General features: G+C 43.5%; 2 protein-coding genes across 6 annotated transcripts in view; one reads left to right on the forward strand and one right to left on the reverse strand.

Annotated features, from left to right (window-relative positions):
• Nucleotides 1–1,766: 1,766 nt before the first annotated feature.
• ACO1 (aconitase 1) lies at nucleotides 1,767–92,365 on the reverse strand. Of its 2 annotated transcripts, none has more exons than XM_068234368.1 (21): nucleotides 92,211–92,365; nucleotides 61,894–62,010; nucleotides 57,848–58,016; nucleotides 56,010–56,147; nucleotides 55,568–55,637; nucleotides 54,556–54,739; nucleotides 51,133–51,272; nucleotides 50,146–50,317; nucleotides 43,951–44,051; nucleotides 40,103–40,219; nucleotides 39,275–39,434; nucleotides 37,277–37,412; nucleotides 36,253–36,337; nucleotides 34,906–35,062; nucleotides 28,102–28,226; nucleotides 24,575–24,679; nucleotides 22,797–22,939; nucleotides 18,852–18,999; nucleotides 17,535–17,657; nucleotides 12,221–12,412; nucleotides 1,767–7,201 (listed from the first exon to the last, which is right to left on the reverse strand). In XM_068234368.1, the coding sequence occupies exons 2-21, from the start codon at nucleotides 61,988–61,990 to the stop codon at nucleotides 7,082–7,084; spliced, it is 2,682 nt and encodes an 893-aa protein (XP_068090469.1). In that variant the 5' UTR covers nucleotides 61,991–62,010; nucleotides 92,211–92,365; the 3' UTR covers nucleotides 1,767–7,081. The 2 variants fall into 2 exon arrangements, with proteins under 2 accessions (XP_068090469.1, XP_068090470.1); XM_068234369.1 differs by lacking the exon at nucleotides 92,211–92,365 and adding an exon at nucleotides 68,400–68,451.
• A 33,911-nt stretch (nucleotides 92,366–126,276) lies between these two features.
• CCDC171 (coiled-coil domain containing 171) overlaps nucleotides 126,277–144,179 on the forward strand; it is a 103,223-nt gene continuing 85,320 nt past the window's right edge. For 3 of the 4 annotated variants that reach the window (XM_068234370.1, XM_068234373.1, XM_068234372.1), the window contains exons 1-7: nucleotides 126,277–126,348; nucleotides 128,824–128,947; nucleotides 130,113–130,287; nucleotides 131,538–131,728; nucleotides 131,995–132,141; nucleotides 135,776–135,868; nucleotides 142,163–142,323. In XM_068234370.1, the coding sequence (XP_068090471.1) occupies nucleotides 126,284–126,348; nucleotides 128,824–128,947; nucleotides 130,113–130,287; nucleotides 131,538–131,728; nucleotides 131,995–132,141; nucleotides 135,776–135,868; nucleotides 142,163–142,323 (956 nt within the window). In that variant the 5' untranslated portion in view covers nucleotides 126,277–126,283. The other variant, XM_068234371.1, reaches the window with a different exon arrangement.

The following is a 144,179-nucleotide window of genomic DNA, read 5'->3' on the forward strand; positions in this document are numbered from 1 at the left end:
TAGGCTTCCTAATGCATTCAAAACATAAAAAGGCTCCAAGGAACAGGGCACCTGATCACATGAGAGGGACTACTGTTACTCACCATTCAAAAGTCAAAGGAAATCAGGCTGGAGCTCAGAAAGATGGTGGTAAAGGCTCATTATAAGGGGGAAGGCTACCATGCAATTTGGACCAGCTAGAACAGTTTACAATGGAAGAATGGGCCAAAATCCCTCAGAATTGCCTACCTAGTAAAAATAACTATTCTAATGCCGGGAATACATGGGTCGATCCGGTGGCCGATTAGCCGCCGGATCGACCCCAGCTGCGTCCCCGCTCGTCTGCGCGGATCGATTGCCGCTCGTCCCCGCCGGTGCTTCCTAATCAGCGCTCGATTCCCTGCCATTGTCCGCCAGCGGGGATCGGGCGGGAGTTGAGCGGCTTGATCGGGCCAGCTGAATATTATCAGCTGGTCGATACACGGTACAGAAACGTACCATGTATTCCCCAGCATAAGAGATTGCCATGTGTGGTTCAGAAGGGCACACTATTGACTTAATAGCCAGGGACTAATAATTTTTCATGTCTCATTTTTGCCCTTTCTTCTTTCAACTTTGTGTATCAAAATATCCTCATTGAATTTAGTGGACATTGTTTTTTTTAGGGCTTGTTCACACTACAAGAGCTTTTCTAAGCGCTTTGTGATTTTAAAAGCTCTTGCTGTTATCTTGTGTGTGTGTTTACAGTGGAGCGATGTGATTTTGTACAACTCCCCCATAGCATTGCATTAGCAAGAGCTTTTCAAAATCACTAGCACTTAAAAAGCTCTTAGGCCCAGTGCACACCAAAACGGCTAGCAGATCCACAAAACGCTAGCGGTTTTGGGTGCGGATGACAGAGTTTAGTCCCAGTGCACAACGGGCGGATCTTGATGCGATCCACCGGCCACATCCGCCTCAGCATCCGCGTGGCTAATGTATCTCTATGGGCTGGTGCACACCGGCGGTTTGAGGTTTTAAGCAAACCGCAAACGTGCAGCAAGAGGCACGTTAGAGGCTTGCTAAAAACCTCAAACCGCCGGTGTGCACCATCCCATAGAGATACATTAGCCATGCGGATTTTCAGGCGGATCCGCCCAGTGTGCACTGGGCCTCAGTGTGAACAATAGTGTGTTTTCTAAAATAACAAACACTTGTTGTTAATGGTAATTTTCATGGAGAAATCAAGTGGTCTCAACTACATATAGTGACAATCTGATTATTTTTTCCTTAAAGAGGAACTCCAGCCTAACAATACTGTTAAGTTATACTAGTTATGTTAATTAAAATAGATAGGTAGCAATCTCTTACCCACCCCGTTTTAAAACAGGCAAATGTTTGATTTCATGAGGGCAGCCATCTTTTTGGTTGAAAGGAGGTGACAGGAGCATGAGACACTGTTCCAACTGTCCTGTGTGCTGATCAACCCTCCCAGTTGCTAGGCAATGTAAACAACATAGGAAATCCCATCATGCTTTGCACAGCATCAGGGAAAAAACGCCCGGGCAGGTCTCTGATGGGTGGAGCTTAGCTAAAAATGCAGCTAAAATGATGCTTTGGTAAGAAATACAAAGTTCTTATACTGTGAAACTGATAAAGAAATACCAAGCCTTTTCAGTTCTGCTGAGTAGATTTTTAGTCCGGAGGTTCACTTTATAGTTTAAAGGATATCTCCACTTTCCTTAAAGAGTGTATAATATGCTGTAAATGTAGAAAAACACATCCAATAACAAAAGACAATACACATCTCCAGAAAATAGATTTATTTTGACTAATTTTTACAAAGTAATTTTGTAAGATTAACAGATATGGAACTAAAATTTAAACAGGAAATACTGTGAATCAGTGGAACAGAACAACATGTACTGATATGGACAGATGTAATGGAAGCATTAGTTATAAAGGAAGTCTGTAGGTTTCAGTTCATTTCTACTCAGCTATAAGGAACTGCAGCAGGCAGTAAGCCATAGCAGTTATTCAGATATCCTCTATTAAAAGGGCACTATGGCGAAAAATTGTAAAATTTAATATATGTGCAAACATATAAAAATAAGTAGTAGTTTTTTTTCCCCCAAAGTAAAATTAACCAGAAGTTACTTTTATCCTATGTTGCTGTCACTTACAGTAGGTAGTAGAATTTGACGGAAGTGGCAGGTTTTGGACTACTCCATCTCTTCATGGGGTATTCTCAAGGATTTATTTATTTTCAAAAGCACTTCGTGAAAGGCAGGTGCTCCTTCCAACTGCCAAAAAACTGTGTAGTGAGCAGGGTGGCTGGCCAGCATCATTGTTTAAATCCTTTTCAGGGTATATTTTTATGAAGAATAAAAAGCCTTGCTGAGAATCCCCTATGAAGAGATGGACTATTCCAAAACCTGTCGCTCCTGTCAGATTTCTATTTCCTACTGTACATGACCGCAAAATAGGAGAAAAAGTAATTTATGGCTCATTTTACTCTGGAAAAAAAAATATATTTGTATATGTTTGCACATATTTTACAATTTTTCACCATAGTGACGCTCTAACTGATGACAGTAAAAATATGGCTGCCATAGGATATAGCATTGCACACAACTGTTTGCATTTAGATGGGATTTAATGGAGAAAGTGTAAAGCAAACCTGAAGCAAGAGGTATATGGAGACATTTATTTCCAGGTGCCTGGCTTCCTGCTGATCTATCTGAAAGTCTATACAGAGGGGCTATGGCTAAAACTATTAAAAAGTAGAGGATCAGCAGGACAGCCAGGTAACTGGTATTGTTTAATATTAAAGAGACTCTGTAACAAAAATTTCATCCTGTTTTCTACCATCCTACAAGTTCCTAAACCTATTCTAATGTGCTCTGGCTTACTGCAACACTTTGTACTATCACCGTCTCTGTAATAAATCAGCTTATCTTTCCCCTGTCAGACTTGTCACCCTGTGTCTGGAAGGCTGCCAACTTTCAGTGTTGTGGATCTGTTATGCTAGCCCCCCCTCCAGTCCCCCTCTATGCACACTCCCTTGTGTGTTATTTAGATTAGGGCAGCTTCTCTCTGCTTTCATCTTTTACAAGCTGGATAAATCCTCCTCTGTTGTGAAAGGAGCAGAGCTGTCTGCAGGAAGAAACAATCAGCCTGCAACTCTTCAGTGGGTGAGAGCTACAGGGGGAAAGGTAAACACAGAAATGATTTCTTGAGATTCAAAAGGAAGGCTGTATACAGCCTACTTGTGTATGGATATATTTTCTATGTGTGGACATACTGTACATCAACCTACTTCCTGCTTTGGTGGCCATTTTGTTTGTTTACAAACGAACTTTTTAAAACTGTTTTTGACTACTTTTAATGCGGCGGGGAGTGGCAAAATTGTGACAGGGGAATAGGAGATGTCCCCTAACGCACTGGTATGTTTACTTTTGTGCGATTTTAACAATACAGATTCTCTTTAAATAATTATGGCATCCACCATAAGGCCCTGTTCACACTGCACGTGTTTCCAGCCACGTTTTGGAAACGCGTGCAGGAGGCCGACACACACGACATCAGACAGTGTATAAAGTGCACTGATGTTGATGTCTGATGTTCACACTGCATGCGTTCCGGACCTGTGTGGTCCGGGAACGCATGCTGCACGCATTTTTTTGCAAAAACGCGTGGCTGACCCATTCACTTTTCAGTGATGGGATCAGCCACGCAACGCATACAAACGCGGATGGCATGCGTTGCGTTCCGCACGCGTGGCTGGCTGCGTTTGTAATGTGAACGGGGCCTAAGCCTCTCACTTCAGGTTCCCTTTAAAAGAAGAAATCAAGTAACTCTGGAGTTGGCCACAGCTTTAGCATAACCCAATCATGTCTATCCTCCCTCAGCAGCACGTTTACTTAAGAAGAAAAAACTGTGAGGCCTTTTTCATAGTTTAGTAGCAGTCACCACCCCCAGCCAGGATTACACCCAGATTCTCTTGCTGTGGGACTAGGTGGAGTGCACACCTGCAGCCTAAAGCTTGTCTGTATAGTGAAGAAATGCCTCATTCTGTACTTACTGGAACATGATGCAGCATGGGATAAGAGTTGTAGGGCAGTGTAGAACTAGTCAGTACTAGCCCAGCGCCAGGTTTTTCTTTTTAACTTTAAGCTTTAATAAACCAGCAAATTTATACTGAATCTTCACAGTATGCTGGTTGTGCAATGTGTTAATGTGTATACTTCAGTCCAGTGGGTGATAAATAACACTGCAGTGCTTCAGTTTTTTTCTAAATGGCAGGTTGACTGAACACAATACACGGTATTGACCTACATAGGTCCTGACCTGATAGAAAGGTCACATTATTATACCAGTTCCAAAGTAAATGGCTGGAGACCATGTTTTTCATATAGAAATTTTGTACATGATTAGGCTTCTATTCATCACTCGCTCAAGTGGAGTTCACCAACACAGATGCAGGTAAATACTCCAGGCATCCACACCTGGCTGTCATTTGCTACAGATAGGACCATGTATTTTCCTGGCAAACATGAGTGGTAAGATGAGTGATTGGAAAATCCACATTCCTGTTACTTCAGTAAAAAAGTAGAAGTAAAAATGTAAAAGCTTACAAGCCACAAAATCAGGATGATTCAGTTTTGTAACCTTGGACCGCGTTTTTAAAATTAAACTCAATCTTAAGTCAATAAAACACAGTATCCCATTTGGTTTTATTCAACATGTTATGGAGTTCTCTTGAACTTATGTCAGGTATAAATCTTAAAATGGTTAGATTTGTAGAAATGTGAGGCCCAGGCCTACACTGCACCATATCATGACTGTGTCTAGGGTGACCCTTTCAAATCTCATCACTGACTTTAGCTTGCAGAAGTTATCTTTGCACTGTTTCCTATAATTTTTGTAACTCAGTAGCATCTAAGGCATTCTGTATGTGAGGTTAAATAGCACAATTGACTGTAATCCTAGCAGCAGTTTCTCAGGACCACTTCTCCTCAATAGATATCTCTGGTCTAAATAACAGAAAGTCAAGGATTAGATGACATATAAAGTTTATATGAAAGTATTAGTTAATTAACTAAAATGCTATGGAGTGAATCCAAAGCAATGTATCTAGACATACTTAGTGGGAACTTAAAAAAAAAATGCCAGATACTTAAGCAGAGGGAATGCTTTGGGTCATATAGAGCCTTCCCTCTCCTCTCCCAGTCCCCTCATGTAAGCGGTGGCTACCCAGTTTGATCCCCCCACTGCAGGGACTTTGGAAGTTTTCAGGAGCAGAGTGCTCCCAAAGACAGGCGGCTCTGTACAGCTCCTGCATGAGCGCGCACGAGTGTGCTTGCACAGGTGCAGTACGGAGCCGCCTGTCTTTGGGAGCACTCGGAATCCTAAAGACTTCTGAAGCCTCACTTGGCAGTAAATAGAGCAGTATTTGACCAAATTGGTTAGAACAGATTAAGAAGAAAAAAAACTGTCGGTAATGAGTTGATAAATCTCCCCCTGTGAGAGGAGCAGGAAGGCTCTTTAGGACCCAGAGCCTTCCCTCTCCTTAAGTACTTAACTAATATTTTTTTTTTTAAGTTCTCATTCACTTTACTCTATGAATTTTTCATTTATGACTTTAGATGGGTTTTAAATTATGCATGAAGTTGCCTTACACACCAGTTCCCTGCTTTTGCAAGACAAGGGCCTCGATTCATAAAGCATTCCCACATGCGGGAATGCTGAAAACGGCACACTTTACCGACCACACAGCAGAATCTTTATTCATAAAGGCTTTTTCCGCATGAAAAGCCGACTTTCGCGAGCAGAGTGATAAATCACCGCCTTGCGCGGTGATTATCATAGCAAAAGTAACAAGTAGTCAATTCATAAAGATTAGAGGTAGCGGTATGTGGACGGGTATTACCGCTACCTCTGATGTGGCGAGAAGCGTGCGGAATACATTGCAGTGAATGGGACAGACCTCCCAAGCAGCTGCAGAGAGAACACCGCACGGAGAGATTCCGCCTGCTTCCGCATGCGTACCGACAGCCTAACGCCTGCCTACAGCGGAATATCTCCGCACGCCTGTCACAACTAGCAAAATTTTTATGAATTACCACCCTGAAGGCGGAAATACCGACAGCGGTGTTTCTCCGCTTAACGTTACCTTCCCGACAGCACTTTTATGAATCGAGGCCAAACACTGACAACTTCAAGTAGGTGCCTGAAGATCAAAACGTTGTTTAGGTGTTGGTGATCTGCTAACCCACCTGCTTCAACTGTGCGACAGTGGTTTGGCTATGTAATTGGTCACTTAACAAAAATTAAGGCAGAGGAGTGGGCACCAATACTGGAAGATTTCCAGAAAGGTTAGGAGGAAATCAGGGGATACGGTAGGTATAGGGTAAACTTTGGTAGTCAGCATGAGAAAATCTATGGATAGGTGTCAGGAATGAGGGGTTTACATTGCGGGAAGAAATTACAGTTAGGGGTCAAAAAAAGGTGGGAGTGTTAAGGTTAGGCATCAAGAAGGGGTTTCCATTAAGGGTAAAATGGTCAGGTGGCAAGAGACGTTGGATCCATTTTAGGTCCGATTACCTGTCACACTTCCTGGCTCTGAAGGCAGCATGTCTGCACTTCCACTACCCATGTGAAAGGATCTAGTTTGTGGTCAGTCCACAGTGATGAGGTGGCAAATTCTGAAAATTTACACTATACAGACTACCAAACTGTCTCACAGCATATATGCACATCTTTCTTCCTTCAGTCAAGTATTACATTCAACAAGTTAAAGTAAACTGGGAATCAAGCCCTGTGATTTGTCCCTAGATAACAATGAATACAGCTTATTAGTTGTTTAATCTCCACTACCTTTGAAGGTACCCATAGACACTGGACGGCAAATTGGAAACTCATGTCAATGTAGATTGCACAACAACAGTTGGGAAACAGGCACAGTAAACATCCTCTCAAGGTGGTTGCTGGAAGTCATGCCATTCATAATCCATACAATTTCTTAAATAAACATCGTAGCCTGTTGCAGTTTGAGGTGTGTGTTGGCAGGTATCTAATATCTATGGGAACCTTTATAGACATGTCAACCAGGATATCGAGCTTAATCAGAATTAGCCATTTTACGGATCATGTAGTTCAAGATTCCTCCATTGCGATAATACGTGAGCTCCACATCTGTGTCAAACCTCATGATCACTTCAAAGGTCTTTCCAGTATCCAACTGAAATAAAATAAACAGTTTTGTTTTTACTTCTTAAAACCAAAAGAAAATTAAAAGACACCAAATATGCTGCAGCTAAAGAGGCTTTTTATAAAGTAAGTACTAGCATGTAAATATACTCCTCAAAAAAATATAAAGGGAACACAAAAGTAAGACATCCTAGTTCTGAATGAATTAAATATTCTTATTAAATACTTTGTGCTTTACATAGTTGAATGTGCTTACAACAAAATCACACAAAAATGATCAATGGAAATCAAATGTATCAACCCATGGAGGTCTGGATTTGGCGTCACACGCAAAAAGTAGAAAAAAAAAATTACAGGCTGATCCAACTTTGATGTAATGTCCTTAAAACAAGACAAAATGAGGCTCGGTAGTGTGTGTGGCCTCCACATTCCTGTATGACCTCCCTACAATGCCTGGGCATGCTCCTGATTATGTTTCCGATGGTCTCCAGAGGGATCTCCTCCCAGACCTGAACTAAAGCATCCACCAACTCCGAGACATGATGTCCTAGATATGTTTCATTGGATTCGGGTCTGGGGAACGTCCGGGCCAGTCCATAGCATCGTTGCCATCATCTTGCAGGAATTGCTGACACACTCCAGCCACATGAGGTCTAGCATTGTCTTGCATTAGGAAGAACCCAGAGCCAACCGCACCAGCATATAGTCTCACAAGGAGTCTGAGGATTTCATCTTGGTACCTAAAGGCAGTCAGGCTACCTTTGGTGAGTACATTGAGGGCTGTGCGCACCCCCCTCCCCCCCAAGAAATGCCAACCCACACCATTACTGACCCACTGCCAAACCAGTCATGCTAGAGGATGTTGCAGGCAGCAGGACATTCGACACAGCGTCTCTAGACTGTCACATGTGCTCAGTGTGAACCTGCTTTCATAAGTGAAGAGCACAGGGCATCAGTGGTAAGTCTGCCAATCTTGGTGTTCTCTGGCAAATGCCAAACATCCTGCATGGTGTTGGGCTTTAAGCAGAACCCCCACCTGTGGATGTCAGGCCCTCATACCACCCTCATGGAGTGTGTTTCTGACTGTGAGCACACACATGCACATTTATGGCCTGCCGGAGGTCATTTTGCAGGGCTCTGGCAGTGCTCCTCCTGTTCTTTCTTGCACAAAGGCGGAGGTATCGGTCTTGCTGCTGGGTTGTTGCCTTCCTACAGCCTCCTCCACGTCTCCTGATATACTGGCTTGTCTCCTGGTAGCGAATCCATGCTCTGGACACTACGCTGACAGACACAGCAAACCTTGCCAGAGCTCGCATTGATGTGCCATCCTGGATGAACAGCACTATCTGAGCCACTTGTGTGAGTTGTAGACTCCGTCTCACGCCACCATTAGAGTGAAAGCACCGCCAGCATTCTAAAGTGACCAAAACATCAGCCAGAAAGCATAGGAACTGAGAAGTGGTCTGTGGCCACCACCTGCAGAACCACTCCTTTACTGGGGATGTTTTGCTAATTGCCTATAATTTCCACCTGCTGTCTGTTCCATTTGCACAACAGCTTATGAAATGTATAGTCAATCTGTGTTGCTCCCTAAGTGGACAGTTTGATTTCACACAAGTGTGACTGACTTGGAGTTAGATTGTGTTTAAGTGATACATTATTTCCTACTTTTTTTTAAGCAGTGTATATTTTGCCTGTTTAATGACTGCCTACTTATCAAGTTGTGTTGTGCCAGTAGTGCCAATCTTATACTTTCCTAGTTGTTCTAGATCACAATGAGCTATCTGGGTACTCTGTAGTACTGGTCTAAGCCCTATCTCTTAGAGCAGGGGTCCCCAAACCTTTTGAGTCGAGGGCCGGGTCAACATACTTCAGACTGCTGTGGGGCCAGAGTATACATAAAATGATGTAGAAGTCTTTGCGGGCCAGACAGTGAAGCATACCCAGGTGACAACCTGCAGTCCAATTGGACAGCAGTGTCACATGATGTGGAATTTAATTGGAAACCAACTAATTACTGCTTTCCGGCTTCCATGTGGATAGGTGGTGCCAGCACTGCTAATCTATATGCGGACCACCAATATTTAAAGATGTAGCTGGCTGCATCTATAAGTAATACATTTTGTGTGTGGGGGGGCTGGTAAAGTCTTAGGGGGCTACATTCGGCCTGCGGGCCTCAGTTTGAGGACCACTGCCTTAGAGCATATCAATTTATGCCATGCACTGATGAGGACCAGAAGGGCTGAAGCAGGCTGTATGCATGTTGGATTGATGAGGCTCTTTAAAATGTATAAGCTATAAGCTCACTATACAAAAGCAGTTCTGGATGTGTGCCTGTCTTTAGGGGCATAAAGAGATGATCTGCATAATATTTGGGAGTGATGAATCATAGGAATTCTAAAAAAAAAATTAAAAAAAAAATGGTATTTTTGATAAGGAAAAATTATAATCAGCATTGCTTTTAAGTAAAAGGGCTTTTCAGTCTCTTTTAGCCCCTTATATTCTTATAGTGGTTCTAGGTCACCATGTCTGTGTATGCTGTAGTGCCACTAACTCATCACTGGAAAAACCTTGCCATGTTCAAGAAGGAGGAGAGGTCTATCTTCTCTTGGGGCAACTGAGCATCTTACGCTTGGCATCGAGTGCAAATTCCTCCAGTCCACACTTCTTTTACAGTGGAAGGGTGAGATCTTCTACAATATGTATGTATGTATGAGATAACCAAGAAATTTAGTAATGCTAGAAAGCGGCTGTTCTCTCTGGAAAACTAAGTATGTTATGGCTAGATACAATAGTCAAAGCTCTGTTCGAAAGATGATCGTGGTACAGGTCACAGAAACATATCAAAAGCCAGTTGGCAATTCACCTCACCAACATTCACCCATAGCTAAGGACCAGAGTTCGTTACCTGGTAAAGTCTTTCCTAGTAGCCATATAAGGCAGATAAAGTAAAGTCAGTACCTCACCTAGATTACCAAAAGACCATTAATCCCCCATTGATCATATAGAAATGATCTAGACTTACACAAATAATTTCTATAAATAATACATTACCTATGTGGGAATTCCCAACCTTGAAGATTACTGTAAAACACGCTATTTGGTAACTTGGTGGCTTAAGCAAGAAGTTTTAAAACATGAGGCTAGAACCACAGCCTGAAACACCTTTTTCCTGAAGTCTTGCACTTCAGCTGATTTTAGGTCAATCCTGTAATTTTTAATAAGGGTTTTGAAACTCAATGAGTTCCTACTTTAAACATTTAAAAATAAGGCAATGTGTACAACATTAAAATGGATGTCCTCTTCTAGCACCTCAGTCTCACATACCTAGGAAGCTTTTGGGCAACAGGGCAGAGCTACAGTTTTCTGCAACCTTTCCTTCCTCTTATGAGCCAAAGTCAGAAAGGTAAACCTACTAGGGTGAAAAAAATTACCTATTGGAGATCACAAAGCACCTCGTGACATAAAGCCCTGCATATCCCAGGCCAGTATACCAGAAGACTTATCACCAGAGAAAGATAATGTAAGAAATAAATCCATGTTTTTCAGGGATTTTGAAATGTCAGCAAGGGCCATTAAAGGACACATCCAAGCTAGTAAAAAAAAAAAAAAAAAAAAAGTCCACTTATCTGGGGCTTCCTCCAGCCTGTGGAAGCAGTCCTGTGCCCTCGCCGCAGCTCTGGTGGCTCCCGGTCTTCTCTGCTGGTGCAGCAGACTTCGCCAGGTTGGATTCCAGGTCGGCTTCTACTGCACTCCACTGTGTGGGTCACGTGGTCTTTCCGATGTCATCAGGAGCGGCTGCGTCAGCGCAGAAGACCGGGAGCCACCAGAGCTGCGGCGAGGGCACAGGACGGCTGCCACGGGATCACTCCTTTAAAGAACCCAACCGGCAACCACACAGAGACAAATTTAACCTCAGCATTAATCCACAAATAAAGGGAACCAGAACTGGAGTAAAATTATTTAAAATAAACACGTGATGTACCTGCAAATTAATATTACATACTTACCTCACAGCCAGTTCCTCTCAGAAGCTCACCATTTTCTACTTTTGATTCCTTCCAGTTCGGACAAGATTTTGTCAGAACTGAAATATACCAGTTGCTGTCATAACTGTAAGGACAACTGATGAGCAAGGTAATTTTCATGTTTCCTTAGGCTCAAGTGGGCAATATTACAGTTTAACAGTGTGCTGACCAGGAAGCAATTATGGGGGAATAGCCATTTTCAAAATGGAGGATGGAGAATTCCATTGATCACAGTGGACAGACAGGACTCAAGAGAGGAGAAAGAGATTGACGAGTAGACTACACAGGAGGTAAGTATCACGTGTATGTTTATTTTACATTTTCAGTTCTGGTTTGCTTTAAGGAATTTCAGGTGAAATGCTTTCCTATATTGGAGGCAGGAAACCTTAGTAATGGAGGGAAACCAAAAATCTGTTTTTAGAGGTAAGGTGCTGGTGTTTCCTGCTCTCACCGTATCTGTCCTGGAAGATTGCTAGGGAAAGTCAGTTTTGGTTTGACTGAGCCTTTATGTAAAAATGCCTTGCCTAGTCCACAAAATTCAGTAACAGATATTAATGGCCTCAATTCACTAAGATCATGCTAGAGATAATAAGGCAAGAGAAAACTTACCTCCACACAGTAAGAGAGTTATCTTATCTCTTCATTCCTTATGTTACCTCCTCTGTAGTTATTTTCACACGCAGTTAATGAACAGCCTGTCTTTAACTCTGGAGTTATTTTAAGGATTGAAGAGTTAACGTAAAGACAGAAGAGTTAACTTTAGGTTTGCCCGAGGTAAAATGTTTCCTGAATACTACATGCCTTATCACCATGGTAACAACTCTAGAAGAGTTATTAAAGACAGGAGATAAGCTTAGTGAATTGAGGCCAAAGCCTGGAAACCATCTTTGGAAAAAAATGTGGTCATTTGTTAATGCATGCATGAGGCTAAAAGGGAGTAGAGGAAGTAGAGACACCATTACCTGCTGTATCCACATAACTATATATACACACTGAGATATGTGGCAAAGCAGAACATTTACCTTTATAGTCACATTCATGCCAGGACGGAGATCCTTATCTTCAGGAATAAGAACAGTATAACACTCTTTACCAGTAAGCCCAAGTGCCTCTGCGTTCTCTCCCGGCAAGTACTGAAGAGGGATTATACCCATTCCTACAAGGTTACTGCGATGAATGCGTTCATAACTTTCAGCAAGGACAGCTTTAATGCCCTGCAAAATAAAACAATGATATTAAAGTATATGCAGCCGTACTAAGGTTGCTAATACTGTTTGTGAATAGGAAAAGAAGATTTTTTTTTTTTAAAGAGAGCAGCATAAGGTGTTATACATATATACAAAGTGCTACAGATTGCCCCCATATAGTATAGCCCAAGTCAGAGCTCTGACTTGGGCTATACTATAGGGGGGCAATCTGTAATTTTGTATATAATAGTGGAATGTGTATGTTGTATAGCACTTTGTATATATATGTATAGCGCCTTCTAAAGAAGCCGTTTAGGTGAAATGTGGTCATATTAAGGTCTATCTACAGCACAATGCACATTTTATAGCACTTTTTCTTTGCCCACCATACTGTTCTCGAACGTCTGTGGGGTAGTACCTCTGAGCTGTCGGCCATGAGGATGTCACTTTTACCTACTGGACCAGACTAACTCCATTTCCACATTCGCCCAGTGAATTGTTTAACCCTCCTGTGGGATAGCTACACCTCACTTGCTTTACATATACAAGTGGAGGGGGATAAGCCAGGACCACCACAGTTCTTCCTTTAACCACTTGAGGACCCAGCCTTTACCCCCCCCCCCCCTTAAGGACCAGCGCTGATTACTGAAAAAAGGGGGGCGATCTGGTCGCTCCGCCTAATGTTTGATCTGTGCTGGGGGCTGTAGAGCCCTCACCGATCAAACATTAGGCAGAGCGACCAGATCGCCCCCTTTTTTCCCCACTAGGGGGATAATGTGCTGGGGGGGTCTGATCGCTCCTGCCTGCGTGTGGGTGGTGGGGGGGCACCTCAAAGCCCCCTCCACCGCAGGATTCCCCCTCTCCTCCCTCCCTTCCCCGGGGATCGGAGGCTGCACAGGAACGGATCTGTCCTGTGCAGCCTCTAACAGGCTCCTGCCTGTCATGTGACAGTGATCCCCGGCCGCTGATTGGCCGGGGATCGCTGATTTGGTACAACGCTGCTACTGTTAGCAGCGTTGTACAAATGTAAACAAAGGGGATTATTTCCGCTTGTGTTTACATTTAGCCTGCGAGCCGCGATCGTCGGCCCGCAGGCTATTCACGGAGCCCCCCGCCGTGCATTGACAGGAAGCAGCCGCTCGCGCGAGCGGCTGTTTCCGGATTAATTAACCTGCAGCCGGCGACGCAGATGTGCGTCGCTGGTCCTGCAGCTACCACTTTGCTGACGCGCGTTATGAGTGCGCGGTCGGCAAGTGGTTAAGGGTTGCAGTCCCTATATAGGGCATTCACAGGAGACGATACACTATAAGTGGCGTCTGTTTTATAGCCATTTCTGATTTTAATAATAAAGTGTATATGACTTTTTATGTACCTATAGGGTTAGTCTTTTGACACAAGTGTTTGCAGCAGAGGATCAGCACAACAGTCAGACAAATAGCATGTGTAAAGGCCCGTACCCACGGCATGACTTTCTTTTTACAACTAGCGATTTTTTGAGTGACAAGCAATTGATTCTGTGATTTCACGGGTTGGGTATATACACGCGATTACACGAACAAGGTTTTGCGACGCATGGTGAGGATGACAGCTACTATGGATCTGATCTTTAAGATCCGACAACTTCAACGCAAAGTACTGTGATCATTTCACTTCCCGTTCTGCCTGTCGTGTGATGTCGCATGTTCATGTGGGCAGGAAGATGGATTGGAGAACTTTTATCGTCGGGAGACGTGGCTGTGAGGTTCCCCCAACCATCTTCAGGTGATTATTCAAGCTTCAATGGGAATATAGATGACAACCATTGTATCTTTCTTACTACAGGTGTAAAGTAAACCAGTCAGTTTATTCACCAAAACAAACAAGAAAGCCTAAAAACGCATCAAGTTACATTTAGAAATCTAGAAGAGGGATCTTGGATGATGATTTATAAGTGGTCATATTAATCCCCAATCTATCAATACTTAGATTTGTTTTAGTTTTTTTTTTTAATGTAAAGTAGAACTTAAAAAAACGTTAATCTAAAAAAATTCAAGCAGCACTCTGGAGAACTTGTTCTGAGGAAAAAAAAAAGATTTAGCATTACTGTTCATGACAGAGCTTTGCTGCCATCTAGTGGCTAATATAAATTGATCAAAGGGGTGCTCATTTTGCTGTCTGTGACTATTTTTTTACCACATAAATTGACTTATTTGTGCATAATAAACGTTTTTTTCTATTGGCCTACTTCCCCATTTATTCCACCAAAAGGTAAGAAAACACTCAGGGTAGGAACACACTAGGCAGAATCGCATATGCACTTTTCATAGCACATAATGGAAAACGCATATGCAATTCTGCCTAGTGTGTTCCTACCCTTTTGTCCTGGTGGCAAATCTGGTCAAAAGGAAATGACATTTATGTCCTGTTTTTTGTCATTTTAACATTTCTGTGCATGAGTTACATGAAAGAAAATGTAGTACAGGAGGTGCTTTAAAATAAGTCTGAAGCTAAAAGAATAAAAAAAAAAGAAACAGATACTAAACCTAAAAGAGAGGGAAGGCTCTGGGTCCTATAGAGCCTTCCCGTTCTCCTCACGGTCCCTGCGTTCTAGCGATGCTTCCCAGTTAGCAGTTTCCGACCAATGGATTGAGACTGCTCACTTTCGCCACTGTGGGAGTTTTCAGGAAGACTGGTCGCTCAATACTGCACACGCGCGAGCGCCGTATGAAGCAGCCCATCTTCAGGAGTACTCTGCTCCCGAAGATCGCCGAAAACTCGCACAGCGGTGGAAGTGAGCAGTCTCCAACCCATTGGTCGGAGACTGCTAACAGGGGGACCGTAGGAGAAACAGGAAGGCTCTATAGGACCCAAAGCCTTTCCTTTGGTGAGTATCTGTTTTGTTTTTATTTTAGCTTCACACTTACCGGTACTTTCTGGAAAGTATTCACAGCGCATCACTTTTCCCACATTTTGTTATGTTACAGCCTTATTCCGTGAGGCCACTGTGCTAATTGGGACCTTCAAAAGCAGCAGATATTTTTCTGTAACCTTCCCCAGATTTGTGCCTCGGGACAATCCTGTCTCGAAGGTCTGCAGACAATTCCTTTGACTTCATGCTTGGTTTGTGCTCTGACATGAACTGTATACTGTGTCAATCATGTTCAATCAACTGAATTTATTAAAGATGGACTCCGGTTAAGCTGCAGAAACATCTGAAGAATGATCAAGGGAAACAGGATGCACCTGCGCTCAATTTGAGCTTAAAGGGACACTGTAGGGGGTCAGGGCAAAATGAGTTGAAGTTACCCAGGGCTTCTAATGGTCCCCCACAGACATCCTGTGCCCGCGCAGCCACTCGCCGGTGCTCCAGCCCCACCTCCGGTTCACTTCTGGAATTTCAGACTTTAAAGTCTGAAATCCACTGCGCCTGCGTTGCCGTATCATCACTCCCGCTGATGGCACCAGGAGTGTATAGCACAAGCCCAGTATGGTCTGTGCCTGCGCAGTACACTCCTGGTGACATCAGGGGAAGCGAGAAAACGGCAACACAGGCGCAGTGGTTTTCAGACTTTAAAGTCTGAAATTGCAGAAGTGAACCGGAGGCGGGGCCGGAGCATCGTTGAGTGGCTGCATGGGCACAGGATGCCTGCGGGGGACCATTAGAAGCCCCGGGTAAGTTCAACTCATTTTCCCCCGACCCCCCTACAGTGTCCCTTTAAAGGGAACCTAAAATGAGAAGGATATGGATTTTTCTTTTTAAAATAATACCAGTTGCCTGAATCGCCTGCTGATCCTGTGTCTCTAATACTTTTAGCCACAGCCCCTGAACAAGCATGCAGATCAGGTGAACTGATTGAAGTCAGACTGGATTAGCTGCATGCTTGTTTAAAGGTGTGATTCAGCCACTATTGCAGCCACAGAGATCAGCTGGACTGCCAGGCAACTGCGCATTGAACCAGTAATGCGTAAAAATGTATGTGTTAATGTTCCTGCACTAGCGGGAATGCGTAAAAATGTACGCAATGCAGCCCGCCGACCTCCGAGGTCGGCATGCTGCCAGCGGGGGACTGGAGCAGCAGTGAGTGACTACGAGGGCACAGGATGGCTGCATGGGGCTGGTAGAAGCCCCAGGTAAGTGAAACTCATTTTTTTATTTTGCTTGGACCTTCCCTTTAACAGGAAACATCCATATCACTCTCAGTTAAGGTTCCCTTTAATGGCAAAGGCTGTGAATACTTATGTATACATGTGCTTTCTCAATAGTTTTATTTGTAATACATTTGCCAAAACCTCAAGCAACCTTTTTTCACATGTTCATTATGGGGTGTTGTGTGTAGAATTCTGAGGAAAAAGTGAATTGAATAAATTTTTCCATTTTCAAATGAAGCTGTAACATAACAAAATGTGGAAAAAGTGATGAACTGTGAATACTTTTAGGATTCACTGTACATAGTGCAAATAGGCCCTAGGAAAACCTGGGTGTGCTGCATTGTATTATAGGTCCAGAGAGAGTAATACAAACGTAAAAGGAAACCAGAGATGGGGGAAAAAAAAAAGTTTTATACATACCTGGGGCTTCCTCCAGCCTCATGCGCATGGATCGCTCCCACGCTGCCGTCAGCAGCTCCAGTATCGGGTCCCGCAACTTCCTCCAGTCGCGGCCAGTCTGCACAAAAGAAGTGTGCCCTCTGCGTATCTCTCCGGCGGCTGCCAGTCTGCGCAAGAGGAAGTGCGCTCTTTACATATCTCGCCAGCAGACTGGCAGCTGCCGGAGAAATACGCAGAGGGCGCACTTCTCTTGCGCAGACTGGCCACAATTGGAGGAAGTTACAGGACCCGGTACTGGAGCTGCTGACAGTGGAGTATAAAACTCCCCCCCGTCTCACTTTAGTGATTAGTAACCAAGTCTGGGGCCTTTTCTTATGTAATGTTAAGGGGTTTGTTTACTCTAAAAGTAAATCCGCACTCTCTGACTCGCAAAGCATTACTAGGTGGAAACACCTGAACAATTGAAACATGTCATGTTAATTAAACACTTTTTAAGAAGTATAAATTTCAACAAAAACAATACATAAAACAGATCTGATCGAATGCATAGAATTTAATTCCATACTGTTTGAGCAAGATCCTATGTTATGCACAGATACCCCAAATGACCTGTAAGAATTACCTGCAAGAAGGGTCCTTTGGCAGCCCAGTCTCTGGAGCTCCCAGATCCATATTCCTTGCCAGTGAGAATGATTAAGTTTTGGCCAGCCTGCTGATATCTATCAGCTGCATCAAAAATGTCTAGCTAGAAAACAAATGACACCTTCAATATAAACAAGATGCTGTTGTATAGGGAGACATCATCACATTATAGATTGTATCATAATGGAACAATAATCTGGAAAGTAATAGTGCTAATAAATTTAATGGAACTGAAAAAATTTCAGTCATGTATTGTGTACCACCTCTCCTACCGTCCAGTTTCACTGGCAGATGCATGCAAGTCTTTGGGAAATTATTGACACACAAAGATAAGGAGCAGGACATGCATGCTATAGTATTTTGGGTCAGTGATCATAAGGTACTAAGCTGATTAGTATCGGTGCTTTGTCAGTGAAGTGCCAGGGATTCTCCCTCTCAAAAGGTATTTTTGAGGACAAATAATATTAATCATTAAATTGGAACTTCAGTCAAGAACTATTTAGTTTTAGACAGAGTGGCTAGGTGTTAACAGGTTTTACTGTCTGGGCTCCTGTTGGAGAATTCTTCTGACTTCCCATCTCAGGGAAAGAACTCTATTCACAGAGAACAGAAGTGAGGGGGAATATTTCCATTTGGGGCATACAGAGCAATACAAGCACAGTTTAAAAATAAGAAAGTGAAAGGAACAGAAAAAGGAGTCTTGTTTTTTACTTTTTGTCTCTTCTGGGGAAACTTCCCAAACCTCCTGTTTTGATGACAGAACAGCAATGAAAGGAATAATTTTGCCAACAGGGAGAGAGACAGAAATAAGACTGACCTGAACTTTCCCTTCCTCGCTCTATCTGAACCTAAACCACAAGTCATGGCAAGAGTTAGATGTAACCTCCGATATCCTGCATATAGATGGCAGTTCTGGTAGTTGGTGACTTTCAAGCACAAACACTGCGTGTTGACAACATTCCATTTATTGTGTTTTATCTCAGTACAATAGACTGACAGAATAAAAGTTGGAATCTCAGAAGGTTGACCATTGGAGTCACTTTAAAGCTCAAATTTAAAAATACTATGTGACGCAGAGTGCATCATAGTTTCCTCTTTTGAGCAGCTAAAAACCTTGTTTTAAATATTTGGTTACATGACTTAAAGATGCCCAGGTGAAAGAGTTAAAAGCAAGTTCTCTGGACAGAGAACCGTATGGTTGAGGTGAGCTAGCGTGAAAGTCCATAGGCAAATTCCGCTAATGTGATTGGGTGCACAGCACCCTCTCAAACTTCGGTTGTAGGTTGCATTTACTTACTGTTTCATTGGAAGGGAAATGTATGGTCAAGGGAGCTTGCTTGTTGATGAACTTATTAAACAAGCGGATGTTGGCAAATGTTCCTCTAGCCATCACAGCATCATTCCCTCTGCGTGACCCATATGAATTGAATTCTCTCGGGGTTAGACTGAGAAGATAAATGGAAACAGGTAAGAGGATCATCACAGCATGTTAATCTAACCTTAAAATAATTCATAAGCTTCCAGGTAGCCCTTTGTTATTATTGTGACAAATTCCTGAAGGGCTTAAATTGAAGTTCCATCTATATAGGAGTGGTACAAAAACATTTTTGTAATTTACCATTATTAAAATTACTAGTAGACCTAAGCCCGTTTAAAAATAGGCTCTAGGTCTGTGTTTCTGGGCGCGCGTGCCTCCTGCCACCGTGCGCCCGTTCACCCGCCGCCGCGCGTGCCCGCCCACACGCCACACATCCGTTCGCCCGCTAACACGCCGCCCGCTCGGCTCCCTGGCCCCGTCCCCCTGTCTCTGGGTCCGTGCTGCGCACATGCGCAGTAACAAAAAGCACGGACAACGCTACACAGAGACCGGAGGCTCGCGGGGACACGGGTATTATTATAGAGGATATTTCTAACCAAGTTTATTGTCTGCCATGCGTACATTAAAGATCTGAATACTCAAATAACAGTTTTCCTAACATGAAATCTGTATTCAAGGCTGGAGCTTCCATATGGGCAAACACCTCTGGACTCCCCAGGGCTGCCCATCTCCCTCAGCTATACTGTGGTCACCCGCAAAGTTTTCAGCTGTGGAAATTTCAAATGGTGTGTAAAAGGAAAATTACAGTCAGCACATATACAGTGTCTAATATGAATACTTGGCATTTCCTGTAACATAAAATTTATAGCTATGAAAAAGTCATTTTTGTGTGGAGCGAAAAACCTTAATTTAATTTTTTCTAGGCTGTGGTCAACATGATTATGTTTACAAGAAGCTGCCGGTTCATACATGTTGGGTGACTTATGACCGTGATCAGCAGGAGATATGACCTCAACTAAGTCTAAAGAGCCAACTGGTCTTCACCAGATCACCACACAAGACAATGGACCAGGGCCCTTTGGGGGCACCCGATTGTTCAGTGTCAAGGACTCCCAGATCATGTCTCTAGAGTCCCTTCACCAACCACTGAAAAAAAAAAAATGTTTGAGTCCTCTGTGAGAGATAGCAGGGCCAAGTTGGGGTGCAAACATTGGGGCAAGCTGAAGGCAAGTAAAAACATTTGTACAGGCCAAGATTTGGGCAACCTGAGGGCAATCAGAATAGAGTCAAACAGAGCAAAAAGTGGTAATACAGAGCAAGGTGGTATCAGCAAAACATAAAAAATAACAACGTTGTCTTGTTATGGCAGGATATAAATACCGGTCCTAACCACAGGGTACTCCCCGACAAGTAGATGTGCTCCACAGGCTGTTCACTGTGACAAAAAAGGATGATTGGTGATGTGTGTACTTCCCTGAAAGCTAAGAGTAACATCTAGCACAATCTAGTATTAACACCAGGCAACATTCTCTCCTAGCATACGCATTTTCTATATGCATAATCATATGACTACAGTCCAGGGAAATTGAAAGTACCATAAGACTTTTTAGCTCCACAACTAAAACATTTTCTGTACTACAGTATTTTATGGCACAAGGAGTGCAGGGTTTTCACTTTGGACACTATGGCCTATATGCAATTAACTTTTTCTTCTCATCTCCTAGGAGATTAATTTTCATATTTTCTCAATTGAAAAAGTACCCAAAAGTTGGTAAAAAAAAATAAAAATAAAATAAAAGTATCAAAATTATTTTGAATATTTTCATGATGGTGGTTTAAAAAGCATTTTATGACAAGGTGTAAAAATATCACTTAGGCACAAACAAATGGGGCTATGGCCCTTATGTAATTCACCTTTTTCTAAGTTTTCTCCTAGGAGATAATATTTCACTTTCTTTTTAAAATAACTTTTGAGCACTCTGCAATTGAAAAAATACCAAAAAGTAGGTGGAAAAAGTATTGTTGAAATCATTCCCAGTATTTCCTTGTTTGCTGGTGGCTTAAAGTGAATGTTTACCGTTTAAATAAAGAAAAAAAGTCAGATACTCACCTAAGGAGAGGGAAGGCTCCGTCCTAATGAGCCTTCCCTCTCCTCTCCCGGTGCCCGGTCCCGCGCAGGATCCCCCGTGGCAGTATTCGACCAGTTCGATCAAATACTGCACTTCCGCATGCCGAAGGGAGCTTTCGGAAGCCTTCGGGAGCACTCGGGCTCCCGATGACGCGGCCACGGCATACTACGCATGCGCCCTCTATGCCGCGCTTGCGCGTACGTAGTATGGAGCGGCCCGTCTTCAGAAGCCCGAGTGCTCTCGAAGACCTCCGAAGTCCCTGCGGTGGCGGACGCGAACGGGGGAGCCAGCGCAGCACCGAGGGCACCGGGAGAGGAGAGGGAAGGCTCATTAGGACCGAGCCTTCCCTCTCCTTAGGTAAGTATCTGACTTTTTTATTTTTACAGCGGTACCCATTGGCTTTAAAAAGTATTTTATTGATACGTTATGAAAATATCACATAGGAGAAAACGTAGGAGGAAAAGTGAATTGAATAAGGGCCTATATGTGAGGCGTAGTGGATGATTGGTGTCAGGACACCTTCTGGGGAAAAGGCACAGGAAACAAAAAACACGGGAGCCCAATAGTGTAATATGTTTAGTCAAAATTGTCAATATAGAAGATAAGAATCTACTCACAAGAGTGGGTTGCAGAGGGGCAACCGACCACAGGAAGCAGGTGGAGACAATTAACCCGACTCCACTCGGGGAGGTCACTAAGGACCTGGATGCGGTCACTCTCCTTGGAAAAAAGAAGGGAGGCAGATGTCCACCGTGGTGTAAACCACATATGTTCTGCCTCCACCCCTCACACGGGTATCGTATGGGGGTTAGGGATGCACTAAATGGTGTTTTTTTTCCCCCTCCCAACCCCCCTCCCCCCCACCTTTTTTAAACAATGTTTCATAATTTTCCATAGGTTTGAAAAATCATGTTTTGATTATCTGTATACCTCTGGCTGATAAACGCCAGCAGCTCCGTAAGACAAGGGTAAATACTCCTAATATAATATGTACATTATTCATTTATAATATATCATCTGTAATAATATATATAATCTGTAATAATATATATGAAATGAAACACTGGATTCAATGCTATCGCTGATTACAATCTGATGCTGTAAATGTATGTATACCTTTAATACTAGTATGCTTAGTAGTCTCATGTTTACTAATATAGGCACTGCTATTGGCCTGAGGAAGCGGGCTCAGACCCGTGAAACGCGTTGCCTGTGCTACCAATAAAATCTTTTGTCCCTACAAAGATTTGTCGTCCTTGAGGTAAGCAACCTCAAACCTTTTCTCGGTTTTAAACTGCTTTTAAACGCTTTTATATACCACCAGGGCGCCTCTTTAAACCATTTAGTGCCATATGTGAGGCAACCTGGATTTCACTACAAGTTATTGGTTCTTGTAAAAAAGGCTATGATCACCTACACCCTAGGTTCTCAACGTGTGGTACGCGTACCCCAGGGGGTACTTCTGACGGTTCCAGGGGGTACTCGGGCTTTATATACTTAACCAAGAATAACAAATTTAGAGTTTTAGAAAATAACTTATTTAAAACAACACCAAATTCGTGTTTTAGCTAATTAAGAGCAATTGTAAATGCTTGGAAATTGTTTAGAACCAATTATTATGTACTACTATTAAATATATATTTGCCAAGGGGTACTTGTGATATTGTTTACTATGCTAGGGGGTACTTGGTGAGTACAGGGTTTTAAAAGGGGTACATACCAATAAAATGTTGAGAAACACTGACCTACACCATATGTTGTGCTTAAAAGCCTAATAGCATGTTTTCCATCTTACCCTCGGTTTGTTAAGTAACGAGCAGCAGGACTATTTCTTGCAATATTTCCAGCAGGAGAGATATGGTCAGTAGTGACAGAGTCACCCAGGTTTAGAAGAACATAGGCATCAGTGATTGGTTTAGGAGGCACTAGTTCCATTCTCTAAATAAGACAAAAAATATTTTTAAGACAAAAAAATTTTTTAAGACAAAAAAAGTCTACTTACCCGAGACTTCATCCAGCCCCTGGCAGCTGATATGTCCCTCACCGCAGCTCCGGTGTCCCCTCCGTTGGAGATGCCGACCTTGCAAGGTCATTTTCTGCACCTGCGTGAGCGCACGGCCACGCCGCTTGCACTCGTGGCCTGGAGCGTTGTGCATAGGAGCAGTAATTCTGCACCTGCGCGGAATGCTCCAGGCCACGTGAGCGCATTTGCGAGTGGCGCACTTGCACAGAACGGAGGGGATCCCAGGACACCAGAGCTGCGGCAAGGGACATATCGGCTGCCATGGGCTTCATTAAGCCCCAGGTAACTTTTTTTTTATATTCCCTTGGATGTGCCCTAAAAAAACTTAAAGCAATATTTCATACAGTGCGTACTGTAATTACAGTCAGCAGTTAAAAGTACATACATGTCAGAAACACTTGAGTGATACAGAAGACTTAAATGGTAGTCATGAACTCTACATATTCGTTAGCAGTCAAAATATATAGTAATTACTATCGACGAGTGATGGCTAACCCTGGCACACCAGCTGTGACAAAACTACAAATCCCATCATGCCTCTGCATCCCCGAGTTATGCTTAGAGCTGTCAGAGTATTGCAATGCCTCATGGGAGTTTTAGTTCCACCACAGCTGGAGTGCCAAAGGTTAACCAGCACTGCTATAGATGGTCAATGAGATGCTAGGGTAGAGACTAAAAGGTAAAAAAAAAAAAAAAAACAACGGGCCTGGAGAGGAAGTTTACTTCAAGAATGGAAAAAAGTACAGTCTGCAGCTTCCATACACTGTCTCTCTCTCCCCACCCCACCCCCTTTCCTGGTGTTTGAAGGTTCACCTGTTCCTAACAGCAATGTGTGTAACAGGTCCAAATGCAAAGCCAACCAGAACTGCACTTTGCTACTGACTGACAGCCTCTCCATTGACTGTTGGTCACTATGGAGATGTGGTTTTGGCAAAGATCCCAGTTGGTCTTTTCCTACCATGTCACATTTGATACCATTAGGTGGGTTTTCTGGGGGAGGACGGGAGGAGTAAGGTCCCTTTTTACACTGAAAGAAAACAGATTTTCAAAGTAAAGCCCATGTTTTCCTATGGCTTAGTTCCCACTATACGAGTTTTAACTTAAAGTTTTATCACAATGAACTGCTATGGAAAAAACATGTACTGACGCATACCAATGCATTAAGTGTAAAAGGGCCCTTAGTAGCAATGCAGCCTGCATACAGAGTAATATACTAAATTGCTGTGACAGTCTGAAGAGATGGACTAGTCCAAAACCTGTCACTTGTGTCAGATTTCTACTACCTACTGTAAGTGACAGGAACATAGGAGAAAAGTAATTTATGGCTCATTTTACTCTGGAAAAAACAAACATACTTTTTATTATTTATTTCTATGTTTGCACATATTTTACATTTTACAATTTTCACCATAGTGCCCCTTTATAGCTCAACAGAGATTCTGTCTCCTCCTCAATCTATCCAAAACATTTTAGTTGGAGTCTCCATTTACAGTTACAGTAACATTTCTTACATTGAGTGGTATTTATGTTTGGACATTATAATTACATACCAAGCTGTCAAAGAAAGGAGGAGATTTGATGTAGGTTGAATTTGGATCCCAGGGATATAGCTGATCAGTTGGTGCTTTCAAATTATTCCAGCTCTCATTCACTTTCTGTAGGAAGAATATAGTGAATGGATTTGATTTATAACTGTGAAACGGCTTATCTATGAAATGCTAAGAACCACAAATGAATTTCAGGAAGGTGTGAACAAAACCCCTAGTACACTACCAGTGTTGATTACAAGTACACCTTGTAATGACCTGAACTTGTACACCTAGTGAACATTTGCAGTGCCTAGAGCTACAGTTCCATTACAGTCCTATGAACAAGGGGGCAACAAGCACCTTCAATGCCAAATCAACTTTAGACTGCACAGAAGATGTATATAAACCCATGTGCCTGCAACACAGACCTACCTAATTTACATAATAAGTCAAATGCACCTTTGAATTGCTTGACGATGCAATTTCTATGTTGTCTGGAAAGCACCATTGTCCCTATATACCATATTTTTCGGAATATAAGACACTTTCTTCCCCAAAACTGGGGGGAGTGGGTGTATCACATGTTCCAAAGACACGGTAAAATGTTGTGCAGATATCAGGGAAGCACTTACCTGAACCTGCCGACGCGCTGCTCTCCTCCTCGCTCCGTTCCTACTGATAAACAGGCTCTTTTTCTCTTCTCCTCCTGCAGCTGTGCTATTGCTGTACACTGCGCACATCCATATTGGTCCTGTTACTGTATCACCAGTGGCGCACGTGCGGCATGTATGACCTTGATACACATGCGCCACTGGTGTTATAGTACAGAACTAATATGGTAGTACAGAGGCCAGGCGTAAAAAAGGACCTGGAGCTGTATAGCAACAGGCAGCCACAGTGTACAGCGATATTACAGCTGCAGGAGAAGAGAAGCCTGTCTGTCAGAACCGGAGTGAGGGGGAGAGGAGTGCAGTGGCAGGATCAGGTGAGATCAGTGTGTACTGTAGTTAAGTACAGTGTAGTGTAGTACAGTGTGTAGTTTTGCTGGTGGAGTAGCAGGAGTTAGTGGAGTGGAGTGTAACTGTTGTTAGTACAGTGTAGCTTAGAGACAGCTTGCTTGGGGAGGTCCATAAGACACATTTGCACTATTAACACACCAGGTTTTGTATTTTTCCCCCTAATTTGTGCCCTCTAAACCTAGGTGTGTCTTATAGTCTGGAGCGTCTTATATTCAGAACGATATGGCAAGTGTGTAAAATGAATAACTAATATAATGACCAATGTAGGAATTTACTTGGACGGTATAGAATGCTAAGGGATAGCAGTGTGACACAATCTACAGAATCTTAGCCCAGAGGAAGCATTTCCCTCTGTGGATGACAGTACCACTATACGGACAGCCAATTCCACCCAACTTGCAGTGTTCTCATTCACTATCACTTGTGATGTAGTGTAGTGCATACATTCTAACCATTGTGGATGGGAGACTGTGGGCCAGCTGGAATGTCTCCCAGTGCAGCAGTCCTGTCAATCACAGCAAGAGCTGCATCTGTTGAGCTGGACTCAGCATGGAAAGGACTACAGAAAAAAAAGCAGAGGACTGCAGGAAAGACCTTCCACCGCTACTGTATATACTAAAAACTAATGTGGTCATACCACTGCAGCAATTCAGCTACCAAAAGGTACATGATTGCTAAAACTAAATAATAAATGTTTTATGAACTAACTTCTTTTTCAGTAAATGCACTAGAAAGAATGTACACTCATAATCTGCAAGAATGTGGAAACACCGGGAGAGATTTTCAAGCAAGACTGTGAGAATAGAACGCTGATCTTGTGCCAGTTAAGCTCCTTCTTTATCAAAGGATTTGCAGTGATTTTTCTGTACCTTGGTGACTTTCCGTGCCTGAAGTGCTGGACTGTTTTAGGCCACATTCATCCAGGCATTTGTAATTTATTACTTTATACAGACAAAAACAACCTATCCATAGGGGGACAAAAATGTGGTTTAATCTGCTTACAGCTCAATTACTTTATATGTACATCATAAAGGGATACTTCTCTAATATTTACATGGTTTTTAAGAAAATGAATGCTACATTACACTGGTAAAATGTAATTCTGTATGTTTTCTTCAGCATTTCCTAAGCTTAACACATCCAAAAAAGCAACAACATATTAGAGGAGAACCAGTCTATTGATACTAGGAACTGATTTTAGTGCACATCAACAAATAACTAGACCAGATAAAGGTGGTTTTGCTAGTCATATATTCAAAGATTAGTTAGTATAAAACATATAAACTAAGGGTAAAAGAAACCCTGTATGGTATAAATTGTCAATGTATATGCACAATATAGAAGATAGTGGCTGTGCAAATAAATGCTGTACTTGATCATGTACCATTGTGGACCAAGTCCACATATAAGTGAGACATAATACCTAAAAAAGTCATAGATAGGCACCCAGTCTGTGTATTGACCAAGCTGATTCAATATAGTAGTTTTCCCCCATTTTTGTTAATGTTTCCTTGCCAGCTTTGCTTCTACAATTTGTACACTACGGTATTTTTCTTCACAGTCCACTGTGCGCTCTCACATGGACTTGACCCAAAAGTGTAGTTACTATCATGTACAGCATTTATGAATTGCAATGCTATTGTCTTTTATATTGGGCAGATGTTGCAAAATCAGTAAGAGGTTATAAAAACTGTTGCTCTCTACTAATACGTAGCTACTCAATCAAAATTTTTATTTGATTGGGCTGCCCACGTCCGAGGGGAGGTTGACTTACCTATGCTGCCGCCTATAGACGATGCATTCCACTTCCGGGCCACTTAACTTCACTACTTTCCCCCTCAAACCCAGAAGGAGGAAGTAGCGGAGTTATGTGGCTTGCAAGTGAAACACATTGGCCTCAATTCACTAAGATCATGCTAGAGATAATAAGGCAAGAGAAAACTTACCTCCACACGTGAGAGAGTTATCTTACCTCTTCATTCCTTAAGTTACCTCTCCTGTAGTTAATTTACCTCCTCTGTAGTTAATTTACCTCCTCTGTAGTTAATTTACCTCCTCTGTAGTTATTTTCACATGCAGCTAATTAACAGCCTGTCTTTAACTCTGGAGTTATTTTAAGGATTGGAGAGTTAATTTAAAGACAGAAGAGTTAACTTTAGGCTTGCCTGAGGTAAAATGTTTCCTGAATACTACATGCCTTATCACCATGGTAACAACTCTAGAAGAGTTATTAAAGACAGGAGATAAGTTTAGTGAATTGAGGCCATTGTCTATAGGCGGCGTAGTTAGGTTAACCCCCCTCGGCCGCAGGCAAAGCAATCTAATTCTAAATTTCGATTACAAGTAGCTACGTACTCATAGCTATTCGTAGAGATCAACACTAGTAATAAATGCATATATGATTGGAGCAAATAGGGAAAGATTTACTATTCTGACACATTAAATTCTCTTTTGGATATGACAGTTTAATATTTGTAGAAGTACAAAATTAAAAAAAGGAAAAACAAATATTAAACAGAAAAGAAATACCTCTATTTTTTCATAGACTTCTTTGAACATTCCTGGGATAACATACTTGCACTCCACAGCTTGTATTTCATCTCTGGTGGGCCAGATATCTCTGAGAAATACTGGTTTCCCATCAGAGTTCGTACCTTCAATGGACAACAATATAAAAATCAAACAGTTGAAACATTGATAGGAAATTATGTACTTCTGTTATTTGTGCTCGTTTCTAGAGTAAAAAAACAACAACAATGTCTTGTCTTGTCTGAGGCTAGTTACCGTATATACTCGCATATAAGCCGACCCCCCAACTTTTACCTGAAAAAAAAACACTGAAAAATGATTGACCCCCATATAAGCCGGGGGCCCCCCCAGTGTGTCCCAGTATAGTGCCCAGTATGAGTAGGTAGTGCCTCAGTATAGCTAGTATAGTGCCCAGTATAGGTAGGTAGTGTCCCAATATAGCTAGTATAGTGCCCAGTATAGCTAGTAAAGTGCCCAGTATTGGTATGTAGATTCCCAGTATAGCTAGTATAGTGCCCAGTACTGGTAGGTGGTGCTCCAGTATAGCGAGTATAGTTCCCAGTATAGCTAGTATAGTGCCCAGTATAGCTAGTATAGTGCCCAGTATAGCTAGTATAGTGCCCAGTATAGGTAATAAAATGCCCACTATAGGTAGTAAAGTGCCCAGTATAGGTAGTAAAGTACCCAGTATTGGTAGGTAGTGTCCCAGTATAGCTAGTATAGTGTCCAGTATAGCTAGAATAGTGCCCCAGTATAGCTAGTATAGTGCCCCAGTATAGCTAGTATAGTGCCCAGTATTGGTAGGTAGTGCTCCACTATAGCTAGTATAGTTCCCAGTATAGCTAGTATAGTGCCCAGTATAGCTAGTATAGTGCCCAGTATAGCTAGTATAGTGCCCAGTATAGTGCCCAGTATAGGTAGGTAGTGGCCAATATAGAGCTCGCTCCCACCTCCCCCCGCTGCTATAACCTGCTTAGGCAGCCGCTTCCTAATCCGTGGTTTTCCTCTCATGTTGTGTATAAATGATCACAGCAGCGCGCCCGGCGCTGCTGCTGTGACGATGGGGCAGGAAAGAGTGGTTCCCCTGGTAACGGTGATACACATCTCCGCTACAGGGAGCCGTGCCCTTTCCTGCCCCCTGCATCGTCACAGCAGCAGCGCCGGGTGCGCTGCTGTGATCACTTATACACAACATGAGAGGGAAACCAGGGATTAGGAAGCGGCTGCCTAAGCAGGTAATAGCAGCAGCAGGGGCCGCGGGTGGGGGGTAACGGGGGGCGCGGACCACCGGGAAAGACTCACATACAAGCAGACCCCCCAACTTTTGACCCCCTTTTTGGGGGTCAAAAATTCTGCTTGTAAGCGAGTATATACGGTACATCACCAATGGACCTTACAAGAGCCTGCAACATTGGATCATGGAGAAAGAAAAGCTTTTGACCTGGAACATGATACAAATACACTTTACTAAGGAAGAATTTAACAAGAAATTGTCTCAAGTTGCTTTCTATTTTCCTGCATTGGAGGTGGTAATAATGCTGTTATCTATGCAAATCATGCTGTCAAACATATTTGCGAATTCAGCACACTGCCATAAACAAGAGAACTGTAAATAGAAGTAAAAACACTTCTATTTTGCCCAGTAAACACTGCTGATAACATTTGAGAGCGGAAAATACTGTCATGACTACTGTTTAGAATACAGTCTTGAAAAAAATTCTGATCTTGAACTGAAAATAAAAAATATGACACTGTTCTTTGCTACTACTATTCTATTTATCATTAGTACTACCCATACAATTACAGTTAAGTCGATAAATATTTGGACAGACAACTTTTTTCTAATCTTGGTTCTGTACATTACCACAATGAATTTTAAATGAAACAGATGCAGAGAGAGACTGAAGCCTCCGCAAATGACCTTTTTATCCATTCATGTTAAGCATTAATGGGTTAGGTGAAACGCTGCTATCCCGCAGAAAAACAAGGCTTTAATCACCCTGAAATGCCTGGGGCAAATTGCGGGGCTCCTTCCTGTTGGAGGCAGAGCTTTGAGCTGCAGCTCTACTTCCATTCACGTCTATCTCCCGCGGTTCTCCGCCTCTCCCCGCCCCTCTTTGTCTTCTTTCACTGAAAGTGGCGGGGAGGAGGCGGAGATTTGCGGGAGATTGACGTGAATGGAGGCAGAGCTGTAGCTCAAAGCTCTGCCTCCCCGGGAAGCAAAATCCACGACTAGGAAAGTTGTGGATTTTTGCCCTGGTATTTGGGGGTGAATAAAGCCTCATTTTGCCGCGGGATAGCAGCGTTTCAGATAGCCCATTAATGCTTAACAGGACTGGCTAAAAAAAAAAAAAAAAAAAAAAAAAAAAAGGGTCATTTTCGGAGGCTTCAGAGTCTCTTTAAAATGCAGACTTTCAGCTCTGAGGGCTGGAACCCACAGGAGCGCTTTTAGCAGCGTTTTGGCAGCACTGCGATACGCTAGCAGTTTGCCAAAACGCTGTGCTAATGTTAATGGATGGGGCAACTTCCACAGGAGCGTTTGCGTTTCTCAGAAACGCAAACGCAGGACCTGCAGCATTTTGGGAGCGCTAGCGCTTCAATGTAAAGTATTGAAACGCTAGTGGAAACGCTCAACAAAACCTAAACTGAGCGGTTCTGCTAGCGTTTTGCGGTGCAGCGCAATGTAACAAAATGAAAAATTATTCACACGACCAATCAGGATAAAACCGCAAACCGCAAAACGCTACGCACCCGCTGGGCAAAAAAATACAATGTTGCAAAACGCGACCGCAAACGCGCATGAATCCGCTTGCAAACCGCTGTTACAAATTGCTAGCGGTTGCGTTTAGCGTTTGCGGTTTGCAGTGGGTTCCAGGCCTAATTCAGCATGTTGAACAAAACTATTGCATACAAATGTGAGGCAGATAAAACATTTTTCAACACAATCTCTTCATTTCAGAAGTTCACAGGTAATTACATAATTGACGCAAAGGCTATTTCATGGGCAGGTGTGGGCAAGTCCGTCATTATGACATCAATTAGGCAGATGAAAGGCCTGGAGTTGATTTGAGGCGGTGTTAGTATTTATATAGCCAACATCTTTAGCAGTGCTGTACAGCGTTTATAATCTATCTTACAGTAGGCAATAAAAATCTGACAGACCTGACAGGTTTTAGACTTGTCTATCTCCTTATGGGGGATTAATAGTTATTTATTGATTTGCAAATGCACTTACTGAACAGCAGTTGCTCAGTTCAACTGAGAAAAAAAAAAAAAAAGTATGCAAATGATTAGGAAAGCTAACTGATATCTTTGTATAGATCCTTTCCAGGCAGTGCTTTTCTAAATAAAAGTAAACTGAGAATCCCCCATGAGATCGGTCAGCTTTTTACTGCCTACTCGAAGTGAAAGCTACATAGGGAAAAAAATAATGTATACCTGCACTGCACTTTACTCTGCGAGAAATGTACATTTTATCTGTATGTATTTTACATTTTTCGCAATACTGTTTTTTTAAGATTAGGGGTCAGCAGATTGAAACATTTTTCTTCGCAGAGACTGCGTTTCAGAGGTAGTAATATTACAGGATTAAAATGTCAAAGTAAAACTATGGCCAGGCTGCATTCAGGCAATACCAAAACTTACCGTATTTTTCGGACTATAAGATACACTTTTTCTCCTCCAAAAGTGGGGGGGGGGGGGGGGGGGGGGGGGGGGGGAGAAAGTGGGTGCGTCTTATAGTCCGAATGTGCTGTAAGATATCGCCCCACCCCCCCAAGCAAAGTGCAGCCGGAGATTACCTATGAGCCGCATGCTTTAAATCTACATGTCCATCTCCTCCTCGGTCCTTTTTTATTTCCATTTTACGATGTGGCCGTGAGCTGTCAGCCTCCATCTCCTGCTCCAGCGTGATGCCTTTCATGCTGCAAAGACGGCCAGAAGCTGCAGATGGTTGTAGGCACTGTCCCGCTATGCAGCTGATGGGAGCGGATGCGGTATAGGCCCCGGGACCATCTGATGGTTGTAGGCATTGTCCCGCTATGCAGTTGATGCGATCATATGCTGCAAAGACGGCCAGAAGCTGCGAAGAATTGTAGGCACTGTCCCACTAAGCTGATCGGTAACGGATGCGGTATATGCCCCGGGACCATGCCGCCGAGGGGAGGGGCGAGGCAGAGAAGAAACCTTCGCAGAGATTGGATCCGATGGTCTCCCCGGTGGGACAAGGCTCCATTATTGTGGCCAATCGCTGCTCTTCCTGAGCAGCAGTGACCTATCAGGCATCAGTGGGCGTTGTCCTTGATCAACGCCCACTGATGCCTGATAGGTCACTGCTGCTCAGGAAGAGCAGTGATTGGCCGCAATAATGGAGCCTTGTCCCACCGGGGAGACCATCTGATCCAACCTCTGCGAAGGTTTCTCTGCTGCCTCGCCCCTCCCCTCGGTGGCATGGTCCCGGGGCATATACCGCATCCATTCCCGATCAGCTTAGTGGGACAGTGCCTACAATTCTTCGCAGCTTCTGGCCATCTTTGCAGCATATGAGAGGCATCACGAGGAGAAGGAGATGGAGGCTGAGAGCTCACGGGCCACACCGGAAACTAAGAAGGACCGAGGAGGAGACGGACATCTAGAAGTGTGCAGCTCATAGGTAATCTCTGGCTGCATGGGGTTGGCATCTGGCCGTCTTTGTAGTACATGAGAGCCATCGCGCTGGAGCAGGAGATGGAGACAGCTCACATGTGCTGAGTCATGGCTCCAAACACAGATTTTGCTGTGCATTAGTCTGGCTACTGTGTGAGCAGTGGACTATCTTTTAGATTGCTTGTTTTAGTTGGTACATACTGCTTTCCTTTTACCAGGTTTTTGCATGGAGGTTCTGTTTAACAGGTGCCCTTGATTGTGTCTTTATTGTCCAGAAATCCTTGGCTGCAGAGCATAGTGGGACAGCCAGGCAAGGGGATAGGTGTGGCTGGCCAGAGGGGAGAGATGTGGGGACAGCCAGTAGCCATGATTGTGGACAGAGGAGGTCACAAGGGGGTGGGGGTAAAGGAGAACAGAGGAGGCCACAGCTGGGACAAAAGAATTCACAAGGGGGACAGGTCACAAAAGGAGCAAAGGAGGACCGAGGAAGACACAAGGGGGACAGGGGGTCACAAGGGGGGAGGGTTAAGGAGAACAGATGAGGTCACAGATGAGGGGAAAAGGAGGACACAAGATGTACAAGTAAAGCACAGGGGTGACAATATAAGTACAAGGGGGACATACTAATTGAGAGGAGAAGATCCACAAGATGCCACTGCACCATGGACCTCCACCAGGTTTAGTTTTTTTTTTTCCTGGTTTTTGTCCTCTAAACCTTGGTGCGTCTTATGGTCAGGAGCGTCTTATAGTCCGAAAAATATGGAAATAAGAGGAACCTTAATTAAGAGGGATATGGATGTTTCCTTTTAACCACTTCACATCCAGAGCTTGTTTCCCACTTATGGACCAGAGCAGTTTTGACATTTTAGCTATGCCCCTATTTAATTATCAAATAAACGTTATCCCTACTTATAACACCTAAATGAAATATATATATAGTTTTATTTCAAGACTAACTAGGCTTTCATTGTATGGCATTTTTTCCCTTGAATAATTTTGTTTTCTACGCATTTTAATAGGAAAACAAGGGAAAAAAAAAAAAAAAAGAAGAAACATTTCTAAGTTTTACCAGTTCCAGTTTAAAAAAAAAAAAAAAAAAAAAAGCGCTATTGTAGATAAGAAACAAATTTTGCTTGGCTATTTCTACTGTTTATCACAAAAAACTTAAATTACATTCTTGTCACAATTTATAGTGAGGGTATTGGATTCTAAAATAATGCTACAGTGTGTATTTTTCACTATGAACTAAGAAAATAAAAGTATTTTTAATGGTAAAAATCAATCTTATTGGCTCACGGAACATATATTCGCTTTCACCAATTAGTGCTGCAGCAGATAGTGTCGGAGGTTTTGCACAGGAGTAAGCCCAATTGTGCACAGCTGTGCTTCAGTTGCAAGACATATCTACGTCCTTGTGGCTTAGATGAAGTCACAGAGGACGTATATATACTGTAGTGGTGGATAAAGTGGTTAAACAATATCACTTGCTTGTCAGTCCTGCTGATCTCTATGGCTGCAGTAGTTGCCGAATCACACACCTGAAACAAGATTGCAGCTAATCCAGTCTGACTTCAGAGCACCTGATCTGCATGCTTGTTGAGGGGCTGTGACTTAAGGCGTGTACACACTCCATACTTCCGCAAACGACGGGTCCGCCAGACCCTTCCGCTGGGCGGACGTTCTGCCGACAGTAGCACGCGTGTATGCGCTGATCGTACAGAAACAGCCTTATCATTCTGCCAACAGCACGTACACACGTGCTACTGTCGGCAGAACATCCGGCCAGCGGTAGGGTCTGGCGGACCCGGCATTTGCGGAAGTATGGCGTGTGTACGCGCCTTAAAAGTATTAGAGACACAAGATCAGCAGGAGAGTCAGGCAACTGGTATTATTTTAAAAGGAAAAATCCATATCCTTCTCAGTTTAGGCTCCCTTTAAAGCAAATTTATTTACAACTAATACCTAATTTAAAGCAGGTGAATAGTATGTTGTCTTATTTGTGCAGCACTTTACAGTAGTGCCAAAGCAATGTCTGCATCCTTATTTACAGGGAATGTAAAAGAGAAAACAGCTGTCCAAATATCATATGTTTATATAGATTATTAAGTCCAGCAGTAGCAGGTATTTATAGTTTAACAAACATCCACTGCTATATCTTACCCAATGGCTCTTTTTCAAAGTCAATTCTGATGGTCCCTGCTATAGCATAGGCAATGACGAGGGGAGGAGAAGCTAGGTAGTTTGCGCGAGTATTTGGATGTACACGGCCTTCAAAATTTCTATTACCAGATAGCACACCTGCTACCACCAAGTCTCCCTGTGGACACAGTAAGAATATGGAGGTTACACAAGAAAATGACAAGCATGAGATTCTGATAAATCTCTCTAAGAATCCATTTATCAATTATAATGGTAATGACACTATCAATCTAATTTGCTTTACCAGCTTCGAACCCTCACTTCACAATAGGCAAAATAAAGTAAAATATTACAGCATAGTAATTGTAGACATTCAAATGCGATGTCATTTTAGGGATTGTGTAGACAGGTCTGCAAGGTACACAACAGATTCTCATGATCTGTGATCCCTCTTTTACATTCTGAATTAAGAAGAGAACAGGCAGGCTCTCAGCTGAGACACAAACATTCATCTGGATATGTTCTACAATTTAAAAAGAGCCCGAGATGGGCTCATGAAATGAAATGAAATGAAAAAAAAAAAAAAAAAAAAAAACTAGACTAGGCTCAGGGGGCTGAGCAGATCAGGTAGCCTCCAAAACCGACGCCCACTTTCACTTTAGTGACCTCTGGGTCACGACGCTAGGATGAGAGATTTATTCTGTCATTCACAATGTGCAGGGAGGCAGGGGAGCGACAGGGGGCGTGGCCAGGGAGAGTCAGCTCTGGAAACCTTGCAGGAATGCCCCTGGCGGGTGTTTTGAACAGGGAATCCCCCTTCCACATGTTTACCTCCGAGATAGCAACAAATATTGTCGCTAATCTCGGGGGGCTATAGCGCAGCGGTGGGGGGGCAGAGATCAGCGGGCTGGGTGCACAGAGACATGTCATGAGGCAGAGAACATGCCTCTCTGTCCCATCTGCCCCCCCCCCCCCCCCCTTCCACACAAAAAAACACCTCGGGTTCTCTTAAAAGGTAGAACCTTCACTTATATACACTATTAAAACAATGATTAAAAAAACGACAGCATATATCTAATGGGGGTTAATACTGATTTCAAAAGTCTACTGTAAAGTACATAAAAGTCATTTTTACACACAAATATGCAGACGCTGCCTTTGCAAACCAAGGTGGAATATGATTGGTTTATTTTCAAGCTGCAAATGGGGTCACAGGACAGCCATAAAACAAGATAATTAAAGGAGGTTCTAATTTCAGCCCACTATACAAAACTCCATGTGAAAAGTTAACGACAAGGTTAACACATAAGATGATAGCGTGTATGGGAAACTTAGGCGGGTTAAAACATATGAATCAAATCTTTTTACCTGAGTAATGGCTTCTACTACAGGTTCAGGTAAGGGTCCACTGTTTCCAATGCAGGTCATACAGCCATACCCTACAACATCAAACCTGAACACACACATACAAATCACATTAAGAATAAATGAAAATTATAATATTGGAAAAGCGAGTCATCAGCGTTACATAAATAACATGACAGACATGATTAACATCAAAGGAGGATGTAAATAACTATAGCTGTTTAACAGTAAAAGTACATACAGAAATGAAACATCTGGTGGCTGGAACAACCATTGTTAACGTGAACCTGAGACTGAGTAAAGTAATCGATACTTACCTGGGGCTTCTAAGTATTGTTTATTTACTTTACTCTGTCTCAGGTACACTTCAAAAGCATCTCCTACTGTATCTTGGAACACTTCAGCCAACTACTCTGTGCTTGGTTGAGCAGCCAATGAGGCCAAACTACCATCTGTGGAATTAGGACTGAACACCTCTAAGTCAGAATCCCCCCTAAATGCGAACTACTCTGGGCATGTCAATGCTCCCCTTCCCCCTTTCCAAAGGGCAGTTCATGTAGCGTTGCCAAGCCAAGGAACTTGCATAAACTATCACAGGGTTTCCAGCAGATTAGCATAAGTATTCAAGTGTACCTGAACTAACATGAGGAGATAAAACAGAGGAACATAGAAGTACTAGTTGCTAATTGCCTGAGATCCTGTTCTATTTTCCTGATCCGCAAGTGTTAAAAACAAAACAAAACAAAACTAGTGCTGTTATCTATGCAAAGGAGCCTATCAAACATCTTGTCCAATAAAATCTGATGTCCTGAAAAGTAAATAGAACAACAGCTTAGAGCTGAAAAGTACAAAAGGTCATTACTTTTGTTTGAAACTGAATGAAGCATATTTTACACCAGAATGTCATGGCTGTTTAAAAGTCTTAAACAAATATTTTTATTTTCACTTTAAAGGCTGCTTTTTATGCGCTGTGCTAGATTACTAATGTTCTTGTATATGTAGTACTTCTGATAAATAGAACACTTACCCGAGTTTGGAAAGATAAGGCATAACACCACTGTCGCGGAGGTAATATGTTACAACTCCACTGCCAGGCGACAGGCTTGTCTTGATATAAGGCTTTACTGTCAGTCCAGCTTCTATAGCTTTTTTAGCCAGTAACCCTACAGTTGATAGAAATGCAAACAATGAAAAAGGTTCATAAGTTTTCAGAATTACACATGATCAAGCATATTTCTCTGTATTATTAGCCAAAAAAAAAAAAAAAGACTGACCTATTACCTGTGGTGAAACTGAACTATATGGCTGTTCTCAGACAAAGCACAAAACACCTTATGAAAACAAAGATCACTTCCAGATAGCCTACAGTGGATCTACATTGTAGTCAATGTATTAGTCAATTCTTAATCAAGCAAATCATATTAAAAAAAAAATCCATTGGAGTTTTTAGGTCACTCTTGGAAGACTCCAGGGTAAACTACCGTCTGTATTAGAAATATCTGGGGGAGGGTTGAATAGGATTATAGGCTATTAAAATAATTACCATCTATAGAGAGATACCAATACAGAATAACAGCTAGGCAGAGATAGCAGTCATGATTATCTTAGACCAAACTCTACTGCCACTTAAATAACGTTTCAGCATCCTGAAAGCTTATTAGCTTATTTTTTTTGGTATTCCTACATTCACACTCCTTGCGCATTTATCTGTATGTAATTTTAGGGCTGATAATCCTGTATTGGATGCAAAATAATTTACTGTGATCAATTGCTAGTATAAAGTTATATTTGTCTTTGTAACTAAATTACAGTACACTTGCTTCTTAAAGGGCTTCCAAGGGGAACCCCTAAATCTGTCTTTACTTACTTGGGGCTGTTTCCCGCCTGTTTCCTCCTCGGTGACCTGCTGGCCATTTGTAAGGATCGCCAAACTCATCCGTGGGTCAGCGGTTCTGTACATGGGCACGTTACAGACGTGGGCATGTTCACTCGCCCGCACGTGCACAGAAGCGCCAACCCACCGATGGGTCAGCGATCCGTACAAGTGGCCAGCAGGACACAGAGGAGGACCAGAGCTGTGGCGAGGAACCCAAATTACTTCTCGGAGCTGAAAGAAGTCCCAGGGAAGTAAAGATAGATTTACCTGTTCACCTCAGGAGTCCTTTAATGTCAAGAAATAAGGCCTCTTTTAGATGGATGGCTGAAGCCTCCGATCTGCTGGCCAACAAGTGCCTTATGGTTGCAATTTAATGAAGGCAAAGGCCAGTCTATGTAATCGCACAGTTATACTGTTATGTGTTAGGCTTGTTCACACATATCTGTGCATTTCCAGTCCTGTCAGTTTTGAATCAGTTTTCTATCAGTTTTACCTGACTGGTCCAGAAATGTACACTTTATGTGTGAACACACCCACAGAAACACATACATAACTGATACATAACTGACAGGACTGGACCGGAAATGCATATATTTATGTGTGCACATCCATAGAAGCACAAACAAAACTGATGCCAACTGTCAAAAACTGACAGGACTGGTCACTTTTTCACGTGTGAACCAAGCCTTAATGGCTGAAACACAATGCGTTTACATGACAGCAGGAAACCACCTCATAAGACATCTGGGTAAAGCTGCCACCACACACAGGTGTATATACAGGAATTGGACACTACCACACACTGACCAGCAGGTATACAGGAGCACCAACAGACGGTGCGTCTACCACCCGGCAGCTGCCTGTCTGAAGGAGGTTTAAAAGTTTCAGATTTGTTAGTGTAGCATGGGAGCCTGACTGCAGCTTCAACTCCGACTGCAGCAGAGATGTTAAGCCAAAAGCTAATATTTTTTAAGATGATGCAAATTTGATGTCAATTTTATGCAAATTTATTTAGCCTGAACTTGGACCATCAAATGCAGCAGCTGATTATTTTAACTGGTTTCATACCAAGCTAAGTCAAAATTATTGGCATCTCACTGGCCAACCAAAGCCTGTGCTCTATAGTACTGTAAAGGCAATGAAACTAACCTGCCCCCAACATAACAGAAGGGTTGCTGGTGTTGGTGCAACTAGTGATAGCAGCTATGACCACGGAGCCATGAGTAAGCTCATAATCTACTTCATCGTAGCAGAACTTCACTTTTTCATTATGGCGCTCCTGAGGAATCTGGAATCCTTTAAATCCTTGCTGTAAAGGGGAAAAAAAATTGCAAACAACACATGGTAAACTCAAAAATATACTGCACAATAGTTTAGAAATCATTTACTAAAATTAAAAATCTTAGTTGCAGAATTTTACTTCCGAGAATAATAGTTTTTATGATTGTCCATTTGTGTTCACTGATGTTTACACAACAGGAAATACAATTAATATGCTGCCATATTTTATGGCACAATCAAACTTTTGATCAGCAGTCTTTACCCAAGGACTAAACAAGTCATTATTAAGCACTCAAGATAGGCAAAGAGGTCCTGGCACCTTAGACTTTGTCCTCCATGGAAATTGAAACCCCTGCTGAACCAAAAATGTGCTGGCTGGCCCAACTGTCACCACTCCCCTACTTCCCCTACCTGGTGTAGGTGCCCTCAGTATTAGGTAGCCAGAGGTACCCTCAGTTTTCAGTAGTGTGAGGTTCTCCTGACTGAAGGGAGATCTCATCAGTGGAATGCAGAGAGCCAGGTGAGTAAATCTCATTTACACTCTGCTCAGGACTCTGTATAGTGAAAGAGGGAGGCGCTCGGAGAGGGAAGTGGGTCGCCTTTCCATCACCAGGCACCTGCAGTGCCTTATGGTAAATCTGGCCCCACAAACAGGCTCATGTATGTTTAATAATGCTCTTTTATAAAACCAGTCACCTTGGCTCCCAAGCAACTTTCAAAGTCTGCTTTCATGTCAGAAACTGCCACTTTATCCTGAGGTCTCTTTGGTCCACTACAGCATGGCACCACTGTGCTTAGGTCCAACTCCACCACCTACAGGGAAATAAAAAAAAAAAGGCAAAAGCTTTATAGAACAAAGCAGAGTAAAGTACAAAGCATACAATGCAGAGTGCATAGCATCCACTGATAAGCTGTAATGGATTTGTGATCTCTGCTTTAAGAATAAGTTTCAACAAATAGCTTTTATTAAAGGATAGGAAACAAGTAACATTAACAAGTAATGCACAGAGATTGAAACAATCATGAAGCATTGATAATATCAAGTATGATAAACACAATGAAAATGTAGAAGGAGATGATCTGCACCCAAGGGTAGACAAACAGAAGACAATGTTAGGTTCAGATCTCAGAGCAAAGGGAAGGTGTAGGCGGTTAATGCTGTGAAGTCCACCAGTCAGACCAGGGGGTCCATATTCTGTCAAATAGCCATGCGGTTAGATAGAACACCTCCTGAATTTTGCGTTTGTAGGCCTGAAAGCATATAGATGGAGACTTCCATTGTTTAGGTATCTGTGGCTGGGCACAATTGCACCAGTAGGGAGTTTTGGTATTTGGAGAGGGGAGGCGAGTTCAAGTGAAAAAGAGCCACCCATATGTTTAGAAGGATTTCAAGATCGAGGACAGTGGATGCCAAGTGGAAGCAGGAAAACCAAAAGTCAGCCACCACTGGGCAAGACCACCAAAAGTGAAGTTGGTCCGCAACCCGGCCACATCCCCAAAAACATAGGTCAGAGGAAATCAGACCCCTTTTGTGCAGCAGAGAAGGGGTTCTATACCAGTCATAAAGGATTCTGTAGCCTTGTTCCTTCATGGTGCAATTGATGGAAGCCCTTGCCATACCCATAAAGATAGAGGCCCAGTCATCTTGGGAAAGAACCATAATCATCCTGTTCTCCCATTTAGCCATGGCTGGGTGGCTGGTGCCATTCTATTATACCAGACTTTGGCATACATGACTGAGATAAGCCCCAACTTGTAAGTATAAGAACAAAACTCTCTAGCTATGTTGGGTTGCATAAAGTCGAATCCCAGTTTAAATCGGGAGGCTATAAAGTGACTTAACTGCAGAAACTGGAAAAATTGAGAAGGAAAGAGGCTACATTTTTCTCTAGTCTGGTCCCAGGAAAGAGGGCGGGAATCACTAAAGAGAGTTTTCAATGTCAACAGGCTCGAGGTAGTCCAGGACGACCAAGCCTCAGGCTCCAACCCAGGAGGGAAGTCCCGGTTAAGCAGAACTGATTCATCTAATGAACAGTTTTTGGTGTTTGTAAGCAGTCTGGTCAAGCCCCTCCAGGTCATCAGAGACTCTACTATAATCGTGAGAGAGTAGTTTGATAGAAGAGCAGGACACTTTGTCCACAACAGGGAAGCAATCGGGAAGGGGGAGACCAGAGCAGCTTCAAGGTCGACCCATCTGGTGGAGCCCGGGGCAGAGGACAATTGCGCCAGTTGAGCTATTCTAGAAGCAAAATAATATTGGCATAACCTAGGTGCCCCCATACCACCCACAGATCTAGTTCTACCCAGATATGGATAACTTATCCTAGGCCGTCCACCAGCCCAGATAAAGGCAACAAAATGGGACTGAAGTTTTTTGAGATCTGGGAGATAGACACGAACAGGCAACGACTTAAACAAATATAATATTTTGGGTAGGGCTGTTATTTTTAGGGCGTTACTCCTGCCGTGAGCGTTAAGTGGTATTGCTGCCATTCCCTTAACAGCCCGTGAAACTTATTGATCACGGGTGTGTAGTTAGCTGCATAGAGGCGATCTTTTAGAGGGGGTGATAAACACTCCCAAGTTCGTCATCCCATTTTGCTGAAGCTTAAACCGAAAGGCGGCAGCCAGAGATTCCCGCTGGGAGAAGGGCATGCAAAAGGCCATGGCCTCTGACTTGTTTTTATTGACCTTAAAGCCTAGCACCTCGCAGAAACTATCTAGAAGGTTAAAGTAAAGGTCCAAGCTATAAAAAAAACAAAAAAAACAAAACAAAAAAAAAACCCTTCACTTTACTGGGGCTTCCTCCAGCCCCAGGCAGTCGTTCTGTGCCCTCGCCGCAGCTCCAGTGGCTCCCGGTCTTCCCCGCTGCAGAAGCCGACCTCGCCAGGTCTTCTTCTGTGCTCCACCACGCGGGTCACGTGGTCTGGCCGACGTCATCAGGATTATACTGTGCAGGTGCAGAACTACTGTGCTTGCGCAGTACAATCCTGATGACGTCGGCCAGACCACGTGACCCATGCCGTGGAGCGCACAAGAAGCCGACCTGGCGAGGTTTCTGTAGCGAAGGACACCGGGAGCCACCGGAGCTGCGGCGAGGGCACAGAACGTTTTTGGCTTGGATGTTTCCTTTAAATAAAGAAGCAAGGGAGACATGAGGATTAGACAGGGTAAACACAGTGTTGCGAGAGAACATGGCAACCTTAAAGGTTTTACACCCAAACAGTTATACCCGAGACATCCGGAGAGCTCCTCACTAATATAGCAAGGGCTTCACTGCAGAGAGCAAAGAGTAGAGTGGAGAGGGGGCACCCCTGGTGTGTTACATATTGAGGCATGGGGACCAGTGTAGAGGCTCCTAACACCATTACGAAACTCGCCTGCAATGCCAAATTTTTGTAGCTCTAATCTCAGGTATCTCCAATCTGACATGTCGAAGGCCTTCTCTTCGTCCAAAGAGCGGAGCAGAGAAGCCCCCCGAGAGGAACACATAACCTCCACCAGCCCAATCAATCTTCTAATGTTGTCGGTTGTTTGCCCGCCTTTAACCTCCTTGGCGGTAACCCCGTGTGACACGGGGTAAGCCGCCGGAGGGTGCCGCTCAGGCCCTGCTGGGCCGATTTACATCATTTTTTTTTTCAAACACGCAGCTAGCACTTTGCTAGCTGCGGGTTTGGTCTGGTCGCCGCCGATGCGCCGCTACCCGCCGCGGAAACAGCCCCCCCCGCATACCCCTTGCGCAGCCTGGCCAATCTGCGCTATGGGGTGGATCGGGACTCCCTGTGACGTCATGACGTCACTCCGTTCGTCGCCATGGCGACGGGGGAAGCCCTCAAGGAAATTTCCTTATGGGCAAGCGGCGCCGGCGGCGATCGGAGGGGATCGGCGGACGCTGCGGGGAGGGGGAGGGGGGAAGCATGTAGCTAGCGCTAGGCTAGCTACATGCTAAAAAAAAAAAAAAAAAAAAAAGTGAAAAAAAAACCCTCCCGCAGCCGCGGGAATTATACCGCCAGGGGGGTTTAATAAATCCCATCAGATCAGGGTGTACCACACCTGGAAGTAAGGAATTTAACCTATCAGCAAGTATTTTGGAGAATGTTTTAGTGTCTATATTGATGAGTGATAAGGGCCTATAGTTAGGCACATCAGAGATCACGTCCAGGTTTTGGGATCACCTCTATCGAGGCCTGAAGTAATTCAGGTAAGAGTTCCTCTTTGCCGGTCAGCACTTTGTTAGACATGGTGGACAGGGAGGGGGCCAAATGTTGTTTAAAGGTCTTTAAAAAAAATAGCAGTGTAGCCATCGGGGCCAGGTGCTTTGGAGGATTTGAGAGATTTTATTACCCTGGGAACTACCTTGATAGTGATTGCAGGCTTTAAGAATAAGTTTGAGGACATGGAAACAAATGAAATCAATATCTACACAGATGCAGAAATACTAGTCTTTATCAGCAGCAATCTATAGAATACATTAATGAGAAACAAAGCCTTATTGCTCTGGCTACTCTTAATTTAGCATGTATTGCAAAATACTATATATACACCTGGGTAAAATCGGGGTCCTGTTCTGAATTGCTGAAGTCTCTGAACAGCCCAGCAGCTTCTAAGTACTTTTGGATGTACTTTACTTTTTCTTCCTCACGACCTGCAACAAGTTTATCAATGGTTATGGTTAACAATACCCTAGCAATTAGCTTTATAATACAGTAGAATCCCTTTATTGTAAACTCCAAGGGAGCAGGAAAATAATTTTACTATATCAGAATTGTCTTACATTGTATATTTATACAGAATGTAGAAAATAAATCACAGCTCAACCTCCCCACCAGATGAGGGTGCTGAAAACAAAGCTGCAACCGTAGTGTAGATAGAGAGAAGTTCACACACTTCCAGGTTGGAAAGGCTAGGAGTATCAGGTTAGGAGTGTCAGGCTATGAGTAAGGACGTTTAGTCAGAAACATGTCAGCCGTTTTGCTGTACCTGTGTTTTGATAAATAAAACTCCTTTGGACTTTTCCAACCTGGAAGTGTGTAGACTTTGCTCTATCTACAGTATATTTATACAGATGCATTTACTGGGACCTGAGGACGGAGTTAACTTTATCCAGGGGTTTACTATATCAGAGTTTACTATAATGAGATTCCACTGTACATTCCTAATTTAGCTCTTTTAAAAAAAAATGGAAAGAAACTAATGTCTAAAATTTAACCAGAGGGCAATACCAAGAGATACATGAGAGTGTACCCAATAGTCCAAAGTTGCACTAGGAGCTGGGTTGGGATGTTGGATAGATTTGCTATCCTACACCCAGTGTAGAATACCAGTGGTAAAAAAACACTTATAGAAGTGTAATGTTTTTGTAAGAAGGTAAGGTTGCACAATATGATGGTAAATAATAACAGTTAATTTTTTTTTACTTTAACTTAACCCCCTTGGCGGTATGAAAAATACCGCCAGGGGGAAGCGCAACAGTTTTTTTTAATTTTTTTTTTTTTTTTATCATGTAGCGAGCCGAGGGCTCGCTACATGATAGCCGCTGCTCAGCGGCATCCCCCCAGCCCCGCCGATCGCCTCCGGCGATAGGCGATCAGGAAATCCCGTTCAAAGAACGGGATTTCCTGGAGGGCTTCCCCCGTCGCCATGGCGACGGGGCGGGATGACGTCACCGACGTCAGCGACGTCGGGACGTCATTGGGAGACCCGATCCACCCCTCGGCGCTGCCTGGCACTGATTGGCCAGGCAGCGCTCGGGGTCTGGGGGGGGGGGGGGCGCGCGCCGCACCGGATAGCGGCGATCGGGCGCGCGGCGGCGGCGATCGGGGTGCTGGCGCAGCTAGCAAAGTGCTAGCTGCGTCCAGCAAAAAAAAAATTAAGCAAATCGGCCCAGCAGGGCCTGAGCGGCACCCTCCGGCGGCTTACCCCGTGTCACACACGGGGTTACCGCTAAGGAGGTTAATATGTTTATACACACATTCATGAATATCTGGGATTAGAACTAAAGGAATGTGTAAACCAAGGTTGTACATTTTTTCCATTCTTTTCCCCCCAAAAAATGAGAAAACTACTGTCTGATTTCTGTGAAGAGGTAGGCTATAATAGTAATTGCAGGTTGGACTATATAGGCGTCAATTCACTAAGCAGTTTAGACTAGTCTACAGATGGTTTTTAGTCTACTGAGGGTTTGGTGTAATGTCTAGACCTGTCTTTAGACCTGGTCTAAACATTCAGTAATTACACAATTTACAAAGGCAAACAAGGAGTAACCACGCCCACTTTTTGACAGAGATTAGACCAGCTGATTTCTGTTGGTAAAGTAATTCTTTGAGGTATTTTAGATGTGAGGATGGGACCTTTTGAATTAATTATGCAGGAGTTTAATTGTATGCTGGAGAGCTCAAAGGAGAAGGATGTCAGTCATAGCTACTCGTTTGTGAATTGCATCTTTCATTTTTCAGCACGACCTGGCACCTGCTCAGTGCCAAAACCACTGGTAAATGGTTTACTGACCATGGTATTACTGTGCTCAATTGGCCTGCCAACTCTCCTGACCTGAACCCCATAGAGAATCTGTGGGATAGTGTGAAGAGAAAGTTGAGAGATGCAAGACCCAACACTCTGGATGAGCTTAAAGGGAAACTGAAGAGAGAGGTATATGGAGGCTGTCCTGTTTATTTCCTTTTAAGCAATACCAGTTACCTGGCAGCCCTGCTGATCCTCTGCCTCTAATACTATTAACCATAGCCCCTGAACAAGCATTCAGCAGATCAGGTGTTTCAGTGGTTCAGACTTTAAAGTCTGATCTGACAAGACTAGCTGCATGCTTGTTTCTGGTGTTATTCAGATACTACTGCAGAGAAATAGACCAACAGGGCTGCCAGGCAACTGGTATTGATTAAAAGGAAATATACATAACAGCCTCCATATAGCTCTCTCTTCAGTTCCCCTTTAAGGCCGCTATTGAAGCATCCTGGGCCTCCATAACACCTGAGCAGTGCCACAGGCTGATTGCCTCCATGCCACGCCGCATTGAAGCAGTCATTTCTGAAAAAGGTTTCCCGACCAAGCATTGAGTGCATAACTGAACATAATTATTTGAAGGTTTCCTTTTTTTTGTTTTAAAAAACACTTTTCTTTTATTGGTCGGATGAAATATGCAAATTTTTTGAGATAGGAATTTTGGGTTTTCATGAGCTGTATGCCAAAATCATCAATATTAAAACAATAAAAGGCTTGAACTACTTCAGTTGTGTGTATTTGAATCTAAAATATAAGTCTAATGTTTATCAGTACATTACAAAAAATAATGAACTTTAACACAATATGCTAATTTTTTGAGAAGATCCTGTATGTGGCATTATTAACTATTTCTGCCACCCGGACGTGAAGCTCACGACCGGGCGGCCGCTCTGCTGCGGTGCTGCGCTTCGGCGCGCTCCTGTTCACGATCGCAGGCGCGCCCCAGTGGTGTCCCCCGGTAGCCCTGGAATCAGTGAACAGGAACATGGTTCCCGATCACCGATCCGTGTCCCCAGCAGAAAAACCGAAGCGCTCTTACAAGAGGCTTCAGTCTTTCTGCACGTAAAAATTTCCGCATCCCCCTTGTGCTTCCGCTTAGCGAGAAGCACAAGGAGGAAAAAAAAAAATATTCAAGGTGGCCATCTTGTGGCCAAATAGTAAAACTACATCTACATATTTTTACATTACAATTTACACATATAATAAGATTAAAAATTAACTTTATTTCCCACACCAAAATATTATCCAAATAGAATTTTTAATGGAAAATAAAAAATTACAATTAAAAAACAAATAGTTACCTAAGGGTCTGAACTTTTTAAATATGCATTTGAAGGGGTATACTACGAATATTTTTTTAAATTATAAGCTTGTAAATAGTGATGGACGCAAAACGGAAAAAATTCACTTTTATTTCCAAATAAAATATTGGCGCCATACATTGTGATAGGGACAAAATTTAAATGGTGTCATAACCGAGACAAACGAGCAAATAAAATACATAGGTTTTAATTACGGTAGCATGGATTATTTTAAAGCTATAATGGCCGAAAACTGAGAAATAATGATTTTTTTTCTTATTAATCCTGTTAAAATGCATTTATAAAAAAAAGTAGTGATAAAGTTATTAGCGAATGAATGGGAGGTGAAAATTGATCTGATGCATAAGGTGAAAAATCCCTGTGGGCTGAAATGGTTAATATATCTTTATACAGTATATTCTCAAGATTCAGATAAAAGGTTTCAATTTTCAGATGGTACAGACAGTAGAATAAATAGTACCAGAAACTGGAATTTAAAAGATGCCAAAATAGAACTTTTAAGAGTAGCAGAGATGTGACTAAATTCACAGTGAGGAAACAATGCAAGTAGAATATATATAAGTGATGGTAGCGCTCAACAGGTCTTCAATGTAAATCACCAATTTGGGTCTGAAACCACAATTTCCTACTTTACACTTATATGGTATTAAAACAAAAAATAAAGATTATACACATGCTCTATTGTCCTATTCTCCTAAAGAGAAAAGCACTTTTAAACCACTCATGAAGTTTACAATTGCCTGTATGGAAAAAAGGGGGGTTTTACAACACTTTCCTATTGATCTTTTCCTTGAATGTAAAGTCCACACTGGTGTCTTATAGCTGAAACACCTATATCATGTAAATAGGCAAAAGTCCTAGTTATCAAGTCCCAAATGTCAGAGTTGCTTATAGTCGAGCGAGATTTCTACATCAACATGCTTTATCCTCATATAAATAGTAGACGTGCTCACCAGATCCAAGTGCCAATCACAACAGTTGGCAATAATCGCGTTTGGCCCAGCCTGTTTGGACAGATCCAATCTTCCTATATCCTCAGCCGTATTCTCAATGGTATATGCAAGGGAAAGAAATATACGCACTATGGCATAGTATGTCTGAGACTTTTCACCCAAACGTGCACCACACACAGAACGACTGACGTGACCCAGCACCTCAATTTCCTCCTCGTGTGAGGGCTATTTAAATGTCCTAGCCTCTTACCATGTGCTATGGCTGACCCAATCTGATCACCATGCTCGCTTGTATTACACGTTTTGCCTTGACTCCATCCAAGTAGTAGTAGTGCCTTAGACTCAAAGAGAGGCTAACATAGCGTAATATTGTTTTTATTTCCAGATAAAAAAGGCCCCTGATGAGTCATCATTGACGAAACTAGTAGGGCGGAGCTTTAACACGGAAGGAGACGCCAGGCCACGAGGATTTTACTTGATATGCGCATTTTTATCTGCAGAATTGTGAGTGTAAATTTTAACCTTTTCTATCTGGAAATAAAAATAAAAACAATATTACGCTATGTTAGCCTCTCTTTGAGTCTAAGGCACTACTACTACTTGGATGGAGTCAAGGCAAAACGTGTAATACAAGCGAGCATGCTGATCAGATTGGGTCAGCCATAGCACATGGTAAGAGGCTAGGACATTTAAATAGCCCTCACACGAGGAGGAAATTGAGGTGCTGGGTCACGTCAGTCGTTCTGTGTGTGGTGCACGTTTGGGTGAAAAGTCTCAGACATACTATGCCATAGTGCGTATATTTCTTTCCCTTGCATATACCATTGAGAATACGGCTGAGGATATAGGAAGATTGGATCTGTCCAAACAGGCTGGGCCAAACGCGATTATTGCCAACTGTTGTGATTGGCACTTGGATCTGGTGAGCACGTCTACTATTTATATGAGGATAAAGCATGTTGATGTAGAAATCTCGCTCGACTATAAGCAACTCTGACATTTGGGACTTGATAACTAGGACTTTTGCCTATTTACATGATATAGGTGTTTCAGCTATAAGACACCAGTGTGGACTTTACATTCAAGGAAAAGATCAATAGGAAAGTGTTGTAAAAACCCCCTTTTTTCCATACAGGCAATTGTAAACTTCATGAGTGGTTTGAAAGTGCTTTTCTCTTTAGGAGAATAGGACAATAGAGCATGTGTATAATCTTTATTTTTTGTTTTAATACCATATAAGTGTAAAGTAGGAAATTGTGGTTTCAGACCCAAATTGGTGTTTTACATTGAAGACCTGTCGAGCGCTACCATCACTTATATATATTCTATTGCTTTCAGGGTCTACACCCCTGCTGATCATAGCGCACCAGGCAACCAGCACCGAAACGTATTAAATCTAGCTTGTGATCTGAGGAGCGCACTGGTACCCCAACCCCAAATACTTAAACAATGCAAGTACTCATTAGGAGTAAGAAAATCTGCACAAATTGTGAGAGGTTGGAATCAGACTTGCTTTCCTCTTTCTAACTATATGGGGAATACTCATACTACCACAAGATTCCTTATGCTCTAGGGCAGACTAATTACATAACAAAAGACTGAATGGCGTTTGGTATCATGGAACACAAAGTTCCTATAAGTGTTTGCCACTCTGGTCTTGGAAAGTTTGTATCTCGGCCAGTATACTATGTGCATGGAGCATGTGTATCCATGTAATTTTCCTCTGGGCACTTCAACATCCTCCCACATGCAAACAACATACTGACTAATTGGCTTACCCCCATTAACTGTGGTAGAAAGACTGGACTGGCTTATGCAGCCCACACTGTAGTACTATGGGAACAAGACTGGACTGTTAGCCCCCGAGAGACAATGATGTGAATTGTTCTATTAGCATTAAATATGCTAATGGTTTATCCATTAAAACTACAATTAGAGGAAGCCATACCTGTTTGTTGTAAATACTGTATGCTGACCAAGTCAACTGGGAAGAATGCTGCTGTGGCTCCATATTCTGGACACATGTTTGCAATCGTGGCTCTATCAGCAATTGAAAGTTTAGCAACACCTGGCCCAAAGAATTCAACAAATTTTCCCACCACTCCAACTTGACGAAGGTGCTGTTGATATTACATATGAAAAAACATTGTCAGTACAGGTGCACAGTAACAATCATTTCAAAAGTGGTATATGCACAACAACAATCACTAATTGAAGCCCATGTAGTTTCCCAAGGTCCTCCAGGCTGGAGGTTCTCATAAGAAGTGATCCTGCAAACCTGGTATGAATTTAATGAGAATAATTTGCTTCTTGGTGGCAAGTTTATAGTATTCACTTATATCAAATCACAGAGAGTGATTGAGAAGTTTAAAGAGAAACTCCGACCGAATTGAACTTTATCCCAATTAGTAGCGGATACCTCCTTTTACATGAGAAATCTATTCCTTTTCACAAACAGACCATCAGGGGGCGCTGTATGACTGATTGTGGTGAAACCCCTCCCACAAGAAACTCTGAGGACTGTGGTACTCCTGACAGTTTCCTGTCTGTGAACCTTGTTGCATTGTGGGAAATAGCTGTTTACAGCTGTTTCCAACTGCCAAAAAAGCATGCAGCAGCTACATCACCTGCCAACAGTAAAAATGTCACCATAAAATAAATGTCAGAATGTAAATCAGGGATTTAAAAGATTTTACAATGGGCAAACACTGACTAAATCATTTATACACAATGATTGTAAAAATGAAGCACTTTTTTTATTACATTATTTTCACTGGAGTTCCTCTTTAAGATTGTGTGACTGCAGTTTCATGCATACTTTTACAGCAAGGGATTATTATTATTTTTTTAAGTAATCTTGGGCTGTCAACAGTTGTACATTTTTTTTAACAATTCCAAATAGTGAACTAGATGGGATTTGAATGGTCTTACATACCTTAGTGACTGTAAGTACAATGTCTGTAGAGGTCACCAAATGGTGGGGGCTCCCAACCAGTTTATAGCCAATTACCTCAGGAAGAACCATGCTTATTGGTTGACCAAGCATAACTGCCTCAGCTTCAATGCCTCCAACACCTGATTATGCAGTGAACAAAGTGTAGTTACGGATACACATAATACCATTAAATACAAAGCTTTATCTTTAATGTTCTGTATGCAGCAAACAAGTTTAAAGAAATCCTGAGGTGGATCAAAACATGAAAAAAAAAAAAAAAAAAGATACTACTTGATCCTGGTCACACTCCAGACCATGATACATCACTTTAACTTATTTGAAATCCAAAATGGCCACAGCCCTATAAGTACTTCTGGTCACTGTACACTCACAAGAGGACCTGAGCTCCAGGCATGCACAGTTCCTCTTGTGCATTTTTTGAAATTATTTTTTTGCAATGCACGTATCCAGCTGTGCCTATAAGTTTTCAGCAGGCAGGGAAAGGACGTTCCAGATGCTGTAATATGCGTGCTGAGGGAGTGTCATTCCAGCTAAGGATGCCCCAACCTGTTTCACAGATCTGACCAGGGCTGGTTTAAGTCACACAGGGGCCCTGGGGCAAAAGTAACTTGGAGGCCCACCCCATAAAAGTAAGCTCTCGGACCCCCCCCCCCCCCCCCCCCCGAGTTTAGTTTTTGCCCCAGGGCCCAGCCTCTCCATGGGCACCCTAAGTGCCCCCCCTCCTCCCCCCCCCCAATGCTCCTCATGGCCCCCATTCGGTAGTTCAGATGCCTCAATATCTCTCACATGTCCCAGCAGCTGCTCCATCCTGATCTCCATCTTCAGCCCAGTTCCCTGCGTCTTCTCCATCCGGCGCATGTTATGTGTAAATAACATTCGCCGGGCATAAAGAAGAGGCAGGCAGCATGGATGAAGATGTGATTGGGATGGAGCAGCCGTCAGGACAGGTGAGAGATATCAAGTCATCTGAACGACTGAATAGGGGCCATGAGGAGTAGTTGGGGGAGGCTACCTGGGGGCCCCTGGAGCCATCGGGCCCCAGGGCAGTTGCCCCTTTTGCCTCAATAGTAGCACCGGTCCTGGATGTGACAAGTCGCTTATCGGGAGTTTCGGGGGGATAATGTGCCAGCCAGGGGACACAGCGGTAGGTCTTTTTTTTATGGAATATTTCACACTCAAATAATTCATGCTTCTTATTTAAACTGAGATAATGTTTTTATCAGCTTAGTTTTTATTTTCTTTGCGTTATATAGCAATCTGGTGAGTTTTTCTAGTCTAGTCTATTAAAATTAAAAAATGCGCAAAAAGGTGGATCAGCGCATCACCAGGCCGCCTTCGAATGGCCTACAATCAGAGGTGCGCTGAGCCTCCCCAGAAACTACAAACGCACCTTGAACCCAAACAGAAGCTCTGCATATACACAAAAAGCAAGGCTGCTAAGTGGGAGCAGCTGACCAAAATTGAATTAAAAAAATAGTACATAGCAAAGAAATGAACAGCGCTACTTAAAAACAGATAAGTGCCTATCTGCAAGAGAGTGCAAGCCCCACTTGTGGGATAAAATACACACCGAACATACACATAACATGTCTACCACTGGAGGATGTTGGTTTCCTGTAACAGCTTGCATGCAACTTGTTAAGTACTCGTTCCTCCCACTGCGGAGAAGTCATCCCCCTATGGGAGGGGGTCTAACACTAACTAAATCCTAACCTATGCATAGCCTGGGTGCGCTACCAAGTAAAATTGAAAATTAAAAATTGCGCAAAAGGTGGATCAGCGCAGGCGGCCTGGTGATGCACTGATCCACCTTTTGCGCAATTTTTAATTTTCGATTTACTTGGTAGCGCACCCAGGCTATGCATAGGTTAGGATTTAGTTAGTGTTAGGTCCCCTCCCATAGGGGGATGACTTCTCCGCAGTGGGAGGGATGAGTACTTAAAGAGACTCTGAAGCGAGAATAAATCTCGCTTCAGAGCTCATAAATAGCAGGGGCACGTGTGCCCCTGCTAAAACGCCGCTATCCCGCGGCTAAACGGGGGTCCCTTCACCCCCAACCCACCCCCCGCAAAAGTGTGTCGTGAAAAAGTCGCTGGCTGTCTCTTCCTGGAGGCAGGGCTAACGGCTGCAGCCCTGCCTCCAGTCGCGTCTGTCAGCGGCGCATCGCCGCCTCTCCCCCGCCCCTCTCAGTGAAGGAAGGCTGAGAGGGGCGGGGGAGAGGCGGAGATACGCGCTGACAGACGCGCGTGGGGCAGGGCTGCGGCGGTTAGCCCTGCCCCAACCAGGAAGCGCTCCCCCGGTGTATCGAGGGGGATTTGGGGGTGAAGGGACCCCCGTTAAGCCGCGCTATAGCGGCGTTTTAGCAGGGGCACACATGCCCCTGCTATCTATGAGGTCTGAAGCGAGATTTATTCTCGCTTCAGACTCTTTAAAGGGAACCAGAGATGAACGTTTCACACAAAATAAACATATCAGTGGATAGCTTGTAAAGAATAAATGCTCTACCTGATAATTTCGCCGCTCTGGTGTGCCTTTTTTAGTGTTTTTTATCCATTATTGCTCCAGGAAAAATCAAATATGGCCGCCAGCTCATATCCCTTTTGCTTCCGGGTTATGAGTTGTTCTGGATGTGCTGTCTAGGCTATATGAGACTAGGCTGCTATCTAGGCTATATGAGAAAGGCTGCTGCAGCCTTTCATCTGTGTGCTTTCATTTTGGTATGATGTGCAGCTGCCTGTAGGAAGTGTCTCTCATAGGAATGAAACTGCAGTCATCATCAGTATCTATGCAGACAGAGTGCACACAGAGCACACAGATCATATTGCATATTGCTCTGAAAACTCGTCTGTTTCAGAGCTTCTCTCTCAGCAGGAGCAGCCCCTCCCATGTCATCACAGCTCTCAGTATGCAAAGCAGGAAATCTGAGCCAGGAGGTGGCAGGCTTGGGCTTGAAAAGACTCCACAGAAGAGTGACTCAGCTTTAATGATTCCAGGTCAAACCTAGACTGAGCCAGTCGGGGATTCTTATCACAGCTGCTAATAGACTTATTAAGCAGATAAGAATGAAACTAAAACAGGGTAGGTGTTTACTGTCATGTTCCCACTGATAAATGTAAAAAAATACATGAGGGTGCTTCGTCTCTGGTTCTCTTTAACAAGCTGCATGCAAGCTGTTACAGGAAACCAACATCCTCCAGTGGTAGACAGGTTATGTGTATGCTCGGTGTGTATTTTATCCCACAAGTGGGGCTTGCACTCTCTTGCAGGTAGGCACTTATCTGTTTTAAGTAGCGCTGTTCATTTCTTTGCTAAGTCTATTAAAATTGAATTAATACATTAAACAGAAATGCTAAAATTGTCATTTTGTATACGTTTTTGATTAAATGTGGGGTTTCTTCTCACCCCAACCAAGAACTCCAAGCCCATCGATCATTGTTGTGTGAGAATCTGTACCAACGAGGCTGTCCGGGTAATACACGCCATCCTGGTCAAACACTACTCTGGCCAGATACTCCAGATTGACTTGGTGAATGATCCCAGAGCCAGGGGGGATGATCCTCATATTCTGGAAAGCTTGTGAGCCCCACTGCAATTCAAATACACAACTGAATTAACAAGCATTTGATATACCTCACACTCAACCTGACTAAGGCACGGCTCACATGAGACAGACAGACACACACACACACACACACACACACACACACACACACACACACACACACACACACACACACACCACATTTTTTTTTTCAAACCCTAGTTCAGTCTCTCTCTCTCTTTTTTTTTTCAGAGGACCACAATCAGGAAAAATCCATAAGCAGTGATAGTGTATAACCGTAATCCTTTCATATAGAAAATATTGCCAAAAATGTCCCCTTTTACCTGGGAGCGTCCTTAAAGTGGGTCCTAGACGTTAGCAAAAGTAGCCCCTTTTTTTCCCTAGAATAATATTGGGATGTCAGTCTTCTGCATGATGCACAGCTATCATGGCTGCAAAGATGCATGGTTTGAATGTTTTGATCAAATTCTATGTCCAAATTGTAAAAAAAAGAATAAAAATAAATAAAAATAAATATAATAATAATTAGGCACTTTATTTTAACAATGCGTTTTACGGCATAAGCCACTTCCTCAGGTCAAGTTATGTGTCTAGAAAGTGCTGCAAAACCTCTTGGGTGCCTGATAACACTACCATCCCCACTGAGGGGACCCCACCACGTGTGGACCTTTTCTGAAGAGCTGTGACCACGAGTGGGGGCAGTACTTCCCCACATGCTTGTTTGAGTAGTTGCCTCCTATGTAACCCAGCCTTGTGAGTATAATTACTTTTCTCCATGTACTGACCTTTCCAGCAAGAAGAATACACAAGATTGGGCTCCTGGTGTGTTTTATAATTCAGTGTGACACTCACCTTCAGAAATTCAAACCGCTCCTTGTTCCTTTCAAACTCCAAATCCTGATTTTTTTGTAAACTGTCATCCCTGAAAAACAGGGGATAAGAAGAAGGAGGTGTGCAGACAAAGGGGATTTTGGTTTATTTCTTTGTAGCTGTATATTTACTAAAAATAATGGAAGAGAGGATTTATACTAGTGCTGATTTTATGCAGCAGGCAAAAAGTAAGGTAGTCAGAACCGCCACAGGTACAGGATGTGTAGAGACCACATAGCTTACAGCTCCAAAACTGAACCAGATGATAAGCGTAAGCAATGGCCAGAAAAAAGGCTGGATGGAAAAAAGTGGGAGGAGTTTTCATGCATCGTTTCCTTAATCATAAAACTATGGGAAGATTATAGGATGATACATGCAATAGTTTCATGCAAAATGGCAGGAGATCATTTTGGAACAGTCTCACCTCCTGTTGAAGTCGACTTGAATGGAATGATCAATCACCAGATCTGCAGGACATATAGGGTTGATTTTCTTGGGATCTCCTCCCAAACGTTTTACAGCATCCCGCATGGCTGCAAAATCCACCACTGCAGGCACACCCCTGGAGGAAAGAAGTACAGAACTCTAAAATGACTTACTTTGCTGGGTCTAGAAATGCAGCAGTAATACAGTAAGAAATATACATAGGGACCAGCGGATACAAAGGTATTAGAGAAAGAAGTGGAAGTGGGAATACAGCTACACCTCAACAAGTTCCAGGGCAGTCCTCGATCAGGATAGCAGGTCAAAAGGGACAACGAAAAAAAGGAGAGGATCCGCACGTTGCCCAAAAGTCCTTCTTTATTGGTGGACGTATCAAAGACCAACAAGCGTTAAAAAGCGGACATGTTTCAGACGTCTCATAGCTGAGGATTTCATGACAGCCATGTTGAATAAAAACAGGTCCTGGATTAAGGTGCCACCCACAAAAAGGGAGTTATTGTTCATATTTTATTTTATATACATTAACATTTGAAGTTTAGGGGATCCTGGATTAGGAGACTGATTTCCCATGCATAGTAGTGATGTTGAATTTGATTGTGCTGACAACTGAGCCGCCCCTTTTGTGGGTGTGACAGGTGGGTGGCACCTTAATCCAGGGCCCTTTTTATTCACCATTACTGTCAAGCATGTCAGCTTTTTAACGTTTGTTGGTGTTGGGTACGTCCACTAATAAAGAAGGCTTTTTGAGCAACATGTGGATCCTCTCTTTTGCCTTTGTGAGACAGGTATGCATTAATAATCACTGGTTTATAGTGCACCTGTAGCCCCTCATAATGTGGTGTCATTCATACAACTTGCATAGTAGTTTCAGGATATTTGCCTTTCATCATTGCAAGGTATAAATTAATGCTTATACCTTGTGGGATCAGCAATTTGGGGTACCTAGTTTAATTGCAAAGTGCTTGCAAACCAAGTTACTTACAATCTAAGATTTTACAGTGCTTCTCTTTAGGCTGGTTTCACAGTGGGACGTTGCGTTTTAGGGGACGTTATGGTCACATAACGTGCCCCTAACGCAACGCCTGGTGGTGTTGGAGCAGGACGCTGCCAAGAGCCGCGTTACAAGCAGCTCTTGGTGCGCCTGCTCTGTCGGAGGCGCTGCGGAGACCACGTGAGCAGAGCTCTCCACATCACGTGGTCCCGCCAGCCAATCAGCGGCCGCTCCAGGATGTAAACACTGCAAGTACAGTGAATAATAAGTAGCCATGTGCCTGGCTACGTAGCGGCCTCTCCCCGCCTCCTCTCCGCCCCTAAAATAAAAAATAAAAAAAACACCCGTACTGAGCATGTGCAAAGAGTCTAACGTGGCTTAGCCGCGTATAAAGTACTGCATGCAGTACGTTGTCTGGACGTGAAGCGTTACTGTGTAACGCAACGTGGGCACTGTGAACAGCCCATTGATTTATCATTGCTGTGCGGTGGGGGTGCGTTACAGGCTGCTCTAACGTGCGCCTGTAACCTCCCACTGTGAAACCAGCCTTAGAGTATGTACTGACTAGAGGTTCTGCTCCAGCTGCATGGGTAATAAGCTGCACAGAGCAGGAACCTTTGTTACACATTTTGAACAACTAGAGTAAACTAGAGGCTGGCGCACATTTTGGCACTCCCATGTGACAAGGTGGAATAAAGTTTTCCAACAATTTTTGTAAGGATTGTATTTTTCTTAAAATGTAGAATTCTCTTTAGCAGGATAAAGTCCAACAATAGAGATCTACATCATGATATTAAGTGTTATCAGACGATAAATGGAGCGATTACGTGAAGTCCTGCAGAATAACACGGGATGGACGAAATGGCACTTCCACATTCTCATGCTGGGTGACTTTCCAGTTCAGGATGTTATTTACATCTGTGACTTTTACAAGGAACTCGTCACAGTTCCTGATGGCTGACTCCAGCAGCACACGAATGGAGTAGGGCAAACGTTCTGTGAAAACATGAATATATATACTAAGGTAAGATTATTTTGTCTGAAAACAAATATGGCATCATTACGTTTCATATGTTTCTATAGGAGGACACAGATCATCTGTACTCCAAATCCGATTATCTGACAGAATCCTATATAATAAAACGCTAATGTCCCTGTGTCAGTGCTTTTTTGCACTGTGCATGTGCAGGGACAGAAGCAGAGACACTGCTGAGAGCCGGAGGACGGGGCCAGAAGAGGTGTGCGTGGGCACGTGCGGCGGGGATGCGTGCTCGCATGCGCGCGGCGGTATTAGTGACAGACCTAGCCTGTTTTTAAACGGGCCAAGTCACTAGTGAATAATATGATCAAATCAAACGCAAATTTTCAGTTTTTCAGTTTTAATGATTTGATCAGGACGATCGTTTAAATTGTGGTTTGATAGATAGCATTATGTAGGACCATCACATTGCTGAGCTTTAACCATTCCTGCCACCTGGACGTGATTGTTGCGTCTAGACAGCAGCTGCTGGGCTGCTGCTGCGCGCCCCCGTGCCGCCCCGTTAGCCCAGAGATCAATGAATGGGAATATAGTTCCCATTCATCAATCTAAGTCTCCGGCAGAAAAACCGACAGCTTCTTATCAGGGGACGGGGTCTTAAAAAAAAAAAAAAAAAAAAAAAAAAAAAAAAAGAAAGAAAAAAAAAGGTTTCCCGTCCTCCCAGGGCTTCCGGGAAAAAAAAAAAAAAAAAAAAAAATCTCACTGTAAAACTACATCTACATACATTTTTAATAAAATAAACCGATATTATTACATTTAAAATTAACTGTTTAGCCCCCACACCAAAAATTACCCAAATAAAATTTTTAATGGGAAAAAATAAAAAATACAAAAAAAAAAAAAAAGTGACCTAATGGTCTGAACTTTTTAAATATGCATGTGAAGCAGGTATATTACGAACATTTTTTTAAAATTATAAGCTTGTAAATAGTGATGGACACAAAACTGAAAAAAATTCACCTTTATTTCCAAATAAAATATTGGTGCCATACATTGTGATAGGGACAAAATTTAAATGGTGTAATAACCGAGACAAATGGGCAAATAAAATACACAGGTTTTAATTATGGTAGCATGTATTATTTTAAAGCTATAATGGCCGAAAACTGAGAAAAAATTAATTTTTTTTAATTTTTTTCTTAATATTCGTGTGAAAATGCATTTAGAAAAAATTAATTCTTAGCAAAATATACCATATATACCATATAGATCAATTCATTGTGATAAGTAGTGAAAGTTATTGGTGAATTAATGGGAGGTGAAAATTGCTCTGTTGCATAAGGTGAAAAATCCCCACGGGCTGAAATGGTTAAAGTGCACCTGAGGCGGATATTACTATTATTGAATGGGACACAGAGGCATGGTCCCTTCACAATCACACAACTTTGTGACCTCTCGGCCCTGCCCGGTCTCCCCTGATCTTCGCAGCCCCCACCCCCCTTAAAAATGCAGACAAGCAGCTGGTTGGTAGCCTGAAACTGGAAGGCGTATCCTTTGCAGGAAAGGCACTCCTGCATAACATCCACTCCGGCATTAAGATGCCCCTCCCCTGCCTGTTCTTGCTCCCGAGGTCCTGTAACGATTGGTGTCAGCAATCACAGACTTTCTGATTATTGGTGATCTGCAGTATCACCAATAATACAGATGCTATACCTGATTATATGGTGATCTGCAGAATCACCAATAATGGAAATATAGCGTGACACGGAACAATCGGATGCAAGAAGATGCTTGGTGCAATAGAGTATCTCTAAGGCACAATAATACAACCTCCAGCAAGCTGGCACAGCAAACAATGATATACAGTATGAATTCACAAGTATTGTGGAAAAGTCCACCACACGGTAATTCCTCAGAGGTGTGGTTACCTCTGAATGGGAACCCTGTGTGTGAGATCCTCCAAAGGACGTAATGGAGGAGTCTCAGCCTCTAGCAGCAAGGGTTTGCTAGAGGCGGTTGTCTCAAGAGGCAAGCCTCTGATAGAACCCTACAGTGGGAGACGTTCCACTGAAGGGAGAAAGGTCAGACAAAATGAGGTTCGGCAACAGTACAGAAACGTGAGACAAGAGAATAGTCGGAAACCAAGCCAATAGTCGATAACGGTACGGGCTGGCGAATTACAGAATCAGGAAGCAGAAGAATAGTCAAGACAGGCACAGAATCATACACGATAAATCAAACAGTATAATAGGTGTATATATTGGCGATAAACCAATATATAACACAATACCAGAGACAAGGCTGACTAGGTCTGAGTGTTGACACAGGGTATCGCAAACACAGACGAAGTGTGACTGAAAAGCACTTCCTTATATACTGCCTGGGAGAGAAGTCTCCACCCCAGGCAGCAACCAATCAAAGCAGGCTAAAATGTCAGCTGACCTCCAGGTCAGCTGACACGCTTTCTAAGTGTATAAAGGCGTGTCTGGCGTGCGCGCCCTCCCCCTAGAGGCAAGATGGCAGAGCCCTGGTGAGCAGCATGCTGGTGAGTTTGGAGCAGAGTGCTCGGACGGGTTTGCGCAGCCGATGCGGACGAATTTCCGCATCCCACGTTGGAAAGTCCGCTTGCCGGACTGGATGCGACCATTTTTCCGCAATCCATCCGGCGTTGTGGATTTTTCGTTACAGGTCCCAGAGGATGAACTGAGCATTCCCAGAGCCCAGTCACTACTCTCATGGAAGTGCGATGACCCGGATGTACTTCTGCGGTTGGGACCATTTTGTAAAATCTTCCTTGCGACCCAGACAACGAACGGAAGGTACCGCATAATGGTAAGAAGGGGGATCGGACTCAGGTAGGAGAGCTGGTTTAGATCGTATGTTTTGTTTTACGATTAAGTTCAGGCTTGAGTTCTCTTTGAATATGCTTTTTTTTCTGAAAGAGGAATCGTAGTATATATATACAGCACTGTAAAATCAATGTGCTGTTCACAGTGCCCACGTTGCGTTACATTGTACAAAGTGCTGCATGCTGTACGTTATACTCAGCTAAGCCACGTTAGACTGTTTGCACATGCTCAGTAATGTTGGAGGAGGAGGTCTCCCCTCCTCCTCCGCGGCCAGCCACATGTGTAATTAATAGTCACTGCACTGTGGTGACTCGTGGTGTGACCGTAGTGTTGTCCGGATCATGAACAAATCGGTGATTTGATCCGGATCTTTTTTTGTGAGTCGAATCATCCGGATCACCAAAATGAAAGATTCGGTTCACAGTGGATGTCTGTCTGGAAGAAACAGGAACATACAGAATGTACAGTGCCGGGAAAGTCCTGTCCTGCTAGTCATTTCACCCAGTCTGCTTCCCTAGTAAAATGATTTAAATAATTCGGTTCAAAGATCCAGATCTTTTCAATGATCCGATGCAAATGATCCGAATCCTTAAAAAGATCCTGACTTTCTACGGTATCACTAACCTGGAGCGGCTGCTTTGAGAGCCACATAACACGGCTCAATCTGACTTCCAACTTTAACACCACCATGCGTTGCGTTAGGGGCACGTTATGCAACCATAACGTCCCCTAAAACGCAACGTCTTGGTGGGAAAGTAGCCTAAAACTATGGATTAGTCTCACATTGTAATCAATGTGGGAAGCTGTAAAAGTACAACAAAATATTGTTTAAAATTATACTAAAGCCATGTCAGCTGCAAATTAGTTTGGCATTAATGTAAATGAGCCCTAATGTCCTGCCAGACACAGACATACATGATACAGTGCATTTTTATGAAGAGCACCCAGCATTGGTCAGTTATATGAACAGTAATTCTGGTTAGTCTATCTCTATAGGAATGGCTGTCTTGTGTCATAAATCTGTAGCAGAAGTTGAATTTCATACCATATCTTGCATCATGTAGCTTGTAAAGGTTGAAGAATTTCTTGTTAGGTTTAGCTGGATCAAGTGGCTCCACTAGCCGCTGGAAAGGGTTGCTCATAATTCTTGTTTCCAACACACCTGAAATAAAATAACACAGATTATATACATGCAATGTCACTTTTTGTTTGGGTGGGGTGGTTGTGTTATTTTTATTTATTTCTTTACTTTCACTTTTTTTTGCACTTAGGGCTGTTTCACACCAAGACGTTGCGTTTTAGGGGATGTTAAGGTCGCATAACTTGCCCCTAACGCAACGCATGGTGGTGCTAAAGTTGGATGCTACATAGAGACGAGTTATGAGTCTCTTGGTGTGCCGTTTTCGTTCGATACTGGTAGAATGAAACCGGCGCATGCTTCAAAAGACTGTGGAGACCACGTGATCGGAACACTCCACATCACGTGGTCCCACCAGCCAATCGTCGCACAAAGCGGCCGCTCCAGGAAGTAAACACGTGACATCACACAGTGCAGTGAATATTAATTAGCCATGTGGCTAGGCACAATAGCGGACTCTCACCTCCTCCTCCAACATTACTGAGCATGTGCAAACAGTCTAACGCGGCTAAAACCGCGTATAACGCACAGCTCATTGAACGTGCAGCGTTACACTGTAACGCAACGTGGGCACTGTGAACAGCCCATTGATTTTTCATTACTGTGAGTTGGGCTGCACTACAGGCTGCTCTAACATGCGCCTGTAACGTCCCACTGTGAAAGCAGCCTCACTCAACTTTGCCTGGGGAAAAAACACATACATGCAAATGCTCTGCAACTGGAATTGGGGCCCTAGGATTTGTACACATCAAAAAAAATAAAAATAAATAAATGTATTGTTCTATGCATTTGTGTTTTCTTTTTAGTGGGTCACACAGTCATCGGAATTTTTCTGCTTAAGTTACTACACAAAAAATGAATATACAGAAACATTACTGGGAACACTAAAACTTCTATTTACTTTTCAGGAAAGGACTGAATTGACAATGTTCATTTTTTTTTTTTTTTAACTCTTGCTGTACTAGAAAAAAGAAAGAAAAAAAAGCTTCAGACAATTTGTAAGGCTAGTACTACATGTACCTATGTTTATCTCATCATGTCACTTCAGGTATGCTACAATTACCACTGATACAGTGATTATACTCTGTGACTGATATTCAGCAGATATTCTTTTCTGGTGGCAGCGTGCAGATTGGGGAAAGAAACAGTTCAGAGTGGAAAGTTTCCTCACAGAACTGTCTGTGATGTTTATCCCACTGTGCACTGCCAGCAGAAAAGGATAACCACTAGAGATCAATACCGTACTTGTATTAGCAGTTGTTACAATGATTTCTAGAAAGTGTTGAATCGGTAAAAGAAAATAGTCCTATTTTACCGACCAAACCTCAGACCAAGTGGTATAAAACAAAAAAAATCACTAATGACACCCACGTAAAACAAATGCACCGTAGATTGTAACGATACCCATGAGAGATGTGGGGGGAAAAAAAGAATCTGCAAAGTCTTTACTGCAAATGGAAAAGGTGCATGTGATGTGAACCAGCCCACTGATAAACATTGACTGGTTCATGGGCACACACAAAAATAATTGAGCTGAATGGTAGCAGTTGGCCAGTGTAATTAGTGGTTCATCCCCAGGCCTAAGGTCAAACAGTGTGTTGCAGGGAGTCCATCACGTGAAGAGGCTCATCAAGCTTCCAATACTCTGGTAAGAAATGTGGTCCCAAACAACTGAATGCATTCCTCCAATTTGCTTTTATTTCATGGAGTGCACATGACAAAGGGCACAAGGCCTGAAATGTGCTGGTCTTGCTATGCTGCAAAACCGCTACATAAAATAAAAGCAAACTATTAGGAAGAATTTTTCCACTGCCCCGTTCACATCTGAGCGGGAATCGCACAATTCCTGGTCACTGCAAACCACTTTGCACAGGTTATCCTATGGCAGTGTTCTCACTGCCGCGTACATGGGCGTTTTGCGATTAGCAATAATCACAAACACGTTACCTGCAGCATTTTGGTGGCGATTCTTGAGCGATCGCGATTAGCATGTATAGAACCGCTAATCGCGTCGCTCCCAAAACGCTACTGTGTCCAGTGATTTTTCCGTGTTAATCGTGGCAAAATCACTCCCGCAAAATGCTAGCGGTAATAGTTAGCGTTTTGCTATTTTAGATCTCAATGGAGCCTAAAAAGCGTTGAGTTCAGTGTTTGGGTCCACATTTCTTACCAGAGCTGTTGGCCAGAAATCATATGCCACGCAGCAAGCACAGACCTCAATTCGCACAGCTGCCATTCCCTTCTGTAATGTGCTGATGCCACCCCCTAGGTCACCTGGCAGTGGTGGATGTTTATCTGCATTCACTGTATATCTATGCTATGCCAATGGGCCCTTGGTTAATCTGCACTGAGAATTGGTCACATTTCACCTAGAATCTCAGGAGGCCTCCCTCCCCCATTCAAGCTTTCACAAACTCAGCAAGTTTTCTGGTGAAACTAACATACAAGTGCCAGGCGGATGTGTAATTATGTTTATGGAAGAAAAAAAAAAAAAAAGAGAGAGCAAGAACACATGACAAAAGCAGCGCCTGGCCAGTGACTCAGCAGAAATCTGAAGCACTGGGAGAAAACAATGCCTGTTGGCTTTCTAATTCATGGCACTGAAAATCAGCCTCAAATACAATGTTGTGAAAGTAAACATGTAATACAAGAAATGGGGAGCTGCAACATGTAGCTTTTTCTAAAGGTGCTGAGGTTTCCTGCTTATTGGGAGCAGTTTACTAAAGATATCTGCAGTGATCGTCACATCATCTGAATATTTTGTGTGAAATTTAAAAACTAGGAAAGTCTCTATACAAGGCTTATTTTTGTCCGTTTTATACATTTGTCACTTTCCTGTAGTTATTTAATGCTGATTAAAAACACAGCAGTTTACAGATCAAAAAAAAAAAAAAAAAAAAAAAAAAAAAGTGTTAGAAGTACAATTTTCCCTATTAAAAACCGTTTACATAAAATAAAAATAAAGTTTTTTTTTAATAAAACTATAAGTAGTAAATCAGGGCACACCGAAAACCTGGCAGGCCGCCTAAAAAAACCCGAGCCCCCCCTAGCAAAAACAAAACCAGCCAGGCCCCCTGCACAACTCATCCCTGCCCCCCTCCATCCTCCGCACCAAAACTTTTGGCCATGCCCCCCTAGATTATAGCCAGGGCTAAAGCGATGGCTACCATGCAATGCCATAATTCTTTTCAACTTCAGAAATTTCCCTAAATAAAAAAGCATCATAAAAGAACCTGCTTAGGTCTATATTGTTGGGATATGACGACTCCAACTTAAAAGTTTGCAATTCTTCACCTGGCAATGCTAAATCTGGAAGTACAAGGGTGGAGGTGAAATGTAGGAGTTTTTTGAAGGCTAAGCACTTCATGGGATGATTCAAAGGGTAAAGGTAACAGGCACTACAAACTGACAAAGCTGGGGAAACACTGGATCCCACTAGGAAAGTGTAGGTTATTGCAGGATTACAAATATTTGCTTGGGGTATTTGAAAGATATTAGCTCCAGAAACTAGACTATATATATATTAAAATTCATATCTCTCTGCTCAAAAGGTCTATAAATTATCAGGCAGTCCAAAACAACAATCTTCTTTCAGGAGGGCTTGGACCAGGCATCCAAAATGCATGAAAGCAGGTGCAAAAGCCAATTTTCTATTCATCCCCTCTTAGATTTTTACCAGGTTAAAGGTTCCTCAGAGATCCAACCTTGTAAAGATTCAGGCAGACCTGAGGGACTAATAATTCAAAGACTAGAAGCAGTAAAAACATTTCATAGTTATCTTTTTAAGCTCCTATTAGTCAATACATAGTCGAAGGGAATGGTCTTTGCGGTCCTCCAGTGTAAATTACATATTTAATGAGTTCCCTTCTCCTGTAAAGTTAACTACCTGTCGGGTCTTTTTCTTCTGAATCACTCCCGAAGTTCCGTATCTGATGGTTTCCAGAGTATGGTAAAAAAAATATCATGGTGCTTTTCAGTAGAGAACAGGGCTATGCGCCGGTAGCTAGTGGACACAGAGCTCTGGGAGTGATTCAGAAGAACACCCAACAGGTAATTATAACTTTATAGGAAAAGAGGACCATTGAATAGGATACTGGCACCAGAGGTCTGATCTTTGCTCCAGCAGGAGGTGTGGAAGAACAGAGAAGTCCCTTCTTAGATTTATTCCTTGAGCATGCCTGGTTTGGTTCCCGTGAACAACAAATATTACCAAATAGTGTTTTGGCTTCAGAAAGTAATTCAGCGGGGCAGTTTTAAATCAAATAGGGTGGAAGACAGTGCCCCCCAGGGCTGTGGAGTCTGAGTAATTTTTGAGTACCTGGGAGTCAGAGTCGGGAAAAAAAAATGCACCGACTCCGATGCTTAATAAATTGAATCTAATTAAAAGAAAATATGATAAAATGTTCTATTTCTCAGATAATTCACTCTACCCATGTATCAATATAATGCATATGTTATTCATTAGACAAAATCTGGGTACAGTGGGTAGTTTAGGTATACCTATATACCCTGCAAATCAGCTTCTAAATAAATTCTTTGGACCGCTATTCCATATGGTAATCTTTGGATGCTTAACGTATACAACTTTTCAAACCTTGGAAATAGGAATTTGAGAATACCTTAAAGGAAACCAGAGACAATACAAAAGTTTATACATACCTGGGGCTTCCTCCAGCCCCATCCGTATGGATCGCTCCCACGCTGCCGTCTTCAGCCTTCTTCAGCTCCGGTACTGGGTCCCGTAATTTCAGCCAGTCACAGCCAGTCTGCGCAAGAGAAGTGCACCCTCTATGTATCTCTCCGGCAGATACTAGTTGTACATTTTTTCATAGAAAAAAAATGCATTATATATTTATTTTTTCCTATATAGCTGTCACTTATAGTAGCTAGTATAAAGCTGACTTTAATAAGGAGTCAAAATTTACATATTTAACCATATATACAGACACATACATACAAATATAATTAAAACACTGTACAGAAAATACTGTATATGCTGGCGAATAGTAGAAAAGGACCAAGTTAAAGGGGAACTTCAGCCTAAACAAACATACAGTCATTAAGTTACATTAGTTATGTTAATTAAAATAGATAGGCAATATAATCTCTTACCCACCCAGTTTAAAAAAAAAAAAACAGGCAAATGTTTGTGATTTCATGGGGGCAGCCATCTTTTTCATGGGGCAGCCATCTTTTTGGTTTAAGGAGATGACAGGGAGCAAAGACACAGTTCCAACTGTCCTGTGTCTTGATCACCCCTCCCAGCTGAGCGCGCTAGGCTTCAATTCTCAAATTCAAAATAAATTAAAAAATTGCACCAAAACAGCAGAACTGAGAACATCATCAGATGCTGTGAAACTGTTAAAGAAACACCAAGCCTTTTCAGTGCTGCTGAGTAGATTTTTAGTCTGGAGGTTCACTTTAAAGGAGAACTTAAGTAAGAGGTATACGGAGGCTGCCATATTTATTTCGTTTTAATCAATACCAGTTGCCTGGCAGCCCTGCTGGTCTATTTCTCTGCAGTAGTATCTGAATAACACCAGAAACAAGCATGTAGCTAGTCTTGTCAGATCTGACTTTAAAATCTAAAACACCTGATCTGCTGCATGCTTGTTCAGGGACTATGGCTAATAGTATTAGAGGCAGAGGATCAGCAGGGCTGCCAGGCAACTGGTATTGCTTAAAAGGAAATAAACATGGCAGCCTCCATATACCTTTCTCTTCAGGTCCCCTTTAAGTGCAAAGGAACAAACACAGGCAAAATAAAACACAGTCATAATCTCCATTTTAAAGGGAGAGTGATATGGAGGCTGCTATATTTACTTCCATGTAAATAATGCCAGTTGCCTGGTAGTCCTGTTGATCTACTGGCATAAGTAGTGTCTGAATCAAAACACTGGAACAAGCATATGGCTAATCCAGTAAAACCTGAGTCAGAGTCCCTGATCTGCATATGCTTGTTCAGGGTCTATTGCTGGGCATACACGGCTCGACTGCTCCTTATTAATCGAGCCGCTGATGGCTCGATTGATAATTTCCGCCGTGTCCAATCATCGCGTGGATCGATTCCCGGCTCGATCCCCGCGGGCGGACAATGGGCAAAAACGAAGCGCAGATAAGGAAGTGCCCGCGGGGACGAGCGGGAATCGATCCGCGCGGACGAGCCGGCGTCGAGCCACTGGCTCGATACCATTGCATTATCGTGCCGTGTATGCCCAGCATTAGGCTAAAAGTATTAAAGGCAGAGGATCAGGAGGAGTGCCAGGAAATTTGGTATTGTTTAAAAAGGAAATAAATACGGCGGCATCCATATACCTCTTTCCTTGGGTTCCCTTTAATACATAGTTATTTGTTTAGAATGAGTCAGAGGTATTTTACACAGTCAGCAGAAACAGAAAGATCGTCATACTCACACCAGAGAACAAAGCCTGTCTTGCCACTACATTGAGGGAGAGCAGAAAAGTCCGTAAGGTCAAGAGGCAGTGTTGCTGGCAAAAGCAACTTTATCTCTGCATAAAGACTGACAAGTCACACAAAACTGAACTCCACCCTCTGCCCATGCCTCTTCATAGACTGTGTACAAAGGTGAAATACGACTGGGTCTATACTACAGGGGAAGGAGGAGAAGCAGTGCCTATGTACTTAACAGTATTTTCAGTCATTTCCAGGGCTTTCTAAACATGGAGGACCTCCTTAAGACTATTTCATATTTTCTACTGTTAACCAACTTCACATCTCTTAATTCATATGGAATCTGAAAAAATCCAAGCATGAATTGACAATCTAGGAATATATTTAATTTATTCAGATTTAGTTGTATTATTTGTTACGGTATTGATATAGAACCATCAACTTCTATAATGCAGTATGGAGAAATTCCTTAGCTGTAATTGGTGTTAAACTTTCAAAATACGTAGGGTTTCAACTACAACTGTTTCTATCACCTAATTTAAACGTTGCAGTAACCGTGACAAATGGGAAACTAAAAAAGGAGTGGGTTTTATCAGTAGCATGGTTCATTTTAAAATTATAGGATATGGAATTAAGAGAATTAGTGCATTTTTAATGTTCTCCTTGTTTTTGCCATTTAAAGCAGTAGGATCAGCCATACTATGCCAGGGAAAATAAACACATATATAAGTAGATAAATACTTGATCTACTTACATAACATATGTATTGCACTATCCACGTTTTGATTTCAGTGAATGTTATATAGTAAATTATGAGAATTCTGTTCCTGGTGGGGGCCATGTCTTTTGCCCACAGTTAAGGCTAACTCGTGATGTCATTTCTGCCCTTTACTTTTTTTCTTGTCTCCTCCAATCGCTGAGTCGCCTCAGCCTTGCTTGTAAACACAAGTGAGTAGGGGATTAGGTTTCAGATAAGGAGCTGGCAGGGAAATAAAGGGAAGAGGAGGAATAGATTAGAGATGAAAAGAAGCCCCAGCATGCAATTGGTTGACACCGACTACTAAAGGGCCAGTGCTCCTTAAGTATGTGATAACTCCAAATCATAACAGCAGAAAAAGTTTTGAAAGTTTTGAATGCAGGATTGGCATCTTTATCACTTAATACACTCAGACCAGTTGCTGTTGAAATTAGATTTTTATGGTGACGATACCGATTTAAAGCAGCAGGGTCAGCCATACTACGGTATGCCAGGGAAAAAAAACACATATATAAGTAGATAGCTACTTGCATAACAGATGTATTGTACTGTCCACATTTTGATTTCAGTGAATTTTATATAGTAAATAAAGAGAATTCTGTTTCTGGCATTTGCCATCTTGATTCACTCTGACTGAAGCCAATCCTGATATTTCCTCCGTTACTTTGCTTTTCTCCCAGAATCTGCACTGTCATATCTAGCTTGCTTTGAGCACCGACATGGGTCGTATTTCAGCAGCACTGAACTGCTCTCAGCAAATTAGTGATGAGCAGGAATGTTGGGGGAGGGGGGAGAGGACAAGCTTCCTTCTTGTAGGCAATGTGCCAAACAAAGCTAGTCTGACTGAGATAAGATTTATTACAACAGAAACATTTCTGATTAGATTGCAGTGCTTGCAATGCAGAGTGAGGTTCTAAGCTGCATAATGAACACAGCACAGTGGGTAAATGGAATTTTTAATTTGTGGCTGACAATCCCCCTTTAAAAAAAAACATAGAAAATAAACAGATACAGAAAACAAGTATCTCACACAAAAAGCCTAATTTGTGGCAAAAAAAAAAAAAAAGAAAAGAAAAATAAAGAAGATATAGAGCATTTAGCCGTGATAAGTAGTGATTAAGTTATTGGAAATCAATCAGAGGACAGCTGAAATGTGAAAATTGCTTCCGTCCTTAAAGGACAACTGAAGCGATATGAACACTGCCATATTTCCTTTTAAGCAATACCAGTTGCCTGGCTATCCTGCTGATCTTCTGCCTCCAATACGTTTAGCCATGGACCCTGAACAAGCATGCAGCAGATCAGGTGTTTGACACTGTCAGATCTGACTGGATTAGCTGCATGCTTGTTTCAGGTGTGCGATTCAGACACTATTGCAGCCAAATAGATCAGCAGGACTGCCAGGCAACTGGTATAGTTTACAAGGAAATAAATATGGCAGCCTCCATATTCTCACTTCAGTTGTCCTTTAAAGGAAACCTGTAGAGGGGAAAAAAAAAAAAAAAAAAAAAACACTCCCCTATGGGGTACTTCCCTTAGGAGAGGGAAGCCTTTAGTTCCTAAAAAGGCTTCCTCCCTCGTCCTCCGCAGACCCCTCCTCCACTGCTGGGACCACTGAAAAGCGGCCTCCTAGCTTCAGCGGAAATAGCTGAGCCCCATCGGGTCTATGCTATTGCGCAGACATGCCTGCGCGAGCTGCCAACATGTCCACCAGCTCTTTTTTGCTGGTCTCAGTGCTGGAACGGAGGGACGGAGGAGGACGGGGGACGCCTCTTTTGGATCCAGAGGCTTCCACCTGCTAAGGTGAGTAACCCATAAAGGCACTTTTTTCCTTACAGGTACACATTCAGGTGATAAATTAAATTGAGGGCTGAAGTTGTTAAAGCGGACCCAAACCAAACATTTTTTAATTCAAAAGAGTTAGTTGCACCACTCTGACACATACAAGGATAAATAAACACTCCTTCAAGCTTATGAGCATTTCAATGCATGCTTTTCACCCTTCTCTTTTCATAACTGGGGTTATACACGTGGCAGCCATTAGCAATTCCTCCATTGCCGGGCACCACCTACTCCAGCATTTTGCCAGTTTCTGTCCCGGCAATACGAAAGGAAGGGAGGGGTTCCTCCAATAAATGTAAAATATTTTAGATTTGTCATCATGCAGCTGAAAAAAGGCTGCCATTTATTATAATTTAGAAAATAGATTTTATTTCTGAAATCTAGTATTTTTAATGTGGGTCCACTTTAAATATGAGCCCCTTTCTTTTTAAAGGAAACCTGACGTGAGAGGCAAATTGAGGCTGCCATATTTTTTTTCCCCCTTTTAAACCATACCAGTTGCCTGGCAGCCCTGCTGATTCTCTGCCTCTTATATACTCTTAGCCAGAGACCCTGAACAAGCATGCAGATTAGTGGTTTCAGGCAAAAATCGGAGTAGATTAGCCCAATGCTTATTTGAAGTGTGTGATTCAGACATTACTGCATCCACAATACTAGTTGCCAGGTGTAAATAAATATGGCAAGCCTTCATATACTTCTCAATTCAGGTTCCTTTTAAACGTTGCTCAGCTTTTTGTTTGTTTTTAGCCGATACCAGCATTTACCAATCTTTTTACAACAGTGTGTCACAAATAATATGCATGTGATTTTTGCGAAGTTAGTTTCCCAGCCAAAACAGTTGCTAACATTTTTTTTTTTTTTTTTTTTAAATCTGACATTTTACCATCTGTGGCATATTCAAAAATAGCCGTTTTGGGAATGAAATAAGGGTCTCTGTGCTCACAACACTGATCATTCTGCAGTACTACCCACCTGGTGGTGCAATTTTGTGAAAATCTGTTTTGTATTACTAATACAGCAATCAAACTGGCCACCTTAGTGAGGTACTAATTATACAGGAAGTACTAAGTGTCAATTAACTGTTTTAGACTGGGTCCCCTCAATTACACCATAATTGACAGTGGCTGATAGTGTAATGGTTAAGGGCTCTGCCTCTGACACAGGAGACCAGGGTTCGAATCTCGGCTCTGCCTGTTCAGTAAGCCAGCACTAATTCAGTAGGAGACCTTTGGCAAGTCTCCCTTACACTGCTACTGCCAATAGAGCGCGCCCTAGTGGTTGCTGCTCTGCTCTGGCGCTTTGAGTCCGCAAGGAGAAAAGCGCAATATAAATGTTATTGGTCTTGTCTTGTCATAATGATAAGAAAGGATGGCAGCAGTTTTTCCTTTGTGCTGCTGCCATTTTAAACTACTATGTGATTTTACACAACTAACACAAAATGGTCTTCAGGGAAAAAAAAAAAAAAAAAAACCTTCTGACTGGCTAACCCAATGACATTAAAGGCACCAATTGGTTAAGGATTCCTAGTCAATCAGTTCTTAACTCCATAACTAATAAAAACAATGGGGCAGATCTATCAAAGTGCAAGAAAAACTTGAACACTGGTGCAAACAGGGGCACAACAATAGCCCCTGCAAGGGATGCAGCTGCAGGGGGCCCTTAAAGAGAAACCATAACAAGGAATTGAATTGCGTCCCAATCAGTAGCTGATACCCCCTTTCCAATGAGAAATCTTTTCCTTTTCTCAAATGGATCATCAGGGGGATCTGTATGGCTTATTTTGTGGTGAAACCCTCCTGGGGCACTCCAGGGCAAGAGCCAGGGCCATTTTTAGGGGCAGGAGGGTGAGTTGCTCCATTTCTGCATCAGACTTGCAATGGTTTTGGCAAGTTTACCAACTTGTTATTTAGCCACGTGGCAGAAATGGGATCAAGTAATTTACCCTGCGGTTATGGGCGCGTCTTTTCATGTGGGCGTTTCTATGCGATGTAATGTATGTATTCTCCAAACAAGCTAGTTATTATGGACATCAGCGCCAGCTGTGATACCTGTCACAGCCACACCGCCACAGTCCGTGAAGGGTAACTTAAAACACTGTCACCAAAGAAGCTCTAGTTCCATCATGTCATCACATATCACTTTCAATGCATTTCGTAATTTTTGTTTTTGCCTTTCTGAGAAAAACACATAAGCACACGCAGTTCTAACCGTCAGTTTGAGCCTGACAATAGATCTATCACATTGATGGTTACCGTTCACTGAAATGACTAGTTACTACCTTTCAAGTAAAAGTCTAAAGGTTATGACAGATTGCAGTTCTTCACCGTTTCTGACCTTTGTGTAGTAAAATATGTCAACCTGTGTGCAGGTTAAAATGTGTATACTGTATTTCGTCTACCTAGCAAGGCAGCACAAGAAGAGCCTGTAGTCAGAAGCAAGTAGATTGTGCAGCAGATTGGTCACTAGCCTGCTGTTGGTCGGGTACCTCTTTTGAAAACAGAAAAAATAAATCTGTTGCGCTATGACAAAAGACTGGGCATCAAAGATGAAGCTAAAAAGAAGGGTTGTATCGGAAATTGGGCACCAAGTACCTTCTGTTTTAAGAAGGCAAGTCACACCAAGCATTGCTTTTTAGTAGGAGGGCTTTTCAGTCTCTTAAGCCCCGTACTCACGGGCTGCAAATGTTGCCTGTCGCCAGCACACGTGAGCGTGTGGGCGACAGGCCGGCGACAGCTTCTCGCCAGGTCCCTCCGCGTACACACGCGGAAGAGGGACCAGCGGCGAGGCGGAAGCTGTCGCCGACGTTCCTCCTCCCCCCGCCGGAAGCTCCATTTGATACAATGGAGGTTGCTGTCGCTAGTCCGCGTACTCACGCGGACTAGCGACAGTTGCGGGGGAGGTGCGGCGGCGACTGTCGCCATGCGATTGAAACTTTCAATCGCATGGCGACATGAGCGGCGGGCGACAGTTCGGGGTGCGCGCGCGTGCGGCGGCCCATACTCACGAGCGACCTGTCGCCGCAACACGCGCGCGCCGTGTGTTGAGGCGACAAATGTCCCTCGTGAGTATGGGCCATTAGTCCCTTCCCTTATACTTTCCTAGTGGTTTGGGTCACCCCGAGCTGCTTGGGTACTCTGATATGCGATGTAGCCGTGCCCTTGATCATTTAGGGTCACCTGAAACCTGGTGGGTAATTAAACATAAAAAAATACAGATCATTGGCAGAAAGTTGTCCAACCAGGTCATTTCACACAATAAAGACAGGGGACACACGTGTCTATTTTCATGCATGTTTTCTGCATAGAAAAAAACTGACTTAAACAGAGAACTCATGTTAATCAATAGGCTAGTTCACACTTGAATGCATTTTTCTCATGCAGAACAAAAAAACAAACAAAAAAAAAAGAGACATCCTGCAGCATGATTCTGTACATTTTGTCAGTTTTCTCCATCAATTACATTAGCTGCTGTGAAAACACGTGCACGTTTTTTATGCACGGAAACACACATGGTGTGCAGAAAGACACATGCAGAAAACAGAAAGACAAGTGTGTCCCCTGCCTAAGAGCTGTGATCTATCTGATCATTAGGCTTTGAAGACAGCCATAGCCTGAGACCAATTGTAGTTTTCTGTGGAAAGAATATTTCTAATGAATATTTCTATTAAATGAAAAACAAAGAGAGCTCCCATGGTACCTTGTAAGATATGTGACAATACCCATAGAAACTAATTAAATAGGAATATTACTGAATGTAATTTAATGATTAATATTGCTTTTTTTCCCCCCAATACCATTTTTTTTTTGGCCACACCACCAAAAACAGGCCTTGGGGGGTTAACACATACTAACGTCTGGCAGCCATCCAAGCAGGAAGTGATGCTTACTGGGACAGGGATGCATAACTAAATAGACTAGGTTAAAGGAGAACTGTAGTGAGTGGTATATGGAGGCTGCCATATTTATTTCCTTTTAAGCAATACCAGTTGCCTGACAGCCCTGCTGATCCTCTGCCTCTAATACTTTCAGCCATAGACCCTGAACAAGCATGCGGCAGATCAGGTTTTTCTGACAAAGTTGACAGATATGACAATATTAGCTGCATGCTTGTTTCTGGTGTGTTTCAGACACTACTGCAGCCAAATAGACCAGCAGGGCTGCCAGGCAACTGGTATTGCTTAAAGGAAATAAATAGGACAGCCTCCATACATCTCTCTCTACAGTTCTCCTTTAAACATCACTTGGAGAGCAGGGTTACATACCAATATACAGATAAAAGAAAGTGTTTCTAATACTGAAACCACGATACTTAAAGTAAAATTGGGCATCCTGAATATTTTTGTACTAACTACTTCATGCGACTATGGTTCTTTTATAAGTGCCTGCTTACCACTATTTGTATTTCCCCCTCCCCTCCCCCAAATACACACCTAATCTAAGGATGTACCTTAAGGCTTCTTTCCCACCAGGACGTTGCGTTTAGGGGACGTTATAGGGCGCATAACGTGCCCCTAACGCAACGCCTGGTGGTGTTGGAGCAGGACGCTACCAAGAGCAGCGTTAAAAGCAGCTCTTGGTGCGCCTGCTCTGTCGGATGCGCTGCGGAGACCACGTGAGCGGAGCTCTCCGCATCACATGGTCCCGCCAGCCAATCAGCGGCCGCTCCTGGAAGTAAACACTGCAAGTGCAGTGAATATAAAGTAGCCATGTGCATGGCTACGTAGCAGCCTCTCCCCGCCTCCTCTCTGCCCACAAAATAAAAAACACCCATACTGAGCATGTGCAAACAGTCTAACGCGGCTTAAGCCGCTAGAACGCACAGTATGCTGCACTTCAAACGAACGTGCAGTGTTACTGTGTAACGCAACGTGGGCACTGTGAACAGCCCATTGATTTTTCATTGCTGTGTGGTGGGGTGCGTTACAGGCTGCACTAATGTGCGCTTGTAACGTCTCACTGTAAAAGCAGCCTAAGTCCAAAACCTGGGAGCGGCATGGTGGTTTGTGGGCTGCAGCACAGAGGATGAAATCGGGACAAAGCACCGATTGAGGTCAAAGCACAGTGAGCTGCTGCTACTTCATGCACTGTCTGGCTGAATGATGGGGTGCCCCTTGGAGATGGGTATGGGGATAGGGGGAGGGGAGGCTTAGCGGCTAGGGTTACAAAATTAGGTTTGTTAGATGGAATTAGAAAAAAAAAAAATTCTTGAAACTGGATTTATGGCCTTGTTCACATCATAAAATAGCAATCGCTGATGCCAGCAATTTGTGATTTTGTGCGTGATTTTTTTTTTGTGCCTCACAGCGCCTTACCTATTTTTTTTAAAGCGCTTTTGCAGAGCTATTTGTTTTTTCTCTTTCACCCGGTAATGAATAAATACAATGTATTTATTTATGAAAGCGCTGGGGAAATCGCTATACAAAGCGCTTTGCGATTTGGGTAAATCGCCCCGAAAATGGTACAGGCAGCGCTTTGGTGAGCGGATCGGAATCATATGTGAACACTCTCATAAAGAATCATTGCATAAGTGCTTTTAGGGCAATTGTAAAAATCGCCAGTGCTTAAAAAACAAAAAAAACTAAAAGTGCCCTTAGTGTGAACAAGTCCTACCAGAGACTGTCAGGTGAAAGTATGAAAGTGGCAGGTACATACTAATGGTACAATCATGGAGCTGCAATATGAGAGACTACCTAAAGTATACATTTGAAGTATATTGGTTCTGTTTGTTAATTCCACTACATAGATTTGGTAAGGTTGCACAATCACGATTGTGTCATTAATGAGCATATTTAACCTGACCACTTGAGTACAGGTGCAATACATGAATAACAAGGTTTCCTATTCTGGGTAGCAAATTACTCATCCAGGAATTAGGGAACTTCTGATTGACATGTACACCAAACAAACAGATGCCATGCTTGTAAAAGTAGTTCTAATTGATCTTACAGTTAGTATAGAAAATTCACATTTTTGAATTTTCACTTTAACAAGGAATAGTCACAAAAATGCATATTTCTGATTGATTAATGTGAAAGCCCTGGCAAATAAGTCAATGAGCAGATACAATACTAGTCATCTGTTTTACTGACCACAGGATTTTGTTCAATCAACAAATGTGGGGAATGAGGACACCAGCCTTGGCCTGATAATCTCAAGTCTTATCACTGCCAACAGTCCAAAAAAGAAAAAAAAATGCTTGTTTGCCTTCAAAGCTTATGGAACTGCTATGCGGATCATGTTTTGAGGTCTCTCAAGCATTAATGGTTGCATGATTGACCTGGTCAGTGAACTGAAATGATTAAAGTCAAAGGATTAGAATCAGGGGCGTAACTAGACATCACTGGGCCCCCCTGCGAAACTTTGGATGGAGCCCCCCACCCCCCTTGCTTTCTGCACAGGAAAACTGAGGACCAATGTGTTTTCCCCATGCAGATAAAAACACTTAGACTTAAAGGAAACGTCAGGCAATCTATGCTACCCCTAGATCTACTTAACCGGGCTTCCTCCAGCCCCTTGCAGCCGACAAGTCCCTCGTTGCAGCTCTGCTCCCAGTACATACATACACACACAGCCGTATTATTTTACTATATTTGGCCTGGTGCACACAAAAAAACGCTAGCAGATCCGCAAAATGCTAGCAGATTTTGAAACGCTTTTTCTTATTTTTCTGCAGCGTTTCAGCTAGCGTTTTGCGGTTTTGTCTAGCGGTTTTGGTGTAGTAGATTTCATGTATTGTTACAGTAAAGCTGTTACTGAACAGCTACTGTAACAAAAACCGCCTGGCAAACCGCTCTGAAGTGCCGTTTTTCAGAGCGGTTTGCGGTTTTCCTATACTTAACATTGAGGCAGAAACGCATCCGCAATCCAAAATCTGCAGCAGCCCGGGAGTATGCGTTTCTGCAAAACGTCTCCCGCTCTGGTGTGCACCAGCCCATTGAAATACATTACCCTAGCGGATCCGCACCCGCAAGCAGATCGCAAACCGCAGCGGAAACGCTCCGGTGTGCACTAGGCCTAAGAGCACATACTATATGGAGGAACAAGGACATGCTGAACATAAGATATAGTATTCACTAACTTTGGCAGAACATTTAAGAATGTCACTGATTGATACTGTTATTACAAGATCTTGGACTTCATTGAGACAAGCTCTCAATGAAGCAGCAACAGTAAAGGTGGCCATACACTGGTCGATTTGCCATCAGATTCAACCAACAGATAGATCCCTCTCTGATCGAATCTGATCAGAGAGGGATCGTATGGCTGCCTTTCTGCAAACAGATTGTGATTAGTTTCATGCTGATATCGATTCACAATCTGTGAAGCTGCCGTGGCTACCCCCCCCTCCCCCCCTGCATGCATTACCTGCTCCGGCCGGCGCGAGTCCCCCGGTCTCCGCTGTCTTCATCTCCGTGCTCGTCTCCTCCAGCTTCGCTGAACCTCCTGCCGGGGGTGTTAAAACAGTAGAGGGCGCTCTACTGTTTAAACTTCCTGCCGGGACAGGAAGTTCAGTGAAGCTGGAGGAGACGAGCACGGAGAATAAGTGAGCGGAGACCGGGGGACTCGCACCGGCCGGAGCAGGTAATGTATTGCTGCTAGCGTCGTCGGGCATGCGAACGCTGCTATCGACTCACTCCTGACCCGCCGGCGATCGAGGGAAATCTTCCGCACGGACGGAAATAGTCGGGAACGATCGATTGCGGACGGAAATTGATCGTTCTCTCAGCGTTTGCGTGACGATTTCACAGCCGATTCGATCACAGTGATCTAATCGGCTGTATATTGGCGGAAAAATCGTTACGTGTATGGGCCCCTTAAGACATTAATCTCCACTCCACTGTGTTGTAAAAGTAATCAGAGGCCATAAGGTCATTAGCCTGTGTGTGTGATAAGAATCTAGGAATCCTTTGCTGAAAAGGGAAAGTCTACAAATTTTTTTCAAAATGTGACTTCTTTGTTTGTAAGGTTGTACATGAAGTCATCAGAACTTTGCAGCAGGGAGAGACAGATGTTTTTTATGAACCCTAGGGAGCAGGGACAGTGTACAAATTCTAAAGTGTGTATGAGTCCTTATCTGTGTGGTGGACACATGCAGTCAATATAACAATGGTGCGAGAGCAGAATTCGTTTTTTCTCTCCATGCCCTTAGCTGTCAGTCTCTCAAACTTTTCCCCCCACGGGCCCCCTGTGGCTTCTGGGCTACGTGCAGAGGCATCCCTTGCATGGTCTATTGTTACACCCCTGATTAGGATAGTCAGGCAACCAGCATTACAATCTGCATCAGTGCAAGAAATGGTACTACACTAGTAGTCTTCAAAAGTAATGGATGAACAACATAGAAATCTGCACTGATGCAGGAAAGGAACTGCCGTATATTTACCTAATCAATTCATTTAGGCCAAATTGTACACTTGGTGCGGTGCGATTGTCCTGCAGTAGGGTTTCCTGTCATAGGACAATTGCATGGCACCCTTTTGTCTTTCAATCACCCTGCAGTAGAGTTTGCCAACAGGGTAATTTGGTTAGCTCCGCCCCTTGCTCGGTGACATGCTCCCTGCTGGACAGGAAGTATGTCACTGAATTTTGAACAATCAGAGCATGTGTGCCGCACCGCTACAATCTAAATAAAGAGCAGCCAGGCAACTTGTATTGCTTAAAAGCAAGTAAATATGGAAGCCTTCATATCACTCTCACTTCAGTGCCTTTAATGCAGGGGTCCCCAACCACTGGGCCGCGGCCCACTGCCGGTCCGTGGGCAGTTTCTGGCTGGGCCTCTTGCTCCCCCAGCCACTAATGATACGTTAGCCGGCGGCCGCTGCCTCTTTCACATTGCGCTGTCCGCCCCGCTCCTCCATGCCTGCGTTTTCATTCACAGCAGCGCGTCTACCGGCTGCGGCGAACAGGCAGGAAGCAGGGCAGCAGTTCCCCTGGTAACGGCGATATACATCGCCACTACAGGAAGCCACTTCCTGCTTGTACGCAGCAGCCGGGAGACGCGCTGCTGTGAATAAAAACACAGGCATGGAGGAGCGGGGCGGACAGCGCAATGTGAAAGAGGAAGCGTCCGCCAGCTAAGGTAACACAGTGGCTGCCCTGGTGGGTAACTACCTATACTGGGGCCACTATAATCCTCATATTGGGGAAACTATACTCCCTCTACTGGGGAAGTTATACTCCCTATACTGGGGTAACTATACTGGGGAAGCTATACTCCCTATACTGGGGTAACTATACTGGGGCAGCTATACTCCCTATACTGGGGCAGCTATACTGGGGCAGCTATACTCCCTATACTGGGGCAGCTATACTCCCTATACTGGGGCAGCTATACCTAGATACCCTATACCTGTACCTGGCTACCTTTGCCGCACCCGACCAAAGCCCCTCCCCCCTGAAACCCACCACGCCCATCAACCACACCCCCAAACCCCATTCTGCCCCCCCCTCCCCCATACCGGGGCAGCTATACTCCCTATACTGGGGCAACTATACTGGGGCAGCTATACTCCCTATACTGGGGCAACTATACTGGGGCAGCTATACTCCCTATACTGGGACAGCTATACTCCCTATACTGGGACAGCTATACTCCCTATACTGGGACAGCTATACTCCCTATACTGGGACAGCTATACTCCCTATACTGGGGCAGCTATACTCCCTATACTGGGGCAGCTATACTCCCTATACTGGGGCAGCTATACTCCCTATACTGGGGCAGCTATACTCCCTATACTGGGGCAGCTATACTCCCTATACTGGGGCAGCTATACTGGGGCAGCTATACTCCCTATACTGGGGCAGCTATACTGGGGCAGCTATACTCCCTATACTGAGGTAACTATACTGGGGCAGCTATACTCCCTATACTGGGGTAACTATACTGGGGCAGCTATACTCCCTATACTGGGGCAGCTATACTCCCTATACTGGGGCAGCTATACTCCCTATACTGGGGCAGCTATACTCCCTATACTGGGGCAGCTATACTCCCTATACTGGGGCAGCTATACCTAGATACCCCATACCTGTACCTGGCTACCTTTGCCGCACCAAAGCCCCTCCCCCCTGAAACCCACCACGCCCATCAACCACACCCCCCCAAACCCCATTCTGCCCTCCCACCCTTCCCGGCGAAAAGTTTGGTGTGGATACCGGTCCCCGGGCCAAAAAGGTTGGGGACCCCTGCTTAAATGTGCAAGTAGTGCAATTATGTTTCAGTTGGCTTAAAAGGCTTAAAGGACACCTGAAGTGAGAAGGATATAAAGGCTGCCATATTTATTTACTTTTAAACAATACCAGTTGTCTGGCAGGTCTCATCTATTTGGCTGCAATAGTGTCTGAATCACACGTGAAACAAGCATACAGCTAATCTTGTCAGATCTGACAATAATGTCAGAAACACCCGATCTGCTGCATGCTTGTCCAGGGTCTATGGCTAAAAGAGACAGAGGATCAGCAGGACAGCAAGGTGACTGGTATTGTTTAAAAGGAAATAAATATGACATATACTGTACCTCTTACCTTGGGTTCCCTTTAAAGCAATCCTGAAACATCAAAAAATATAACAGATACTTCATTAGAGGGAATCATCTGGATAGTCTAGAGGCTTCCCAGATGCTTCTCCAGCCCACCGAACTAGTGGGTCAGATATGTCCTTTTTCTGGACAGGAGTGCGGCCGTAAACAAGCGCATCCAAGAAAAGGGGAAAAAAAAAACAAACAAACCATGTACAGCTGTTCTACTGGGCATGTGCAGACGGTACTCACACATGCCCAGTGCAGAATAGTTTATTCAAAGCTGGATCGATGGACTGGAGATGGATTCGGAAAGCCTCTGGACTATCCACAGGCTTCCCACTAGTGAGGTAAGTATTTTCAGGTTTGCTTTAAAGCTAATGGGAACCCATTTAAATAAAAAAAGTCAGATACTCACCTAAGGAGAGGGAAGGCTCGGGTCCTAATGATCTTTCCCTCTCCTCTCCCGGTGCCCCCGTTATTTTCCCCCGCCGAGGGGACTTCAGAAGTCTTCGGGAGCCGAGTACTGCGTATGCGCGAGTGCATCATAGAGGGCGCTCGCACAGTATACAGCGCCCCGTCTTCGGGAGCACTAGGGCTCCCGAAGCGTTTCCGAAGCCTCCCTTCGGCCGGGAGACAGTGGTATTTGACCGAAACGGTCGAATACCGCTACGGGGGAGCCAGCGCAACAGCGGGGACCGGGAGAGGAGAGGGAAAGCTCTATGGGACCCAGAGCCTCCCTCTCCTTAGGTGAGTATCTGACTTTTTTTTTAAATATTTAAAAAAAAAAAAAAAAAAAATCTTTAAAGGAATCATCAGCTAAATACTGCTGCCCCCTTATATACTTACCTGGGTCTTCCCCCAGCCCCTTGCAGCCGACATATCCCACGCTGCAGCTCCGCTCTCAGCCGGCGCAGGCCACTGCGGACAATGTGGACTTTATTGACAGAGGTGTTCGTGCAGGTGCAGTAAGGACAACCTCGAGGTCGGCCTCTGCACTGGCGGGACCCCGGGCCAGCAGCTGCGGTGTGGGACATGCCGGCTGCAAGGGACTGGAGAAAGCCCCAGGCAGCAGTATTTAGCTGATGATTCTGTACTGTATTACTGTATCAGTAAATAAAAAAAAAAAAAAGAAAAAAAAAAAAGGGGTAAACAAATACTAGAAGAATTTTTGCCTTATTCAGGATCTGATTTGTACTTATTTTAAGTACATTTAAAAGGGAAGCTTAAAGTGAACCAGAGACGAAGCACCCTCTTATATTTTACCATATACATCAGTGGGAACATTACAGAAAACACCTACCCTGCTCTCTGTTTCATCCTTCACTGCTGCTCAGCTTGCTTCTTATCAGCCCTGATAAAATCCCTAACTGAGCATTCAGTCTGGCTTTGCTCAGGAATCATAGCTGAGTCTGTCTTCTCAGATGTCTTTTCAAGCCCAAGCCTGCCCCCTTCTGGCTCTGCTATAATGACTCAGCTATAGTGAAGGCTAAAACAGAGAGCAGGGTAAGCGTTTTCTCTAATGTTCCCACTGATATATATGGTAGAGTGCTTCGTCTCTGGTTCACTCTAAGTGAAATTAAAAAAAAAAAAAAATAGATTTTAACTTACCTGGGGCTTCTTCCAGGACCCCTGGACTTGTACCGTGTCCACGATGTTCTCCTGATCCCCTCCGGCCAGCAGCGACGACCCTTGCAAAGCTGGCCTGTTAGTGCAGTAGCAATTTCTTTTTTTTTTTTCTATTTCACTTAGGCTGGTTTCACAGTGGGACGTTACAGGCGCACGTTAGAGCAGCCTGTAACGCACCCCACCGCACAGCAATGAAAAATCAATGGGCTGTTCACAGTGCCCACGTTGTGTTACAGTGTAACGCTGCGCCATAATATAACGTACTGCATGCAGTACTTTGTAAGCGGCAGAGCCGCGTTAGACTGTTTGCACATGCTCAGTAACGTTGGGGAGGAGCGGAGAGCGGCCAGGCACATGGCTAATTAATATTCACTGCACTCAGTGACGTGCAGTGTTTACTTCCTGGAGCGGCCGCTCTGTGCGGCGCTTGGCCGGCGGGACCACGTGATGCCGCATGCATCCAAGAGTGCGCATCACGGCATCACGGACGCCAGAGTGAGCTGCACAACGCGGCTCACTCTGACGTCCAAAGCAGGGAGCACCAGGAGTTGCATTAGGGGCACGTTATGCGACCATAACGTTCTCTAAAACGCAACGTCCTGGTGTGAAACCAGCCTTAAGCTTCCCTTTAAAGTGGTCTGAAACTCAGACATAACATTCAATAAAAATGTTTTTTTCCTACTTTTTATTACTCATAGTGTTATCATATATGCTTTTGTGCACAAGTAATATTGTCTGTCTACGAATCAGGGCTGTGGAGTCGGAGTCGGGTCAATTTTGGGTGCCTGGAGTCAGGAAAAAATGCACCGACTCTGACTCCTAAAGAATTTAAAATGTAATTAAAATAGAAAATGATAAAATGTTCTATTTCTCAGATAATAGTCATCATAAATAATTTATACTGTACATACAGTAATAGCTGTGCTTAGTCCACAAAAATGAAATAAACCAATCAAAATTAGTTACTTGTGCTGCTTCAATAAAGCAGTCCCCGTATTTTAAAGGCAGATATACACATCTGATTGTGACTGTATATAATGATGTGTACACAGGAATCTCTTATATATGTTATGGCCAGAACCCGAAGTGTGGCCACTTCTAGTTCTGGCCGGCCACTTCGGGTTCTGGCCGGCCAATGCGCGAAGTGGCCGCAGCGCAGCGGCCAATGTTAGAAATGGAATGTTTCCTTTTAATATTAATATAGTTTTCCAGCCGTCTCTGGCCAAAATGTAGCAAAACAGTTTGTTAATTGAATGAAATGAAGCTGGCGGCTCCGCCTCCTCTCCTCCGCCTCTTCTCTCTCTCTCTCTCTCTTCTTCGGGCAGCCGGCGGGGACACGCGTGTCTCCGAGAGTCATTCGTGGCGTCAGGAAAGCAGAGCGGGGAGGCTGCAGACATTGCTTCTGCCAGCACCCGCTCTGCAGGGACGAACGACAGGATTGCCTGCCGCGACGAACGACTCTGGGGGGGACACGCATGTCCCCCGCTGCCAGTATCGGGGAGGAGAGAGAGAGGCAGGGGCGGAGGAGAGGAGGCGGAGCAGAAGCCGGGCGGCTTCATCCTTCTACATTGCCGCCAGCTTCATTTCATTTAATGAACGAACTGTTTTGCTACATTTTGGCCAGAGACGGCCGGAAAACTACATTCATAATAAAAGGAAACATTCCATTTCTAACATTGGCCGCTGCGCTGCGGCCACTTCGCGCATTGGCCGGCCAGAACCCGAAGTGGCCGGCCAGAACTAGAAGGGGCCACACTTCGGGTTCTGGCCGTAACATATATACTAAACAACATCTATGCTGTAAGTATAAAGCCTGATGTGTAGCTGTGTCACTAATAGAGATGGTCAATGAGATGGAAATAATTCTGCGTTGATTCTGATTTATGCTAATGTATGCACTCACTTTGCTCATGAAATCAAATAATTTGATATGTTAATTTGGTTTGGTGACTACGAATTAAATGGTACCTGAGAAGGATGAAAAGACAAGTTTTATACATACCTGGGGCTTCTTCAAGCCCCCTTCAGGCTAATCAGTCCCTCGCTGTCCACCACCACCTGGATCTTCTGCTATGAGTCCTGGTAATTCAGCCAGTCAGCGCAGTCCAGCCGCATGCCACTTCCATAGCCAGGAGCATTCTGCACCTGCGCAATAGTGCTGCACAGGTGTAGTACACTCCCGGCGGCGGTGTGTGTGCGCATTATTGTCTTATCTTCCGCTAATTTTTTAAAAAATCTTTTTTTCATTCACTTTTATGAGAAATCGAGTGAAACAGAATCGAGCGGAGAATCGGACATGTCGGAATTTTATCATTGAAGGCATCTATTGAAACGATTCTTCGCAAAAAACGTAACGTGTATTCCCAGCATTAGACTGTCTTTACACGCATTGTAACAACATTGGCATGTAAACAAAGATACTGTTATCTACAGTTTGGATGCGGATTGAAGCTGAATAGCAGGACAAAGTGCTTTTGTTTAACCATTTCAGTGATGTTCTGATAGAACTTTTTTCTGGGATAGTAGCTTTCAAGCTGTGAGGAATCTTTTAGCGCAAAGTAGAAATGCTGGCTTTCAGACCACTTTAAAGAGGACCTGAGACAAATAGAACATAAGGATTTATACTAAGCTAGGGCTTCCTCCAGCCCCTGTAGGCCGTCTGCTTGATTGCTGTCCTCCCAGTCTCCTTCATTCTACTGTAGTCTGGCACAATAAATTCTTAAACTGACACACTCTTGGGCCGCTGCGTATGCACAATCCTGTGGCTGAAAGCATACTGAGCATACACAATTCAGTAAGATTGTAACTGCGCTTGTGCAGAATGTTCCTAGCCACAGAAACACAATCATGGGGTGGGTGCAGCCTGGACCATACATGTGCAGTGAGTGGTATAATACCTGGCTGGATCGCAGACTCCACTGTGGGAGAACAGCCAGGTTCGAGAGGACTGAGATCAAGCAGACAGCCTACAGGGGAATGGAGGAAGCCCCAGGTAAGTATAAATCCTTATGTTGTATTTGTCTCAAGTTCTCTCTAAGTATAACTAGCACTTTAAAGGGACCCTGAGCAGTGATTAAAAATGAAATTGGGACTTACCTGGGGCTTCCTCCAGCCCACGAGTTCCCCCAGTGTTCTCTGGGTCCCCGCAGTGGTTCCACTGGTGGCTCCGGAAAGTGCGCAGTACAGAGACCCGGCCAGCCATCACCTGTGGAGTCATCACGCGCGTCGCCGTAAGGGTCCTGCACTAGCTAAGTCCCAATTTTTTTCATCAGTGCTCAGGGTCCCTTTAACTCAAAGCTATGTGCTGTTACTATGGTTTCCACCAAGGTATAGCAGCTACAAACTAAAGATTAAATATAATGTTCAGTGAAATTTAATTACACAACTTACACCTTTCATAGGAGGTAACCTGCTAAGGGGTCCACACATTTTGAAAAAAAAAAAATCTGATGTTTTGCCAGTCTTTATGCACTGTCGCTTAAAGCACACCTGAAGTGAAAATAAACGTATGAGATAATGAATTGTATGAGTAGTACTGCTAAAAAAAATAGAACATTAGTAGCAAAGAAAAGAGTCTCATATTTTCCAGTACAGGAAGAGTTAAAAAAAAAAAATCAGTAATCTATGCAAAAGAGCTTCTTTGAGCTAATCAACCCATCTTGGGTTGAATACAGTCCTGTTTTCTGAAGCACTTAAACAGCCAAGAAACAGTGAGAGACAGCTTGAGATAAAGTTTTACTGCAGAAAAGTTCAAAGGGTCAGTATTTCTGGCTTGTTTTATAGCTTAAAGGTGAGAGTGTGGTTTTAAACCTGCAACTGTAACAGAATGATGCAATGTTATATTAAAAAAAAGCGATAGAACTGAAAATAAAAATACAAGACTCTTTCCTTTGCTACTAGTGTTCTATTCATACAATTCATTATATCACACTTTCTTTTGCTCAAGGTTTGCTTTAACAAAGAAGGAATTCACTGCACAACACAATGTTATGGAAGGCTGGTTGCCAAGCAACTTTAGATTTGACCATACATGACTAAAATCTGATAGGCTTGGGACCCACTAGATTGCTTCCAGCAGTGATTTATGCTTTCCAGCAATTCCAAAAGTGCTTTACGGCTGAAAGGGAATGGCCATGATCCCACAGGACTAATTGTGATTTGTTGAAATCCTGATCGCACAGCATGTTTTATGCAATTCCGTAGATGAAAGCAGGGTCCAAAAATGCTTTGCTTGGAAATCGCTCCGCTTTTCAGTGGCAAAATTGTTTTTAAAGGGAACCTAAACTGAGAAGGATATGCATTTTTACTTTTAAAATAATACCAGTTGCCTAACTCTCATGCGGATTTTAGCCACAGCCCCTCAACAATCATGCAGATCAGGTGCTCTGACTGAAGTCAGACTGGATTAGCTTCCTGCTTGTTTCAGGTGTGTGATTCAGCCACTACTGCAGGCAAATAGATCAGCAGGACTGCCAAGCAAATGGTATTGTTTAAAAGGAAACATCCATATCCCTCTCCGTTTAGCTTAAAAACAAAAAGAGAATCGAGAGCCCAATATGGTGCAGTATTGTCAGGTAAAATGAAGAGTTCAATACAATTTTATGTGTATATACTCACAAACACGGGTTACCCATAGGCAACCACTTTAAATGCAGGTGGGGAGCATTAGGACCTGACCCCATTCAGGTTAAGAAGTCGCTCTCTGTAGATAGTAGATGGGGATGCACCCCTCCACCCAGGGTGGACTAGAAGATCAGCAAAAGCTCGGTATACAGAGGCGCTCAAACCTACTGCTTGACCCACTGAGTTGTGCTCCCATTTTTGCCTGAAGAAGCGGGGTCACGCCCGCGAAACGCGTTGCATTTGTGGAGTTGAATAAATTATTTGTCAATTCTGTTTTATCAAGACTCGAGTGAGTTTTCTTTTTTGTAAGAGGGAGGTAAGTCCACCCTAACATCCCCCTCTGCTTTTAAATGGTTTTTAAAACGTTTTACTCTACTCTGGCGCCTCTGTATACCGAGCTTTTGCTGACCTCTCAGTTTAGGTTCCCTTTAAATAGGTTATTTTTTTGCAATCGCGGGCCCCAGGCCTTAAAAGGAACCTTAACTGAGAGGGATATGGATGTTTCCTTTTAAACAATACTATTTGCTTGGCAGCTCTGCTGATCTCTTTAGGCTCATACACACATCAGACCATAGTCTTTTGAAAATGAAAGATCACATACCAATTTTACCCCCTTCCATGTAGTATGAGAGCCATACCTACACAGTCTATTCTATGGAGCTGAACTCCCCATCAGACAGAAACCTTTGCAAGATGCTGCACACAAAGATGCTGTAAACATTCAAAAGATCAGTATCTGCAAAAGATCTGTTCCTGCAAAAGATCCGTTCCTGCAAAATGCATTCATAGTCTATGATATCTGCAGAGCCTCATACACACCTTGTTTAACAGACCTTCATCTGCAGATCAGATCCACCAGGATGGATTGTCTGATCTGCAGATGAATGTCAGTTAAACAAAGTGTGTATGATGATCTGCAGATCTCATAGACTATGAATGGATCTTTGGCAGGAACAGATATTTTGAAGATGCTGATCTTTTGTGTCTGTACAGCATCTGTGTGTGCAGCATCTTGCAAAGAGTTTTTTCTGATGGGGAGCTCAGCTCCATAGAATAGACTGTGAAGGTATGGCTCTCATACTACATGGAAGGGGGTAAAATTGGTCTGTGATCTTTTATTTTCAAAAGACTATGGTCTGATGTGTGTATGTGGCCTTTGACTGCAGTAGTGGCTGAATCACACACCTGAAACTAGCATGCAGCTAATCCAGTCTGACTTCAGTCAGAGCACCTGATCTGCATGCTTGTTGAGGGGCTTTGGCTAAGGGCTCTTTTACACTACAGGCAGCGGTAAAAAGGCTAAAACGCTGCGTTTTGGCTGCAGAACTTTGGAAATAGTTTTGAAGGCGTTTTAACGCCAACACATTACTATCATATGTAATGAGAAGCGCCACGGTAAGCCCTAAAAAAGCTCCTGGGAGCGATGAAACGCAACGCTCCAAAAACGATGCGTTAGATGTGAAAGGTAAAATGAAAGTCTATGGACTTTCATTTTACCTTGGAAAACGCCAACTTTAGCCATGGCGTTAAAACACCGAAAAAGCCCTCTAGTGTGAAAGTATTAGAGACACAGGATCAGCGTGAGAGTCAGGCAACTGGTATTATTTTAAAAGGAAAAATCCATATGCTTCACAGTTTAGGTTCCCTTTAAAGTTATCAGCCTGTTCTGTGCGTACGCATACGCATATGTACGCCTCCGGTGAGCTGAATGACAGCCTACTCTGCTGCCGCTGCTAAAGTCCCTGGCATCGTAAAATACTTTCCCCTTCTGAGTTGTCACAACTCAGAGGGAGATGTAATTCTGGGTCCGGCGATTGACCCCCAAATTACCATTACGCGCCCCGCACAGTATAACATTACTGCTATGGGGCACCTAGTTTTGGCGCAGTAACCTCCAGCTTGGTGTTTCTGCTCCTCAGAAGAACATCAGTAGGAGGTGGCAACCAGTAACAGTCATTTAGGCTACGTGCACACTGAGTGGTGTGGTGTAAAACACATGCATTAACAGTGAAGCATACTTTTCATTGAGGCAATGGTCGAATAATGTGCGGCACAACTTTCCATTTTGTTGCTTTCCTGCTTTACACGGAATGCAACACCCCACTGTGCATCTAGCCCAATGATTTGGTATGGAGAATAATTGAGGACACCTGTACTACATCTGTTACTATGTATTGTAACTTGCAAAAATCTGCTACATCCATTCACTGATCTGCATTGTCGTAGTGAACTATTCCCAGAGGCGTAGCTATGGGTGGGCAATGGGTTACATATGTCGCCGGGCGCAGCACTGTGAGGGGGCTCAGCACAGTCGCTGCCCAAAGTGTCCCTGCTTCTCTCACTCCCTCTGCAGGGAAGTGCAGAAGTGTTAACAGCAGCATAAAAATGGGACACATCTGGCTATCTATAGGGGGGCACATTTGGCTATTTAAAAAGGGGAAGCTCAGACTATCTGAATGGGGAAATAGAGCACACATGCCTAAACAGGGAGACAGGAGGCACATATGGCTATATATAGGGAGTACATCTGCCTTTCTAAACAGCATTCTTACATTTGACTCCACCCATGACCATATTTTGATGCATGGCCACGCCCATTTTGTCCAGGGGGAGAGGGGTGTCTTTGTCCCCGGGCACTGAAAACCCTAGCTAAACCTCTGATTATTCTTCAGTACCATGCTCCGTGCAAACCTGACCATTAGCAAAGTTTGTGTTGCTTGATTAAAGGTGCCCATACATTATTTGATGGCCATCCGAAAAGATAGATCCTTTTCTGATTGGAATCTGATCAGAGAGCGATCTATTACTGCCACCACTGAAAAATAAAAAAAAAGTATAATATATTTCCAGTATGAAATCTATTCAAAATCTATAGATGGGCCCTCAGGTCTTCCTCCTACAGAGTAATCACGGCAGAGCATGCTTGCCGCTCACTTGTCCGGCTAGCTCGCTCCCTCCTGTGTCCTATCGTCATCTGCTCAATGCTTCTTCTCTGTGACCCGGCAGCATGTATAAAATCATGTGCTGTCAGTCAGGTCACATGGAAGAGGCATCGGCAAGATGAAGACAAAGGAACACAGACTGGGAGACAGGTGAGTGCACTTTGAAGCTGCTAATATGCTGCAGGGGCCCTAATGACACCTGGGGGGCCCCCCATCACCAATCCAGGACCCCTGGCAATTACATACCACCATGCCCTGCTTCCTTTCAACTAAAATTTAACGTCCAGACCGTCATTTTGATCAATGCAGCTGGAAAAATCAATTGAAATTCTTACCAAACGGCCATATGGGGCATCGATCTTTGTGAGATTCAATCACAATGATCAGAACCTGCCAAGCAAAATCAATCAGGAGACCTTTAGATGTAGTGGCTGTCTCTGCCTCTCTCCACCCATAATGTAAACTTACTCCCTGACAACAGTCATCTCACCTACCCACACAGTCAGTGAAGGGAAGATGGGCAAGGAGTGGCAGAGGTAGTCGTAGTTAAGTCGTCATCTTTGCACAGAACAGGACAGCAAGAATAATTCTATAAAAGGGCTCATCCACACTATATGCAATGATGTCAGCTTTAATACAATGCAAAAGTGCATTGGAACTGACAGGCTAGGATAATCAAAAGGATTTTAATGTTTGGGTTAACTGACAGCATGTTGCATTAATTAGGACAGGGCTAGCATTGTTGGATCCATTTGTAAAGTAACTGGTTAGCAGTCCTTATTGTGTTCACCAGTGTAAGTGTTTAGAACTTCCACTGGGTGACAAAATGAATGAATTCTAGGTAAATTTTTATATACAGCCAGCACACCTTGAAATTTAAGGCTTATAAAGCTTACTAATCACAAAAAGTATTTGCCAGTGTTTCAACACCGCACAAGGTTTCTGTCAAGACATGTTCTTTAGAATAAATCCTCAGAAAATGTAATAAGGTATAAGAGCTAAATGACTGAAAATATCCTGAACTGGACTCTTACACTTAGATGATGGCAAGTTATAAATAAAAAGAATGATGGCGATGGGGGTGCTTCATAACAACACTAAAAAAATAAGACCGTACAACCAAAATTGTAGTGTATGACCAGCTTTAGACCATATCGTCATCCAAGCAGCTCATGCTGTTTTGAATGCTTTTATACTTGATTATGTAATAGCTGCTTTACAGTTCATCAAGGTGTTTATCAGTAAATGACAGCATACAATAGGCTGAAATGTATCCTGTATACATTTCAGCCTATTGTATGCTGTCTTTTACTGATAAATACAGACTAACCAGCAAGCTCATTGTGAACCAGAACTCAGTGGAGTGTTACTGATAAACACATTGATGAACTGTAAAGCAGCTATTACATGATATATAATATGTATACCGTATACACACTAACATTCGTTCCTCTGTCATGTCTATGAGAGCATACATTGTACACTGCAGCGCTCCCCTCCTCACCTTACAGCGGTGACTGCAGCAGAGCCTCTCCAGCGCAGGTCTGGCTGTGCTGAAAACAGAATGACACGAGCGTCCCCCGGACCTGACCTGTGCCTGCCCTCCCAGCTGTAGGGGCCAGCGCAGGAGAAGGAGGAGCAGCTGACAAAGGAAGTCCTCCCTTGGCTTGTTCAATAACTAATAAAGTTTTGTTCATTGAAGGGCTCACAACCCCCCCCCCCCCCTATTGCTGTCGCTACATGGGCATGGGCACGCCCACCCCACTCCACTGTAATTGGACAAGGTTTAGAAATGGGTGGTGTATGAGAGTCATTAGTCTGTGCTTCTATGATGAGTGATAATACGGCTGCGTGCATGCGCAGTTAGTAGAGGTTGCTCGGCTTTTTCCTGTGAAAAAGCAATGGAATATTACACTTCTTACAATTATTAAGCAATGGAATAATACACGGATTACAATATTAACCACTTCACAACTGAGGGGTTTTACCCCTTCAGCATCTGAGCAATTTTCTCCTTTCAGCGCTCCTTCCATTCATTCGCCTATAACTTTATCATTACTTATCACAATAAAATGATCTATATCTTGGTTTTTCCACCACCAATTAGGCTTTCTTTAGGTGGGACACTATGAGAAGAATTATTTTATTCTAAATGTGTTTTAATGGGAAAACATTTGGAAAAAAAAACATTATTTTTCAGTTTTCTGCCATTATAGTTTTTAAATAATGCATGTTACTATAATTAAAATCCATGTAACTTATATGCCCATTTGTCCCGGTTATTACACCGTTTAAATTATGTCCCTACCACAATGTTTGGCGCCAATATTTTATATGCAAATAAAGGTGCATTTTTTTCAGTTTTGCGTCTATCCCTAATTACAAGCCCATAATTTATAAAGTAACAGTGTTATACCCTCTTGATATAAATATTTAAAGATTTCAGTCCCTAAGGTAACTATTTAAGTTTTTTTTATTGTAATTTTTTTTATTTATTTTAATATTACAAAAAAAAATATTGGTAACAATTGAGGAGTGTGGGAGTTAATTAGTTAAAATTAATAGTGTAAATAGTGTATGTGAAAAATGTTTTTGGGTGTAGTATTACTTTTTGGCCACAAGATGGCCACATTTGTTTTTCAGGCGTCCTACAAGCGTCGGAAGGACGCTTGCAGGAAGGAAGGCTGGGAAACTGAGATTTTTCACAATGGTCACGTTGCTTCACATAGCAACATGCCGATTATTGCGGGGGCAGAGATCAACTAACGGGAATGGATTTTCCCGTTCATTGATCTCCGGGGGCGAGCGGGCAGCGGCGTGTACGATCGCGGGAGTGCAAGCGGGAGCGCGGACAGCTGCGGGGGGTGCGTATATATACGCTCCGGGCGGGGAACTGAAGTCCAAAGGAGCGTAGATATACTGTACCCGGGTGGCGAAGTGGTTTTAAGCAATGTACGGAGCTTACAGAGCAATGCGAAGAGAGCAAGAAAGGACTATTCCATAGCATTTTTTTAATTTGTTAACCCTTTGCTGTGTAAACAGCAGCTCTAAGATAGATATAATAGAGTAACCAAGCAGCTCAGGGTGACCCAAAGCACCAGCAATGTATAGTATGATAAAGGAGCCCTCCTGCTAATAAGCAATGCTTGGTGAAATTTGTCTTCTTAAAACCTAATGCTGGTACACTATGAGATTTTCTGGCCGATTTACTGTCAGATCGATTATTTCCAACATGTCCGATTTGTTTTCCGATCGATTCCCGAGCATTTTTCCATCGATTTTCTATTAATGTTAACGAAAATCGATCAGAAAATTGTCAAAAATCGATCAGAAAGCAAATCGGACATGTTGGAAATAATCGATCTGACAGTAAATCGGCCAGAAAATCTCAAAGTGTGTACCCAGCATTAGGTTTTTGGTCATCTGTTAAACTTTGGAGTTTGTTCTTTCTACATGCCCTAAGTTAAATTCACACCATTATTTCTGGAATTATATGATGGACAAAGGGTCACGTGAGACCTGTCTGAAACGGTCTAGTACCATTTCAAAGTACTTGAGTGGCATTTTCTGATTTTGCCATAAAGGACTTGTCTGGATTGCATTTCTATGTGACTCCTTGGAATGCCATTTCATTCTTCATCTGTAAGAAGTTTTTTTCTAGTTTTTGGCAAATTTCTTAGGAAATTGATGCCTTCTATTCCATTTAATGTAAACTTTAAAGTGAACCTGAGGTGAGGGTGACATGGAGGCTTCCATATGTATTTTCTTTTAAGCAATACCAGCTGCCAGGCTGTCCTGCTCACCCTCTGCCTCTAATGCTACGTAACACATGCGACAAAGATCGTTCGTTGAGAATGACGAACAAACTTTTAATTGATGAAAGAACGACCTAAGTAAAGTTAGTTTTAAATTGTGTGTAACGATCTGATCGTTAGAACGAACGTTACATCACGTAAAGCAACTATTGCGCTTGCGCATAAAAATGAGAAGTTTCATGGAGAAATAGCGAAATGCGCATGTCAAGCCTAGTACGAACGACCGTTTCCAACGATGTACTACTTTTGCAAACGATCGTCGTTGGTAAAAATCCGCCAAGCTAGATCGTTCGTTTTTAACGATCTAGCTCGTCTGTCGTTAGATTTAATGATCGTTGGTTGCTTTTTTTTAAACGATCGTCGTTCGAAACGATCGGGGAACGATCGTTTCAAACGACTATAGTCGCATGTGTGTACGCACCTTTTTACTTTTAGCCATAGACCCTGCACAAGCATGCAGCAGATCAGGTGTTTCTGACATTATTGTCAGATCTGACAAGATTAGCTGCATGCTTGTTTCTAGTGTAATTCAGACACTAATGCAGCCAAATAGATCAGCAGGACTGCCAGGCAACTAGTATTGTTTAAAAGGAAATAAATATGGCATCCACCATATGACTCTCACCTCGGGTTCACTTTTACTGTAGATTAAAATATGAAAATGTACACATGCAGGGCACTTTTAAAGTGAACCTAAATCAATTAGACAAAAACAAGTTTCACTGACCTGGGGCTTCTACCAGCCCCCAGCAGATGTCCTGTGCACGTGCCGTCCCTGGAACAATGCTCCGGTCCCCCGCCACTGCTCAGTTTCCTTTTACACCGACTGGTCATCCTTGTGTCACCAGGAGCTTCCTGCGCAGGCGCAGTACCCGGAAATCTTATGCTGCGTCTGCGCAGGTTGCTCCTGGCGACCCAAGCATGCGTGCAGACAGGGCCGTGCAGGTGCAGTATACATCGACTGGCCAGTTGGTATAAAACGAAACTGAGCCGCGGCAAGAGACCAGAGCATCATTCCAGGACGCCGCAGGCGCAGGATGTCTGCTGGGGTCTGGTAGAAGATGCTGCTTCACAGCAGAACACTCTCTGGGGGAGATTTGTCAACACATTACCGACAGTTTTTTCTTCTTAATCTGTTCTAACCAGCAGGGAGAACAGTTCTGCATGATAAGAAGAACCTTCTTAAATCCTAAGTAATAGTGGCAGTTAGTTTAGCATGAATTTCTAGAGCTGCACTACAGTTAAAGGGAACCTGAAGCGAGGAAAATTATTTTAACCACCCTGGCGTTCTATTAAGATCGCCAGGGCGGCTGCGGGAGGGTTTTTTTTAAATAAAAAAAAACTATTTCATGCAGCCAACTGAAAGTTGGCTGCATGAAAGCCCACTAGAGGGCGCTCCGGAGGCGTTCTTCTGATCGCCTCCGGCGGCCAGAAGTAACACGGAAGGCCGCAATGACCGGCCTTCCGTGTTTTGCTTACTTCGTCGCCATGGCGACGAGCGGAGTGACGTCATGGACGTCAGCCGACGTCCTGACGTCAGCCGCCTCCGATCCAGCCCTTAGCGCTGGCCGGAACTATTTGTTCCGGCTGCGCAGGGCTCAGGCGGCTGGGGGGACCCTCTTTCGCCGCTGCTAGCGGCGGATCGATCAGGCAGCACACGCGGCTGGCAAAGTGCCGGCTGCGTGTGCTGCTTTTTATTCCAACAAAATCGGCCCAGCAGGGCCTGAGCGGCAGCCATCGGCGGGTCCATACCGCTAAGATGGTTAAATAAACACATCAAGTAGCTGCAAATGAATACCAGGCTCACCATTTTCTTCTTACAGCGATGCCTTCCAGTTCTGACAATATTTTGGCAGAACTGAAATATACCAGTTGCTGTCAGTTATATATCAGCAGCTGTCAGTTACAACCAGGTCTGGATTTACATCACAGAAGCCTATAGACACAGATGTTCTGGCACCCTAAACTTCGCCCTCCAGGAACATACAAACCCCTGCTGAATCGCACTGAAGTGTGCTGGTTGGTTGCCCCAGCTGTCACTTCTCCCTTACCCATCATAGGTAGCTACAGGTGCCCCTTAGTATTAGGAAGCCAGAGGTACGCTCAGTATTAAGTAACTAGGTAGCTAGGGAGATCTTGTTAGTGGAATGCTGAGAGCCAGATGACTAAACTCTCATTTACTTTCTGCTCAGGAATCAGCATAGGGAAGGATGGAGGCACTAGGTTAGTGGAGTGAGCCGCCCCTCCATCATCATGCGCCTGTAGGCACGTGCCTACAGTGCCTTATGGTAAATCCCGCCCTGGTTACAACTGAATGTGCAAGGCCATGTCCATGTTTCCCTATGGCTCAAGTGAGTGATATTACAGTTTAACAGTGTGCTGACCAGGAAGCTTTTAGGGGGTAATGGCCATTTTTTAAATGGAGGACAGAGAAATCCATTGATCACAGTGGATAAATAGGACGCAGGAGAGATTGAGGAGTAGACTACATGGGAGGTAAGTATGACATGTGTATGGTTGTTTTTGACTTTATATTTTCAGTTCAGGTTCTCTTTAACCTCTTGACGACCAGCTAACGCCGATTGGCGTAAACTGGTCGCCTGCGGGTTACCATGGAAACATCGAGCGGCCTTTCCATGTCAGTTCACGGAGGGTGTCTCCGTGAACAGCCGGAGAGCTGCCGATCGCGGCTCGCCGGCAAAATGTAAACACGCGGGGAAGAAATCCCCGCTGTTTATGCTGCGCAGCAGCGCCGTGACGTAGATCGGCGATCCCCGGCCTCTGATTGGCCGGGGATCGCCGGCATCTGATAGGCAGAAGCCTATCCTATCAGGCGCAGGACGGGGAGGGAGGGAAGGAGGCCAGGAAGCGCTGCGGAGGGGGGCTTTGAAGAGCCCCCCCGCAAGCGCAAGCAGCCGGCGGCGATCAGACCTCCCCAGCAGGACATCCCCCTAGTGGGAAAAAAAGGGGGGGGGGTAGTCTGATCGCCCTGCTGCACTCCTGATCGGTGCTGCGGGCTGTAGAGCCCACGCAGCACCGATCACTGGAAATTACCCTGGTCGTCAAGTGGTTAAGAAAAGTGCAAATTCATCCCTAAACTGGCGCAAAATAAGAAGTGCTTGATAGCTGTACTAAAGATGTAGAACTGCAGGCTAGACATGATTGCAGAGTGCAGGCTAGACATGATGTGTGATGTGCTCCTCCCCCCCTGCTGAATTCCTCCTCAGAGCCTGCTGCTATCAATACAGCGGGTGTGTTGGTTACCTCAGCAACAGTAATTTCCCTCACACACTGCACTGTCTGAGAGACTCCTCCTAGCGCCTCCTATTTTACAACAGTTTTAGAAGGAATCTGCACTATCTAATAATTTCTTAAGATGCCTGAGACAGTTCTGCAGTTCTTGATAAATCTGGCCCTCTGTTGCCATTCGCTGGCTCCCAATCACGTGATCTTCGTGGGGTTTGGGGACCAAGGGACTGGAGCTCCACAGCATTTGCAAAGCATCCCCCCATGCAAGGACAGCTGAGGCCGGGGCTGGCCCATCACACAAATTATTGTGGATAGCCGCCTACCCACCAACGCAGCTTTATTTTCAGTTTTCCTCCCTGGGATGAGCCCTGTCTTCTAACATAACTGCATCAATGGCCGGTGCTCGTGGACAGTTGTGGCACCAATTGCAAGCACTGGAGTGCAGCACACTGAAGAGGAGGGGTAGAGAAGAGAAAGCCAGCTTGCCCCTCCCATTTAGCTGTTGACACACGGCGGACACAGTGGCAGCCAGATTCCTCCTAGGGAGGAGAATATATATATATATATATATATATATATATATATATCCAATCTTGTTCTCTTTGCTGGGAGGGGCTGCCTATACTGGGGGCAGCTAATTCTGGCCACCTATACTGGAGGTCATTCTTTACTGAGGGAGATACTTCTGGCCACCTATACTGGGGAGCAACTTCTGGCTACATATGATGGGGGGATACCTATACTGGTGGGAGCTAACTATACCGGGTGGAGTTATTCCTGGCCTCCTATTCTGGGGTGGGGGAGCTCTAGCTACCTATACTGGGGGCCTTTCTATGATGGGGGGAGCTACTTCTGGCCACCTATACTGGGAGCCCTGAGGCAACCTATTCTGGGAGTCTTCCTACACTCATTACTGTACATGTGAACCCCCCCCCCCTTTTTCATGCATAACCTTCATGCATGGCTCCCTTAGGTAGTAACTCCTCTTTTCCATGCTCCGCATTCTCAGCCTTCAAAATTCATTTGCAGCCTACTCCTCTTCCTCCATATGTGGCATACCCCTTTCCATGTCCAACCTTTCCATTTGACAGCAATCTCCCTTGGCCATGGCCTATGTGGCCTTTGCAGGAATCTTACCTTGTATATACTATTACAGTGTGTCCAGAGATTACGTTACCAATTTAAGAAAAATAGCTGATTCAAGGAACTGTGGAACAAAAATGGAACTATTGCTTAAAGCAGCTCATTAGGATACAGAAGGCTTTTGATTGGGTGTGCTCTGCAACTGTTTCACCTTTGCTCTGGTCTTGAAAAAATCGGTCCCTCTGAATTACTCATATTATGTAGTTTGTTATGAAGAAGATAATCTTATTTTCTAGGTCCTAATAATTATGCAAGTAAAAAATACAGTACTTCTCTGTGTCTGAAAGAAAAGAAGCACTTAAACAGGCACCATGCGTTTAACAGAGCACAGCTGAAGATATGGACTTGATGACATTAACATCTCTAAACCACACTACTGGTATTTTAATTGAAGGATGAGATTAAATTACTAACATTAATTGTGTTTTTAACCACTTGCCGACAGCCTACTGTAGATTGGCTGCGGCGAAGTGGCAGCCCCAGGACCACATAACGCAGATTGGCGTCGGGTCCTGGGTCTCTTTCGGGCTGGGGATCGCAAGCAGTGATGCGTGCGCATCCGCCGGCAATAGGCTCTGCCCACCCACGATGACAACCCGCCGGCCGTTCGGAAGCGCCGGCAGGTTGTTAACCCCACGATCGCTGCATACAAAGTGTATAATACACTTTGTAATGTATACAAAGTGTATTATACAGGCTGCCTCCTGCCCTGGTGGTCCCAGTGTCCGAGGGACCACCAGGGCAGACTGCAGCCACCCTAGTTTGCACCAAACACACTGATCCTGCCCCCCTTCCCTCTGATTGCCCACAGCACCCCTCAGACCCTCCCCCCCCCCCCACCCCCCAGACCACTGTTTGCACCCAATCACTCCCTGTCACTATCTGTCAACGCAATTTTTTTATTAGGTCCCTAACTGCACCCTGGGGGCTCCTGATGACCCCCCCACCCCTCAGATTCTCCCCAGACCCCCCCCCCCTGTCTACTGTATGCATCTATCCCCCTGTAATAACCCACTGATCACCTGTCAATCACCCCCTGTCACTGCCACCCATCAATCAGCCCCTAACATGCCCCTTGCGGGCAATCTGATCACCCACCCACACCAATAGATCGCCCGCAGATCCGACGTCCGATCACCTCCTAAGTGCAGTGTTTACATCTGTTCTCTACCCTAAACACCCACTAATTACCCATCAATCACCCCCTATCACCACCTGTCACTGTTTCCCATCAGATTAGACCCTAATCTGCCCCTTGCGGGCACCCAATCAACCGCCCACATGCTCAGATTGCCCTCAGACCCCCCCTTATCAATTCGCCAGTGCATTATTTACATCTGTTCTTCCCTGTAATAACCCACTGATCACCTGTCAATCACCCATCAATCACCCTGTCACTGCCACCCATCAATCGGCCCCTAACCTGCCCCTTGCGGGCAATCTGATCACCCACCCACACCATCAGATCGCCCGCAAACCCGCCATCAGATCACCTCCCAAGTGCATTGTTTACATCTGTTCTCTCCTCTAAACACCCACTAATTACCCATCAATCACCCCCTGTCACTGCTACCCATCAGATCAGACCCCTATCTGCCCCTAGGCCACCCAATCACCCGCCCACACCCTCAGAACGCTCTCAGACCCCAGCCCTGATCACCTCGCCAGTGCAATGCTTGCATCTATTCCCCCCTCTAATCACACCTTGAGACACCCATCAATCACCTCCTGTCACCCCCTAGCACACCTACCCATCAGATCAGGCCCTAATTTGCCCCATGTGGGCTCCTGATCACTCGGCCAAACCCTCAGATCCCCCTCAGACCCCCTTCCCAGTGCATTGATTGCATCTATTTTGCCCTCTAATCACCCCCTGAGACACCCATCAATCACCTTCTGTCACCCCCCTAGCACTCCTATCCATCAGATCAGGCCCAATACAACCTGTCATCTAAAAGGCCATCCTGCTTATGACCGGTTCCACAAAATTCGCCCCCTCATAGACCACCTGTCATCAAAATTTGCAGATGCTTACACCCCTGAACAGTCATTTTGAGGCATTTGGTTTCCAGACTACTCCTCACGGTTTTGGGCCCCTAAAATGCCAGGGCAGTATAGGAACCCAACAAGTGACCCCATTTTAGAAAAAAAAAGACATCCCAAGGTATTCTGTTAGGTGTATGACGAGTTCATAGAAGATTTTATTTTTTGTCAAAAGTTAGCAGAAAATTGATTTTTATTGTTTTTTTTCACAAAGTGTCATTTTTCACTAACTTGTGACAAAAAATAAGATCTTCTATGAACTCACCATACACCTAATGGAATACCTTGGGGTGTCTTCTTTCTAAAATGGGGTCACCTGTGGGATTCCTATACTGCCCTGGCATTTTAGGGGCCCTAAACCTTGAGTAGTCTAGAAACCAAATGCCCCTTAGTGCACCTAGGCTGCAAAAAAGTGCCACACATGTGGTATCGCCATACTCTGGAGAAGTAGTATAATGTGTTTTGGGGTGTATTTTTACACATACCCATGCTGGGTGGGAGAAATATCTCTGTAAATGACAATTTTTTTGATTTTTTTTGTTTTTACACACAATTGTCCATTTACAGAGATATTTCTCCCACCTAGCATGGGTATGTGTAAAAATACACCCCAAAACACATTATACTACTTCTCCTGAGTACGGCGATACCACATGTGACACTTTTTTTGCAGTCTAGGTGCGCTAAGGGGCCCAACGTCCTATTCACAGGTCATTTCGAGGCATTTGCTTTCCAGACTACTCCTCACGTTTAGGGCCCCTAAAATGCCAGGGCAGTATAGGAACCCCACAAGTGACCCCATTTTAGAAAGAAGACACCCCAAGGTATTCCGTTAGTAGTATGGTGAGTTCATAGAAGTTTTTATTTTTTTGTCACAAGTTAGTGGACAATGACACTTTATGAAAAAAAAAAATCAATTTCCGCTAACTTGTGACAAAAAATAAAATCTTCTATAAACTCACCATACTACTAATGGAATACCTTGGGGTGTCTTCTTTCTAAAATGCGGTCACTTGTGGGGTTCCTATACTGCCCTGGCATTTTAGGGGCCCTAAACCGTGAGGAGTAGTCTAGAAACCAAATGCCTCAAAATGACCTGTGAAATCCTAAAGGTACTCATAGGATGTTAGTTAGGGTGCAAAAAAGTGCCACACATGTGGTGTCGCCATACTCAGGAGAAGTAGTATAATGTGTTTTGGGGTGTATTTTTACACATACCCATGCTAGGTGGGAGAAATATCTCTGTAAATGGACAATTGTGTGTAAAAAAAAAAAAAAAAAAATCAAAAAATTGTCATTTACAGAGAGCTTTCTCCCACCCAGCATGGGTATGTGTAAAAATACACCACAAAACACATTATACTACTTCTCCTGAGTACGGCGGTACCACATGTGTGACACTTTTTTGCACCCTAACTGCGCTAAGGGGCCAAAAGTCCAATGAGTACCTTTAGGATTTCACAGGTCATTTTGAGAAATTTGGTTTCAAGACTACTCCTCACGGTTTAGGGCCCCTAAAATGCCAGGGCAGTATAGGAACCCCACAAGTGACCCCATTTTAGAAAGAAGATACCCCAAGGTATTCCGTTAGGGGTATAGTGAGTTCATAGAAGATTTTATTTTTTGTCACCTTAGCGGAAATTGATTTTTATTGTTTTTTTTTTCACAAAGTGTCAATTTCCGCTAACTTGTGACAAAAAAAAAAATCTTTTATGAATTCACCATACTCATAACAGAATACCTTGTGGTGTTGTCTTTCTAAAATGGGGTCACTTGTGGGGTTCCTAAACTGCCCTGGCATTTTAGGGGCCCTAAACCGTGAGGCGCAGTCTTGAAACCAAATGTCTCAAAACGACCTGTGAAATCCTAAAGGTACTCATTGGACTTTGGGCACCTTAGCGCAGTTAGGGTGCAAAAAAGTGCCACACATGTGCTATCGCTGTACTCAGGAGAAGTAGTATAATGTGTTTTGGGGTGTATTTTACACATACCCATGCTGGGTGGGAGAAATCTCTCTGTAAATGGACAATTGTGTGTAAAAAAAATCAAAACATTGTCATTTACAGATATTTCTCCCACCCAGCATGGGTATGTGTAAAAATACACCCCAAAACACATTATACTACTTCTCCTGAGTACAGCGATACCACATGTGTGGCACTTTTTTGCAGCCTAAGTGCGCTAAGGGGCCCAAAGTCCAATGAGCACTTTTAGGCTTTACAGGGGTGCTTACAATTTATGCCATGGCAGTAAACATACCCCACAAATGACCCCATTTTGGAAAGTAGACACTTCAAGGTATTCGGAGAGGGGCATGGTGAGTCCGTGGCAGATTTCATTTTTTTTTGTCACAAGTTAGCAGAAATGGAAACTTTTTTTTTTTTGTCTCAAAGTGTCATTTTCCGCTAACTTGTGACAAAAAATAAAATCTTCTATGAACTCACCATGCCTCTCAGTGAATACTTTGGGATGTCTTCTTTCCAAAATGGGGTCATTTGGGGGGTATTTATACTATCCTGGAATTTTAGCACCTCATGAAACATGACAGGTGCTCAGAAAAGTCAGAGATGCTCAAAATGGGAAAATTCACTTTTTGCACCATAGTTTGTAAACGCTATAACTTTTACCCAAACCAATAAATATACACTGAATGGTTGTTGTTTTTTTAATCAAAGACATGTAGCACAATACATTTGGACAAAAATGTATACAGAAATTTTACTTTATTTGACAAATTTTATCACAGAAAGTAAAAAAAAAATAAATCACTTTTTTTTACAAAATTCATGTCTTTTTTTGATGAATATAATAAAAACTAAAAATCACAGCAGCAATCAAATAGCACCAAAAGAAAGCTGTATTAGTGACAAGAAAAGGAGGTAAAATTAATTTAGGTGGTAAGTTGTATGACCGAGCAATAAACCGTTAGAGCTGCAGTGGTCTGAATGGAAAAAAAGGTTCTGGTCCTTAAGGGGTTTTATGACTGCAGTCCTTAACCACTTAAGCCCGAAGGGTTGAAATTTTTTTACATCCGAGTAACTTTCACCCCCCATTCATTTGCCAATAACTTTATCACTACTCGTCATCACAATTAATGGGTCTATATCTTGTTTTTTCAGCCACCAATTAGGCTTTCTGTGGGTGGTATATTTTGCTAAGAGCCACTTTACTGTAAATGCATTTTAACAGGAAGAATAAGAAAAAAATGGAAAAAAATCATTATTTCTCAGTTTTCAGCCATTATAGTTCTAAAATAATACATGCCTCCATAATTAAAACTCACGTATTGTATTTGCCCATATGCCCCGGGTATTTCACCGTTAAAATTATGTCCCTATTACAATGTATGGCGACAATATTTTATTTGGAAATAAAGGTGCATTTTTTCCGTTTTGCGTCCATCACTGTTTAGAAGCCCATAATTTATTAAATCATATTGATATACTCCTTTGACATGAATATTTAAAAAGTTCAGACCCTTAGGTAACTATTTATGTTTTTTTTTTTTTTTTATTATTGTAATTTTTTTTTTTTTTTTAATTTAAACTTGTATGTGGGTATTTTTTGGTGTGGGAGGTAAACAGGTTTTTTTTTAATATATTTATAGGTTAATTCTTAAAACTTTTTTTTGTAGGTGTAATTTGCTATTTGGCCACAAGATGGCCAGAATCAAAAAGTCCTGGGAGCGATCGATCTCGCTCCCAGGCAGAAGAAAGGAGACCAGAGCTCAGAAAAGCCGCAGCGTCTGAAGAGACGCTGTCGGCTTTTCTCCGGGGGGGGTCCGATCAGCGAAAGGGATTTATAATCCCTTTTACTGATCGGTGGGCTAGCGGGCAGCAGCGGGGGCGCGCACGGGGGGGCCCGCGGGCGCGCGCGCGACCCGCGGGAGTGCGCGCAGCCCAACTGGACGAGAAATCTCGTCCAGTTGGGCTTAAGTGGTTAAAGGATACCACAACTGACATGTGGCATAATGAGATAGACATGGGTATGTACAGTGCCAGGCACACAAATAACTATGCTGTGTTCCTTTTTTTCTTTCTCTGCCTGAAAGAGGTAAATATCAGGTATGTAAGTGGCTGACTCAGTCCTGACTCAGACAGGAAGTGACTACAGTGTGACCCTCACTGATAAGAATTTCCCCCTTTTTTATCTCTTTCTTGCTCTCAGAAGCCATTTTCTTCTAGGAAAGTGTTTTATAGTTAAAATTTCTTATCAGTGAAGGTCACACTGTAGTCACTTCCTGTCTGAGTCAGGACTGAGTCAGCCACTTACATACCTGATATTTACCTCTTTCAGGCAGAGAAAGAAAAAAAGGAACACAGCATAGTTATTTGTGTGCTAGGCACTGTAAATACACATGTCTATCTCATTATGCCACATGTCAGTTGTGGTATCCTTTAAGTGGTTAATTACTGAGACATCTCTTCTGCAAACATGGAAAATGTGACGTGTCTTGACTTTTTTTTTTCCTTTCTGGGGAACAAAATTGATCCTTGATGTATTTTTGGATAGCTCTTCTTAAATGTGGGCAGCACTGTGGTTAAGTGGGTAGTACACTCACGTTACCGTTCAAGAAACATTAATGTGATACTTGCCGGCCTAGGACACTATGCATCGAGTTTGTATTTGTCCATGTATTTGTGTTGGTTTCTATCTCTCAATTCAAAACATATAGGTAAAGCTGGCTTTTCCTTAAAATTGCTTCTGATTGTAATAAGGACATTAGTCAGTGATGTGAAGTATTTAGTGTACAGGTTAATGAACGAGATAGGGGCTGTAGGTTTGTTCTTGAGTTGAGTTTGTATGGAAGTAGGAACACTAATGTCCCACTGTGCCCCTTCTGTGCCACCTTGGTCTCCCTCTGTGCCTCTACTGTCCCCATATTTGCCCTTACTGTACCCATTTGCCTGCAGTGACTAACCAATTTTCTCGTGCTCCCGTTTGTCACCCTGAGCTTCCTCTGTGCATTTCTTGTCATCCTATGTCTTTGCTGTGCCTCCTATGTGCCTTCTCCTGTGTCGCGTATTGTCATCCTGTGCCCCCTCCATCCATCATCCTTTACCCTCTCCTCCCCTTGTCCTTCTGTGCCCTATGGGGGATTTCTGTGCCAGGCAAGGATCGGTCCTCCTGGCTAGCGAAGTATCTGTTGCTATGGAGGGGGTCGGAGGGTGAACGAGCAGTGCACGATAGAGAGGATTTCTATGGGTGGAGTAAATGGGGAGAACAATGCGTTCAGGCAGTGCTCAGGCATTGGGGATCACTAAAGATCTGGTATGCCAGATCTTTAGCAGTCCTTAGGCGGCCCCTGTACACACACTGGAGTCACTCAAGATACTCGGCCGAGAAGGTCTTTATTATCCACCACAACCAAGTTCAAACCAGCATGCGTACATAACTTAAGATTTCCACCTCTACACCATCAGTTGTTTCTCATTAGACTGTGGGACACTTGTGAGCAGGGCCGGGACGAGGCATAGGCTGGAGAGGCTCCAGCCTCAGGGCGCAGTGTAGGAGGGGGCGCACAATTCATTCAGCTGTCATTCCTAATTGCGTTTGAAGCAGAAAGAAATAAGAGAAGGGGATACATGGCAGTGACTGCAAGCCAGATAACTAGATATTAAGGTGTTTGGGAGGTTGTGGGCCCTGTGGCACCTCTTAGTCTAATAGCAATCAGTGTGTGACGGCTAGGGTGGCAGGGATGAAGGGGCGCACTTTGGTGTCTCAGCCTTGGGTGCTGGAGGACCTTGTCCCGCCTCTGCTTGTGAGCTTCCTGTGTAAGAACTCCTCCTTCTTTGAAACCTTTTCCAGAATATCAGTTATTAAACCCCCTTACACATGGTTGATGAAACTCAGCTGAAACCAATAACGCCGGCCTCTGCAGATAATCTGCATTGTTTTCCCCACTCACCCTCTCTGTGGTGTGACATCACTCCTTCCTTCCGGTTTCGGTCACCTTGCCCCATTACCTTCTGCTTGCTCTAATTGCCTGGTTCTAACTTGTAGCTTGTCCCAGACAAGCTGCTGCTTTCTGACTTTGTACTGTGAATCATTTGTATATACTGTATTGTGCCCACTACCGAGCACTGTAAAAACAGTGCAGGAGATTTGGGCGCAGCCGGCATCACCGGAATTACGGCTATAGCAGTGCTTAGTTAGTAATTTGGGTGCCGTCAAAAGTTGGAGCACAAATTACTACAAAAACAGTGTAATTCAGCCGCCAGCAATAGCTGGAAGCCGAATTACATCTTCCCCCCTCTATCCACAGCGATCTGGAGGGGGAATAGTAATTGACACAGCCAGAACTTGCGCAGGAGCAGGGTAAGCCTTTTATTGGCTTTACCCTGCGCCTAAATCTCCCGGGCACACCACTACTTAGTTAGATTTGTGGTGTTTGCTGGGTTATTGGTCGCCCAGTCATTACATTTCTATATAGTGCACTTTCAATAAACTGTATTTCACTATTGTCTGATGTCTTGTCTTTAGAACATTGCTGCAAAGAGATGTATTTTGCCTACTACATGCAAGTGACCCTATCAATGAAATGTGTCTCACTAGGATCTTCCGTTGGTTGGAGTCTGCCTGACACAATGGTCCCCGTCTGTCCTCATTGCATTTTAAACAGGTAGTGATAAGCAAGAAATACAATGAAAAGGTATGCAGTACAAGATCAAAAGCTTGGTAAACTAATCATCACTGGTATAATGCCAGTTACATACATAAACATACATATATTTTTTATTTTTTTTTGGGGGGGGGGGGATTTAGACATCTGTACTAAAACAATATTTCTATTGTTCTATTCTATTGAAGCAATATTTCTATTATGTTTGCATACAATCAGTCTGCTCAGTTTTACTATAGTATACTATACTAGACAAGAGGTTAGTTACTACTAGTATCACCTGTGGTATCTGTATAGCTTATGCATTGTACAGCCTCACACAACTGTATCTAATATAATGCTGCCATCTGGTGGTCAGCATTACACTGCACAAGCAAAAGGGAAGGAGAAAGCATTTCATCTCCAGGCTTTGCATCCTATCAGTGGGTATCTATGGTCCTTACATCAGCTTTCCGAATGCACAAATCTGCTTTTTGCAATTCTTCCGGAATTTTCCTTTGATTTTTTTCTTTGCAATTTTTGTGAATCTATTCATTATTCAACGTTAATTTACACAAAACTGTATCTAATTAACTTAAAAAATGCATGTAGTTTTTCATATTCTCTTTAAAATAACTTTTAGGCTTCCTGCACCCTGCATGCGATTCCAATTTTTAATCGGTTTTTACATCCGATTCTGATTTTTAACCACCCTGGCGTTCTGATTAAATCGCCAGGGTGGCTGCGGGAGGGTTTTTTTTAAATAAAAAAAAAACTATTTCATGCAGCCAACTGAAAGTTGGCTGCATGAAAGCCCACTAGAGGGCGCTCCGGAGGCGATCTTCCGATCGCCTCCGGCGCCCAGAATAAACAAGGAAGGCCGCAATGAGCGGCCTTCCTTGTTTTGCTTATATCGTCGCCATAGCGACGAGCGGAGTGACGTCATCGACGTCAGCCGACGTCGTGACGTCAGCCGCCTCCGATCCAGCCCTTAGCGCTGGCCGGAACTTTTTGTTCCGGCTACGCTGGGCTCAGGCGGCTGGGGGGACCCTCTTTCGCCGCTGCTCGCGGCGAATCGCCGCAGAGCGGCGGCGATCAGGCAGCACACGCGGCTGGCAAAGTGCCGGCTGCGTGTGCTGCTTTTTATTTCATTCAAATCGGCCCAGCAGGGCCTGAGCGGCAGCCGCTGGCGGTGTTGGACGAGCTGAGCTCGTCCAGACCGCTCAGCTGGTTAATCGTTACTGCATGCTGCATTTTTTTATCTGTTTTCCTGTTGAATGTATTCAGGGAAAATCGAAATCGGAATCGCAAAACGGATTTGCAGTGTGCATGGAGCCTAAAAAGGGTTCTGTAGGGGAGGGGGGCTGAGGATAGAAACCAGAACTTACCTGGGGCTTCTATCTGCCCCATGTGGCAGTAATGTCCCACGCCGTCCTCCTCCTATCCGCCGTTCCGCGCCGCCAGCCCCGGGCAATTATTCGTCTGACAAAAACGAATAGTGCGCGCTGCCTCTCGCGTCATCGGAAGCTTACTGCGCAGGTGCAGTACAAAGTTTTCTTGTACTGTGCCTGCGCAGTAAGCTTCCGATGACGCGGGCGGGAGCGAGCAGGCGCGTAGCCGCAGTTGGACGGCATGCCGCGCTACACCGGGGCTGGCGGCGGGGAATGGCGGATCGGAGGAGGACGGCGTGGGACATTACTGCTACAGGAGGCTGATAGAAGCCCCAGGTAAGTGGCGTTTTTTATCCTCAGCCCCCCTCCCCCCCACCTTACAGAACCCCTTTAAGCATTTTTACAATTAAAAAAAGTACCTAAAATTAGGTGAAAAAGAAGTATAAAATTTTTTTTGTATGTTCTTGCTTGCTGGGGATTTAAAACTCAATTCAATTTTTTTATGACAAGGGGCTTGATTCACAAAGCCATCAAACTGTTTAGCATGGGTGTGCTAAACAGTTAGCACGTGAAGTGCCGTTCGCGGACTTTTGCGTGCGCAAAGTGCCGCGATTCACGTGATTGCGGCACTTTGCACGTGCAAAAGTCTGCGAACGGCACTTCACGTGCTAACTGTTTAGCACACCCATGCTAAACAGTTTGATGGCTTTGTGAATCAAGCCCAAGGTGTGAAAATATCACCTAGAAGAAAACTCAGCCTTCACAAACTTCACCTAGAGCAAAACTGAATTGCATATGGGTCCATGTATTTCCAGTGACTTGCATTCAATTCAAATTGCACACAACACAGACAAAAAAAAAAGAGACCTACTGCACAATTTTATGACGCGAAAAAAAAAAACACTGTGAATTTGCAAAAACACATAATGCGTTTGAATTCTAGCGGTGACGGGGGTCGAGGAGGGCATAAAAGCCTCTGGATGCTTAAGTATCCATTTTTTCTTTTTTTTTTTCTATACGAGCTTGTTTTAAAGCTTGATCTTGATAGCAATTAGCAGAGCGGCCTCCCCCAGAAGCAGATAATTTGGGTAGCACTCTGGTAAAATGGGCACTGCATAGACTGCAATGTTAATTGTGGCTATTGCAGTGCCCTTGGGGTAATTTGGTAGAGCTCAATAATTTTTGTTTTAAAGTAGTTGGGGTATCGGCAGAGGAGTTTTTAGTGGCGAAGGGGGCACTTGTATAGGCGGATATTGTATTGTAAATGGGGGAGGGGATCGGTTAGGGTTAGGCATCGAAAGAGGGAGGGTTCAAGAGGGAATATGGCTAGGTTTAGCAATAGTAAAATATTGGTAAAAAATACTGATATTCTACTATTGTATACCTATTGCCCAATAGTACAATATCAGGTATTCTATTGGCTATCCCCGGCGCCAAAATTACTGATGTACCTTTTTTGCATGTTTGCCCTCCTCCTGCTGCTAGAAGTCCTCTTTCAGGTTGCTGAAAGCCCTTCCATCTTTGAAGACTTCAATCATTATAATGAAGAAATAAAATATCACTATAATCAGTGTGGTGTAATTAAAGGCTTCAAGGGGTTCTTCAGATTGAAATTCTTATTTTTTATCTTTATGGCTACCCTAAAGGATACATCTGACAATATAAAAAAAAAAAAAAAAAAACAGATTTACTTACCTGGGTCTTCCTCCAGCCCCTGGAAACCTATGTGTCCCTCACCGCAGCTCTGCTCTCATGGAGTCTCCCGGGGTCCCCTCTGTAGCAGCCGCCTCTGCGCAGCTTGCACTCCTGTAGCCGAGAGCATTTTGCGTGCATATGACGCCGGCCTGCCCGAGTCGCTGACTGCTATGGAGCGGACCCCTAGAGACTGCTTGAGATCCTAGCTGCGGTGAGTGACACATAGGTTTCCAGGGTAGATGAAGTCCCAGGTAAGTAAATCTGTTTTTTTTTCTTTTTATATATTGCCAGATGTATACTTTAGCTATTTAAAGGGGCCCATAAACCTAACGATTCTCCCTCCAATATACAGCAGATTCGATCCCTGTGATCGAATCTGCTGTGAAATCGTTGCGCAAACGCTGACCGAATGATTGATTTCCATCCGAAATCGATCTTTCCTGTCGATCCGTCCGTGCGGAAGATTTCGCTCGATCGCCGGCGGGTCGGGAGTGCGTCGATAGCGGCATTCAAATGCTCGACAACCGACGCTTGCGGCAATACATTACCTGCTCCGCCGGCAGGTGTCCCTGCTGCTCCTTCTCCGCCCTGGAGCCGACGCCGGAGAAGAAGACAGCGAAGACCGGGGGACTCGCGCCGGCCGGATCAGGTAATGTATAGCTGGCGGGGCGGGGAGTGCTTCACAGATGATGAATCGATTTCATGCTGAACCGCACTTCGCTTCCAGGACTAGAAAAAAAAAAAAAATCTCACTGTGGCCAAAAAGTAAAACTACATCTAGGTACATTTTTAAATAAATTAAATCCACATTGTTACATTTGAAAGTAACTGCTTACTTCCCACACCAAAAATTACCCAAATAAAATTTTTAATGGGGAAAAAAAAATTACAAACAAACAGTTACCTAAGGGTCTGAACTTTTCTAATATGCATGTGAAGAGGGTATATTGCAAACATTTTTAAATTATAAGATTGTAAATAGTGATGGATGCAAAACTGAAAAAATGCACCTTTATTTTCAAATAAAATATTGGCTCCATACATTGTGATAGGGACATAATTTAAATGGTGTAATAACCAGGACAAATGGACAAATAAAATACATAGGTTTTAATTATGGTAGCATGTATTATATTAAAACTATAGTGACCGAAAACTGAGAAATAATGATTTTTTTCCCCATTTTTTTCTTAATATTCCTGTTAAAATGCATTTAGAAAAAAATAATTCTTAGCAAAATGTACCACCCAAAGAATGCCTAATTGGTGGCAGAAAAAATAAGATGTAAATCAATTTGTTGTGATAATTAGTGATAAAGTTATTGGCAAATGAATAGAAGGTGAAAATTGCTCGGATGCATGGTTAAAGGATACCTGAGGTGACATGTGACATGATGAGATAGAAATAGGTATGTACAGTGCCTAGCACACAAATAACTATGCTGTGTTCCTTTTTTTCCTTTCTCTGCCTGGAAGAATTAAATATCAGATATGTAAGTGGCTGACTCAGTCCTGACTCAAACAGGAAGTGACTACAGTGTGACCATCAATGATAAGAAATTCCAACTATAAAACACTTTCCTAGCAGAAAATGGCTTCTGAGAGCAGGAACAAGATAAAACAGCAAGAATAGTTCATAGATTTTAGCTCTGGCATACTTCAATGAATGTGTCATTGAGCAAAAACAATAAAACAGTTAAAACTTAAAGTAGATTTAAACATAAAATAAAACTGTGGAATATATTAAATAGTCATTTTTAGCAGAAGGAAGATAGATACAATTGTTTATTTCATTAGTTTATTTTCGCCTCAGGTGTCCTTTAAGCCATAACACCCACTAATGGTACCCGTACAAGGTACAATTTTTTCATTTTTTTTTCGATTAGATAATTTAGTTTGATCATTTCGTTTGATCGAATATAAAGATTTTTCCATCATGTCCGATTGGATTTTTATTGAAAAAACATGATAATCATTCGTTTTTTTGATGGAAAAAAAAGATTCTTTTCAACTTTCATTCGATTAAATCGTTTTGGTCGAATAAACGAAAAAATTTAATGTTTTTATTGCACCATGTATGGGCACCTTTATGGTACCCATAAACGGTACAATAAAAATGTTAAATTTTCCAGTTTTTTGACCAAAGCGATTGAACTGCATGAAAGTTGAAAATAATCTTTTTTTTTAATTAAAAAAACAAAAACGATTATCCAATTTTTTTGTATAAAAATCCGATCAGACAAGTTTAAAAAACCTTTATATTCAATCTAACGGAGTAATCAAACTAAATGATCTAATCGTAAAAAAAGGGCCCATTCACACTTGAGCGTTTTGCCAGCGATTTCGGCAAAACGCTCAAACGCTAGCGCTTTTCAAAGCGCTAGGGTAATAAAAGTCTATGGGCCCGTTCTCGTTTGGGCGATTTGCGCTAATCGCCAAAAACCGCTAAACGCAAACGCGTAGCCTGCACCATTTTCAGGCGATTTCCCGGCAATCGCGTTTCAGTGCTATAGAAGAGCAAAACGCGATCGCTAAAAATATATAAATAAATATATACCTATCTTGATGTCTTTAGTGCATAGGTGATGCCCCACCCACCTCCTTGGCAGTGTGGGGGTGGCCATGCTTCTGAAGACTATGTTTTCAACCCACACTTTAACAGCCTTGGCTAGGGAAGTAAGAGCCACTGCCAGTCTATAGGCTCCACCTGATGATAAGAATGCTTTCTTAAAGGGGTTCTTTCACGAATGAGGAAAAAAATAAAAAGTGGTTTATGCATAAACTATTAAACATCCTTCTAAAATAGTGTAAAAAGTTTTTTTAAAAAATGAATGGTTTCATCAATACAACATGTAATGTAAATAGTGACGGATGACGGACTGGGAGGCTAATCCATTTGTTAGGGGTGTTTTTTTTTTTTTTTACTTTCTTTTTACAACCATAACTCCTGCCTAAGTAGTTTTCAGTGGTATAATCCACTGCTAGCAGGAATCGCCGTTATAGCCCTAACAGATGAGTTCCGCTGAGCTCCTCAATATGTGTTTACATTTGTTGCTAGGCAACCAGAGGCCGGTGCAGAGACTCGTTTGTGAAAAGAGTCATAAGCTGCTGGGAGAATCATTCCCATCTACGCCATATGATTCTTTGTCAGATTCGATTCAATTTGATTCGATTCATTGATTTGATCTGACATGTCCGATTCATGATTCTATTCGAATTGAATCGAATCAGGAATCGGGTTCAAAGGGTGGAGTTGAACCCATAACTATGCCGCCATTTCTGTCCAGGAAGAGTCTTTGTAAACCTTTGCCTGTGTGGCCACGGCCCACCCCTAGTTTGGCCAGGGCACATTCTTTGAGGGAGTGAAGCATTCACCTGCCTGGAGGGAGGACCGCAGGACAGGTGAGTATTTAACTCTGCAATCCCCCTCCCCCCCTTTTTATCAATCAGACAGGCTTGTCAGTTTTGCTATAGGTACTCTTGAAGGGACCCAGCGGGAAACACTATCCATGCCACCAACCGAATAGGATTAGAAAAGTTGTGGAGACTGTAGCCAAAGTGATTGCAATTGAAGGTCCCTACATTTCTTACAAATCAGTGTTTGCAGAGAATTTGCAGGGAGTGGCCGATGATCTATGAGGGTTCCCACTGGGTCCCCACAGCTAGACCAGCTCCAAATATTTTTCAGATCTCCATGATCCCCTGTATAAAATATATGTATACAATTCTCACCACTTCAAATTAAGGGTTGAAAAGTTTTACCAATGATTGTATTCTATATTTCTATATCTACACATAGAATTGTTATAAATATGTTAACTTTGGCAAACATATTAGCCTACTTTTTTTTTTTTTAAGGAGTTTCCCCTTCTATTACTACTGTACACCCCATGTTATAAATGTGACAATCTCTGCCCTACACATAAAATGCAGCAATCATCCCATCTTTTTAAATGCAGTAATAAAGTCCACCAATCATTGGTGTTAGTGAACTAAAGAAAAAATGGTGCCCCCATGCAGTACCCCCTTACTTTTCCTATAGTGCAGCTATCACCCTCCATCATTAGTGCTCAGTTTCTTTTACCAATGTATGCTGCCACCTCCTCCCCCATTGCGGCCACTGCCCTACAGTCATTGTTGGTGTCAGTGGGCAAATTACATAATAATACACCCCTCTCCCCCAGCAGCATCTCCTCAAAGTGCAGATACCGTTCCTGCATTCATTGGTGCTTAGTGGGCTCCACAATTAGTTATGTGCCCCCAATGCAGCAACTACCCCCTGTTCATTGTCACAGTTCTTGTAGAGTGCGCTACCCTTTTCTGTTTATTTACAGGTTAGATAGTTCCTACTGTATTAGTCCTCATATATTGCATCCTCCTCTGTTCAAACGACACTGGTTGTCCGGGTGCTCCAAGGGAATTGGTCATACAGGACAAAAAACAGAAAAAGAGAAAAACAACATAGTGCGATCTGTATGTACTATTTCCACACAGGGACCATCACCCTAAAGGGGGGCCCAGCAGTGCACGTTCTATTATGGGATCACCTCTGTCACCCTATAGTGACCAACAAATGGCACGCTCACCTTGCTGCAAGGCTGCCCCGCCTTACAGACAGCAACTGCGCTTATATTGTTACACTGGCTCTCTTCCAGTGATGTTCGTGTGTTCAACCTCAAACAAAACAATAAGACATCATAGTGTAGTAACATCTTACAACACTGGGTTATCACAGCAGTCCACACCTATTGTTTCCTGCTCAGCCTTTGTTGCTGCTGCCCACCCTCACAGAAAGCTGTCCTCGCTTTAAGGCTCATACACACGGGGTACGGCCGTCGCCGCAACCACGTGGCACGCGCGTGTTTAGGCGACGGTTCGTCCGTGTGTATGACGCGCGCGCCCCGAACCGTCGCCCGTCGGAGCTGTCGCCAGGCGATTGACATGTTCAATCGCCGGCTACAGCCGTCGCCGCAACATCGCCGGAACTGTCGCTAGCCCCGCATGTGTATGCGGGCTAGCGACAGCTACCCACACACAGTACACGGAGCATCCGGCGGGGGGGAGGAACCTCGGCGACAGCTTCCGCCGCATCGCTAATCCCTCTGCTGCCGTGTGTATGCAGAGGGACTTGGCGACGAGCTGTCGCAGAACTGTCTCCGAACTGTCGCGCACACGCTCCCGTGTGCAGCGACAGCTACAATTGTCCCCCCGTGAGTACTTAGCTTTACAGACACACAGACACCTCCACAGTGCTTCCCGATGATATGCTACTCCAACAGTGTAAATCTTGAGACAGAAGCGAGTAAAATCTAGGGCTAAAAAACTTCTAATAGTGTAAAACCACTTGATTTATTCAATAAACATTATGAATTATACTCACAAACAGAGTAAAAAGCGCATGTAAAGTTTAAAAAGTCAGGGGACGTCTCCTCCTGCTGCTGGTCGCTTCCCTTCCTTGCTCCGCCCTACGCGTTACGTCATACGACTCACCAGGGGCTAACCTGTTCATTGGTGTCAGTGGGCTTAAAGCAGTAGGATCAGCCATACTATGCCAGGGAAAAAAATACATATATAAGTAGATAAATACTTGATCTACTTACATAACACATGTATTATACTGTCCACGTTTTGATTTCAATGAATGTTATATAGTAAATTATGAGAATTCTGTTCCTGGTGGGGGCCATGTCTTTTGCCCACAGTTAAGGCTAACTCGTGATGTCATTTCTGCCCTTTACTTTTTTTCTTGTCTCCTCCAATCGCTGAGTCGCCTCATAAAGGGAAAAGGAGGAATAAATAATAGATAAAAAGAACCCCCAGCATGCAATTCTTTGGCACAACTACTAAAGGGCCAGTGTTCCTTAAGTATGTGATAACTCTAAATCATAACAGCAGAAAAAGTTTTGAAAGTTTTGAATGCAGGCTTAGCATCTTTATCACTTAATACACTCAGACCAGTTGCTGTTGAAATTTGATTTTTATGGTGACGATACGGCTTTAATAATGTTCACTCCTCCTTCACCTTTTACACACACTTAATAATGTACACATGCACAGACAGACACAGACACACACACAGACACACACACACACACACACACACACACACACACACACACACACACACACACACACACACACACACACACACACACACACACCTCTATGCTGTTTGCCTTTTCTTCTGCTGCCTTGCTCACACTCATTTTCGCTGTCACTGTCACCACCACTTTCTTGACATTAATCGCCACTGTCCAAAGCGGGCAAAAATCTTTCCCATCTAGTTCTTGGTGATGTGGAGTGGAATTATAAATTTTGTCCCATGAAAAAGGGGAGGCAGGACTATTTTGGCCTGCTGCGGGCCAAACCCCAAAGATGTCTTATGGAACTCTACGGTTCTACAGAACCCAAGTTAAAAAGTAGCTCCAGTGAAAATAACGTAATGAACAAAATTGCTTAATTTTTTTCAATAATTATGTATAAATGATTTAGTCAGTGTTTGCCCGTTGTAAAATCTTTCCTCTCCCTGATTTACATTCTGACATTTATCACATGGTGACATTTTTACTGCTGGCAGGTGATGTCACAGGAAGGAGATGAATGCTGCTTGCTTTTTGGCAGTTGGAAACAGCTGTTATTTCCCACAATGCAACAAGGCTCCCAAAGTGTGATGTCAGCACCATGGTCCTGACATCACACCGGAGGAGGGTTTTTACCTCGATATCAGCCATACAGAGCCCCCTGATGATCCGTTTGAGAAAAGGAAAAGATTTCTCATGGGAAAGGGGGTATCAGCTACTGATTGGGAAGAAGTTCAAATCTTGGTCACCGTTTCTCTTGAAGAAATGTTGATTTAGCATATGTGGTGTCTCTGAATGAATGTGAGGCAAGGCTCTCAGGAGATGTCTTTTAAGCTCCAACCGTATTAATTTAGCCAATACAATATTATTTTGTTTCCTCCTACATTTCTAAAGCAGAAATGGGTATATGTTTACAAAGTGTTCCTGTCCCAAACACCATGTAAAAGTAGCCTTAATTGTAGACAACATTAGCTAACTAACACATTATAATCAGCAGAGGTCAGATTTTACAGCTGAAATTGAGCTTGCTAAAGGGCAACTGAAGTGAGAAGACTATGGTGGCTGCCATGTTTATTTCCAGTTGTTACCAGTTGTCTGGCAGCCCTGCTGGTCTGTTTGGCTGCAGAAGTGTCGGAATAACACCAGAAACAAGCATCCAGCTAATCTGTCAGATCTCACAATAATGCCAGAAACACCTGATCTGCTGCATGCTTGTTCAGGGTGTATGGCTCAAAGTATTAGAGGCAGAGGGTCAGCAGGGCTGCCAGGCAACTGGTATTGTTTAAAAGGAAATAAACATGGCAGCTTCCATATACCTTTCTCTTCAGTTGTCCTTTAAGTAGGAAGGATGACTGGGCTGTGGATGGGGAATAGTGTTGTACATTAGGGAGAGGCTTCGAGGGAATGGATGGGGATTGCTGGGATTTTAGGTAGGAATTATTCCTGGCATGAGAAGGCTAAAACAATCAATGACTAATGGTAATCAAACACTGCAGTGTGTGTGTGTGTGCGTGCGTGCGTGCGTGTTAAAAAAAAAATCATGTGGACTGACATTAATAATAGTAATAATTAAAATTAATGAGCTTGGTGGCACACTTACTACACATTAGTCAGCGTTTAATGAGGAGCGCAGCTAAGATCTCACGCTCTGCTTAGCTACAAAAAGGCTCATAGGAATAGCACTACGGGAGACAGAGTTTTCCTGGTTTTCCTCTTGAGAAATTACCACCATTTCATTCCCTTAGGAATATGCTTATTGTTTTCAGCATGCATTTTTAGGCTGAAACAATATAATGGTTTTGCTGGCATATTTACTGCTGTATTTTAAAATCCATTGAAAGGAAAGGACTGGAAACGTACAGATTTTTGTCTGAATCAATTCTTAGTTGTTAGGGTTATTAGACTTAAAGTGAACCAGAGACGAAGCACCTTCATGTATTTTACCATATATATCAGTGGGAACAATAGAGAAAACACCTACCCTGCTCTCTGTTTCATTCTTCACTGCTCAGCCTGCTTGTTATCAGCCCTGATAAAATCCCAGACTGAGCATTCAGTCTGGCTTTGCTCAGGAATCATTATAGCTAAGTCTGTCTTCTCTCATGTCTTTTCAAGCCCAAGCCTGCTCCTTTCTGGCTCTGCTATAATGACTCAGCTATAATGATTCCTGAGCAAAGCCAGACTGAATGCTCAGTCGAGAATTTTATCAGGGCTGATAACCAGCAGGCTGAGCAGTGAAGGATAAAACAGAGAGCAGGGTAGGTGTTTTCTTTAATGTTCCCACTGATATATATGGTAAAATACATGAGGGTGCTTCATCTCTGGTTCTCTTTAAGGAAGGCAGTTAACATTGAGAGGTGGGTTAGAATTGTGAGTCAGTAAAGTGCTTTACAATTAATGGTATGGTTATGGTTAATTGATCAATGGGGGAGTAGCGCTCAAAACTGCAGAGAAAATTAGGTTACATACTAAAAAAGCAGCGCATTAGTAATCATATTACTAATGCTTTAAAGAGGAGCTGTTAGGTAAGGGGTCTCAGAGAAAATAAACACATATATCAGTAGCTAAAGATTGGCTGTACTTACATTACATATGCATTTCACTGTCCACGTTTGGATTTCACAGAATTTATATAGTATATGCAGAGATTGATGCTCCTGACAGCTCATGGCAGGTTCCATGTTTGTCTGTCGTCCTATGAAGCCAAATGTGTTGTCATGTCCTGCCTGCTTCCTGATCACAGAAAAGCTTGTACTGAATAACACAGTGTGCAGTGAATATTAATTAGCCATGTGGCTAGGAACAATAGCGGACTCCTGCAGTGTACTCTGCCCCAAGATTTATCAGTGCTACGCGCTGGACTGATTACAAGCTGCTGAAACTCTATCCTGTAACGTCTCATTAGCAGCCGAGGGGAGGGCCCCAGAATGCTTTGCAGTATGGTATGCGGCTTGCGTCCTGCTTGGGTCTAACAGCTTTGCTGATAAGCACACATCAAAGGTAAGAGAGATTTTTATCTTCAGTAATGCCTTTTTGGCTTCCTTCTAAACTGTTTAACACAGGAGAATAGAGGTTTAAATTAGCTTCTGCAGCCTGACAGTTACTCTTTAATTATTAGGCACTTACGCTAAATCTACTGGCATCAAGCTTACCCCATTCATGTCCACTAAAAATAATTCATGGAATAGCACCTAAGGTAGAGATCATTGCTTACATATAGCACAGCTTCGATAGAACCAGAGTTTACCTGGTTTTAGAGAGGAAGATTCCAAATTAATATTACGTTTTGAAATACACAACATGATACATACATAGACATATGACTATGGTAGGGATCAGATTGTGAGCCCCTCTGAGGGATAGTTAGTGACAAGACAATATACTCTGTACAGCGCTGCAGAAGATGTTGGCGCTATATAAATCCATAATAATAATAATCCATCTTCGTTTGCCTTCCCATGCTCTGCAACTTTAAATTGCTATAGCATGTTATAGTTAATGCCAGCGTTGCTTTACGCTGTAACTCCAGCCACAAGAAAGGTGTAGCCTTTTAGTGTAGGTGATCCTTTTTCATAGATCAGGTTTACTAGAATTATATTTGACCCTTACTAGCTTTAGTTGAGAATTTAGCTAATTACATTCAATTATTCCCCTTATGAAGAGGCGCATATTTCACCCTACTTGACTTGGCCAGAAATGTCTCAAAAAGTGGCTTCACAGCAGCTCTGTAGGATAAGGAAGGATTTTCTCATGCTGTTGTGGAGACTGTGGATTTATAGAGGAGTGAAGGCGCTACAGCCTGCAGTGTACTCCTCCTGTGTACCTCTACAGTAAGGATGAGCATCTGGCAGCAGTTTGCACTTGTTTTGGAAAGGGTTACATGTTCAGTATTTTGAGTTATAAAATTGGTAAGGCCCTTTTACACTTAGTGTGTTTTAATGCGTTGCATTTCATTCCGTTTTTTTTCAAGCTTCAGGCAGGGAACACACTTGACTGTTTTCGTATGCGTCTTCTGCGCAGAAAAACTGAGAACTCATGTTAATCAATGGGCTAGTTCACACTTAATGTGTGTTTCGCGCATCGAAAAAAAAGACTGACATTCTGCATCATGATTCTACACATTGTCAGTTTTCTGTATGTTTAGCTGCTGTGAAAAAAAACACATGCATTTTCTTGCATAGAAACACATTTGGTGTGCAGAAAACATACGCAGAAAAACACGCGCAGAAGCCTGAAAGACAAGTGTTCCCTGCCTCAGTTTTTTAGCGTATAGTGTGAAAGAGCCCATAGGGAAACATGGACACTGGGCTGCACATCAGTTGTCTTTTCAGTTAAACTGACAGCAACTGATATAATATAAAAAGACCCTAATTAGGATGTATTGTATGTACAAGTTTTGATATGGTCCAAGCAAAAGTTACTGTGGTTTTTTTTTCTATAATTTATTTACAGTTGGATGTGAAAGTTTGGGCAACCTTGTTAATCGTGATTTTCCTGTATAAATCGTCGGTTGTTACGATAAAAAATGTCAGTTAAATATATCATACAAACAATTATAAACCAAACATGCGCTGCCTCACAGTCCACTAGACAATGTCCACCAATAATAAATTCTCATGTAGGTGATTCCACTCCATTCCTGAAATCCAATGCGCCTCAAAAAAATATAGAGGAAGAAAAAAACAAAATGTTAATCGCATAGACTGTAGAGCTGTTGAGACCTTCCACCTGATATGTCCCGTGTGGCATACTATGCTAACACCGACTATCCGTGATCCACCACCACTAGGGACCGCTCTCACCCTCTGAACTGGCTGCCCAGACCCACAAACAGCTCATACAGCTTAGTAAGTAGCAGTGTGTAAGATCTTCAACTTCTTCCAGCTTCGGTTTATCCTCACGCACATTAAAAAAAAAAAATGAATAAAAAGATCATTGCGTAGGCTGTTTGCTTATTAATTAATGAGGGACAGTGCTGCTAGGAACATGCAATCACTTGTGCACCCACCACCTACACAGACCGTGCTCACCTTTCTTCCAGGCTGCCACAATCACAGACAGCTCAAAGCACATGTATGAAGAAGAAAGGTGAGCACGGTCTGTGTAGGTGGTGGGTGCACAAGTGATAGTAAGGTGACCCCCATTAAGACACATGGTGATTGCATGTCCCTAGCAGTGGTGTCCCTCAATTAGTAAGCAAACAGCCTATGCAATGATCTTTTTAATCATTTTTATTAATGTGCGTGAGGATAACCTGAAGCTGGAAGAAGTTGAAGAGCTTACACACTGCTACTTACTAAGCTGTATGAGCTGTCTGTGGGTCTGGGCAGCCAGTTCAGAAGGTGAGAGCGGTCCCTAGTGGTGGTGGATCACGGATAGACTGTGTTACCATAGTATGCCACACGGGACATATCAGGTGGAAGGTCTCAACAGCTCTACAGTCTAGACCAGGCATTGGCAAACTTGGCCCTCCAGCTGTTAAGGAACTACAAATCCCACAATGCATTTGCCTTTATGAGTCATGACTGTGGCTGTCAGACTCCTGCAATGCATTGTGGGACTTGTAGTTCCTCAACAGCTGGAGGGCCAAGTTTGCCCATGCCTGGTCTAGACTCTATGTGATGAACTTTGTTTTTTTTTCTTCCTCTTTATCTTTTTGAGGTGCATTGGATTTCAGGAACGGAGTGGAATAACCTACATGAGAATTTACTATTGGTGGACATTGTCTAGTGGACTGTGAGGCAGCGCATGGTTGTTTTATAATTGTTTATTGATACTGAATGTACCATATATGCGACATTTTTTCCATGCTGCATACCCACGGTTGAGGTAGATTGATTAGGATAGGGTGTGGAGCGCGCCAACAGAACCCGTTTTTATATTAAATATATAATATAGGAGACACACAGTGATATTTGAGAAGTGAAATTAAGTTTATTGGATTTACAGAAAGTGCGCAATAATTGTTCAAATAAAATTAGGCAGGTGCATAAATGTGGGCACTGTTGTCATTTTATTGATTCCAAAACCTTTAGAACTAATTATTGGGACTCAAATCGACTTGGTAAGCTCAGTGACCCCTAACCTACATACACAGGTGAATCCAATTATGAGAGAGTATTTAAGGGGGTCAATTGTAAGTTTCCCTCTTTTAATTTTCTCTGAAGAGTACTAACATGGGGTCTCAAAACAACTCTTAAATGACCTGAAGACAAAGATTGTTCACCATCATGGTTTAGGGGAAGAATACAGAAAGCTGTCTCAGAGATTTCAGCTGTCTGCTTCCACAGTTAGGAACATACTGAGGAAATGGAAGACCACAGGCTCAGTTCAAGTTAAGGCTCAAAGTGGCAAACCAAAAAAAAATCTTGAATAAACAGAAGTGACGAGTGATGAGAAGAGTCAGAGTCAACCCACAGACCAGCACCAAAGACCACCAACATCATCTTGCTGCAGATGGAGTCACTGTGCATCGTTCAACCATTCGCCGCACTTTACACAAGGAGATACTGTATGCGAGAGTGATACAGAGGACGCCTTTTCTCCACCCACAGCACAAACAGAGCCGCTTGAGGTATGCTAAAGCACATTTGGACAAGCCAGCTTCATTTTGGAATAAGATGCTATGGACTGATGAAACTAAAATTTGGGCATAACAAGGGGCTTTATGCATGGAGTAAAAACAACACAGCATTCCAAGAAAAACACCTGCTACCTACAGTAAAATATGGTGGTAGTTCCATCATGTTGTGGGGCTGTGACCAGTGCAGAGACTGGAAATCTTTTCAAAGTTGAGGGACTCATGGATTCCACTCAGTATCAGCAGATTCTGGAAACCAATGTCCAGAAATGAGTGACAAAGCTGAAGCTGCGCCGGAGCTGGATGATCTTTCAACAAGACAACGACCCTAAACACTGGTCAAAATCCACTAAGGCATTCATGCAGAGGAACAAGTTCAACGTTCTGGAATGGCCATCTCAGTCCCCAGACCTGAATGTAATTGAAAATCTATGGTGTGAGTTAGAGCAGTGTTTCTCAACATTTTATTGGTATGTACCCCTTTTAAAACCCTGTGCTCACCAAGTACCCCCTAGTATAGTCAAAATTATCACAAGTACCCCTTGACAAATATATATTTAATGGTAGCACATGATAATTGGTCCTAAACAATTTCCAAGCATTTACTATTGCTTTTAATTAGATAAAATACTGATTTGGTGTTGTTTACGTTAGATTTATCATTTTTTAAAATTCAAAATTTGTTATTCTTGGTTAAGTATGTCAAGCCTGAGTACCCCCTGGAACCATCAGAAGTACCCTCTGGGGTACGCGTACAATACATTGAGAACCTAGGAGTTAGAGAGTTGTCCATGCTCGGAAGCCATCAAACCTGAATGAACTAGAGATGTTTTGTAAAGAGGAATGGTCCAAAATACCTTCAACCAGAATCCAGACGCTCATTGGAACCTATAGGAAGCATTTAGAGGCTGTAATTTCGGCAAAAGGAGGATCTATTAAATATTGATTTCATTTCCTTTTTGTGGTGCCCAAATTTATGCACCTGCCTAATTTTGTTTAAACAATTATTGCACACTTTCTGTAAATCCAATAAACGTATTTTCACTTCTCAAATATCCCTGTGTGTGTCTCCTATATGATATATTTAACTGACATTTTTTATTGTAACAACCAATGATTTATACAGGAAAATCATTACGATTAACAAGGTTGCCCGAAATTTTGCATCCCACTGTATTTGAATTACCAGTAGTAGTTTTTCAAATTGTGACTAGGATTTTTTTTTCTTTTTAAACAAGAAAATACCACAAATGTACACTTGTTGGTTTGACTGCCAAGCTTCAGGAGTAGTACTTCAGTGTTCTCCCCAGGCTCTTTTAAGCGGGTGCTCCACCCGGCTAGTTTTGGTGAGCACCCGGTGTCCTGTCGATTTACAATTCCCATCAAGTTGTTCTACCATCATAACTGCGCACGCGCACAGCCTTTTTGCACATGCGCAAAACAACTCTGACCAAATTACTCAATATCCACCCGCGGCTTATCGATCTGTGCCTTCGGGGGCTCAAAGTGTAGCAGAGCCAGAGGAGACAAGCTGCGTGGTGAACCAAGAGGCCCGGGAGTAGAGGAGAGAGCAGCGGCTGACAGCGGGCGGGGACTTGCCGCTGTTACAGCCGCCGGAGGGAGCGCTGATCTGTGTGCCGCTAGTCTGACTAGCGGCGCACAGAGCATAGCTCCCTCCGCCGGCTGGAAGAACAGCGGTGAGTCCTCTCCCGCTGTCAGCCGCTGCACCGACACTTATTAAAATACCGGAGGGGCGAGGCAGGAAGGTGGGCCCCAAGGTGAGGGAAGCGCTGTGCTTTCCTCCCCCCCCCCCCCCCTCCTTCCCTGCGCTGTGCACACCACCCCCTTTACTGCGCTCCTCTCTCAATCAATCCTACATGGTAGTACAATTCTATGAAGTATATTAGTTTGACATACTGACATATAAAATTACTCTACCAAAGTAGTCCAGGTATAATACCTCGACAAAGTATATCACCTAGACACCACACCGGCTGTCATCTGCTCACCTCCTCCTATGCTGTAAGCAGAGTTGTGCAGAGAAGCACCAGCCCTGCATTCTCACATCTTGCCCCACCCGGCTACTATTTCATGCCACCGGGCAGGAAAAAAATTCTGTGGAGAATAGTGATGGGTCGTTTGCAAACGAGCCGGCTCTAAGAGACGGCTCTTTGAAGTGAATCAGAGGAGCCGATGCTCATTCTGAGAAGAGCCGATGCCTCAGCCGCCCCTTTTAGCTCTGCTTTGCTCCGTAATAAAGGGCGCTGAGGCATTCTAGGAGATGTAGTCCTCCTCTTGCAGCTTGTAGAAGTGTTTAGGGCGGAGCAGAGCAGTAGCAGGAGGGATTGCCTCAGTCAGAGAAGTAGTCTGGAGTTGGCATGGAGACGAGGGCGGGGCTTTTAATCCGATTCTGAGTGATGTCTAGTGATATTTAATGAAGAGCCGATTCAGAGCCGTAAGAGCCGGCTCTTTAATGGGAGCCGATTCAGAAGAGCCGATTCTCTGAGAAGAGCCGGAATTCCCATCACTAGTGGAGAACACTGATTTTGTTGTAGTGCAGTGATGGTAAGCTCCATAGAGAATGAAAGAGCCTTGTTGTACTATCCCCACACATGATAATAGTATTATCATGTGTGGGGATATTACCCTTGTAATGTCATAGATTTAAGCTTATTATTGCCATAAATTATCAGTACATACAGATTGTGGCAGTTGACAGTGTATAAAGAGAAACTCCGACCAAGAATTTAACTTTGAACCCCCCTCCCTGTGTCATCTCTTGTCCCTGGGGCCCCAGCCATGTCATCTTTAGTGCGCCAGCTTCCCCCACCCTTATACGCCTTTTCCCCTTCTCTCTCCTCCCTCCCTCCCTGTGCTCAGTGCCCACCTTCGCCATTAACTCACATGGCGTCCCGACCGTCACTATAGTTACTTCCGGCATGCGCATCTCATGACGTCAAATGCGGGTACCGGAAGTAACCATGGTGACAGCCAGGACGCTATGCAGGAGAGCGGCAAGTTCCGGCGGGTGGATCGGAGCCATCATGTGAGTTAACGGTGAAGGGAGCCCGGAGCACAGGGAGGGAAGAAGGGGGGATTCGGGCAGGGACTAGAAGATAGGGAGCAATTTGAAAGAACAGCCGTTGTCCTGGTTAACAAGAACAGCTACAAATATGGACAAGATGACGTTCATCTCCCAAAACCACACGACTGATAATGAAATTACAAGGTAATATTGTGATTGATAGTGATAATAATTGCACAGCCATCTCTTGTATGAGCACAGCTTGTTGGTGCCCTGATCAAGTTAACCTCTACTTTCCCATTGTACTACTTTCTGAATTATGTTATTTTGCAGAGAATGTTGTCAGTTAGATCAGATATTTGCAAATGCTCTTTTCAAAGTGAATCTTTTAAAAAGTTAAACTGATAACCATAGTTGACCTTTTTTTTTAACGTGCAATTAATGGTTCCAGATGAACTAAATATACTTTACATACATTCATATCAGTGCACACATACATAAATATGCACATGCACACATATACATGCACATACTCCCATACATACCCTGATACACAAGTGCATCCACAGACATACGCAGTACTTGCACTTATTCTGCAGCCTTTCCCTCACAGTATATTGTCTCTCTCCTCTCTAACATGTTTTCCAGGTTCCTCCTCCTGTCCTCATATTTTCAGCCAAGATAAACATTATCAGCAGCAGTGAGGAAAGATGGGGGACTTGTCGTTTACTCTGCTGAGCTGCTACTCCTGTAGTGTGCAAGTGTATGGAGAAAGAGAGAGCAGTCCGTGCTGTCCATTTCCTCCTCCATCCTTCTGAGCTCCTGCACAGTGTACAGGGTCGGCAGCAACCCATAATGTAGAGAGACCAGATTTTTGTGGGTCCAACCTGGGACGGGGAGCTGGGGGGGGGGGCGGCGCGCATAGCGCGGCGAAAAGTGGGGAGGACTGAGGAGCGCGCAGCAACGAAGACTGGGGGGGGGGCTGCGCCGCTGCGGCGAAATGGGCGTGGCCATGACATTGTATGGGCGGAGCTAATGTAATGATGTAACAGCGAGGCATAAGACAAACGAGACTTTGCTTCATGGGTGTGCAGAAACTGTGTGATGCTAATAGTATACCGTAACCACAAAGCAGCAAACATAGCCATCTATGACCACTAAATAATAAATACAGTAACAGTTACCCGGACACCAGAAAATAAACGCAATGGGCAACATGTCAGCACAAAATAAATGCAATGCGGGCAACATGTCAGTACAAAATAAACGCAATGCGGGCGAACATGTCAGTACAAAATAATTGCAATGCAGTCAACATGTCAGTACAAAATAAACGCAATGCGGGCAAATATTTCACCAGAAAATAGACGCAATGCGGGCAAACATTTCACCAGAAAAGAAACGCAATGCGGGCAACCATTTCACCAGAAAAGAAACGCAATGCGGGCAAACATTTCACCAGAAAAGAAACGCAATGCGGGAAAACCTTTCACCAGAAAAGAAACGCAATGCGGGCAAACATTTCACCAGAAAAGAAACGCTATGCGGGCAGACATTTCACCAGCAAAGAAACGCAATGCGGGCAAACATTTCACCAGAAAAGAAACGCAATGCGGGCAAACATTTCACCAGAAAAGAAACGCAATGCGGGCAAACATTTCACCTGGAAAAGAAAGCATTTACTCACCTGGCAGAAGTCTCCGGCCTCTGGCGCGCTGCTCCCGGGACCATCTTGCTGCTGATCTTCTCTCCCGCGCTGACAGGGCTACGGCAAGATGGCGCCCGAAGCCCTGTACTGGAGACACAAATAGTCTCCAGTACAGGGCTCTGGCAGCCATCTTGCCGTAGCCCTGCTCGCCTGCCGGTGTCGGAACACCGGAAGACAGTAGGCTGGAGCGGGGCTGCGGGCAATGAAGTGGCACGGCGTCTATAGACGCCGTTGCCAGTTCATGAGTATAGAGTGACCAGAGTCCCAAGGCCGGGACGTCCCGCTGCTGAAAGCGGGACGTTTCCCGTGACCTCATGCTGCCTGGGACAGCGGACCCCGAATCCGGGACGCGTCCCGGGCAATCCGGGACGTCTGGTCACTCTACATAATGTGAAGACTGCAGTGCCTGTCCTGATTAGTAGGTGGCACTCAAGGCGCTAGCCTAGATGTCCCATGCCTAGAAATAGCCATGGGTAAAACTTTAGAACTTGTTTTATAAACAATTTTTATTATTTATGGGAGTATTACCGTATAAATCTTTACACTTAGGAGCATGCAATGAGACGAGCAAGTTACAACAAATATACAAGGTCACCACAATAATAACATTTTTAATGCTCTTATCATGTTACTATTTCTTTAGTAGACTAAAGGTAGAATGCACCATATGGGTGTTCTTCAGCTTACTGATCCTGTAAGGAACTTTGAATGTACAGACTGTGTTTCTCCTTATAAGTGTTTCCTGTAAAACATCTTTGCTATCAAACACTGTCTAATTCATTTTACAGGTCAAAAACATCTAAACATGGAAAAAAGGAGTTGCCTGATTTGGATGACATACTGGAACTCCGATTTCAGCTTAATAGAGCCAAAAATGAGACTTTAACATTGGTATCAAAGCATAATGAAGAGGTGAGTTACATTGAATAGTGCAGGTTCTTATTTAAATGTGACAAAGTATTTTGTTTACTACAATATGTGGCTGCTATTCGGTCTAGATTAAGGACAGCTAAGAATTTGCTCAGTTTTTAACGGTAGGGAAAAAATTTAAATCTGGGAGACTCCCATCAGACCTATGACCACGCCTACGTCCATGCAGTCTGCTATAGAATTGTTTTCTTTATTTCTAAAAATTACATTTCTTTTGAGGATGGCTCTTGTAGGTATAAATAATGTGTGACCGATTTTAGCAGTAGGACCACTGCAAAGGTGCATACACACGCAGTTACTGTCCCCCGCAGATGCATTCTGTTGATAAATAGAGGAAAGGGACAGCACTCCGCACAACAGAGTGGGTGAGGTAAGTAGGAGACAATCTCAACAGACTGGAACTATCACTGACGATGGGAGAATTGGTGCAGCCTCAGCCAAGAACCATCTAATGTCTGTATAAGGCTTATGCTCTGCAGCTTGTTGCTACTTGGATACTTCAGTATCATCAAGTACAGAGTAACCACCAAGAAGTAGGGAATGGTTTATGAGGTGCAAAAAATTAAAGTTCATGCAGAATTATGCACATTTTGTAAGCAGATTTATGCAGCTTAAAAATGCACTGAATTCCATCCCTAACGGGATTGAGAACTGTTAATAAAGTCAGACAGGTCTGTTGGATCACTAAAGTGCTCTATTGATCTCCAGCCCTGCAGATTGTTAATAAATCATATCCAATGGTGCACCGTTAATCAAGAACACATGTGGAATGTTGTGATGATCATATTCAGTAGGGATGAGAGGAAAATTCTTCAAACATGCAAACCTCTACTCACCCAGGAAGTTCTAGCAAATACAATCTACTAGCTAATATTCAGTTAACTAGCAGTGTTTGTTTAATTTGTTTGCAGCTAATTGTTTGGCATCTAGTGACTTTTACTTGTTAGCACAGCTTCCAGTTCCTGAGACAGTGGGGTTTGCATGTTATTTAAGTGGTTTGTGTAACTTTATTGTATATAAATGGCAAAGTGCATTGATGTAACTGAGTTCTTGGTAATGTGAACGTTGATTTAGCTTATACATGTGGCTGATGAAGACTTTTATGGTGGTAACTGCACATTCATTTACTTTCTGTTTTATCTTCCAGCTACAGACACGTGAGAGTCAGATAGTCAAGCTTAGGTGTGAGGTTGAGAAGGGAGAAGTAGTCCGTCAGAGTCTAGAATTTGATTTGGCAGTGGCAAGAAAACAATGCGGTTCGGAAAGAGTGGCCCTGGAAGATGAGAAAGCAAAAGCCATCAGAATACAAGAACACTTCAAAGGTAAAGTAATGACCACCTCATTTAAGTATATATGCAGGGATTAAAGGGCCTTGTAGTGTGGTATAAGCACTGAAAGTAAACACAATCCTGCATAGGATGTTGACTGTACTTACATTTGTCACCTGATCCTTGTGAAGTATACTGTAGTATCAGCTGTTGTAAGCTTCATGCATGTCTGCTCAACAGCCTAGCTGCAGCTTGGGGTAAATGCAGAGGCCAATTCTGCCAATCTCTGTCCAGGTAGGGACATCAAGCCCCACCCACTTTCTTGCATTTCCAACAGGATTAAAGTGGGTGAAGGTGGGCAGGATGCAACATCACCATGTGGGTGGAGAGTAAATGAAGCCAGCCACTGCAGCCAGGTCAACCTCTGTGTGAATGAGACTATAAATACAAGCGCTCAAATCAGGGGCGTAAGGATAAACATAGCATTTGCTATGGAGCCCTCCACCCCTAGATAAAACAGGGGGTCAGTCTGTCCTACTGTCTGGTTTTTTTTTTTTTTTTTTTTTTTTTTTTTTTTTTAATCCATGTGCCCATGGCAAGGCTAGGATTGCAATTGTGACCTTACCCCCACTCCCTGCCGCTCATTGCAGAGAGGCTGGCAGGTGAAATGGGACTGTTTTTCCACCTGCCACCTCTCTGCGCACTGATTTTCCTCGACACTTACATTATAGTCCTGACCTAATGCCTGGAACACAGAAGAGTTGTGGCTTCACCTCTCCCAGCACTGTCTGTGGCTCTGCCCTCTCCCAGTCATAGCTCTGCCCCTCCCATCACTCTACGTGGCTCTGCCTCCTCCCATCTGTAGCCTCTCTCCCTCCTGCATGGCGCTGGACGTAGCTCCTACCCTTTCCGCTTGCCTGGCTGGTCACAGCACCAGAACAGAAGGCATTGGGGCACACAGACAGAGAGATGGGGAGTGAGAGAGGAGCTGCAGAGGGACTCTGTGAGCCTCAGCCTAACCTCACCTCAGTCACCTGCCTGTCTGCAATTTCCCTACCTCACCTGCTGCTGGCAAGCTGGAGAAGGGAGAGACGGAGATGGACCAGCTTCAAAATGAACCAATCAAATCCTGCTGAGGTACAATTTGATTGATCTATTTTCAAGCTACATACATTTGCATATTAAATAAGCATAATCCTACATCAGGGCAAAATTATTTGCATCTCATTGACCATCCCTAGTGGGAAGCGCACCTTTAGATTTCTACACTTACCAGTACTGACAAATGCATTTTCTCCAAACAGAGCAAATGGAAGAACTTCAAAGAAAGATGCAGAACTTGCAGGAACATTTTCAAAGCACAGAATTCAATTGGGTAGATTCCCGCAAAGCTCTTGAAAGCAATTTACAAACCTGTGACCGTGCCATTGAGAAACTGAAGAAAGAGCAGGAGAAGCTGATGTTGGACAAGAGTAAGATGGAAGCTGTTGTTCAGGTAGCTATAATTTGATGTGTAACCAGCAACTTGTATTTTCACTGAGGCCAGAAACCCACTAAGAGCGATTTCTAATCACTAGTGATTTGAAAAAGCTCTTGCTAATGCAATGCTATGGAGGATTTTTATAAAATCACATCACTCAAGTGGGATCCTACCCATAGCATTACATTAGCAAGAGTTTTCAACTTGCTCCTAGTGGGTTTCTGTCCTTAATGTCGAGAGAAAGGGATTTTTATTTGAATGCTTTACATATTTTGTCACAGAAACAAAATGGGATCATCCAAGAACTGCAGCAAAAACTGCATCAACTGGATTTAGAAAAAAACAGCCTTGTGGATGCTATACGAAAACACAAAAGCGAGCTGGGATTCAGCCTTGAGAGGGAAGAAAGACTGAAAAAAGAACTTGAGGTAACAGTTATGTATAATCATGGCAAATGTGGTCTTAACTTCAAGCAAGAGAAAGCAAAAATGTTTGGCACTGTAGCTTTAATGCGTAGCAGCAAGTGTACAAGCATGTGTCACATGTTACACAAAAACAAAGTCCGTGAACATAGATGGTACTTATCGTGCTCTGCTGAAGAGGGAAGGCAACTGTGGGCGCCAGTGGGTGCACGGACTTACAGCCGTTTCGCAATGGGCTGAGCCTTGTTTTTTCGGAGGCTAATCGTGCACAATGTGCTGGATGGGAGAGGCCATTTAAATCGCCTTCTTCCGTGCGCGATCCCGCCTACCTGTCCTGTATGACGTGGGGCCAGGCCATTGAGTGTAACTGGTGCGTCATCGTAGGTGGCGCTATGCGTCACTACGTACAAAGGACGTGTATGTTTACGGAGTGTTGCTATGGCAACCTAAACTGCCTCCAGGCCGCGTAACAGGCGGCAGCCTAAGCTGTCAACCAATAGGCGGGAGGGGGGCGGGTGGATGGACACGCATCTCGGCTGCCAAGCAACCAGCAGTAAATGGATGTTATGCTGCACTGCCAGTCGGCCCCACACTGCAACCCGAACCCCAGGACAAAGAAAGGACCCGAGGACCGTGGTGCACGTGGGCTAGCCAAGCAGACGCAGCACATACACAGCTCCGTCCACGTGAGGGGTAGGATACATTATCCATGCCCATAGCTTTTACGCTAGCAGGTGCAGAAAAAGAGCAACCAAAATTGCCTCTGACCCCTCTCACCCAGCTCACTCCATCTTCCAGCGCATGCCTTCAGGAGTAAGATTCTGGTCAATCGCTACCAAAACCTCCAGACACAGGAACAGCTTTTTTCCTCAAGCGGTAGCCATACTTAATGCTGAACCACGTTAGAGCTGCTAGGACTTGATAGTAATCAGCACAGAACTGTAAATGAACAATTCTCACATTGCTTACTGCCACTATACTTATAATGTCCTTGACTTGTAATACACACACTGTCTGTCCTTGTATTGTTTTTGTTTGTGTTTGTTAAGCAACTGCCAAGACAAATTCCTTGTAGGTGCAAACTTACTTGGCGAAAATAAAAATTGATTCTGATTCTATTACCTAGACATGGTAACCAAATAGACACCCTTCATGCAATGTAGCCTATGCATGTATGGGTGGTCCCATACCAGGAGGATGACCGGGGGGGGGGGGGGGGAGATGATGAGGGGAGGGAAAGAAGAAGGGATGAAGAGAGGGGAGTAAAGGAAATGTGAGTAATGAAAGTGAGGGAAAAAGGGAAAAGGAAAGACAGTGAGGCGAGGCACGAGCCCTAGAAACAAAGGCCCCTAGGAGAGAGAGGTGGGAGAAAATGATGGTACAGAAAAAACACTCCACTGCTGGTGGATACCTTAGAAGATGTATCAACACCTATTCACTACACAATATGACCGTAATAATTAATAAAAGAACAAACTGTTTCAAACATTGAAAATTGGTAAATATACAGACATTCCCCCCTTTGATAATATATGATCACACAAATGATTACAAATTACAGAAATTACAAAATAAATTATTTTAACAATATTCCAAAAAAAAACTTAATCTTGCCTAGCCAAGTAGATGGAAGCTGATGCCCAACTCAAGGCCCCCAGAGGAGCTGTTAACCCCTTACTGGACATAGACCCTACTTTTACCCTTGTGGCAGTCCTCAAGACATTCAAGCCTCTAGGTTCCATCTACTGTCCCTAGCTAAAAAGGAAAATGTTAAACACAAAAACATGTATGCATATATTTTTTTCTTAAACTAAAGAGTTTTCATAGCCCGAGGTGGATGATTCAGAATTTAAAAGAGATCTCCTCCTCTGGACCAGATAAATGCGAGTAGCGTTTGAAGAAATGGCTTAGTTACACAGTCAAAGCAAAGAGACAAAGCAAAGAGTCAAAGTCTCTTGTTTTTGCAAAGAAAATCAATATCTTGCTTAGCAGAGAAAATCTGCAAAGAAGTAGCTTTCCTGAATAGCTCTGAATTCTAAGAGTACCTGTCATTCTAATAGTTATTGGGCCTACAAGGGCTTATGTTCATCTATAGTAATATTAAAAACCTCACATTCATCTGGGGAGTTAAGATACCTCATGTATTTATTTATATCTTCTTAACGTATACTCTGAGAGAGATTTATTTTTAGGTGCCTCCACCCTTCTTCATATGGATAAATAAAGTCTACATAGTGTAATACTGTCAGATATAAGTGCATGCAGTGCTCAGCCAAGTGATGAGTTACAATTGCCTCTGTATCACACACAACGCCCCTAGCATTTGCATATACTGTTGTTTCCAGACAAGACATTTCTTCAATAGTCGTATAAAAAAAAAAAAAAACAGAGCTTTCAGAATTTATTCAATTTTATAAGACAAGTAAACGCTAGACCTACCTGGTTGTGAGGTGGCAACGATTTGGTGAGCTGCTGCATGATAGGGGCATGGTGAGTTATACACAGAGGCACCTGTCACTCAACTGGCTGAGCACTGCATGCACTTTATCTAACAGTATTATGCTATGTGGCGTTTATATAGGCATTGGCATTTGAAACTATGGAGAGAGCAGCAAAGAACTTCATTTTGAATCCATTGGTACCTTATCCTGCAATATTTTCTGCTTGGGAACTCCCAGCATACTTTTTGTAGATGGATAATTGCTGAACAGGCTGGTGCGTCTTTCATTTCTTATAATCAGCCATGTTTCATATCCACCAACACAGAAACACATTTGATACATATGCCCATGCTTCCTCTACAATGTCTTGCTGTATATTGCCTTGCCACTTCTGCTGTGCATCTCCTGCTGGGTGGGCTGTCTCTGCATTCTCAGCATAACCCTTGATTCTACGTAGTAGTTACATGTATGTGTATTAGGGAGGGTCAATCAGATGATAAGAATTTTAAGATAAAGTAAAGTTTATACTTATTATGCAAATATAAGCGGCTTAGAATTGGAACAAGCAAACACAGTGTGCACAGTGCCATTAGAAAGGTTAAAGTTATATGCAAAGCTTTATAAAAGTAACGTTACCCTTTCTGATCTGTTAACAAGACCGCCCACATCTTCCCAGCACGTACTTTTCATCTGCTGTAGCGGGTAAGGGGACATGAGTAATCTTGGGGAGAGCTAGTAGGGTCAACACTAGAGCAAGGAAGTGGTGATTCGTCACTCAGGGAGGACGGGGCTGGTACTGGCTCAAACGCTGTAGCTGCCCCTGTAATGTACGCACAGTGGCGCAATACGTAATAGTGGGTCTGATGCCGTGTTGGGTTAGATCCAGCGGAATGTGTTGCAGGATGCCAAATGCGTCTATGTAATATTTACAGTATATTGCATGGCTGGAGGGGATCAAAATGTCGGACGTAGTTTTGGTAGGATACAAGTGTTGATGTTTTGTGCTACTGCCACAGCTCTAGCATGCACCAGCACTTGGGTATTTCGGTCAGGCCACACCCCTGTGTTTCAGTAAAAGAAAAAGACCATGCTGATGCATGCTTACATGGCCAGGTGCTCTAAATCATGTATTCTGTTTAAGGTTGTGTATGAGCCTTCGTAAACCACAGACTTATTCATGCATCTTTTCTTTATCACAGACTGCAAATCAGCGAGTGCAGAGATTGGAAGAGAATATAGAGGCTGAAAGAGCTGCACACCTGGAATCCAAGTTCAACTCTGAAATCATCCAGGTAACAGATCCAATAACTGTGTATGACTGTATGTGTGGAATTTACTAAAGGAAAGCTGCAGTGACGTTCCTCTGCATTCACTTCCTACATACAGTAACAAAGAACTGAACTGAATTTTTTTGCACATAGTAAAAGTAGATCTGTTGCTGTAATGCCTGTTATTTTCTCTTAGCAATAAAAACAATTATTCTGTACATTTTACACAGTGCATTTAGTACTGTAAATGAAAAATCCAATATTTTCAGTTCTCCAATGTCTATTGTAAATACTTAAAATATTTAAAGGGAACTTAAATTGAAGTTCAAAAAAGGGCTAACCTTACCTGGGGTCCCTACCAGCCCCCAGTAGCCGCCCTGTGCCCGCGCTGTCACTACAGTGATTCTCCAGTCCCCTGCAGCGACCCTCTTCCGACTGGCGAGTCCACGGTCACTGCACACGTACACGGGAGCACGATCAGGAGGCACGCACACCGGGGCCTAGCATCAAAACAAAGGTAGTGTCACAAAAGTGGAGAACGGACAAGCGCCATAGCATAAATAACTATAAGCACTATGGCACTCTGCACATTTTACTTTGGTCTATGTAGGGGCAATCTTGTTCAGTTTCTTTGATTATACTTTTTTTGGTATATTTTTTACATTTGATTGCTTCTTATAGCCATTTTTATTATTTATGCTGCAAGCACCAATGCACTCTGTTGTGTATAACCACACATGTACCGGTAATCATGTTAATGCATTCTCCATAATTTATGGATTATTGTGCACAGTCTCAGAAGACCAACCCCCCCCCCCCCCCTTTTGTGATTACGTGCTTGTGCCATTTTTATATATACATATATTTATTTTCAGGGGTACTCGCATACCCCTTTTCAAAATCCGAATTGATCCGGATACCCAGATATCCGGATCGGATATCCGAATCCGAATTTTCAGATATCCGCGTTGTGCGGATATCCAAGCGCATTATCCGGGCTATCCGGACGGATTCGGATATCCGAATAGAAAAACCGGAAGTGGGTTTTTAAATTGCTTCTAAAATGTTTTTTTTAGGGAAAATGAGGCATGCAGCATCATGGTTTTTTAAAGTGAAAAACTAAATGATTATGTGGGGACTTAACCCCCCCCCCCCCCCCCCCCAAAAAAAAAAAATTGGCTGTCAATTAGCATCAGGACTAGGTTCCAGACAGCAGTCGTGCAGCCCACATTGTGTCCAAAGTACAACTGTACAACTGGGACATGACAGTTTTCAGCCAAGACACCTCCCCAAAAATTACGCAGTAATTGTGTTTTGGGTAAATATAGGTGGTATCAGTGGTCTGTGGCACCCTGGCGGTGGGAGCTGCACATGCCGCAGGAGCAGGACAATGCAGCAGCAGCAGGTGTAACGTGTGCCAGGAGCATGCCGGACATGGCACTTGGCGGGTGTCACTTGGCACGTAGCAAGTGGCACGTGCCAAGTGACAGTCAGACAGCAGAGGAGAAGACACTAGTGCACACTAACTGTCACACTGGCACTGCTCACAGCAGTAGTACTACTACTCTAACAACTACTAGCACTGACTGCGGTATTCCTATTCCCTAACCTAACTATACTGTAGCTAGGTAAGGCTATTAGCTGGCCAGCAGGCCGCAGCTGGCCTGGTCTGTGCACAGCACACACACAGACACATTGCAGCTGCAGCAGCCCTGCAGCACAGCACACACTCTGACTGTCACTCAATAAATCAAGCTAATTAACATTACAGCAAAAGTGTAGTGATAGTGAATGGGTTAATCACTGAACAGCTTTAGGTTTATCACTGTGTACAGCCCTTGGTAGGCCAGCAGCACTGGAGCATGTCTCTCAGTGGGCATTCAGCAAGCTAGGACAATATGTCTCATCATGGCAGCCCTCATTATATAGGGGGGCTGGCCAGGGTACCTTTCTGTGATTGGGTGCCAGGGCTTAGGCTGGGAGCTCTCTGGCTCAATATGGTCAGGTGGGGCTGGCCAAGGTTCCCTTCTGTGATTGGTTGCTAGGGCTTCTGCTGGGAGCCCTCTGATTGGCTCAATGATGTCATCTCCTTAGTTACAGTATTCTGATCCGGATATCCTGGTATGCGACCAAATATCTGCAGATAGCTATCCGGATTTAAAAAAAAATCCGGAATCCGAATCGGATAGCTGAAAAAAAGTTTGGATATCCAGAATCCGGATAAGCATCCCTGTTTATTATTTTTGTATACATTTTTGGGTCAGGTGGACCTTGTAACTATATTATTATAATTTAAATACAGAAATATATAAATACAGAGGGGCTGCAGCACACAACAGGAAAACAGTGACAGGGGCTCTTGGTTAGGCTTTAACTCGTTTAAGCTCACCAACTGCGCCAAAGTGTCCCCGATCTGGTGAGTCCTACTCTAACCATGCAAAAATGCTAGTTTTTATCAGCGTTCTAGTGGGAACCATGCCAAAAGCCCAAGGGTCAACTAAATGGTAGAAATGAAATTTAAAACACCTCACCTTCTACTAGCTACTAACTGAACTATGAGCTCCGCTCATTTATATGCTTAACTGTGCTAGAGGTGGGCGTGGCTATGCACACTGACATGGGAAAAATAATAATAATCCCCTGACATATATTATTATTATTCAATATATATAATGCTTGTGACACCATGCTTATCACCTGGTGGTGATTTTTAATTGGTTTTATTTATTAGTATCGTCTATGTCTCAATAAAGATTTTTGATTATTCTAATATTTAAATGGTCAGTGTGGTGCTGTTTTTCCAGGGTACTGTTTTTTTCTGCTTTAGTTCAAAATGAAAGTAGGGTGCTTCGGGGGAACTGGAGGATAGCTTTCGGGACGCTAAACTGAATCTAAACTGAAGTTAAAAAAAGGACTTTAACTTACCTGGGGCACAGGGACTCTGCAGGGGGCCGGTAGAAGCCCCAGGTAAGTTAAAGGAATACTATCAATGCCCAAGTGGACAGCTTGTTAATGATTACTACTATACCACAAAGTATCTATAGAAGTGATTATTATGAGCACAGGACCAATAGAGACCTAAAACTGTAGTTGAGGCATGGCCCTTCGGGGCTCCTCTGGCCCAAGGGCCCTGATGCAGTCGCTACCTCTGCAACCCCTATTGCTACACCCCTGGCAAAAGCTTTAAATTATTTAGTGTAGGATTTCGCAATATTGCAACAAAATCAATTGCAGAAGGGGTGTCTGCTTCAATGCACAGCCAGTGTTGCATATCAGACTACAGAGTATTTTTCTCAGAAAGCAAAAACAGTATGAAAAGCTGTGACAATTACAAATGTTCATAACAAGTTCCCTCTGCTCTCTTCAGACACTTCAGTCAGAAACACAGGATACAGAAGCTGCAGCTGTTGGGAGCTTTCTCTCTCTCTCTCTCTCTCTCTCTCTCTCTCTCTCTCTCTCACGCACACAGAGTTACATACAGGGTTAACTAATGAAGTGTGAGGGGAATTTCCCCTGCCCTCATGGCTCATTCTGCCATCAGTTTTGCAGTAAAGTTTGAAAGTATTTTGATAACAGTAAACAAAGAGGTTACCAGTGAAATGTATACACCAGTACTTAGCAGCACTTCCCAAACAATTCCTATCTCAATTGAAAAAATTATGTAAATCGATAGTGTTCCTTTAAAGTCCTTTTTTAAATTCAGTTTAGGTTCCCTTTACACCAAATCCTTAGTACAAAGATTATTGCACAGTGATGGGGTGTTTATCCCTTGGGTAATAGTTCAGTGCCAAATACAGATGACTTGCATGGCTAAATCCTTGTAACGCTTTCTGCTGCTATGGAGGGGGGATGGAAGAATGAAGTCACTGCCTAATGGAGTAGCTTCCATTAGGAGGGGTAAGGATGAAAACCGTGTTCTCGGCTGAGACCATCCCGGGGATGCATCGGGACAGCTGTACATACGCTAGATGCTTAGCAGAGATGGCCGCCTCGACCAAGAACACTCTGAAATGTGTACTGGGTTTGGGCCTGGCTATTATGCAGATCTGTCTTTGACTTCAGCATTGTAGTGGCCACCCACTTGCAACATGCACACAGGGGTGTAATATATGACCCCTGTGACCTCCACCATCTCGGGAGCTAAGGGGAACGGTCCTGTGGCAAGGTGCAGAGCATCATACTTTACCTTCCTCCAGCAGAGTGTCGTGTCCTCGCTCCTCTCTTCATTGTAGCTGCTGTACACTCTTATCTCCATGCAGCTCCTGTCTGTGCATTGCGTGTGATCTGCTAGCATGGTTTCACTGGGGGCCAGTGTGGCTCAAGTTGCGCACCTGTATGCACCCAATGAAGTTCAATAATTTACACACTTCACATTTCCCTGGATCGAAATGATTGTTCCTGATCATCTTACCAGGATGTCCTTCAACAGGGCAATGATCCAAACCACCCCTGCAGTCTGTGCAACTATTTATGCAACTATTTATGGAAGAAGTGTTTTGCTGGTATTCTGTCTATAACGAGTGGCCAGCACACTCACTGTTTCTAAGTCCTACTGATGTGTGTAGGAGCAGCTTGACTACTGTATATTTCCTATTCAGAATCATTTTATTCATGTGTGAGGATCCGCGTGGCTGCCTGCGCAGGCAGGCAGCCTTTTGATCACTGTTCAGGTCTGCATTCTGCAGGTCTCTGGAAGAGAGACCTTTTGTCAGTTGTGCAGCTTGCTGCTGAGGAATTTGCATATGTTTGTCATGCAGATTGCCTAGCCACATCCCCTGTGGGCTTGCTTTATAAAGAGCTATGTTTCCCACAGTAAGTTGCTGGTCATAAGGATTCTTCCTGTGAAACAGTCTGGAGAGTGTCAGCCTTGCTCATTGTTTGAAAGATTAGCTTAAGAGTAATTCTTGGGACTGCACTCGGCAGGTTCCCTAGTGCAGTTAGGATTGCATATCTGTTTTGTCTGTCTGTTGCGATTGTCCTGTCCCTGCGGTGGTCGACAGGAGGTCGTTCTGATCTTTGTTCTTGAAGTATAGCTGGAGCAGCGGTTGCTACTAGCTACCTCCTCTATCTGTCTTGCCTGGATCGCACTCGCCTAGCGCTAGTGCTGTGGATCCGTCTAATCTCTGTCTCCCTGGATCGCACTGGCCTCTTTTCGCTAGTACTGTGGATCCTATCTCTCGCTTGTCCCTGTTTTCGTGTGTCTGTCTTGTCTGCTACGAACGCTTGCTGGAGGCTCGGTGAGGTAACTGTTAAGCAAGCGCTCGCGTTCTCTGTTTCATGTTTGTCTGTCGGTGGTTAGTTAGGCATGCTTGTCTCTATTGTGCTTATCACATGGAGACCGCGCATGAACGCGTGCACTGTTGCGAATGAGTGCGGTGTTCGCGTTCAGTTAGCGTTTGTTATTTTCCTTATCTCCTCATTGTATGATTTGCTGTGCCTTTGCTACTCTCGTGCTCCGCCTTGCTGTAGCCTTGTGTCATGTCTGGCGATCGCACCTCTCGCGATCGCGTTCCTACTTCATATCTGCTGTGGTGTGTGCACCGTCGCGGGTTGGCGACTAGTTTGGTGCCCACACATACAATCTGTCTCTGTGCTCATTCTCAATCGCCTCTCTTGCGATTGCGTTTCTTCCCTTCGTACAATTCCTGTCTGGCGTGTGTGGTAGGGCAGAGGAGCTGTTCCTCTGCACTCCACAGCTCCACCTGCCAACAGGAATTGCCCTCTACAGGTGCATTGCACCTTCTGCTGGGTTCCCGCAAATTATACGCTTGTGGAGGATTTCCGCATTGTCAGCGCACTGATCATGGAGAGAATTCCACAATCGTTACAGCATGATTTCAAGAAAAAGAAATACATTTTTAAGTGATCCTAAACTTTTGAGCCGTAGTGTATCTAAAAAATACACTCGCCCACAATAAGGGATTTTTGCTCATTGAACATTAGCCTGTCTTGTATGCCCGTCTTGTACGTATATGCCTGTCTTGTATGTATTGGTTATGTTCAAAGTAGCATGTACAATATTATTAAATAGCATAAAGCGCTACCCTATTACACTGCGCTGTCCACAAGATAGGGGAGGCAACATTAATGTTTCACAGGGACATTACAGCATTAAACCATGGTACATAGAATAGTGATGTAACAATAAACAATGGTGTGCAGATTGCAATATATAAGTTTAGTAACCGAGTCCATATGGTGGCAGAAAAAAGCACATGAGGAGGCGGGACCTGCCAAATAGGCTTACAATCTAATAGGTGTTTTATTTATGTTTCTGTTTTAATTATTTATAATCCTTTTTAATTTCTCCATTGTCAGTTGCGTGTTCGAGATCTTGAAGGGTCATTACAAGTGGAAAAGGCAAGTCAAGTTCAAAGTACATCCGAGCTGGAGCTTATAAAAAGTCAATTTAAAGAACTGGAAGCTGCTTTCAACAGAGAAAAATCTACTGCAGAAGATTTGAAAGCCAAGATTCACAAGTAAGTGTAGCAATGCTCTACTGGATTAAAGGTGGCCATACTCTGGCCGATACACTGGTCAATATGGCCAGCAGACAGACCTCTCTCCGATCATTATCTGATCAGAGAGGGATCTATCTGTTTGATTCCCTCTACACTATACACACATTTTCAAGCAATTTCAGTATGAAATCTTTGAAAACCTGTGTGTTCCTGCCGGGTCCCAGGACGTGCGGCTCTCACATGTCTGCTGTTAGGTCCCGGGTTGCTACCTCTTCCTACTGACTACTCTGTAGTCTATACTTCCATGTTCCAGGGCACCTATGTAGTTTAATATAATGCAGGGGACACTAGAGACACTGGCCACTAGAGGCCTCTAGTATCTACCCTCTGCATTACGTCATATATGCTCCCGGGTGCATGGAAGCAAAGAAGACGGAACAGCGGCACAGTAGAAGCAGAGACCGGGAACGTGCGGTGGACAAATGAGAGTAGCTTAGTCAGTCGTCGAATCAAACGCCACTAGCAACACACTCCCAATCCGCAGCTGATCGACCCAAATTTTCCATTAGGACCAATCAACCTATTCAAGTGATTTTGGATGGAAATCTCTCCGTCATTCGATCAATCAGGTCAAATGCTGCATCAATTTCTCATCATCCGCCATATATCGACGGGAGAAATTTAATGAGTGTGAGGAAGTAAGAATTTCCAAGTTTTCAGGTTTTAACCTCCCTTGACTCAGAAATGCAACACCAGATGTCCAATATTCTGCTCCCTGTGTCCCCAGGACAATCCTTGGGTGGTGGACACTCTCTCAGTAACATATGAATCCCATCTGATATATGCGTTTCCACCTCTCAGCCTAAAACCTTGACTACTCAACAAAATCCGCCAAGACTAGGGCCAAGTTATTCTAATCGACCATGCTGTCCCAGGAGACTCTGGTTTACACTGCTACGAAGTTTAGTTATTATAGTTCATCTCATGGTGCCAGGCTGTTTAGGCCTCCTTCTCCAGGGCCCACTGATCATCCCAACCTGAAGCTCTTTCAACTTTCTGCGTGGAAGTGGGAGTTGTTAAGAAGGAAGGGCTTCACTAACAAGCTATCTGAAACCCTTATTCAAAGCAGAAAAAAGGTTACAAGATAAATTTATCAAAAAACCTGGAAACAATAATTGGTGTCTGAAAAAACTCTAGCGATCTCGGCTTGTCACTTTTGGTCCTCATGTTCCTCCAGGGTGGGTATCAAAATGAAACTTAAGCAAGCAGACATATCTATGCAGCTGAAATAGCTATATATGCCAATAATAGGCAGGGTCAGGGGGAAGGTCAACGACCTGAAACCATAAACTATAACAAACCAAGAGACTCAAGAACCACCTGACATATACAGTGGTTTGCAAAAGTATTCGGCCCCCTTGAAATTTTTCAAATTTTGTCATATTACTGCCACAAACAGGAATCAATTTTATTGAAAGACCAATACAAAGTGGTGTACACGTGAGAAGTGGAACGAAAATCATATGTGATTCCAAACAATTTTTACAAATGACTAACTGCAAAGTGGGTTGTGCGTAATTATTCAGCCCCCTTTGGTCTGAGTGCAGTCAGTTGCCCATAGACATTGCCTGATGAGTGCTAATGACTAAATAGAGTGCACCTGTGTGTAATCTAATGTCAGTACAAATACAGCTGCTCTGTGACGGCCTCAGAGGTTGTCTAAGAGAATATTGGGAGCAACAACACCATGAAGTCCAAAGAACACACCAGACAGGTCAGGGATAACCAGATGACTCTAAGGGGGAGGCAGCCACCGGCTAATCGGGGTCATCCCATGTAAGTGCGGCACGGACGTCGCACTCTACAATACAACA

This window comes from Hyperolius riggenbachi, chromosome 1 (genome assembly GCF_040937935.1).
Source record: "Hyperolius riggenbachi isolate aHypRig1 chromosome 1, aHypRig1.pri, whole genome shotgun sequence".
Lineage (NCBI taxonomy): Eukaryota > Metazoa > Chordata > Amphibia > Anura > Hyperoliidae > Hyperolius > Hyperolius riggenbachi.

Excerpts from the sequence above, each read along its gene's own strand:
- ACO1 (XM_068234368.1), bottom strand. The coding sequence starts at position 61,990 with ATGAGCAACCCTTTCCAGCGGCTAGTGGAGCCACTTGATCCAGCTAAA. Across the intron at positions 56,148-57,847 it reads GTTATTCTGCAGGACTTCAC|GGGTGTGCCTGCAGTGGTGG; the intron begins GTAATCGCTCCA and ends TCTTTCCTCCAG. Across the intron at positions 40,220-43,950 it reads AGGACCCCGATTTTACCCAG|GTGGTGGAGTTGGACCTAAG; the intron begins GTGTATATATAG and ends ATTTCCCTGTAG.